This window comes from Phodopus roborovskii, unplaced genomic scaffold (genome assembly GCF_943737965.1).
Source record: "Phodopus roborovskii unplaced genomic scaffold, PHOROB, whole genome shotgun sequence".
NCBI classification, from domain to species: Eukaryota; Metazoa; Chordata; class Mammalia; order Rodentia; family Cricetidae; genus Phodopus; species Phodopus roborovskii.
Window position 1 is genome coordinate 23,624,957 of NW_026126434.1, and position 138,600 is coordinate 23,763,556.

At 50.2% G+C, this 138,600-nt stretch overlaps 5 protein-coding genes and 2 non-coding genes across 12 annotated transcripts; 2 read left to right on the top strand and 5 right to left on the bottom strand.

The window, feature by feature from the left end:
- Positions 1-4,238: 4,238 nt before the first annotated feature.
- Trpm2 (transient receptor potential cation channel subfamily M member 2) lies at positions 4,239-49,739 on the bottom strand. 4 transcript variants are annotated; one of them, XM_051187007.1, is made up of 33 exons: positions 49,482-49,735; positions 46,421-46,663; positions 45,601-45,689; positions 39,221-39,389; positions 36,286-36,466; positions 35,459-35,625; positions 33,923-34,103; positions 32,697-32,758; positions 31,765-31,965; positions 30,271-30,373; positions 28,566-28,687; positions 27,946-28,299; positions 26,958-27,095; positions 26,129-26,273; positions 25,801-25,946; positions 24,891-25,003; positions 23,606-23,819; positions 22,026-22,144; positions 21,314-21,446; positions 20,748-20,919; positions 17,213-17,396; positions 16,219-16,400; positions 15,913-16,045; positions 13,758-13,849; positions 13,047-13,130; positions 12,372-12,529; positions 11,561-11,637; positions 11,167-11,268; positions 8,820-8,906; positions 7,923-8,028; positions 7,174-7,275; positions 5,942-6,058; positions 4,239-5,122 (listed from the first exon to the last, which is right to left on the bottom strand). In XM_051187007.1, the coding sequence occupies exons 2-33, from the start codon at positions 46,577-46,579 to the stop codon at positions 4,976-4,978; spliced, it is 4,539 nt and encodes a 1,512-aa protein (XP_051042964.1). In that variant the 5' UTR covers positions 46,580-46,663; positions 49,482-49,735; the 3' UTR covers positions 4,239-4,975. The 4 variants fall into 4 exon arrangements, 3 of the variants coding, with proteins under 3 accessions (XP_051042964.1, XP_051042966.1, XP_051042965.1); XM_051187009.1 differs by having other exon boundaries at positions 26,129-26,258; positions 49,482-49,729; XM_051187008.1 differs by lacking the exon at positions 49,482-49,735 and having other exon boundaries at positions 46,421-46,744.
- LOC127224437 (Z6 small nucleolar RNA) lies at positions 7,232-7,309 on the bottom strand. The gene has a single exon (XR_007834714.1). It is a non-coding gene; the product is annotated as a Z6 small nucleolar RNA (small nucleolar RNA).
- On the bottom strand, positions 7,916-7,969 carry LOC127224438 (Z6 small nucleolar RNA). Its single transcript, XR_007834715.1, has one exon. It is a non-coding gene; the product is annotated as a Z6 small nucleolar RNA (small nucleolar RNA).
- Positions 49,740-54,833: 5,094 nt separating the features above from the next.
- On the top strand, positions 54,834-60,826 carry Cfap410 (cilia and flagella associated protein 410). Of its 2 annotated transcripts, none has more exons than XM_051187010.1 (7): positions 54,834-55,002; positions 55,994-56,012; positions 56,689-56,735; positions 57,593-57,822; positions 58,738-58,909; positions 59,579-59,657; positions 60,424-60,826. In XM_051187010.1, exons 1-7 carry the CDS (start codon positions 54,926-54,928, stop codon positions 60,547-60,549), a joined length of 750 nt encoding a protein of 249 aa, XP_051042967.1. In that variant the 5' UTR covers positions 54,834-54,925; the 3' UTR covers positions 60,550-60,826. The 2 variants fall into 2 exon arrangements, with proteins under 2 accessions (XP_051042967.1, XP_051042968.1); XM_051187011.1 differs by having other exon boundaries at positions 54,835-55,002; positions 59,582-59,657.
- Positions 60,827-64,687: 3,861 nt separating this feature from the next.
- Positions 64,688-87,381, bottom strand: Pfkl (phosphofructokinase, liver type). Of its 2 annotated transcripts, XM_051187013.1 has the most exons (22): positions 87,216-87,381; positions 82,837-82,910; positions 79,292-79,369; positions 78,681-78,870; positions 77,975-78,140; positions 77,439-77,483; positions 77,133-77,241; positions 74,917-75,012; positions 73,608-73,700; positions 72,245-72,370; positions 71,384-71,448; positions 70,636-70,699; positions 69,733-69,879; positions 69,363-69,433; positions 68,686-68,773; positions 67,981-68,133; positions 66,896-67,060; positions 66,602-66,663; positions 66,368-66,479; positions 65,650-65,749; positions 65,462-65,567; positions 64,688-65,132 (listed from the first exon to the last, which is right to left on the bottom strand). In XM_051187013.1, the coding sequence occupies exons 1-22, from the start codon at positions 87,298-87,300 to the stop codon at positions 64,985-64,987; spliced, it is 2,343 nt and encodes a 780-aa protein (XP_051042970.1). In that variant the 5' UTR covers positions 87,301-87,381; the 3' UTR covers positions 64,688-64,984. The 2 variants fall into 2 exon arrangements, with proteins under 2 accessions (XP_051042970.1, XP_051042971.1); XM_051187014.1 differs by lacking the exon at positions 82,837-82,910 and having other exon boundaries at positions 87,216-87,365.
- An 18,375-nt stretch (positions 87,382-105,756) lies between these two features.
- Aire (autoimmune regulator) lies at positions 105,757-115,769 on the bottom strand. Its single transcript, XM_051186557.1, has 14 exons — positions 115,611-115,769; positions 115,060-115,234; positions 114,699-114,854; positions 114,267-114,341; positions 113,700-113,813; positions 112,480-112,628; positions 112,216-112,296; positions 111,046-111,161; positions 110,112-110,211; positions 109,302-109,457; positions 108,423-108,544; positions 108,232-108,328; positions 107,124-107,192; positions 105,757-105,872 (listed from the first exon to the last, which is right to left on the bottom strand). The coding sequence occupies exons 1-14, from the start codon at positions 115,743-115,745 to the stop codon at positions 105,792-105,794; spliced, it is 1,626 nt and encodes a 541-aa protein (XP_051042514.1). The 5' UTR covers positions 115,746-115,769; the 3' UTR covers positions 105,757-105,791.
- A 1,745-nt stretch (positions 115,770-117,514) lies between these two features.
- Dnmt3l (DNA methyltransferase 3 like) lies at positions 117,515-133,835 on the top strand. The gene is made up of 16 exons (XM_051186585.1): positions 117,515-117,518; positions 117,726-117,836; positions 118,439-118,571; positions 121,161-121,215; positions 122,066-122,255; positions 122,622-122,711; positions 122,865-122,978; positions 124,016-124,095; positions 124,173-124,285; positions 124,894-125,065; positions 126,258-126,345; positions 127,308-127,399; positions 129,040-129,115; positions 129,400-129,539; positions 131,166-131,251; positions 133,385-133,835. The coding sequence occupies exons 1-16, from the start codon at positions 117,515-117,517 to the stop codon at positions 133,551-133,553; spliced, it is 1,713 nt and encodes a 570-aa protein (XP_051042542.1). The 3' UTR covers positions 133,554-133,835.
- The last annotated feature ends 4,765 nt before the right edge of the window (positions 133,836-138,600 follow it).

A 138,600-nucleotide genomic window follows, 5' to 3' on the forward strand; every position in this document is an offset into this window, starting at 1 on the left:
TTTGTCTTTACAGTACCTACTTATAGTAATTCTGTTATGAGATATCAATGGAAGGTTTTCCTGAAAGGGATATTGAACAACCCCACCCTGTACCAATATTTTATACCACAGCTATTAGAGATAATTTGTGTACAGTTTTCTCAATCTATAATTTACCATTATGTGGATGATATCTTATTAGCCTATTTAAATGTAGGTACTTTAGAAAGAATGTTTGAAGAAGTAAAGAAAATTTTTCTTGCTGGGGATTACAAATTGCTTCTGGAAAAAATACAAAGAGGAGATTCTATTGATTACTTAGGCTATAATATAAGTTTATAACAAATTCAACCATGAAAGGTACAAATCAAAAGAGATCAATTGAGGACTCTTAATTATTTTCAAAATTTTCTGGGAGACATTTCCCATTTATGACCCACTATTGGAGTAACAACTCAAGAACTGACTAATTTGTTTCAAACCTTGGAAGGTGGTAAGGACTTAAATAGGCCAAGAGAATTATCAGCTGAAGCTAAGGAATAATTGGCTTTGGTGGAAAAGAAATTACAGGGTGTAATGTGGATTGTTTGAATCCAGAGCTTGTTAGTTATTTTACGTTCTATGCATTCCCCTACAGGGATTTTAATACAAAGGCAGGATACTATCTTGGAGTGGATATTTTTACCACATAAGCAGAGTAAATAATTAAAGACATAAGTGGAAAAGATTTCTGAGTTGATTTTAAAAGGAAAATTAAGACTTGGTTGCTGGGCAGTGGTGCCATACAGCCTTTAATCCCAGCACTCAGGAGGCAGAGGTAGGCAGATCTCTGAGTTCGAGGCCAGCCTGATCTACAAGAGCAAGTTCTGCGACAGCTTCCAAAACCACAGAGAAACCCTGTCTCGAAAAATAAAAAAATAAAATAAAGGCTTGGTCAATTAACAAGAATGGACCCAGCAGAAATCGTAGTACCTTTTACTAATGCTGAAATTGCTTCATTATGGGCAGAAAATGAAAACTGGCAAAGAGCTTGCAGTAATTTTCTGGGAGAAATAAGTAACAAATATCCAAAAAGTAAGAGATATCAGTTTATAAAACAGTAAAAGGCACCCCAATTTCTGGAGCCTCTATAATTTATACTGATGCAAATAAATCAGGAAAGGCAGTTTATAAGTCAGGAAAAATAAGTGGTTCAAAGCCTTTATCATTCAGTTCAGAAATCAGAACTGTATGCTGTTCTCACGGTACTATTAGATTTTCCAGAAACTCTTTATATAGTTATTGACTCTCAATATGCAGAAAAAGTTGTCTTACATGTCGAAACTGCCAAACTTATTCCTGATAAGTCAGAATTAACTTCATTATTTATACAGCTACAGGAAATAATCAGGAATAGGAATCATCCCATATATATATATATATATATATATATATATATATATATATATATATATGTCAATCACATATCAGACCCAGTATAGGTCTGTCAGGCCCTCTACTACAAGATAATAATGAAATTGATCAATTATTAATAGGAAATGTGCTAGTGGCCTCAGAGTTTCATAGAAAACAGCATGTCAATAGCAAGGGTTTTCTATCACTTGGCAACAAGCCAAGGAATTTATAAGAAAACGTCCTACTTGTTTCTTGTGTAATCAAACTCCACTACCTTTAGGAAATAACCCAAAGGATACTCAAAAAATGAAATTTGGCAAATGGATGTGTTTCATTTTTCAGAATTTGGAAAATTAAATTACCTACACTATAACATAGATACAATACATATTCAGGGTTTCAATGGGCGACTGCTTTGAGTTCTGAAAAGGCTGATTCTGTAATTACACACCTATTAAAAGTCATGGCCATTATGGGGTTACCACACAAATGCGCCAGCAGATGTCTACTAAAATGAAACTATTTTTTCCATATTATAAAGCATATTATAGTTATACCACATCACCCTATAGGACAAGCAATTATAGAAAGGTCTAATTGAACTTTAAAATGAGTGCTTAATAAATAGAAAGGGAGTAATAAAGACCCCCAGAGATAGATTGCATTATGCCTTATTAACTCTGAATTTTCTAAATGCTAATGAGGAAGGAATGACAGCTGCAGAGAGACATTGAATTGTAGACCTCAGAATGGAAACCAGGTTGGGGAAGGGGTTTTACTTTTGTTTCCACAGGAAAAGGAAAATGATCAAAATTAATAAAGATTCAATTAGAACAGGAGACCTCTTGATCAGGAGAAGTGATAGTTCATCAACAGAGGTTCTTTTTGTGGGGGGGGGGGTCAAGACAGGTTTCTCTGCGTAGTTTTGTAGATCAGGCTGCCCTTGAACTCGCAGAGATCAACCTGCCTCAGGAGTGCACCACCATCATCCAGCAAAGGAGGAGATTTAATGTGTCAAAAGGAAAAACTCATCAAATTGGGATTAGGGCAGGGTTTTGTTTTTGTTGATATAAGACAATAAAAATGTCCATCATGAAGACATCAAGGACTTTTAGACAAATAGAAATCTAAAGAAGGGGGAAACGTCCAGAAAAAAATTATCAAGAAAACAAACAATTTGGCATGATGGTATAATTATTTTCTACAGGGTACAATCTCTTTACCCTTTGAAACATTTGTTGTCCCACCTCAATTTTAAACCAAAACTTTGGAGTGTGGCTTTCTCCTTCTGTAAACCCAAAGCTTGTTAAAAGAAAACTCAGAGTCTCTGCCTTCACATGAGACAGAAGAAAAACAAATTTCTTTCCCCTCATGTTTATTTTACTATCTTAAAATTTAAACTTTTCATTTTGATATGTTTAAGTTTTCCACAGTGAATAATAAATTTTCCTAACAGCAATCTCTGGTCTCTAAAAGGATGATGGGGCCCCACTGCGATTCTATCTGGATCACTGTAATGCCATTGGCCAACATTTCAGTCTCTTCAGGGTACCAGTGCCCCCAAACAACAGGAAGTAATTTTGGAGATGATGCCCACATTTCTAAGAGGTAGGGAGAATGGAATTTGGTCATTTGGTGAGTTATGGATGCATGTAATTTATGGGGGCTATTTATCGTTATCGGTAAGAGAGGAAATTATGCAAATGATAGATACTACATTCAAGGATCTCTTAAAAAAAAAAAAGGAAAAACAGGGAGAATATAGGAATGACAGGATGATAGGGTAGATTATTGAATCTATTACAAACAAAAGGCAACTACTGAACTCAAATATTTTGTATTTGTAAGGATTGATACAAATTTACAATACACTATATTATGTATATATTCTACTTTTAAGATATTTTTGGTACATTGTATATATGTTTCTTGTCTGAAGTGTTTTGTTGACACATATGTTTCTCATTTAAGGTATTGTACCTATGTAGTTCATTTAAAAATCTAAGATAAAGTTCTCATTTTTGAAAGCTATTATAAACTATATAGGACAATCAAGAAACCTAAGTTAGTAGTCATAAGTTTTGTAGATATGTTTTCTAGGCTAAATAGGTATGTAAGATTTTTGTGACAATTTACTTCAGAGAAGATGGGCATTGAAGAGACTCTTTATGGGGTTTGCTTTCATTGTGGCAAAGTTAGCTACTAGGCAAAGAAACTGCTCTTGCCTTTAACTGATGACAATGTGCTGTGGAGACATCCTACAGGTCACAGGAAAAAGACAGTTGGACTTTGCCAATCCTTCAAAAATAGTCTGTCAAACATCCTGCATGACAGAGGAAAGGGACTGACAAACTTCCAGTATAGGCAGGACAGTCATAATTCCTGCTTCATTGAAAAATTTGCCAGCTACTATGGACCTGCAGGCTTAAGTTGGATGCCCCAGCATTGTGAAGGAATTTTGGGTGACCGTCCAGGCAGTCAGATGTCTCTCATTTGTAATGCACTTTTTAATTACTTTAAATAATATATTTCTGGTATCTTTGGTGGAATTGAAGACTATAAATAATATATTTCTGGTGTCTTTGGTGGAATTGAAGACTAGATTTGATGGGATAATGGGGTATTTTAATTTGCCAGATACAAATGAACTGGAATTTATATTACATTGTGAATGTACTCTACTCAAAAATTGTTCTTACTGTGAACAGTTTTATTTATAATTGTAGAATATTTTAAAGTGTGTTTCTTTTGCTTATGCTCTGGAACAGGAAGTTGTAGGGAGGAGCCAGGTGGAAAAGGGTTTATATGGAGGGACAAGAAAAAAACTTGAGTGCTTGCTGGTCAGACTCTCTGGGAAGCAGGATTTTGTCTCAGCCTTTAAATCTTTAATAGCTTCAAAAGAGTTGGTGCCTGAGGGAACAGAATTTCCTCAGACATCAGCTCTTGTGGTGGAGTGGCAGTTGCTGGATAAGATAGTTGTGGCATAAAAGGCAGCAACAATTAAAGAAAAACAACACATACCAGTCCTTTATTGTCCCATCCCAATAAACCCTAGCAATGCCCACCCCTACACCAGGCTGCAGAGTTGATCTTGTAGCCAATACAAATCCCTGAGTCATAGGCCACCCTGTCAGAGAAAGTGTATCATTCTCAATGGTGCATTCCTCTAAAGGCCCTGACATGATGTAGTGTCATCTTCTAGGACTTTCTGCAACCAGCAGGTCAGCTGAAGCTAGGAGCACTTCTGAAGTCTAGGAATAACAGTCATCCAACTCAAAGCCCTCCCTGCCTTTCCCAGAAGTTTATGGGTAGTGGCAGCATCATGCTGGACAAGGCCCCATAAAGCTCAAGTAGAGGGAATTATGGCACATGAGGGCCACTGAATACACTTCTGTCCTCATGCTGTGTAATACTCCTGTTGTAGCAGAGATGGCTTTCAGGACAGCACCTCTGGGGCCTTGTTAAGATCCCTATGGTCATCTGACCCAGCACCACAACCGAATACCCCAACCCACCACCCAGACCAAGGTAAAGCAGTTCAAGCATTGGGGGCCGTTGATGGATGGCCACTCCTGCCTCCGTAGCTTCCACCAGATGCCAGTCAAAAGTGAGCTCCAAACAGCGAGGCCACCTTTTGGAGAATAGTCTTGTGGTTTGAATACAGGGGGATGCGTCTATCCACCACCTGCCATTCAGTAGATATCTGCAGGCCACAGGTTGATTCCTTTGGACCGTGGGTGTGCAAGTTCTGCAAGGACAAACAGTATGTTCACCCAGCAACTTGAATCCTCAGGCTCCAGGGACCGATGCAGCCTACCATGTTGCCTCCCACCCATGGCCACCTCACTGTATGACACAAGATCAACTGCTCTGGGTGCCTCAGCTGGCCCTGTTGGGACCCGTAGACCAAAGTGAATGAAGGAGATGTGACCTTACTCAGAGGTCTCTGTCCTGCCATGATAACCTGGATTTCAAGAGTGTGACTTTCCCACAGTGGTTCTAAAGCAGCAGTGAGGAGGAACTGCTCTCAGGGCCAGTGGACAAATGTCCCATAGAGAGGGCACAGGGAATGGAGAAGGCCATCTGGACATGGTCCTCAAGTCCTCTTGGGGTGGTTAATGTTGACTTCAACTTGACAGCATCTAGAATCACCTTGAAGACAAATCCCTAGGCAAGTCCACGAGAGGGTGTCTAGACTGGATTAACTAAGGAAGGAAGAGCCTCTCGGAATGTGGGTGGCACCATTCCCTGAGATGAGGCCCTGGGGTACATAAGGAGGAGTTGAGCGCTTCATGCTCTGCTGCCGTGACTTCCAGCCATGGTAACTGTGAGCCAAGAGAGACCCATCCTAATGTGGCTTTCTCTCAAGTATTTGGTCACAGCAATGTGACTAATGGATCTCCTCCCCAAACCATCTGAGTGCAGGCCCCGACTGTGGCACCCTGGTGCCACTTTGGTCCCTCCAGGATGAGCACCTGCCTCAGCCTCCCCACCCACGGGCAGACCACCACCGAGAGGGCCCTGAGGCGTGTCCAGAGTCTCCACCATGTGCATACTGTCCTCATACCTCTTCCAGCCCCTTCAGTTCCGTGTCGTTCTGGCCTTGGAAATGGATGCTGATGGCCACCGTCTCAATCCAGGCATTGTCTGTGTTCCTTGGGTCATCCACATAACCTTTGTACACCTGGAGGCAAAAACAGCAGTGAGCTATCTGGTCCAGGGATGGAGACCTGACTCCCCAAGCCCACTGTGGAAGAGCTCAGCTCCTCCTGAGGCAGGGTCTCAACATCCTGTTCAGCCCCCTGACCTGGGCCCCCCTGCTTGAGGTGGCCCAATACGTTTCCTCCCTGACCCCACCACTGGCCTCTGTCATAAGTCAAGCAAAGGACCCGGCTGCTTGCACTGGGACTCCAGAGGCCTCATCCTCAAGGATTCTGCTCAGGGAGAACCCAGACAGCAGAGGTCACTGCTCCATACCCCACTCAAAATGAGAGTGCAGAACATCAATCCTAAAGATAAAAGCAGATGGCACCCCAGGGTGTGGGCATGTCTTTTGGGGTGATGAGACAGACATGTTAGGAGTAGATAGGGATGGTGGCCACAGAGTTTTTAGGAGTTTACCAAAATGTTTACCAAAATGTAAGGAAATTGGTGGAGCTAGGGAAAGATCCCAGGAAACTTAAGCCACCTCCAGGAGAAAGGGGATAGCCTGGGCTCTCTAAAGAGGGTATGGTGCAAGCATTCCTGCCCTGTTGCTGGGTGTGTCCATGTTTAACCATGGAGTCACGCCAGATTCATGTTATATGAATTTTACTCTAGTAAGAGAAGAACTTAGGTTTAAATTGTAAGAGTGAAGGCAGTGGCAGTGGTGTCCAGGAAGGTGCTGTGCCGATGATACCATCCAAAATTGTGGACTTCTAGGAAACAGCAGGTGTCACCAGCCATCACTTATATCTAAGACAGAGAACAGCTGGACCACCCCCAGAGGACTGTTGAGATTGCTCACAGTACATGCAGGCATCTGTCAGTCTCGACAAACAGGAAGATGAATCTGTAAATCTGGACTTAAATACAGTATCTCAGCTGCTGAGAAGAGGCAGGTTATAGACTGCTCATGGCCCATATCCATCGGGAATGCACGTGTCTGTGTGCACAGAGTCTGGCTAGGGAGGATGGTGTATCTTATAGAGGAGCAAGCATCAGCCCTGCCCAAGGATCCAGGATGGCATTGCTTGGCATGCAGGGACTCTAAACAGGAATTCAAGACACAGGGCTTAATGCACAGTGAGTGGGCCCTACCTCTGTACCTTGCACCAGCAAGGTCTCAAAGGGCACCCAGAACTCTTTTCGGATGACCCGTTTCAGCTTCCGTGGTAGCATCTGCCCTGGCTCCCGAGATCCCTGAGCAGAGAGAGGAGGAAAAGGCCAGTCAGCAAGGCAAAAAAGCTGGATCCCAGGCAATCCAGGAACCCATTTTCTCTGGCCACCTGCCCAGTGTAGGCAGCCAGCCAGCCCCCCTGGAAAGCTGAAGGCGGCGGTGTCTGTCAGTCTCGAGTCAGCTCTCTGGCTGTGTGATACTGCCCAGAGCCACCATCCGCGTTAGCAATCTACAGCCTGAGCAGGAGCATGGGGCTAACAATGGACAGGGACCGCCACTGTGACTCCATGAAGGCAACTGAGCCCTCCCACATCCCACCTTCAGTCCTACAGCCAGATACTGTTCCCAAGCCAAAGGCCTGTCTAACACCCCACCATTAACCCTTAAACATCCCCCCCTTCTGCCTTTAGGGCTCAACTCAATCTGAATGGTGGAGAGGCAATCTGTGTCTAAGCCAGTACTAAGTTGTCCCAATACTGAGCTCTGCTACCCAGGGAAGACTGGCTTGGGATACACCAGACTGGGAGCCTGTGGGGAAGCCAGGGAAGAGCTCACAAGAGGCTCGTCCAGGGTGATGGGATGTGGGGATTGTCACTGTCCCTGCCAATGACTGGGGGGTAGCTGGTATTCAGGCAGTGAGTGGAATGGTCAGATAAGGTGGCTGGCTTACCCCTGGCAAGGCCCAGTACTCAGAGTGAGGCAGCTTCATGACCAGCACCTCTAGCATCTTCCTGACACTCTTCCGGCAGATGGCTCCACCCTGGTTCCTCTTCCACCTACAGGGGGTACCCACTTACACCTGCAGGGCCACGGGTGCCCTTGTGCAGAGCAGCTGACAGGGGCTGGCTGCGCCTGGAGGCAGTATCAGACCCACTGCTGCCTCCTGCACAGCCCATGCCCCACCCGACAGTCTCCTGCCCCCCCATCTTCCCTAAGCACCTAGACCCCCAGGCAGAATAGAGACAAAACCCACAGGGGTCCATCGCCAGCCTTAGACCCAGTTGTATAATAAAGCCATAGCTCTCTGGCCCTGAGAGCCCAGTGCTTTGTTGGGCTCCATGCAGCCCTGGTTAGGACCTCCCGGGGATTTGCCAAGTGCAGCTAGTCAGCACTGCCCAGAAGGTAGGCAGGACCCAGGGGCAGAAACATCTTGTGGTTATAAAAAGGCTTGAGGGGGGAACACATGGGTGTGCGGGTAAGAGTGTGGTGTGGATAGGTACATGTCCCTGGGAGGAAAACTTCTAAATCTTAACATTTCAGTGGGATTGTGGTTTTTTTTTTTTTTTTTTTTTTTTTGGTGTTTCGTTTTGTTTTTGCAATTTTTATAACTTTTCAGTAGAGGCTCTAGACAGATTATCAACCCTGTAGAAGGACTAAGAAACTTAAGCAGCCTTCAGGGATAAAGAGGTAGCCTGGGCTTTCTCAAAGAGAGTAGGGCACAGGGTATATATATGTTCTTCCACAGGCTTCCACAAAGTATCATCAAAGCCATTCTGTAGGCTCTCAGAACACATGGGGGTGGGGGTATCTTTGGAACCAAGGTACAGATGCCAGACATGGGGCTCACCGAGTAACCACTGGCTGCAGTGTGTGGTTGGGTCCAAACCAGCGGAGGCTCCCTCGTCCACGCAATCCCGTACGGCCCATGGGGTTCCTAGTTTGGAAAGGAATAACTTAGCCACTCCACCTGATAGAGATATTTGAGCAGGGGCATGGGCAGGTGGGCATGGGCAGGTGGGGCCAAGTCTCAATGGGCATAGCAGAGATAGTATACCAGCTTCTGCCGACCTATCCTGACCCCTCCGCAATCGCCACAGTGTGAATCCAGGACTTGCGGTCAGTGTGCAACCACCATGGCTAACCCTCTTCCACAGCTAGGCTTAAACACCCAGAAGCCTATGTCTGGTGGTTGTGACTATGCTTAAAGCCAGGCTGGAGGGACCAGACTGGGTACACAGGCTCCACTGTACCCCTGGAGCACAGAGTGCTAACTCTCATTGGGCCAGGACCCTCTTCCCCTACTCTCTCTCCTTCCACCAGACCCCACTCCAAATCAGGCCTAAGGATTGGTGGTTCTCAGGGATTCAGCACAAAACAGACACACCCCTGTGCTGCCACAGGACAGGCACAGCCTCCCCCATACATGAGCCAGTCCACCACCCCACATTTACTACCTGTGGACGGGCTCTGCTTCCTTCAGCAGCTCCTAATGCCCAGCCAGCTTCCCTCCCTCCCTTTCTCTCCCTTCTCTAAGTGCTCAGCTGAGGTCCCACATCACTCAATGGGGCATGTAGCTAGTGGGAGGGGGAACCATTTGGAGATGAGCCTGGTGACAAAGAAACCCAGCTTCCTTTTCCTCTCTCTTGCTTCCCAGCCATGAAGTGAGGAGCACCCTCCACACCACACACCCTGCCACAATGAGGTTACCTCCCCCCAGGGTCACCTATGTCTGCACTAGAAGCTTTCAAACCGCGGCCACAGTGACAGTTCTTTGTTTCTCAGCTGGTGGTCCCAGGTGTTCCGGAATGATAGAAAGCTGACTGGCCCAGCACCTCCTCTCCACCCTGAGCTTTCAGCTGTGTGGCTCATGACAAGAGGATAAGCTTCCTTGTGACTTGCACCTGTCCCCAGCAAAGCTCACATCAGATCCACCCTATCATTAGATATGTGGGGGTCTTGGGGTCAGGTGGGGCCTTCAGGAAGTGATTGATAGCTCTCACAGATAATCCTAGCCATGTGATATCCTTCACTTCCTCAGTCTCCATCACCAAGAAGGCATCATTGGATGCAAGCCTTTGACTTTGAGCCAGAGCCATGAGCCAAAACTCCACCTTTTCATAACCTACTTAGCTTTCAGTATTCTATTATGAGCAACATAGACATAGCCAATGATTTCACAGATGGAAACTATATCCAGGAAAATATAATGAAACAACAGTTCGAGTCCTAACTACATAAGTATGTGGTTCTATAAAAACTATTGGGGCTGGCTGGGAGATGACTCAGTAGGAAAAGTGTTGGCCATGTACGCATGAGAACCTAAGTTCAAATCCTTGGAATTTTTGTAAATAAGGGGATGCGGGAGCTACACCTGTACTCCCAGGGGTGGTGGCAGAGATGGATCACTGACCAGTCAGTCTAACCAGCTGGTGAGCTCCTCCTGCCTCAGAAATTTGGAGAGTGATGGGGTTGTTCTGCACGTGCACAAACACACAGGGCCACCCTGAGCCCCTTCAGGTCCCTCCCGCTCATCTGTCCCTACACAGCTGTGGTGACAGCAGGAAAGCACCTGTCAGCTCAGCCTTGCTCCTCCTCCCACTCATCCCGCAACTGACATTCATTCCTAAGCACTCTTCACCCAATCCATCATGGTCCCATCGTGAGGATACCCAGGCTAGAGCCCTGGGCTGTCTCATGCTGCCTCTCCCCTGCTGTTCCAACCTCTGGCTCCAAGGACAATAGCCCACCCTCTGTCCATTCTCCAAAAGCTGCCTGCCTTCCCCTTCCCTCGGGCCCCACAGCATCCTCTGCTCCACTCCTCCCTCTGCTGGCCACATCTGGAAGCACAATGGTGTTTATGGGTCTGTTGTCTTCATGTAAAGAGCCCATCATAGATTCTGGGCAGGGTCACTATCCTTAATGTGGGCCCACCGGCCTGGCAGCAGAGTGCTCTCCTTACACCTGACCATGGTCCCCACTTTACCAACCATGAGTCAAAGTCCCCAGGTACCAATAGACCCATGCACTAGGGACCCAGGTAGGGTGGATCCAGGAGCCTGCTCAGGAGAGGTACAAAGAAAGGCTTTGTACCTTGAGCAAACTCTGAGGAATGACACAGTTGGGTTTTCCCTTACTCGCTTTAACCAGGAAGAAGTGCCAGCTTACTAATGCCAGCTAAGGCCGAGCATACTCACAAGGGGAGTCCATACTGGACCACATAGGCTCCATGGAAGCTACGGCGGTCTGTTGGTCCATCCACAACGTTGTAACTGATCCTAGACAGAGGTTCTGCCATGCTGGGGGCAAGGAAGAGAAATGTCCCAATAAGAGGAAGGTGATGACAGAGCAGAGATACCTAGGGGACAGGGCCTCAGCCTCCACTGGTGGCCCAAACTCAGTGACCACAGGCCTTTTCTTTCAAAGGAGCCTCTGACCACAAGTCATGTCCATTGTCAGGATGAGCTATGCCTAGGACAGGAAAAGCTGCCCTGGGGTTCCTGGGGCTGACGAGGCAGACCCTGCCTGGCCCTGGCCCTGGGCCTGGCCCAGGTGAATTCTGGGGATCCCTCTGGAGAAAGGGCCACTCACTCTCCCACAGGGTCTGTGAGGGCCATGTCCTTCTTCTCAGCTGTGTAAAACGGCGGGTCGTAGATCAGAAACTCCGCCTACAACAGAACAAGTGGGCTTCCTCAGAATTTTACCTCCAGGCAAGCTAGGCGTGGGTGCTACAAATGGGACCCAAGAGCAGCTATAGCCAAGACCACTACCCAGCCAGGACCAAATGACCTCCCCCAAGTGTGCATGGGCATCTCCCAGCCCTAGTAGAGCTCACAGAAAATTCCAGATGAACAATGGGACCAGCCCAAGCATTGCAATGGATGGTGTGAAACCTTCCAGGGGTGGGACAGGGGCTGCATGGATCCCGAGAGGTAAGGATCCATGCAGCAAAGAGTGAGAAAGGAGCTTCAGCCTGGAATGTTCCAGAAGAACTTAGCAAGCAGGTGAACACCCCAGTGCCATTATCCCTGTCTCTGTGTATAGGTCTCTCTTATGCCTGGCACTCAAAAAAGGAATGGTAGTCGCTCACTGGGAACCAATGAGTCAAGAACAAGAAGGCATGGGTGGGATGAGAGGCCCAGGGCAGCTGGAGCATGTGAGGAGCCTCAGAGCCTTTCCGGGGCCACGATTCTGTAAGATCAGGGTGCCTCAGCGGGATTTTTGGCTATATGGTTCATCTAATTTAATCTCTCATGCCTTGCTTAGTTTCCTCATCTACCAAACGTTCAGATGGCCAGAGAGGCTGTAGTGGGTAGAGGCCACTAAGAACACGGGAGGTCCTCTTATCCTCCCCAGAGCCAAGCCCCTCCTGTGCTGGCTCACATAAGAGTGTTACACTCACCTCCCAGGGCACCTTCTCGTTGGGCACGGGGAAGCGCATGATGCGAGCATTGGGGTAGAGGAGATGCCGGGCGTTCACGTGGTAGCCATCTCCTGGCTCCTCTACTTTCCTTCTGATGCTTGGTTCAGCATCTGGCTCATCGAAGGCCCTTTGGGATGCTAGAAACAGACACATGTTTGAATGTCAGCCCTAAGACCCCACTTCTTATCCCAGGGATCTCAGCAATGGAAAGACAAAAAGTTAGTCAGCATCACCTAGCAGTGAGCTAACCTCACAGGGTTTGTCCAATTAATGAGAGCAAGTTTGTTCCCTATGGGCCAGTCACACCTAAGGAAGACCATTCATGCCCACTTCCTCACTGGCTTTGCTTTCTATATTTTGATTAACATGATGGTCTCAGTCACCTAGAACTGTTCTCTGCCACCCCCCACCAACATTGCAGCAAGATATGTAGAAGGAAGTCAAGGAGGCACAGCATGCTGCCCCCAGGAATCCAGTAACTGCTCAAGCCAGGAGAGACCTGCTCAGCTCATAGGCAGAGGTGAGAGCTGGCCCTGTAGGGTATCAAGATAGCTACAACCAAAACCCCTATAACTGCCTCTCTTGCCAACCCATCCCTCAGACTCAGAGCCACACAGTCTACTGGAGAAAGCGACAGAGAGACCATCTACTTACCCAGAGTCAGCACACCTGCCTCTGAGCCAAAGCCACTGTCCTTTAGGGTTGTCATGATCCAGTGTAAAGCTCTGGTCGTCTGAGCTACCTGAATGGCATGTACCAAGAAAGACTAAGTTGACACCTGTGGTTCACATCGCAGTGGCTCATGGCCTGGTCTCACTCCCCAAGTAACCCAGGCAACCTGTTTGGCCATACAGCCTCAGAGGAGAACTTGACATGGGTTCTCTGGCCTCAGTCAAAGTTAAGACATAGTCCCAAGACAGTGTCTCGGAGGTGGCCTTGAAGAGAGCCATGGATACTCTGGGACTGCCAGAAGTGTGTACTGATGTGGATGCCTCACTATTCAAACCTGTGGGTGGCCCGGCAGCAAAATTCTATACTTGGGTAGAATTTTCTAGGGAATAAAGAAGGTGCTCCTTTCAATGAACAATTCTCTGTGTGTGTGTGTGTCTGTCTGTCTGTCTCTCCCTCCCTTTCCCTCGGTCTCTATCTCCCCCTGCCCTATGAATGCATGCGTGTGTGTGTGTGTGTGTGTGTGTGTGTTTGTGTGTGTGTGTGTGTCTGTCTGTCTGTCTGTCTGCCTCTCCCTTTCCCTCTGTCTCTATCTCCCCCATCTCTGATGGACTTCCATTTCTGCATCTTTCCCCCAGAGTTCTTGGTCTCAGTGTGACCACACCACAAAATGCCCCACTAGGCCTGACTTCCAACCTACCTGTTCCTCCAGGGAGACCAGCCTCTGCTCCATGGAGCCCGACCTCTTCACACGGTCCATGTCCAGCAGATCCACCATGTTGTCCACTCTGACAGAGGACAAACAGACAGGCTTTAGGGACCCTGCCAATTACCGAAAACATGCTACCCCAATAGCAGACAGCCCCAGCAAACCCAATAGCCCAGGCGTGGCATCCCACTGGCTCTCACTTCAATAGTGTCTCTTGTAAATCGGAAATATCTACAACACACATCCCTATCATAAAGCTGCCCAGCAGAAGGGCAGCCCATGCTCATGTGGCCAGCTCAATAAGCCATCGGAGGTGTCGGCTGGGAGAGGTGACTGCATCCACAGTAGCCTGCTTGTCTAGATTTGCCACCTGGCTCTCTGAAAGCTGTCTCAGATGACAAAGCTTGTGGTGACAGCTGGGATGGTACAGGTGGGCACTGGGGCTGGAAGCCCTGCTCCCCACCATGGCCAGCTGTGTTTAGACTTAAACAACCATCAAGCCAAGGCCTGCCTGCCGAGCTCTGAGTGGCTTTGCCCAGGGATTCCTTTACTTCCTGTCACTTGCAGTGCCAACTGCTAGCAATATCTTTTTGTAATAAAGCGATCCATACTGCAATATCTGATTGTGTTTCTGAGGATGTGACCCAATTTAAACAGCCATCTGGAGTGTGCTGGCATCCACTTCCACACACACTGTATTGCTTCAGTCCACAAAAGTCACTCCCCTGCCTTTTTTTTCCCCCAAGACAACCTTGTGAACATGTGAGGGAGATACTTACAGCATGTTTGGAACCTCATGGTTCAGTCACAGTAATGCATAGAAACTCCCAAATGGCAGAAACTCCCAAACCTCCAACCATACTCTGTGGGTGAGGAGCTGACCTCAACTTAGTTCAACCACAGTGCTGAACCACACACCAGAGGGCCTCCCTGGGCCCCAGATCCCTCACTGTGTGTCCAGGGAGAAAGTGGCCAGGCCAGGGTTCTCACAGGGTCTGAGGGACTGCCCATCTCTCCCTGTCACTCTGTTCTTCCTCCTAAGTACATAGTTTTGTTAAACTTCTAGACAACAGACCAGAAATTCTGAAAATGTTACATCTTAGCACAACAGATACAACCCCTAGAATGTCTGTAGGAACCATCTTGGAAATTTGCTATATTAATAATCCTTTCAACCTCAGGAAATAACTAGAGAAGCTCAACTTCCTCGAGGCCCCAGACTAGAAACTGGACAACAGATTCACTTTGAGTCTTTTACATGGAGGGAAATCTGGGGTAAGAGCTGAGTGGCCTTGGCTCATGTGACTTCTTCAGGGACAGCCTAATTCCCTGAGGCAGCAGAGCACAAAATCGACAGGACAGGCCCAGAATCCAGAATCCCAGATATACTGCTCAGGACAGGACCCAGAAACCCAGCTATCCTGCTCTCCAGTCCAGTGAACACTGGACTATTCAACTTCTGTCCCTTTCCTGAGTCTTCATGTTCTCACTAGCAAAGATGGAGCAACCAACACCTCTCTATAAGAAAGGCTGCAGTAGGGAAGCAGTCACCTGTTCAGCCCACAGCAAGCCCTTGACAGACACTGTGCCATCAGAGCCCTCATGCTGACTCTGCTGACCCAGCTTCCAGATCACCCTGGTAACGGAGACTCCAGACACAAGCCCCATTTCAGATGCTCCCTGGATGCCACATGCCCCAATATCTGGGCAGTGGGCACAACTATCATTCCAATTAAACAGCACCATACAGCCTTTCTTGATGAGCAGGTGATAGCAGGTGCTGAAGGGCTGCAATGGACCCTGGAACCTGCCCTTAAATAGACGAGAGCATGATGTCAGCAAAGACCACAGCCCAGACTGGTGTAGGTGTAGGCTAGCCAGGCCAGCACTAACATCATTGTCACTATTGTTATCATGCCACATCAGCATCATCACATTTTCACCATCACCGCCATCATCACAATCGGGGCCCTGTTTTCTTGTCTGGGCACAAGGACATCCAGTTTTCTCTTCCACAAGTTGAACATGAGTCCTCCCCCAAGGGACTGCACTTAGGATGGCTTTGAGGCTGCAGGGCATGGCTTAATGCACCCACACCCAGAATGCATCCCCGGGGGGAGGGGGGATTCCCAGCCTCTTTACTTCTCACTGATGTCCTGGATCTTCTGTTCTGGCCGTTGTTTGTGCTGGTACTGCTGGTTCTGAAGGTAGTTCTCCTTCAGGTAGAGCTCCCAGGACAGGAGGGCTGCCTCCTCATTCTTCTCCAGTTTGTTCTCTGTAGGCAGGATGGGGTAGGCAAGGACCTGATGACCCTCCCAGGGCCCCATGTCCAGGCCCAGCAGCATGAGATGTCAGCATGCCTTGGCCCAGGGCTCTGCAAGGAACCCCAACCCATGCATCTGCACCCAGGATGGTGGGACTGCACTGTATTGGGGCAGGGGCACTCACTGAGCTGCTTGTGCCTCTTGGCAGGGATCTTCAGGACAATCCTCTTGATCAGGAGCTGCAGGTGGCTGAGGAGGATGAAGGGGGGAGGGGCCGGGGGCCGGCCATGGTACTCCTCAATCAGGTCATGGCGCTGGAACTTCCAGATCTGGTCTGTGTGTTCCTGCACTTCCTGGAATGTGTAGCTGGTGGGAGGCAGAGGTGTATCTATCTATATCAGAATGCTTGTGGGATACAACATTCCAGGACCAAGTGCAGCAGAAAGGAAGTAAGCCAAATAAATGCCAAGTGGCAGCTGGCTTCTGGGAACAGGCAAGGACAGGAAATCACAGGGATTTTAGATTTGTACTCATGAATAAACAACGGTGGTGTCTATGGGAGGATAGATGTGGGCACAGAACACCTTGGAGCTTATCTAGAGTGTATCTAGTGATTTGGAGAAGCAGATGGTGTCTCAGGTACTTCGGGTACCCGAGTCTGACACAGAAGCCTAGGAGCAGGGGAAAGGACATGGACCACTTTATCAGATAGCTTTTCCTACCCGAAGGTCAGAGTCCACCCCACTCCCTACCCACACCCCCTGCCCTGACCTCAGATCTAGCTAGCACATGTAGTTCTCAATGTTTGGAATACTCTAGAACAGAAGGGGCAGCTCCCGAAATCAGCTGGTGAGAAAAGAGTACATCGTGCACCTCACAACAGAGGGGCTTCCAAAGGTCACAGCCACCAGGGACCTGTCTGCAGACACAGGAAGGCCAAGGGCTCAAGGGTTTCACTCTGGGCAGGCTGAGCCTTCCATGGTGTAGCTGTTCCCTATCAGAATAGGAGCGGGTCTTATGACCTCGACGTCAGTGATCGGGGCTTTTGGGCCCCCTGGGAACAGTGACACAGACACTGGCTCCACAGGAGCTCCACACTCTCATGAGGTTGTCACTCACCTGCCTGTGCACATGCCAGCCCAGGAAAGCCCTTCCCTGGCACAGGTGCCCACACTCACTTGAACATGGCTATGAGCAGGTTCAGCAGCAGGATGTTTGCAAAGAGCAGATAGAGGCAAAGCAAGGTGACAGTCAGCCACTCAGGGAAGGCGGGTGTCTGCCCTGTCCAGTCACTCTCAGGACACTTGGGCTTGTAGGGGTCTGTGCCGTTAGGGCTGCACTGGTCCATGCTGAAATTCACACCTATGGGGAGTAGGAGTGGGCAACCAAAAAAACCACACAGTCAGTCACCGGGAACTGGCTGCCAGGGACCCTGACCGTTGGGGCACTGAGAGTCCCCAGGCTTAGACATTCCAGGAGTTAGGGACTGGGTGTCCAGCTACAGTCCAAAGTCTGACAAGAGGCATGCCTGTACTTGAGTATCCTCAAGCAGGAAGTGATCTGCTTAGAGGAAGCTGTACTCCGGGATCCAGCCACCCCCTCCCCAAGGTACTTGGCATGGCTACAAACACCAGGGGATGGGTCTTGACCTTGAGAATTCAATTAGAGGGAAAGGATCTTAAAGATATAACTGGGGGCTAGAGAGGTAACTCAGCAGATAAGAGCACAAAACTGCTCTTCCAGAGGGACCCAAGTTCAGTTCCCAGCACCCACTTCAAGTAGCTCTCAACTATTGTAACTCAGGAGATTAGATGCTTCTGGCCTCTGTGGGCACTGCTATCCTGTGTATATACCCTCTCTCTCTCTCTCTCTCTCTCTCTCTCTCTCTCTCTCTCTCACACACACACACACACACACACACACACACCTTTAAAAATAAATCAAGAAAAATCATAGAACTAAAATGAAAAATAGCAAAAACAACAAAAGGAGAATACCCCAGAATGAACGTAACAGCTCCATACATGGCCACTGGAAACTGAAGGATGGCTGAGGTAAGCCAGTGGTCCAAATGGTAGAGAGACAACCTGTTTCCAGACAAAAGTCCCACACTTCGTGTAGACCCAAGGAATTCAGAGACCAAAGCAATTTGGAAAAAGAAGAGCAAGGCCGGAGGACTCACCTTGCCCCATATCATAACATACTGCCAGCTGCACCAGCCACAGGGAGGTGCTGGGCAAGGCCAGATGCACATACCAGCAGAAGAAGATGGGAGACCCAAGAAAAATGCTTTCATTAAGGATCAAGTGACTCTCACAGGGAACCAGGTCAGCTCAGAGAGAATTACTTGTCAACTGATGCTGCTGGGACAATAGACAGCCATATGAGAAAGAATGACTCTTGCCAAACACAGGGGTACACAAGCAGAGGCAAGGGAATACAGTGAGACCCTGTCTTAAAAAAAAAAAAAAAAGGAATGAGCTGGAGAGATGGGGAGAGATGGCTCTGAGGTTAAGAGCACTGCCTGCTCTTCCAGAGGATCTGGGTTCAATTCCCAGCACCCACATGGTAGGTTGCTACCATATCTCACTCCAGTTCCAGGGAATCTGATGCCTTCTTCTGACCTTCCAGGACACTAAGCACACACATACTACACAGACATGCATGTAAACAAAACACCAATGCATGTAAAATAGTAATATATAAAAAGCAAGGGTGGCCCTTATCTCACATACAAATATATAGAGATAAAGCAGATTCGTAGCGATATAGGGAAGGAGGACAATATCACTAGATGGGGCTAGGCTGAAAGCTAGTTTTCACAAACGAGTCAGAGGCCAAAAGAAAGATCAAAAGTTATAAACCCTTACAAGGGAAACACACACAGAAACCTTTTGAGCCTTGGGTTTGGCAATGTTTTCTCTGCTGTGACACAGAGGCATAAACGATTTTAAAAATCGAGCTGCACCTCATTAAAATTCTATGCTTCAAAGAAAGTGTCTTTTCATAAATAAAATAAAAAGACATCCTCTGTAATAATAGAAAATATTGCAAACTAATCCTGTGATAAAGGTCTTAAAAGCTCAGCAATAAAAATTATAATGTAAAGGAAATGAGTGAAAGATAGAAATGGACATTTCTCCTAAGAAGTTGTGCAAATGGTCCAGTAAGCACATGAAAATACATTCAGCAGAAGCCACAACAGAAATGTCAATCAAAGCCACTAGGATACGCCATTAACCCCACCAGGCAGTAATGAGTGTGAGGTGAGTGTGGAGAAACTGGAATGCATAGCCTCTGTAGAAACAGTTTGGCATTTCTCAAAGTTAAACACACCCTCACAAAAGCATAAGTGTAGCAGCAGCAGCAGCAGCCACAGTAGCCAAAAACCAAGAGGAATACAAGTGGTCACAGCCAATGAATAACTAAAACATGCCTCATTCATGCAAAGAAATACAATTTAGCAATAAAAATTAATTGCTACACTCCACCCAATGAACTGTGAAAATGTGACACTGGATAACAAGGACAGGCCCGGCTAACTCTGTGCCACATTAGATCTAGCTTGTGTGAAATGTGTGTGGACAGCAGCAGATGGGTGGTTTTGTAGGACCGAGGGGAGAGGGCAGTGACTGTTGAAGAGGAGTGGTCTAAAGCTAGCTTCTGTAAGACACCATGCATGTGTAGACCTTCTGTGGGTAGCTTATGATGTGGGAAATCTACCTGAAGGATGCTGGTTTTCAAAATACACATGGGAGTGTGGAATAGCTCTATCAGTAAAATGCTTGCTTTGCAGCATAACTTGAGTTCAATCCAGAACCCATGTTAATCCATTTCCAATACCAGTGCCAAGGAGGAAACAGTTGATCCCTGGGACTCTGCCCAGCTAGCTTAGCCAACTAGGCAAGTTCCAGACCAATGAGAGATTCTGTCACAAGGGACTGGAGAGATAGCTCAGCAGTTAAGAGTACTGGCTGCTCTCCCAAAGGACCTGGGTTCAATTCCCATCATCCACATGAAAGTTCAGAGCTGTCTGTATAACTCCAGTCTGATGGGATCTGACACTCTCTTCTGACCTCCTTTGGCCGTGCACACACATGGTGCATAGACATACATGAACACAAAATCATATATATATATATGACAAAAAGTAAGGAAAAAGTGAAAACAAAAATAAGGTGGGTGGCTCCTAAGAAATGACACCTGAGATTGTCCTCTGGCTACCACACATGCATAAGCACTCATACGCATCACTCACACACATGCATGCATTCATACACATACTCACATACATGCACACACAAGCTCACACACAGGCACAGATGCACACACACTCACACCAAAAAGCTGTCTTTCTGTCAGAAAGTAAGCAAACATTTCTGACTATAGGGGGTGAGGGAGAGGGGAATGGGTGGCTTTTAATGCTGTGTAAAACAGGTGTGTCCCATACATCTCTGCCACAGTTCTGTCATGCTCATCATCAACTGGGAAAATACAGGTGTCCTCCACTCTCTGTTGAGGGCTAATATCATCCAGGACAAGCTGACCCAGTGGAAGGAACCCTGGGCTTTCCTGGTCCTTAGGAAGCCACACAGCCTAGCTGGAAATGAACACCATCTCTTGTAACCTTGGACTCTTAGAGATTCCTAGGAAACTCTAGTTCATCTCTCTCTATCCCCCTTGCCCCTTAGATGCCCACAGCCTGGCTCCTACCATCGATATAGGTTGGAATCTGCCCAAAGATGGTGAGGTAAGAGTGGTAGACGACCCCACGAAAGATCCAATCCACCCGGTTCTCATTGTGGATGAGAATGGCCTGCTTGGCCACTCCGAAGGACACCACCCATACCGCCAGGAGAAAGAGGAAGAAGAAGACATCCTTCATCTGCAAAGAGGGAAGCAATGGGCTGCACTTCCAGCCCTGGATTTCCTCTTCCCGCTGTCACCCTGACATGAATGCAGGATGCTGGGGAGCAACCGAGGGCCTCCCACAACCTCAAAGAGCATGCTGACATATTAATAGGAAACTCCCCAAGATGTGGAACGGGGTTGGGCAATGATGACCCAAGGAAGAAAGGGCTTGCATCTGAGCAGCAAAGGGACCCATGCTAAGGCTATGAAATAAGAAACAGGATGAGGGGCATTCGGAGATTCTGAGGACGAGGCAGATGGTAAGCTCTAGTACGATCCTACCTCTTTGAAGATGGGCATAGTCCTCTGCGTCCCTCACAGCAGCCCTGGGCTCCAGCCCCTCCCAGGTAAGCCCTCTGTGCCCTCACCATTCGCTTCACGATGATTATCTTGGGCCCCAGCGTCTTGCTGATAGTGAAGATGTGCATAAGGCGGAGGCAGAACATAATGAAGTCCAAAGACAGGATGATGCGCCCAGGATACAGTGTCACTGGAATGAGCCTGGCAGTGGGCAAGGTACCACCTCAGGCTCTGTCTGCCAGGAGGCAGATTTCTAAAACCTCTCCCTGGCCTGGGGTGGCCTTTGGAGGCACAGGGCTCTGGAAGAGGTGGGTCCAAATATGTCAAAGGCAATGATGACATCAAAGGCAAATATTAATGGAGAATTGAGTTGGCTTCAGGAGAGTCCAGAAACCCAGGTGCAAGATCATTCCAGAAGCAACAAAGCAGCCTTGGCTGTATCCATCCCACCTCAAGAAGAGGGCCACCACCTCTCAGATACCAAGCTGCATGAGCAGGATGTGACCCAGCAGGGAGGGGCAATGAGGACATGATGTCTGGAAAGCTGAGACAAACAATAATGACTGGTGGCCCCTACATGTGACAGCAACCCACAGTGGACAAAGAGCAGTCATACCCCCAAACCATTCCCCCCCATCAGTGCCAAGGGCAGGCATGGTCGTACCCATCACTGTACCCACAGACAGGCAAGAGGCAGGGTTCAGTCAGAGACTACCTTCTCTTAAGCTGGCTGGGTCCAGGTACCCCACAGGAAGAAGGCAGGGTAGCCTGGCCACTCACCGGCAGGTCAGTCCCACTATGAAGAGCAGAATGGCACCGACATCCAGCTTGTTCCAGAAGTCACTGAAGTACAGAGATGCCATCTTCTTCAGCCCACACCCATCAGGATCGTAGAAGAGCTACTGAGGAGACCACAGTTAGGGAGGCCAACGTCTCCATCAGCTTCACACTGACAAAGCCCTTTGGGGGCAGAGCTTGACTGTAGTAGGGGCCAGCAGCAGGATACACAGGGTGGACCTCTGCACTCAACAAGTCCAGGAACAGCATGAGCAGAGGTAAGTGCCTGCCACACTTCACTGCCAGTCTCTCATGAACCAGGGGTCCTATTAAACCTGTGTGTTTGTGTGTGTGTGTGTGTGTGTGTGTGTGTGTGTGTGTGTGTGTGTGAATGCATGTTTCTGCATGTGTGTGCTAGAGAAGCTCCCTTTTCCCTGACAGCACCTCCCACAAGGATCTTTGCTCTGTCCAGAATGACGCCTGCTTCTGGAGATAGGCTGGAAAGGAGGGGCCTGGAGTAGACCCAAGGATCCTTACATGGTCTGCCTGGAAGGAATCTTTACCCCCAACTGTCATGGTCAGGCAAGGGACAGATTCTAGGAGACATATGTTCTCTTTCTTGGGCTGCCATGTGAGGTGAGTTCAGAGAACACAGAAGCTCTGACCCCCCATGGAGAGGCTGACTACAGAAGCTGAGGAGGACCAAAACACCAGAACCTCAGCATTGCCCCGGCCCCTTCAAGCCCCAGCCACATGGATTTAGGTTCTCTTTCTTTGGGTCTCCCAACAGGCACGGTGTCACCCAGTGTAATCTGTACCACAAGCATGAAGTGGGAAACTAACACAGTGTAGGGTTGGTCTGCTCAATGGTCTTTGTTCTTGGAGGTGACCTCAAGTCCCTGGAACATCCAGCCTTGCAGTAGTGGCCTGTTTATCAGGAGTGTGAACTAGTCCAGGCAGTCATATAGACCACTCAGGACTAATTCAACCTCTACAGGGACTAGAGACAGATCAGCCATGAGGACAGACTTCTGTGTTACTGACCCCACTACATACCCTGAACCCTGCAGTTTTCAGAGGCTGCCTGGGTGGGAATAGCACTGGACATCATTACAAATCCTTTCAGGGAGAACCAAGTTCTGCCCCACCTCAGGGAAGGGACTTCTGGATGCTCGGGGTCAACAGCCCTTGAATAGATGGCACACCTCTCTATTTAGCAGGTTTTACTCTAAACCCTTTTCTGGAACCCTTGTTCATGGTTCTCCATTAGCCTGAGTCTTTTGCAAACAACCACACAGGGCCCCGCCCTTGACAATGTGGGGCACACATCTACTCAAAGGTGGTCACAGAATGTGATTAGGTGCGTGGGGGGGACCTTGGGTCACACAGAATTGGACACGTCAGTCATGAGTGCTTTGCCTTGGAAAGGTCCAGAAGCCCAGCCTTAGGCAGAGCAGCCAGGCCATGGAGGCAAGAATCCCAGGTGGAGGAATGGGTGCCTGCCACCTGGGGTTCTGCCCAGCTCCCAGGGGTCTGGGTGAGGGTTGGTGGTAACAGACACTTGGTGTAGGAGCAGTGAGCACCTGCCGTGTCTCCTCGCACACCAGGGAGAAGAGCCACAGGTAGATGAGGTACTCGCACCAGGACGGTGAGGGCTGGAAGTCCACCATGAGCACATAGGCAAACAAGCAGAGAAAGGCGAAATAGGACAGGATATTCAGGTGGAAGATGACCACGGGTGCATTGAAGAAGGCACGGACGCGGGCTGGGCGGCACAGAGCCTGTAGCCTCTTCTCCCTGCAATAGAGGCATCGGGTAACTATGACAGTCTTTGGTCCCCAGGATTCCCCACTTACCCTGTGAGAGATGTGACCCAAGCAGCAAATATACTGGGAAAGAAGACCTCACCTGGTACCCAAAGTCACATAGCAGCTGTAGACATGCCAGCACAACAGCCTGGCATTAAAGATTCCAAAACTTGCACAGACTCAAAAGGCCAGGAAGCAAATCCCTGCATCCTACTGAGCTGTCACCATCACAGCTCTTATCCAGAGCCGACACCCAGCTATAAGCCTAACATGGGTTAGGTTCCCTGTGCCATGCTCTTAGCATTAGTTCTTAGCCAGAGTTCCCAAGGCTCGGGTGTCCCCGTAAATGGGGGCCAGCTGCCATTACTGTCTTAAAGATCAGTTCAACAGTGGGACCAAGTCCCCACGTGGACATGCTGTGATGTGCAACCCCTTGTCATAGCTGCTACTGGAAACACAGGAAACACAGGGAAGGGCAGAAGGTACTGCAAAGGTCACATGGCAATGTCCATGACCCCTGCAAGAATGTGAGGTCGACTTCTGGTGCTCCTGGGTCTGTGCAGGGTGGGAGTCCAGAAAGCAGGGCAGACTGAAACCTGAGCTGCTCCTCTCCTTCCCGTAGGACACATCCCCAACAGTCAGGGCATGAGAAAGTGATAGAGCATGTGGCCTATGGCTATGAGAGGGCTTGCCACTGGCCACCTGGCCTGGGGCTCTGTATCTGCCCTGAACTCACAGGGAACCCAGAGATGCTATCTAGCAAAATAGAAATGGCATCTTAGCAAGAGCCCTTTGGTGCGCTGAGACGACCAAAGTGAAGCACAGCCAAACTAGGTCTTCAGTCCTCCACCCAGTCTGGCTACAGCACCAAGGGTACCCCATCCACCCCATGCTCCATGTTGCCATGGAGCTGAGGCCAAGAGACAGGCTCATCAGCTCCTCCATCCTCCAGTATCCAGCAGAAAATTCAGGCCACAGAAGAGTTTGACCCAAGGTGGCACTGAGGACTTGTGGTACCCCCTCTATTTCCTGCACATTCTAGGAGCCCAGACCCCCTCACCTGAAGGAGATGAGGCCGGTGAAGAGCAGAGGGAAGGCCAGCATGCACAGGATGATTTGCCACAGGCTGTTGTCCACACAGAGCTGGCCCCACCACACCTTGGTCAGGAAGGCCTGTGGACAGCGTTGTCTCAGGACAGTGGGCACCCAGTGGGCCTGACTCCCACCCAACCACCCAAGGGTGAGTGCTAATCACAATCCCCCTAATCACTGTGCTCTGACCCCTAACCACAGGTGGCCAGCATGATAGGCACCCCATGGTCAGCCAGCAGAGCAATCAGGGTTTTGGGTGGTTGGAGCTAGACCATGGTGTGTATAAATGATGGATAAGCAGGGCTTATCACATGGGGCTCTGACTCCACTCCTGCCTGCCATCCCTCCTCCAGCTTCAGGACCCCCAATCTCTGCAGGTCCTGAGGCCATGCAGTCCCCAGTTGTCATAAGTATACCCTTTTTGGCACAATGGGGCAGAGCTTGATTTCTCCCTGGGTGTCCCCAGGCTCTGCACAACCCAGGACATATGGAGTTCCATGGGCATGGTAACAGCATTGAGGCAATGCTCCAAGGATACCCAAGTAATAAGGGGGTATATTCCACAGTCCCTAATGTTCTTACACTGTCCCCATGTCCTTCCTGCCCCCCCCAGATGACACAAGCTCTTGAAAAGTAGACTCAGGGCCACCTAACATTTGAGCAGGTACCCACCAGCCACCTACTTGGCTGTGTGCCTGCCAGTTTCTCCATCCCCAAATCAGAAGGCAAATGCCTGTCCATCAGTCTATGGCTAGGTACCAGGCACTATCCCGGTCATCAAAGAGCCATACCGCTGGGAACAATCATGTCATCAAAGGCAGGGTTGTATCCCCTCCCCTGGGGCACCTGATTCTGGAAGTGGGTCCTTGGGGAGTCACCTGAATGCCCCCATGAGACACGAATTTCATGTCCTTGGCCTCCAAGGCCAGCTGCAGGCAGGTGGCCTTCCCCCAGGCCTCTGATACACGGACAAGAAGCTTCTGTGCTCTCTCCTCATCCTTCCGGTAGCACTCAGTGAAGACGCCTGAGCAGGGGGAGAAGTAGCATCCGGTAGCACCCGGGACGATCAGAAAGCCAGGAAAGGCAGGACGTAGGGTAAGACTAACACGCAGGTACTGTCCTGAAACATCTAGGTCATGGACATCATCAGAGCTGACATACAGAGATGGATGATGGTGATGGTGCAGGTGCCCACAGAGAGCTCACCTATAGCTCTGTGCTCAAACTCATCCGCCAGTGCCAGCATCTCCTCTGAGCTGTCTGTATCTTCTTCCTCCTTGGACAGCTCCTTCAGGATCTTACTGCAGGCCAGTGCTGCAGCAATACAATCCTGGCTCTGGGACACAGGGCACTGTGAGGACCTGGGGGGACTACTAAATTTACCCACCTGTACCTGGAAACCTATGATAATGAACAGAGATGCTTCGGACCTCCTGAAGTTTTGGGGGGCAGGCTGCCCATGCAAACAACTAGAGTCACCCCACATTAACACATAATCCCTATGGCAGGCCCCTCATACTGAGCTATGGGTACCATGTGCTTGTCTCTCTAACAGATATAATGAACAGACAGGAGCTGGAAAGATCTGGGCAGAGAACACTACCCACATCCTCAACCTTGGAAATAAACCACAACAGCTTAGAGGGACTTATCTTTTTCTTTTTTCTTTTCTTTTTCCTCTCATATTATAAATACAGTGTTCTACCTGTATGTATGTCTGCGTGCCAGAAGAGGGCACCAGATCTTATTAAAGATGGTTGTGAGCCACTGTGTGGTTGCTGGGAATTGAACTCAGGACCTCTGGAAGAGCAGCCAGTTCTCTTAACCATCTCTCCACCCCTTCTTTCTTTCTTTCAAGAATTATTTTCCCATGAAAGTTTTTGTTCCCCACCACTGGATGCTCCAAGCCTCCCTAGGTTAGAGATCTTACTGTCCCTGCACAACCATGAACTGTGATTTGCTGTAGGAAGTGAGCCCCTGACTCAGATCACCAGACTAGACATTGTCATGTCTGCAGCGAAGCCAGTCCTGGTACCTGAGCCCAGATGATGGCTGCCAGCTCCCGGCGGTTCTGGATGATGGCCCAAATGAGAAGATCTCGGACTGGGTCAATGGTGAAGGTAACATGGTCTGTTGATCGCTTATAGAGGGACCGGAGGCTCACTCCCTGTACCTGTAGGCAGAAGACAGTCCATGTCCCACAGAGGCCCCCAGCATCAGAGCCCCAAGATGGCAGGCAGTGTGTGGCCTGCCTTGTGTAGTCATAGAGAGACCACAAATTTCACTCTTGGGAACTTAAGTGATTCATTGGGGGCTGAGGAGATGTTTCAGCAGGAAAGAGCTTGCCACATAGGCCTGAAGACCTAATTCGGGTCCCCACCACCCACATTAAAGGAAAAAAGATGTACCCAGGAATTGAGTCAAAATAAAGACTCCTCCTAAAAGACGCTTTCTGGGGGTGGGGGGGGGTACTTGGTCTCAGGGAGAAAAGAGTAACTACTATAGATTTCTGGAGATAATTAAGTCAAAATGAGGTTACTGGGGGCTCCCCTTTTCCCATCCTTCTCATGTGGAGCTCAAGAGCCCCACCCCCACCCCCTGCAGGACAGGGAGAATGGCCTCAGCAGGAAGCAGCCCTGTCACTGTCCTCAGACTTCAGTCTCCAGGACTGACTGTGAGAAAATGAGTTGCTATTGTCTAAGCCCTGGATCTGCAGGGTTTTGCACAGTCCATGCCTTCCAGGACACAGTGCAGAGCCCATCGCTCTAGGGTTGTTTGGTTAATTGGTTTTGGATTTTTCTCTCTCTTTTCTCTCCCTTTCTTTCTTTGTTACTACCTTACTATGTGGCACAGGCCGCACGCGCACACACACACACACACACACACACACACACACACACACACAGAGCAATTCCTTTTCTAATGAATGTAAGCGCTCATAACACAGCTGAGAACACAGCAGCCACCCACCAAGGTGCCAGGCATTACACATCAAACACAGCAGCCACATTACCACCACTCACGTTGAGCTTGATATGTGACATGGGCAGCGAGAGCCGTGGCCGGTCACTGTACCGGGGCCGGGGGTACAGCAGCTGTGTGGAGTCCCCCAGGAGCTCACGCAGCACCTGGGCCACGTGGTGCATGTGCAGCCGGGGTGCAGCAGATGCACAGGCCAGGCGCTCATGCTCTTCAGCCAGCACCTTCTGCAGCTTGCTGTGGAAGAGGCAAGATGGCTCCAGGTTCTCGTACAGGCAGAGTAGAATATCCCAAGTGACAAACTCCTTCAGCCGCACACCATTCTCCAGAAAGAGCCTCACGAACTCAGGCTTGTTGGAGATGAGGGCAGCTGTCATCATGGGGTGCAGATCTGAAGGCTGAGAGGGGACAATGTTCAGTGACCATCATACTAGGTCAGCACCACCTAGAACTCTGAGCTCAGGACCCCACAAGGAGCACCTGTAATATGTCTCCTGAAGGATGAAATCTACCCTGGTCAGTATTCCCAAGGCAGGGCTGGAACCCTGCAGCCAGCCAGCCAGCCAGCCAGCCAACCAGCCAGACACACACACACATACACATACACACATACACACACACACAGAGAGAGAGAGAGAGAGAGAGAGAGAGAGAGATGCCTCACCTTCCACTGCCACTCATCAGTGAAGATCTCACTGCGAGCAATGTCCACACGGTTCCATGCCACCGCCAGCTTCAGTTGATGGTCCCAGTTCTCATGGCCAGAGTGATCTTGGCTTCGAGAGGCTGTGGGTGACAGTGTGTCAGGTGTCTATACGGGAGGATTGGTGTGGGGCTCAGGGGTTGGTTGGGGACTCTAGTTCCCTAAATGATTTAAAGTGTAACTCAGAGCTTAATGGTGACACCCTCCCCGAGACACCCACTTTGTAAAGCACTTTTCATTCGTTGCTAGGCTCAGAGAATCTGTTTTGGCCATCACTTTAGTTTACCCCATTTCCTCACCCTCGGTCATCTCCCAGCCATTCCCTGCCCCTCTGTGACAGGTGGGTCACATCATAAGGGGAAAAGTCACAGTAAAAGATACAGGTTTCTAAAAAACGCTCATTTACACTAACATGTAAAACAGAATTCCAAAAGCCAACACACAGACACACACATGACTGCTTACCCACATGCATGCATGCTCAGGTGTTGGAGATCAGAACTAGGGTCCCCATGAGGGCAAATGGTTTCTATTCAAAGAATAGCAAAAACAACTTTGATGCCTCCCTCACACCACACAAAGGAGTGTCCTGCTGAAGAAGCAGACTAGGTGTGTAAAGTGACATCAGTGAATATTTGCAACCCTAGGACAGGCAGATTTCTGAGCCAGGACATAGAAAACACAAACGACAAAGGGAAAGTTGACAAACCACAAGAGGTAATCCCTCTGTTCTTCAAAGCCACCTTTAGAAAATGTAGCCGAAACCCACAAACCATGGGCAGACTTCCCACTTCCCATGTTTGACAAAGGACACTTACAGCCCAGAGACAGGAAAACAGCCAGGTTAGAACGGTCAAAAGACACTTCGCCAAGGAGCAAAGAAAATGACAAGAGGCCATGAAGCATGCTTTGGTCTGTCATCGGTTCCCTATCTGATGTGAGTAGATATTTGTTCATGTCTTTGGGAATAGTGTCACATAAGGCCCTTTCCCAGAGCCTTCCCTGGTCGGTCCTCAGCCCCATCTCCAGCCCTGGCTCCACCCCTTTCTCTATACTTGTCTACTCTAAGTCCCTCTTGTAAGTAGAGTTTGCTGTTGTGATGTTTTGCAAGCTCTCTTGCAGGCTCCCCAGGTTAATCTTGTCCAGCCTAGCCTTGAACTTGGCAGTGTACCTCCTGCTTAGAATACAAGCTTTTAGACTGGTAACTGTAACTGTCTTAACCTCTTATGTAAGGAAGAGAAAACACTTCAATTATACGCCACTGTTACTATGACACAGCTTTCACAACTGCCTGTACACTTACCTGTTTGAGATCTTTATTCCTTCACATGGCATCGAGTCACTATCTAGTGGTCTTTGCATTCACCCTGCTGGCTCCCTTGAGCATTTCTTCTAACTCAGGTCTAGTGCTTACAAATTCCCTGTGCTTTTATTTATCTGAGAATATCTTAATTCCTCCCCCACCTCTCCTATTTCTATTCTCAAGATCCACTGTCTCCGAAAAACTTGACTGGAATTTGCTGTGTTTCTTGGATGGGATGACAGGGGGTTAGGTGGCATGGCCCAGTGCAGCTACTCTCTGGCCAGTGCATCTAACTGAGATGCTGTCATTCATCTTGTGCACTCTCGTCTTGGTCTCTCCTGTTTCCCATGCTCACAATCTCACCTTTCAGTAAAGCCTGCAGAATGGCCACATCCACATCCTGCTGCCCATCCTTGCCTTCCCGGAAGACAGTCAGCAGCTGCCGCCTCCGCACAATATCTTGGATCTGTAGCAAATGGTTGCCAGTGAGACCCAGGGTTAAGGTATTCTGCCTCCTTGAAGGACAAAAGGGACTGAGGCCCCAACAAGGAACCACACTCCCCAGACTGTGCAGGCTCAGCTAATAAGGCACTTGCCACCAAACCTGATGACTTGACTTCAATCTCCTAGGACCCATGCAATAGAAGAACTGACTCACACAAAATGTCATCTAGCCTCCATGATGTGTGCATTGTGACACCAGCATGTGAGCATGAGTACACACACACAACCATACACAGGCATGTGCATGTGCATGCACACAAGCCATGTTCGCAAACGCACAAGCCCACATGCATGCGCGTGCGTGCGCGCGCGCACACACACACACACACACACACACACACACACACACACACACACACTGAATGTAACGAAACTACTTTTGGACAAAGATTAAATGTGGTTCTCTGAATTGACTGAATAATTTATAATGTTGCTGAGAAAAGGCTCCAGGCCTACTCAACAGCTCACAGCACTAGACAAGCAAGCAAAGACCTTCGGGAGTGAGGAGGGGACAGGGGAGGGGATGAGGAACTCAAGAAACTTACGATGTTCCCCTGCCGGATAATCTCAGAGTATCCACACCAAACATGGCCACTCTGAGTCCTTGGCAAATTTAAAATGAGGTCTCCATGCTTCCCTGGGCCATCCCACCAGAGAACTCCTTATTCTCCATTGTCCAGCCACAGCCAAAGCCCCTCCCTGAGTCACAGTCCAGTGTGCCTAGCTCCAGTGTTCCTTTGGTTTGTGGCTGAAGTTAGCACTGCTCACACTCACCCTGGATGCTCACATGCTGTAAAATCTCTGAGGGTGAGCAGTGAGCTCTGGGACCAAAGGTACAGACAATCACTGCGAACTTTCCCACTGCACTCTCTGCAGAACTCATCAAGGCACCACCCCAAAACCCAGCTTCAGGACTGGGGAGCTGGGCACTTCTGAGGTCACTCCATTAGTGTTCTTATGAGGAGACAAGACTACCCATGTGCTGCCACTCACTGCTGGGGCTGGTAAGCATCCCAGGCAAGGCTCCTCCAGTGCTCTGCAGTGCTTCCTGCCCCTCCCCAAGCACCATGCCCCTCCAGTCCAACATGCTCTGGGTCCCAGAACAACACTCTCAAGCCCTGAGATGGCCCAACCCAACCCGCATTCTACAAATAGAGTCCAAACCTCAGTTTCCTTTTGGCATGCTGTCTGTCATATGCTTCAACCTCCCAGTGTCCAACCAGGAGGACCTGCCTGTCCTAGGGCTCAGTGAACCCCACCATCTGCAAATTCAACTGTGCACCCACTCTGACCCATTTTGTGTCCCTGGAGTCCTGGGTCAGCCTAGTAACTGTAAGCCCCTATGTGCCTCACCTTTTTGGTCCATTCCACTATCCTGTTTTCAGTGAAAGTCTCAAACATCTCCTGGAAGAAGATGCTGAGCTTCTGCTGTATCAGGGAGATGGTGATCTCAGAGACAGGCAGGGCAGCCACTTGGGCGATGACATCAGCCACTCGGCCAGAGCCCTCCACTATCACGCAGGGCGTACCATTGGTGATGGCATTGTAGATGGTCTGCAAAACCAGAACCAAGTGTGAGCTGGCCAGAGTCCTCACCCAGCTCTTGACATGTCTGAAATACAACATCATTCAGTAGCAGCTAAGGATGCATGGCACTTGCTACTAGAGTGAGCCTATGAAGCTGGAACCTTCTGGAAGCCCTCACTAGTTTAGTGTACTCCACTCTTCAAGAGACAAAAGAGCTGTTGGGGACACACAAGGAGTGTGCCACTGATACACCTGACTCAGGCTTGTCACCCAGTACCCAATACCACTGTAACAAAAGGGTTCATGGCAGAGTCATTGAACAGACCCACTCACAGGGATGCTGTGTCGACCCAGAATGACCACAGCTTGGTGGGGGGGGGGGTTTACAAAGACCATGAGGAAAACGCCAGACTTCAGCTGCAGGAGCTGGACTGGAGCCAGGGCCTGTACTCTGAGAGTAGTGCCTGGGACACTGGGGGAAGGCCTTCCAGAGAGGCTCTGGGAAGAGAGCCAGCAACCCCACTGGGACCTGGGCTAAAGCCAAGTCACCTCTCCCACATGAGGGTCTACCCATTAGGTGTGTCCTCTCCCACCTGGAAACATCCCTGTCCTGTGGTGGATACCCTCCCCTCCATATCCTGAGGACAGCATGCCATGTGTGTTCGCAATGATGGCACCAGATTTTAGCTAAGGCATCCACCAGTCCCTTCCTCCACAGCAGGGCCTGGGCCCCATGACACACAGCAGCTACTACTCACATGTAGTGTGCCAGGGCCGCCCTCCAACACCACGCAAACAATGGGGATCTTGATGGCCACACCTAGGCAGACATGGAGCCCATGTGAAGGTGTATTGGGGGAAGCACAGACCTACTATTCAAGGCTGCTTCCTCCACCCAACCAACTCCACGCTAGTCATGTGGGAAGCACCAGCTGTGCTGAGTGGTAGATAATGGACAGCTGCTAAAGGTGAACGTTGATGGCATGCAAAATGCTCACACACCATAAAATAGCAAACCCAAGACCACCTGGCCATTTGCCCCACTCCTATCCCCAACACCTGCCACTGTCCCTGACCACTCCCCCTTCCCTACCCCATCTTTCCACCTGGATTCTACCCCATCCTGATTGAATTCCTGTACAGAAGGGCCAAGAACAGAACCTTATTTTCTCTACCCAGTGGACTACTCTAGCCAGCCTGCCTTTCTCTGCTGCTCTTTTTATGGTACCTCAAAACCCAAGCTGGCCTAAGGAATCTCGAGGAGGGGACTGATCCATCTGGCATGGGCTTAGAGTGGGCCACAGGTTTTGAGTCTTCTCCCCTTCTACTCAATGCCACCCAGGAGGCAGGAGAAATAAAGGTACCAACAAGGGTCCCTGCCTTCACACACCTCACCCTGGATTCTCCTAGTCAAAACGGTGCTCTCCAAGTGTGGTGCCTAAACAGACAACAGATCCCCCTGGGAACTTAATGGGCATGCCAAGTTATGTGCCATCCAGGCCTGGGGGAGGTGATTTTAGTGTGGGGGGTGACCAGCCCCAATGGGGACCCTGATTCAGGAAACAGAGAAGTTTGGAATATGATGCCCAGCGTCATCCCAAACAACCCAGGTTCTGAGCTGGAGCCCTCCCCATGCTCACCATGCTCCCTTTACCCTCTCACCTCACACACTGAGTACTCCCGCCCCTCCTCCCACAAGCAACTGTGAGTCAAGCTACCATCTCCTCATTCCCCAGCCTGAAACTGTCTCTAGCTGAAAATGTAGACCATTTGATAGCAAACAGATAAGCCCACAATGACACTGATTAAGGCAGCAAGAGAAGACAGGTCCCCATGAAGAAGCAGACAGAGACCCAGGAAACCAACACAGGTGTGTTGTGATCTCCCCTCCACGTATAACACAGGCCGTGGCCGACTGTGGCTCCGACACAGGGACAGCCCGGTTCTTTCTGCCCCAAATGCCCTTAGAAGTGTGTGCATTTACCTCCTCTTTCCTTTGTTTGCTCTGATATGAACTTCTCCAGCTTCGTCCTCAGGGGAATCTCCACACCATACTGGCCGTGGGTCCCATCATCCACCAGGATGAAGTGGGAGTGGTTGCTGTCCAGGCACGTCAGATTTCCTTGGCCTTCCTCATCCAGCATGTACTCAGCAGGGAAGCCTCCCTGTGAATGACCAGAGAAGACTCAACAAGTCAGTAAAAAGTTATACCGGTATTCTGGAAATGGAGTCTAATGGATTGGATAATGTCCTCCCTCAAAACACCAATTCCTAAACAAGAATCTGCAGGTGTCCCTTATCTGGACAAAGGGCCTTTGCAAATGTGATGTTTAAGGATCTAAACAGGAGAAAATTAACCTGAATTATCTGGATGGGGCCTCGGGGAGCTCCCAGAAACATCAGATGTTAAAAGGGCAGTAAGATTCCTTATCAGAGCCCCAGAATAGTGTATAACTTCATCTTTGTTGGGGCCAAGAGATATGGTGTCCATGCTGTGAATGAGGAATGTCTGTAACTGTAGACAGATAAATTAGTTTCTTTCTGCTACCAGGTTTGTGGCCATGTTTTACAGCCTCCAGAGAGTCTAACCTGCTGGGCCAGACACCTTCTCTACTGTCCACAGAGAATGGGACAGTTAACAAGCAGAGGGTTCTCAACTCGGAATTCCCCCGGCCTCCCTTAGCCTCAGACTTAACACTATAAAATGGATGTGCAAAACAGAACAGTTGGTTTATCCTGCTCAGGGAGACACTCCATGATTCTGACACAAAAGAAAGACCAACACTGTTCTTTAGAGCAATTGTGCCTGACAAAGGACCACTGAGCCAGGGAGACTGCACAATGGGCCAGGCACACTCTTGTCAGCAGTGACAAGAAACTTTTTCTAGTCACAGACTATATTGTCCTCAGATTTCCCTGACTAAGAATGAAATGTCCACGTCCTCATTAGGACAGATCCAATGTGTCCTTAGAAAAGTCCACTTAGTAAACCAAGTTACCTAACTCAGGTCTCCATTCTTAAGCAGCTGCTGAGCCAAGCTCTGGGCGTAGCATTTTAGAGCAGCCCAACTTGCTGATGACTGCCAGAAACTTCGGCTCTGTGGAGTTCCCAGCTGGAGGCCTCTGAGCATAGATGCTCAAAGTTAAAAGCTCAGGCTTTGTGGTCAGAGAGCTGGCTCAATCTAGCCCCAATGCTTGCTTGGGGCTGTGTGGTCCTGGTCGGTCACTCACTTCCTTGAAGCCCATTTCTCATCAAAGCAACTCTTAGGACACACCCCCACCTGGGAATAATCAGCACATGGATCTCTCCTGTAATCTTCACTGTGTCCATGTCAGCTGCCAACCTTGCTCACTGTATCCAACGTCTTATATTACCTAAGTCAGAACTGTGTCCTGAGACCCTCAACCCATGCTGACACCCTGCATGCATGCTCCCTGCAGCCTTTGTAAAGAGGTGAATTTCTCTCCCTCTACCCCCAGCCTTCCTCTTCTAACCCCGGTTCACCCTAGAGCTACTCACTGTGGGATTTATCAGCCCTTCTCTGTTGTGGATGGTGCCCCAAGTGGCTACACCAATGGTGATCACTTCTCCTTCTTTGCAACTGCTGCTCAGGCTGAAGTCCCGTACTGCCTCACCCACCTGCTTCATCACACCTGTGTGGGAACCCCCAGTGATGATCCAGGCCCCTGGAGAAAGAAACAGATGTCTCTAGGCTCCAATGTGCATCTTGCCAAGCCAGTGCTAACACCCAGAGTCCCACTGTGCTCCTGACAAGTGATTTCATCAGACTCTCAAGTCTAATGGCAGATATGTCTCTAAGCAGGATTAAGGAGGAGACAGACACTTTGCTGTGACAGTATTTTCCTGATGCCTTTCTGGGACCTGAGCTCCCCACATTGCAAAGATGACAATGAGACAGACCCCCATCTTCTCTCTGCAAGCCTTTCCTGGCATTAAATAAAACCTAGGGTCTGGAGAGAGAGCTCAGTAGCAGTTGAGAGTACTAGCTGCTCTTCCAAAGAACCTAAGTTCTATTCTTACCACCCATGTCAGGAGGCTCAGAACCATCTATAATTCCAGATCCTGTGGCTCCAATGCTATCTGTTATCTTCCACGGGCATCTGAACACATGTGGCGCATACACACACACACACACACACACACACACACACACACACACACACACACGACATTCAGGTATGCAGGCACTAAGTAAAATTAAATCCTTTAAAAAAAAATCTAGCACGTTAGCACATGGCAGTGGCTATGTGACTATAAACATCGGTTTATATATAGTGTGAGCTGAGAGGCAGTTGGCCATCAAGGGAAGTGCTCATGGGGCTCACCTGTGGTTTGGGCCACCTTGACAAGGCCCCTCCGGAAGATACTCTTCAGCCTCAGCTTCATGTTAAAGTTCTTGGCCCCGCCAGTCACTGAGATGAGGAGGTTGGGGACATCCAGGCCCCAGTGCTGGGTCATGAGTTGGTAGATGACACCAGAGGGTGTGTCCTGGGAGACCCGGACATACTGCAGGGGAATCATGAGCTGGTGAGGGCACCTTGCAGGAGACACAGCTCCCAAGTAAATCACACATAGAATCTTATTATTACTTAGCTTGGCTTGTTGCTAGCCAGCTTTTCTTAAACGAACCCGTCCACCTTTTGCCCCTGGGCTTTCCTGTTCTCTTAATTCTGTAAATCTTACTTTTACTCTTTGGACTGCTGGGTGGCTGAGCTCTGGCATCCTCCTTGCTCCTCCTCTGTTCTCCACCTATTTATAAACGCTGCCTGCCAGCTCTGCCTATCCTTGCTCCAGCCTCACTATTGGCCATTCAGCTCATTATTAGGACCGTCGGGTATTTTAGACAGGCACAGGAACACAGCTTCACCGAGTTAAACAAATGCAGCATAAACAAAAGTCACACACCTTAAAATAATATTCTACCACAGTTCAGCCTGGGGCTAGACACCCTGAATTCACACCCAGGAAGAAAAAATAGCCGGCAGTATATAGTTAGGATATGGGCTGTAAGAAGAAAGAGGTGAGGCCCGGAAGAGAAGCCCAAAAGTACAGGGGCTCCCTAGGTAAAACCAGGCTATTCTTTACAAAGCCCCTAGACCCAGCTCCCTCTCCCAAACTTCGTCTTTCCTCTTCTTCTCTGCTTAGGGAGCATCTCAGACTGCCCCCCACAAACACCCTCCTCCTGCACTGGCTCCTCTGTGTGGTTTGACCTCTACCCCATCTGCTTCCTGTTCTCACACTTCCAGTTCTGGCCACCCTCTGCTGGCCCCTGACCTGCCACTGGGTTTCCTGGGTTTGGTCCTGATTGGTGTATACATTGTCTGCCCCTGGGTTTCGGGGAGGGGAGAGAGCTGGCAGCCCCAAGCTTCACATTCCAGAACACTCTAAGCTCCTGGTGGAGTCTGTGTGTGTGTGTGTGTGTGTGTGTGTGTGTGTGTGTGTGTGTGTGTGTGCGCGCGCGCGCGCGCATGTCCGGGCACTCGCACGTGCTCATGTGTACTGGGGATGGAACCCAGAGACCCATGTTTTCTGCAAGTAAACACTGCAGCCCACAGGATCCTGCAGGTGACTAGGATCCACCCGAGGGGCCCATAATGGGCAGGATGATGGACAATACAAGCCCAAAGGGACATTATGAGTCTCCAGAGCAAACAGGACACATCATAACAAAGAATGTAATTGGTACCACAACGGCTGTTCTCACAGGACTGAGCCAGTGTCCAGGACCACCCTCTCACAGTGTTGCTCTTGGACTGTAAATCACATGACATCCAGAAGGAAATGGAGTGTGGATCCACATTGCAAGTGCTGCGGTTGAAATATGAAATGTTTCCCCACAGGCCCGTGTGTTTGAACATCTGTTCTCCAGTTGGAGGTACTGAGATGCTATGGAACCTTCTGGAGAAAATGGATTTCTGGTTGCTGGGGAGCAGGACTTAATGGTGACAGCCCAACTTCTCTGCTCATCTCTCGTCCATCTCTAGCTCCCCATCTCTCCCTCTGACCCACCAAGATGCAACCAACCAGCAGCGTCATCCCCTCACCCCACAGGTTCGAGCACCTGGAACTCCATCAAGTTTTCTCCACCATAATGAACTATATCTCGATGGGTGTTGTTGGCACATGCTTTTAATCCCAGCACTCAGGAGGCTGAGGCAGGCGGATCTCTGTGAGTTCAAGTCCAGCCTGGTCTACAAGAGCTAGTTCCAGGACAGCCTCTACAGCCACAGAGAAACCCAGTCTCAAAAAAACAAAAAACAAAAAGCAAAACAAACAAACAAACAAACAAAAAAACACAATGAACTGTATCTCTTCCAACCATAAGGCATAATAAACTCTTCCTCTAGAAACTGCCTTTTTGTCAGGGGACAAGAAAATAACATGGTGGGGACACACACACTCAGGAATGGGTTCCCTGAGGTCAGAAAATACCTTATAAGTTTTCAATAAGTGTCCCACTCACTGGTGAAGCAGGAGTACTATCCCCCACCGCTGATTGTCCCTGGCTTGGGACTGTTCCTGTCACCACCCTTGAAAAAGCAATGGAGCCAGGAGGCTGTCAGGTTAGGAACCTGTACTGGAGATCAGCTGCTTTCAAACCCACCATGGCTCTGTCTATCATAGCTTTGAGTGAAACCTGTCCATGTCTCCCTTCCTGACCTGAGGCCAGGTGACGGGACCTCTCCTGCACCTGTATCATCTCTTGCCCAGTGTACAGCCACCTGCAGTGGCTCCTGCCTCTGCTTCTCACGTGGGGCCTCTCCCTCTCCCCTCCCATCCCTCAACACCATTCATTCGCCAACCACATCAGTGCCAGGCCCTGAGTTCTTCTCCTCATTCCCCTGGACCCAGACAGACAGTGAACCCTTCAGAATGAGCTCATAGCCGGGTGGTGGTGGCACACACGTTTAATCCCAGCACTCGGGAGGCAGAGACAGGCTGACTCAGGTGGAGCTCTGTGAGTTCGAGGCCAACCTGATCTACAGAGTAAGTTCCAGGACAGCCAGGGCTGTTACACAGAGAAGCCCTATCTTGAAAAACAAAACAAGACAAACAAACAAATGAGCTTATGCAGCCCTTAGGAAGCCCTGTACTCTTCCCTCTGCTCATGAGCCTCTTTGCCTGAAGAGTGCCCAGCTCCCCATGCCATTCCTCAGAGTATAGTGGGTTCCACACACCTAGATGCCTACTCTCATTCTCCCACCCTGCTACAGTGTCACAGGGACCAACACTGAGAAGAATGGGTGTAATGGAACCCACCTTCCCCGCTTTCGGGCTCAGGCCTGTGAAAAGGATGTCGCCAAAGGCATCTGTAGGCATCTCATGGACATGCTTCTTCGGGTCCCATTCCTTGCCTTGAAAGGCATGAGGCTTGACGGCCACCTCCAAGTGTTGTTCACGGGTGTAACCACATTCACACACCACCTTCCTGTGAACATACCAAGGTTATCACGGGAGTGAATGCCTCTTATGATCTCTACAGGAACACCAGGGGCCTGAGGAGAGCCAGGACATTCATTCCACTCAGCAGTGACAAGACACCTTGCCTGAATGTCAAGGGAACCGTGTGGCAGTGAGTATGAGGCATCCTGGCCCTCCCAGCCAGGCGGCATTAGCCAGGAACCAAACAGGGATAGCCGGTGGCCTTGGACTTTGAACTTTTCTCATGTGGCAGTGGAGGGATGCTGCCCTCAGACAGGGTCAGGACCAGCTAAAACTCAAAAGCTGGAAAAATCATGGGTCACACCAAGCAAGTCAGCCATGACAGACACCCACACCAGGATGGTACAGGTACAGGAGTTAACCTGGGGAGGATTTGACAGCAACTAGGTTAAAAATGCTTCCATGAGTGACTAAAAATACCCTGGAATGAAACTGCAGCTTCTAGAAAGACAGAGAGCACAGCAACTGGAAATCACAGCACTGCAAAAGGTAATGACTAAGAGAGGAAAATAAACCAAAATAGAAACGCATAGACATGGAACCATGGGGAGCCACAGGGTCATCAGAGTCCCGGGAAAGAAGGAAAAAAAACACACCTACAAAGCCGTGTGAAGAAATGATGCCCTATTTCCTGTTGACCACTCTACCCCCCCACTCCCCCATTCCCCACCACCAACACCCCAGCCAGCCAGGCTATCTCCCTGTGGATCAAAATGGCAAAGATCTGTGCGGTGTAACCAGGGGACCCAAAACATTTGAGCTCAAGAGTGGTACAACAAAGCACTAATGACTAATGACTAAAGTAAGTAAAACATGAGGTGATGTTTCCAATTAGCTCAAGTAATTAACAAGAGTACAGCAAGATGATGCACCTGGTGTTCTGACTTTTCCTCTTTGGTTATATGAAAAGAACCTTCCTGCCAGGCCTTTGCCTTTCCCACGAAGAAAGGCCTTTCCTTTGTGACAAAGGTGTGCCTTTCCCTGGCACACCACCAGGATTCCCTTCATGTCCTTGTTTTCAAGTGCATTCCATCAGTTACCATGGTTCATGCAATTCTTTCTAGAAGACCACCTTGTGGGAAGAACATTCTGCACACCGCCCCATTGACAGTTCAGAGGAAGTTCACAGTTTTCTTACACAGGTTCTCACAACTTCCCGTGTGTGTTTCAGAAGTAAACAAGTAAATAATCTGAGTGAGCCACCAACAGTGTAAACCCAGAGAGATACATGCTAAGAGATGACATTGTCAAACTTACAAAACCAAAGAAGAAAAAAAGAGCTGCATGACAGTGAGACCAAAATGGCACCTGCTGATTTCTCTACCCTACAGGCTTCTTGGTTTTGTTGTTCTGATCTGTATGAGTATTTTGCCTGTGTGTGTGCCTGGTACCCAAATAGGCTAGAAAAGGGCATTAGATTCCCTGAAACTGGAGATAGAAGCAGATATGAGCCACTATGTGGTTCCTGGGAATTGAATCCTGGTACTTTGAAAGAGTGGCTAGTGCTGTTCACTGCTGAGCCATCTCCAGCCTCTTAGAGATCTACCTGCCTCTAACTCCGAGTGCTGGGATTAAAGGCACGTGCCACCACACCCATCTTAAAAACAACATACTTTTATCAGAAGCCATAAAGAATAGATTCTGTGTTGAAAGATTAAAATTCCATACCCAGCAAAACTATCCTTTGAGAGTGAAGAAGTCAAGGAATGCTTTTAGCTGAAATACCATTAAGGATATTTGTCAACAGTAGAACAAGCCCAAAGAATGGCTAAAGGGGATGGCACATAGCTCAGTTGGCAGGGAGCTTCCTGGCATGCTCCAAGATCTGGGTTCAGTCCCAGCACTGCATGAACCAGGCATGGTGATGCACCCTGTGACCCAAGTATTCAGGAGGCACAAGAAGATCTTAAATCCAAGGTCACCTTCTGCTACATAGGGAGTTCAAGGCCAACCTGGGCTACATGAGACCATGTTTTTTGTTTTGTTTTTAAAAAAAACCTATAAAGGAAAATATCTAAAAGGAAGTGAAAGGACAAATTAAGACATTCTGAATATCAGAGAGGAAGATGAAACACTAGAAAGAGTAAAAACATGAGTAAATACATTTCATTTCTCTTGAGTTTTTAAAATGATGTTTTATGGTTGAACTGGGTCAAACATGGTATTCTAAACAATTGTAAGTGAGGATTGGTAAAAGGAGGTATTTCTATACTCTACTGCAACTCTCAGCATATCAACACTCCTGGATTGTGACACGCTTTGTTATGTAACTTCATAACGGCAGCAACCACAAGAAACTGAAATGAAACAAAACAGAAAACAAAAACAAAATGGCACATTTAAACCCTAATGCAGCAATAATTATATTAAATGTAAGTGATCTAAATATACAAGCATGCACGGTGGCACATGCCTTTAGCACTTGGAAGGCAGAGGCAGGTAGATCTGTGAGTCTGAAGCCAGCCTGGTTTACAGACAGACAGACCTAAAACAAACAAAAACCAGGACCTGGTTATTATCTACAAAGTCTCATATCAAATATATACAATTAGAGAATTGCTCAACAGTGAAAAAGTCGATGCAAGAACATGAATGGAGCTAAAGGGCTATGTGTCAAAAGGCACAGGCCCCCACCCTGTGGTGCCATCTGTGTGACACAGACCCAGAGGTTCATGACTCTATTCATGTGACTTTCTCTAAGTGACTATAGGAAATCTATGTGAAGATTGGAGTACTGGTTGCTACAGGGTGAGAAAGGGTGGAGTATGTGTGTAACAACAAGGGGAAGTATAGGGCCATCTCTGTGGCAACTGAGCTGTATGTATCCTGTGTGAGTGGTTACACATGCTACACGTGTGATGAAAGGGCATAGTGCACTCTGACCAACGCTGAACTCTCCGTTTTGATACAGCACCACTTTATATGGAACAGGGCTACTGGGACAAGGGGGCTGGCATATCTTTCCTTTAAATCTGCAATTCTTTCAAAATTGGAAGTTGGACACAGAACAGAAGCCTGGTGCAAAAGAGAAGAGGCAGGCATAATATACTAAGCCCTACAAAAGACCAAGTAGAGTGAGGCAAAGGGCATATCTAAACCAGACAAACTCAGACCCAGACAAGCAGGAGATGATGGCTGGGCCAGGAGAAGCAACCATATCTTCTGCCACTGCTGCTGTGGGTTTGGGAGTTTCCACCTCAATTTCTCTGTCATTATCACTAGAGGTTACAGTCCCTGGCCTCATTCTGAAAAATCATGCAGACCCCTGAAAGAGACTCCAGGCACTTTTGGCTTGCAGGGATCTTAAGGAACACTTGTGTGCTCTCACTTTGTGGCTGGGGTTAGGGTGAAGGCAGCAACATGCCCCTGGCTGTTGTATCTTGACCTGCTGATACCGAGGATGCCACCAGGCAATACCAAGCTATCTCTTTTCTCTCTTCTCTTTGATGGCATGAGGTTTTACACACACACACACACACACACACACACACACACACAGTGTTCTCCATCCTGGCCTGGAACAGAAAGCTGTACTGTGTCAGATAACTAGACAGTCTTGCCCTATTTTGGCATGAACAAGAATGGCATGCTGAGAGGAGGGGAGAGCTCTAGGGAGATACTCAATGCTTCTGAGTCCCTCTCCCAGATGTGACAGTCCCGACTTCATTCCTTTCCAACCCCATTTCAGCCTCTGCACTCTATGGATGAGGCTGCAGGATAGGAAAGAGGTGATGTGCCCTCAGTTGGAAGGAAGTGCTCAGCCACAGGGGGGAATGTCTGGTCTAGGGTAGCAATAGTCCAAAAGGACATGAGATACATCCATGCTGAGCTGAGGGTGGCTACTGGTACTGGGGGGGACTAAGAAGTGAGGGGGATGATGTAGCTAGGCAATAAAGGTTCCAGGCCTAACAGGACAAGCCTGTTGGTGACTGTGTTGCTGAATCAACACAGCTCCTAAGCTCTGTCCTGATGAGGATGCTGGCCACTTCCTCTGCTCCTTTGCTTGCCCCATGGCCAATAACAGAGCAGGAAGCATACTCTCTAGGAATAGGATCAAAGGAAAGATTCAAAACATGTGCCCCCCTCAGCACAATGGGGCTGAGTAGGCAACAGAACCTCTACCAATGAGGTCTATGCTGCTGCTACAATATGACACTTACTGAACACTGGTGTTTCTTCTGGTTTGCAACTATGTGGCCAAATGATTGTGAGTACATGCCTGCCATGCTCTCCTACATGATGATCGTGCACTTATCCTCTGAAACTGTAAACAAGCCCCCAGTTAAATGCTTTAAAAAAAATAAATAACTGCCTTGATCATAGTGTCTGTTCATGGAAATAAACAGTAGCTAAGACAGGCTCTCTTTGGCTTCTAAAGCAGAAGTCCTAGCATAGGCAACCGGAGAAGGCACTTTCATAGCCATGACCCTCCACTTTAAGGAAAACCATCAGCGAGCATCCTAACTCTCAGTGAGCTTGTGGGGTGGCCTTGGGGACCCCCTAAGCTCACACAGACCACATCAACCAAATCCGCATTTACTTTCTCTCTAGGCCCTGCCTAGCCTCAGGAAGTGAGGCTGATTACCCAGATCTGAGCAAAGCCAGCATGTGGGGAGGCACAAAGAAGCTGTCCCTTCCCCTGGTCTCCCTGGGGCATGAAGAGAGCTGTTCTTCCCACATGGAACCCCTGGCCCCTTTCTGTGTTGGTTTCTCAGTGTCCGTACAGAATGGATTCTAAGCTCCACAGATAGGGAAATTCCAGGACACTCAAATCCCTCCCATGTGTCAGTCATAGATTTGCATAGAATGAAGTCATTCTCCTGTGAACCAGGGGTTACAGTGTGGATAGCACAGGAGCCATCGCATTGCTTAGAGAATGGCATGAAAGGGCAGACAGGGTTTTGTTCTGTTATTTTTCAGGGAAGTTCACTGGAAACTGATTGTTCCCTAGGTACAGTAGGGTTCCTGGAGTAAAGCTGTGAGCATGTGGTGGTGACCTCTCCCTCCAGGACCTATTCCATTATGACCCAGAAGCAATGAGACTCTGCTGAAGAGAAACCAGGCCAGGGAAGGGGCCAAGGCCTCCAGGTCCCTGGATTTCCACTAACACGTGTGGAGAGGTCACAGGGCTCAGAGACAACATGACCACTCAGTTTGAACACAGTACAAGGCATCTCCTTCCCACATGTCATTCAGAACAGAAGGGCCAGATGCCACTTGTGAATCTGGCCCAGGAGGTCATAAAGCCACTCAGCCTTGGTCGCAGCCCCAAAGGCCCTGAGCAGTGAGCAGGAGAGACACCAGCTAAGCCCCCAGGCCCAGCACAGCCATCAGAAGGAAGAGGAAACACATAATTGTGCTGCGGGAGAGGCTATATCCTATACAGCTGTGGAATCCAAGGAGGCTACACTGCAGAGGTGGTGTCTGCCATTGGCACTGAGGAGTAAATAGGAGTGGGGGGGGGAGAAGTAGAAGAAAGTAGGTGGTTAAAGAGTGGGCTGCTAACATGAATCATCACCCAGTTCTGTCTCAGGGACCCCCACCTCAGAGAACAGTATCCAAGGGTACTGCATTCCCAGGAACAGGGATGGGCCCTCATTTGTTCCATAGTCCCTCTGGCTGTCCCACCTGGGGAACAACAATATCCAGAAGCCTAAAGTGACCAGACCGCTAACACCTCCAACCTAGTCTTAGAAGAAACCATATTCTCACTGTGGACTAAGTGAAGGGAGAAAAGGTGGCCCAAGACTTGGCAGCAGCAGGACCCTCTGGCATGGCTTTTAAGGACATTTGACCTGTGGACTTCCCCTAGGTTCGTGCAGTTCCTGAACCCCTGAGTCTTGGGAAACCAAAAAGCTCCAAAGACATGTAATGAAGCCCTGGCCCACCAGGCTTGATCTGAATGTTGCTGCTACACAGCCACAATTAAACTCCATACAGGTCACCCTCTGCCATAGGCCAACCTATTTGCAAAGCACATTCTACTCCCTAGGGGGTCTCTTAGGGACATGAAAGTGATGGACTGCCATGTTCCTCAAGATGAGATGGAGAGACTTGGGGATTCTCTGCCTGGAATGGTGGATCACTAGCTGCTCCTTTCCTGGCCCTGGCTGAGGTCACACAAGTGGGTCTGATTAGCCATTCAAGCTGCATCAGAACATATGGACCGAGACCTTAATCAAAGCAATGCCACTTACCCTGCATCAGAGAGTTTAGAACTTTCCACGAAATACACACACTCCTTCTTCTTGATGTTTTCAGGAATCCATGAGCTGAGGTTTTCTTGCTAGGTAGGAGTCAAAAGGAGTATGTTGACAATATGAAGCCACATACCCCCAGGACTCCCTTAGACACCTCTCCGCTCCCTGACCAGCTTCCACTGAGGGACCCAAAGCAACCCCAAAATGTAAAACTCCCTTGCTTGGGATCTGGGTGTGTACTCAGGAGACAGGGATGAGCCTATGCAATGGTATTCTCTTGGGGATAATTTGTGCTCAGCACTTTACAGTTTATATGCCCACATTGCTTTCCTTGGGAAGGATATGATATGAAAAGAACGTCTGGGGTGAAAACCTGGCACCTGGCTTTGGAGACACCCTCCTGCCTGCCTGTCTGACCACATACTCAAAAGTACTTTCAACATGACTACTCAAGGGTTTTCAGTGACATTTGCCTGGGACCTGAGGTTCTTCCTTTGGATTCCACAGAAAGAGGAGCTAGAGTTATTATGCAACAGGGAAAGAGAAGTGAGGGCTTCCAGCATCTAGCACAGGGCCTCAGTGTCGCCTGGCCATTTCCCACGCAGTGGAGAAGGGGAACAGCTGCAGCTGAGTAATACTCAATACGCAGAATGACTGGTGTTATACTATAACCTGGCTCTCCTCTCCCAAAGAGCATTCCTGGGTGGGGAGCCCTGAGGTGGGCAGACCTGGGAAAGAAATGAGCCTACCCTATGGTCACTGACTGCCTTGATGAGCCCAGGGTGACCTAACCAATGGACAGCCAGTGGAAGCCTACCTTCTCAATGAAGGGACTCAGAAGCCTCCTGCTCTTGGAAAGGCTGCTATTGCTTCGCCGGAGATTGGGAACCATGCCAAGATCAGTGGCCCTCCTAGCCTCCACCCCAAAGCCCTCCTCTTGCTCAGAGCCAGTTCTTCTCCGGTCTATGGACTCCATCCTCTGAGGCTCCAGACTCGCCCCAGCAGAGAGAACACTAGATGCCTCGAAGGAAGTCTTTTCTCATTTGTGAGGCTGGGAGTTCTGAAAAACAAAACAAAACAAAACAAAAACAAAAACAAAAACAAAAACAAAAAAAAACAAAAGAGAGGTATGAAAATATATATGAAAGAGGAAGACGAGACTGTGGTTCTGAGAGGCACACCCACCTGTTTCCTCTGTGGAGTCTTCGTCTATTTCCCCTTGTTGGTCTGGACATTCTCCAAGCTTCCAGAGTCCTATCACCTCAGACAGTCTACAAGCACACATATGTCTGAGGACCCTCGGAGCCCGTTCCTAATGGTTGAAATCTCAGGCGTCTGTCTCTATGGCTCTGCCATTCACCAGCTCCCTGAATGAGTGCCCAGACCAGTGAAGGGAGACAGATTCCTGTGGCCACCACATGCCCTGGTATGTGCCCTGTGGTTCTGCATCTTGTGATTACAGAAATCAGTTGGCTTCTTTCACTTTCCAAAAGGAAAACAAAAGCCTCTGCTACCCACAAAGTAGGTTTTGGGAAGTACCCTAATGCTACATCCTGAGAAGCCAGGCATTCACAACAGCCAGCCTGCTGGGCAAACCCTTCCTCCTGGCTCTGCTTTGCAGAGTTCATAAAGAGCTGCCAGTTTTCCTCAGTTAACAACTAAGAAAATATGTGGTGGCACAGACCTTTAATCCCAGCACTCGGGAGGCAGAGGCAAGTGTATCTCTGAGTTCAAGGCCAGCCTAATCTACAAAGCAAGGACAGACAAGGTTACACAAAGAAACCCTGTCTCAAAAAAAAAAAAAAAAAAAAAAAAAAAAAAAAAGACATCCCTGGACCTGAGATGTACCCCAATGCTATCTGTGATGCTAATCACCCCTCATTCCACTGCTCCTCCAACAGGCATAGAAGAGGGGTTGCCAAGGGGCAAATATCAACCACACACCTCAACCTCTCCCTTTGCTGAACATCACTTCTCCAACACCAGGTCCCCAAGCTATTTCTCTGCCCAGTTGCTGGTCAACACTCCTTCCTGAGGCTCTTAGAGCTGAACTGTGGCTACAGTTGCTGACTTTAGGCAGATGCTCTAGCCCCTTGATCTGCCATCCTCTCCCCAACCCAATTTTTTCCCCAGGACTAACTCCTTGCCAGAACCTGAGGGTTGTAAGGATGAAACCTGGCCAGCCTCTTGCACAGCTGTGAGAGTATAGGACATGGCTTGTCCCTTTGTGACTTTTCAAAGCCTTGTCTTGTATACTCAGTAGCCACCTACCTTGCCTCCTATCTACAGAGAAACAAAGGAGCCCAGGTGACAGGAGAGGAAAAGAAGCCAATACAGCTAGAGGCAGCTACCCTGAGATAGTCCAGCCCCCAAATCCAGGAGCACAGTAGGCATAAATAGGCATGGGTGTTTGATGGCTTCACCTGTCCTAAGGACTTTGAGGTATCCCACTGGGTCTCTGCAGATGTCCTGGAAACCCAGCTGCAAACAGCCCTGAGATGCCCTCTCCCCTGGACCCATAACTGCCCTCAGGTCATACTGTGACCCTGGCTTGGACCCTTTCCCTCCCCATCCTCTGCCCAAAAAGAGTTAAAGGCCATAGATGACCCAGGACTGACATTGACCTTACTCAGCCCATCTAGCCTTCAATGGGGTTCCCCAGTCAATGACACCTACGTGAAGCTTTGCCCTCACTAGCTTACAGCTAAACATTTCCATAAACAGCATAGGGGTGTGTGTTCAGAGCACTCCAAAGGTTAAAGAATGAATGAACAGACAGACAGACAGAGAGGACTTGGCAGTACCTACAACCTGGATACAGAATGTACATGACATCTATAAATCTTCCTGGATCTGGTCTACCTATAGTAGGCAGCAGACTGGGACAGAGCAGGACCCCCACATGGGATGAGCCTTCAAATCTGAGCTCTACACATAGGCACTCTTAGAGACAGAAAAGGGCTCAGACTTGGGCAGGGGTGGGCAGTGGCACACCCTTCCCTACAGCCTTACACCAACTAAGTCTAACCCCAACTGAGTCCAGCTCACATTAGGAATAGATGTATAGCCAAATGCAACTGGACTCCGGAAACATTTTCCAAACTGGCATTTGAGCTCAGGACCTCTGAACCAGGGTGTACCTGGGCACCCACCCACCCCAGTGCACAGAAGTACCAGAAAACATAAGAGGCTTCAATGTGTGGGGTAGGGAGGTGCTTGTGAGCCCCGGCTAGTGGCTGGGACATGTGGCACCTTCTCCAACTTGCTCCCTATAAACTTTATGGAACTCAGACTTCCCGCTAGTTCTCTGCTTGCTCCCCATCCTGGACATACCAGCCTGGAAAGCACTTGGGTTATGATAAACATCTAGACACAGTAAATGGCATCGGAGCTAATGCCCCAGACCCCTGTGAGGGTCCAGAGCAATCGCTGGGAGCTGTACCGCAGTGTGGGCACAGACCACACCAGCTGGCATTGATCCTGTGTCATGCACTAGCTCCAGAACCTGTACCTGAGTGAAGACCAAAACCCTGCAGCCCCTCAACACCCCAACTTAAGCCCCTATCCCAGGGCACACCCTTCCCCCACCCAAGCCAAAATCTCTGCACCAGAATGCAGACCACACTCCAGCCCATGCTGGAGTCCAACCAGGGTCCAAGATTCAATCTTTGCACTTTCTTCAGCCATACTCAAAGGACACAGCAACCCGTGACTCTGCACCTTGCACTCCCTCCCGGGTCTAAGGAGCACCCTCTCCACACCCCGCCTGAGGCCTTGCAACCAGCACTCCCCCCGCCACCCCCCCACCCGACTGAACCAGCATTTCCTCTCCAGATGCTGATGCTGGGTCAGCCCCCTTCGCCAGCACCGCCGGGTACCTGCTCAGAGGCCGCGCACCCCAGCGTCACTCTGCGCAGCTGCGCGGGACAGCAGCGGCAGCCCTGACCCGCACCTCAGGGCTAGGCGCAGCCTGAGTGGCCCGCCCTGCACTTTGCGTCACTCAGCCTGATTGCGTGGCAGCTGCAACTAAGAACGTGAAGCCAAGCATGTGCTGTCCCCCATGAGATGCTCCAGCTGCCTGTCAGTCAGCCTTCTCAGGACACCTAGTGACAGATGCTCAGAATAAGGGCATTTGCGGTCTGAGGATCAGATCTTCAGCAAAGCATAAAGCCAGCCGTGTCTCCAAGCCCTGAACCACAAAAGCAGCCTGGGATAGATAGTCAGGGCCCCTGTTGGACTTGAGCATAAAGCCAGCCGTGTCTCCAAGCCCTGAACCACAAAAGCAGCCTGGGATAGAGAGTCAGGGCCCCTGTTGGACTTGAGCGTAGTTAAGCACCCGATATACTCTTGTCTCAGAACCCTCCTGTTAGAAATCCTTGCAGTTACCCTTACACTAGCAGCACCCAAAGTAAAAAGAAAAAGAGAATGACACTGGATCTGAGGGCAATGTAAACCTTAGGGTCCCCCAGAAAGAAAGAACCCAAAGTATCAATCCCAAATTGAGCCTGAAACAGGGTTAGTACCAGGACCCAAAGATGCCAACCCCCCAGTACCCTGAGCATGACAAGGACCACACTGACTCTTAAGAAGCTGGCTGTGACTTCCTCAACCATTCTTTCATCCCCAAATCACACTCTGCTTTCTCCATTCCCAACACCAGTAGGCAATGCCCAGCAGAACTCCTGAGCCACGGGCCTCAGTGCCAGGAATGTGAAGAGGATTTACCCAGGAAGTCATGCCTGGCCAGCAGCTTCCTGCCTCATCTCCTCCCCAGGGTACAAGTCCCCTGTCCAGATCCTCATGCAGCATCCTTCTGCAACTGGTCTATGGCTTCCCCACCCCCAGATGAGCCAAGCTGTAGAGAGGAAAGAGCCCTGTGCACACAGATGAGCACAGGAGAAGCCAGGAAAGTTAAACATACAGCTCACCTCTTCAAAGGCATGAGGTACGGAGCTGCTCTTCCTGGAATGCTGGGAATTATGTTGTTTTACAACCTGGTGATCCTTTGCTGTGTGATGAGACAGCCTCTGCCTTACCTCCCAGAATTTATGTTTTTTCTTTTCCAAGACCTTCCTCCCTAAATCTTGAACATTGTTTTTAGACCATAAAACCAAGCTATGTGGGCAGGGTCATCTGTGCTTTACAACAGCCTAAGTGATTTCAATGTTATCTTAGAGCCAGACCAATCTAGATACCCACAGGCCTTATATTTACCTCAGTCAAACTTCCTAGACCCTAAACCTTGGGCACTATCTCTGAGTCAACAGTCCCCATTCTTCAAGAAAGAAGCCAGATGTACTTTGTAAGGCATCTCAGTGTAAATATGTTGTGCACTTGGAACTGAGTAAATTGTTAACTGAATACTTTTTTCAAAGATTGCCCTGTGCTTAAATATGACTAAAGGAAAATTATCTGGGCCAGACTCTAGAAGTCCCGGTCCAGCCTAGTTACAATAAAACTGGACTGAGCTGAGTTTCATTCTTGTCTCTTCGTGGATTGTTTTTTCCCTGCCTGCTGTAAAGACTGCAGGGGAGTCACCACACCAACCAGCTTGCTGATGCTCACCATTGAGGTTGCTCACCACCTCCCTGTCCAGAGAGTAACCCAGTCTGCATGGAGCCATGGCAAAGACACACTATTTTCAGGGACAACCCTTTACAGCTTTTTATGGCATGTTATTAGAAATAAATACAGTTGGAGGGGCTGTCTCTCCTCCAGAACCATGGCAAGGTGGGTCACAGGTCAGGCAAATGTACACATGGTTATCAATGCTGTAACTGCCCTGCTAGACTGCATGCTACCCAGGCACCCAGATCCCTTCCCTATCCACTGCTGTGTTCCCAGCACCTGGCAACCATAGCTCAGAGTGGTAGGTTATAGAACGAGATGCCACACCCAGACCTAGGGTAAGAGGTAAGGGAGTGGATATCCTCATGCCAGCAGCACATGGACCTATGCTCCTTCCCTAAGACATCTCATTAACTGAAATCACTATGGGCAGTTAATATTTCATAAGACAGTAATTGAAGCATGGCCAGCTGATGAACAGACTGGCCTCTGGTTCCAAGTAGCCCAGGGCCCCTGTGGGAACATCATCTAAGGTGAAATGGCCAGTGAGCCATGCATCTCCCATGAAGTGTCTGTGCTGCGTGGCCCCAAGTGGCTCTTTCTCTTTTAGAGAAGAACCACAGGTTACAGGAAGGCCATATCACATCTTCCAAGATGCCATCACAATGGCATTTATGAAATATCCATCCATAAAAACAATGGGCACCATCCATAAAACTCAGATGCAGCATGTGCTGATCTCGCCAGAAAGTCGCCTCAATTCTGACGAAAGAAATATTCAGCACAAGAAGTTTTTTATTTTTATTTTTTAAGGCATGGACATTATGCCCAAGACAAAAAAGCCCCTGCTTGGACAGCAAAAAGAAAACCACAGAAATAGAAATGTGGTGGGTGATCTGATGGTTCTCTGCATGGAGGTCACGAGTGAGAAGTAGGACTGAGAAAGGAGGTCTGAGCCCAAGTACCACTCTGTCTCTAGAGTACGGTAACTGCTCTGTCCCAGTGCTGACTCTGCCTTTGTGTTAGGAAATGCAGCCATTGGGGATGTGTAAGTGGATGAGCATGGCGGTGTGCCAATAAAACTTTATTTTCAAAAACCAAGCAGAGTGACAGATTTGGAGAGAGAATCAGGCTTGAGAGTGGGCAAAGTTTTCCTTCACTAAAATATGATACTATCTGCAGAAGTACCAGGGGCTACGTGATAAGCCTCCCCCTCCTCTCTGGTAAAGTTGTCAGAGAAATCTGAGAGAAGCAAGTGCCTCCAGGGAGACAATGCCATGTTCGAGAACTGAAGGGGCACGGGTCTAGGTCAGCTGCCCATGACTCCTCAGCAAAGAAAAAAAAAGAGGCAAAAAACCAAAAAGACAAACAAACAAAACAAAAAACAAAGGACACGACTGCTGCTCCTATCTATGGTGGAAGAGAAAAATTTATTGTAGGTAAAAGGGAGAGCATAATCAGAGGCAGGGACATCTGGGAGACTCAGAGAGGAGCCAACCAAGAGGAACCACTTGGGCCGAGAGACTGGGTAGGAGAGCAGACTAGGTAACAAACATGTCTGGATTATATAGAGAAGAGCAGCTGGGGGAAGGACAGCCCAGCCCCTGAACTGAAGTTTAGGGTAGAGGGCAGGGTATGGCAGCCATACCCTATAACAGGTAGTGACTGAGGGACATTGGGAGAACCTGGTGGCCAGATCCACTTTGACGTGTTAAGTAAGCACCTCCTTAGTCCTGGCCTTGAAACCAAGGTCCTGCGCTGCTTCCGTCAGACCTCTGAGGTACCACAGCTCTGCAGCAGGGCCTCTTTCCTCAAACCTTCCCTTATCAAGATCTCCAGGAATAGCCTATTTGCAGGGAAGTCTCAGTGGGGATACCAATGGGCAAAACCTGATACCAAGACTGGAAAAGCTGCAAAACCAGGGCCTGCCCACAGCCTGACCCATTCTCTGCCTGTACCATCCCCTACACCTTGGCCACTCCTATCTAGGTAAAAGAGGGAAGAACTAGGGTAGTCAAACCCTAGCTGAACAGGGTGGCAACTCTGTATGTTCCCATCAGCCTCAGCTCACAGGCATTTGGAACAATGTGACACAACTCCACCACAGGCATAGGTCTCTCCCAGGACAAAAGGGGAGTAGGAAATGCCTACCTCCTCCTGACAGACTCTCCTGCTCCAAGTCAGCTGTCTTCTCCAGCCACTTTTCTCTCATCCATGTCCTTCTGCCACAGCCTCCGTTGGAGAGGCCAGAGTACCTCTTTAAGATCACTAAAATGAGCCTATACAAACCTTCCTACCACATTGGCTAGGCTGAGTTGGTCTCTGTATCTTTCAGCGCAGGCCTTATTGTTTTTAGTGGGAAAGATTGATGCACCGTGTGGAAGTCGGAGAGACAAATCAATCTTGGGAATCTTCTCTTTCCACTGTAGGTTCCAGGAACAAACTTGGGTTCCCAGGCTTTGTGCAGCCACTTCCTTAAGCCAGTTATTGGTAAAAAGCAGGCCAGGATGGCCAGATGGAAAGAAAGGTCACAGGGGAGTCCTAGAAAAGTTTCAAGAACAGCCTGTCAACTCTGAAGGGTCTGAGGTCCCCAATGCCTGTCCCGATGTAATCTGTAGGCCGGGAAATTATATATAAGTTTCAATTTAATAATAAACTCAGCGCCAGGCTCTCCAGAACAAAACAAAATTCATTTGTGATTACCTAAGATGCACACTGAGTGATCACAGGCCTAGGGTTGGGAGACTTTCAAAAGCATAAAGTCTATTTTCTGTTTGGGTTTTGATTTTAAGAACTTTTTTTTTCTGCATGTGAATGTTGTGTTTGCATGTATGTGTGCATTGCAATCGAGCTGTCTCTTGTAAGCGGAGGACAGAGGAGGGTGTCGGATCTCCTGGAACTAGAGTTACAGAAGGTTGTGGAACTAGAGTTATGGGAAGAGACCTGAGTTTCCGGAAAAAGGAGGGGTTCCTCCAACCCCAGCTCCGCCCACCCACACCCGGCTTGGTTCCCAGACGAGGTTTCTCTGTTTGGCCCTGGTTTTCCTGGAACTCACAATTGTAGACCAGGCTAACCTCAAACTTAAAGAGATCCTCCTGCCTCTGCCTGGCTTTGTTTTTTAATGCAAGGTCTCACTCTGTAACCCTGGCTGACCAGGAATTGTTTAGTTCAGGCAATCCTGCCTCCGCCTCTAAGTGAAGCAACTACAAGCAGGAGCCAACACCCGGTAGTAGGTTAGCTGTAACTCAAATCCTTGGTTTGGGCGCAAGAGTGACCTCATCCCTTCAGGGATGAGGATCCGGAGCAAGCGGCCCTGGAGGGGTTTCTACGGGAATCCCCCACGAGGACTCCGTCATCCTTCCCCACTTGGCCTGGCTTTCACGGTGGCAGCTCCGTCCTTCCCGATGTCCCCGAGACCTGCCGGGCTCCCCGAGTCTCTCACACCCATGCCTTTCTCACGCCCGCCAACCCATCTCCTGTTCTAGCAGCCCCGGGGTCCAGTCAGCAAAGCCGAGTCTTGCGCATGCGCAAGACCGGCGCCCAGCAAAGGGACGGGGCGGAGCCTCTTGCTCCGGAAGCCGAGCCGTCCCATTGCGTCCGCGCAGTTCCGCCCTCTCTCCTGGCCGCCAATCGGTCCTCTTGCCCCGCCCCTGGAGACTCGGGCCCCGCCCCTGGAGACGCGCGGCGGCGAAGGCCTCTCCCACTAGCCGAGTGTACAGCAAGGGGGCGGCTGGGCCGTGGCCCTGCGGCCACCATGAAGCTAACGCGAAAAATGGTCCTGTCCCGAGCCAAAGCTTCGGAGCTGCACAGCGTGCGGAAGCTCAACTGCTGGTGAGGCCGGCCAGGATCCCCTCTACCCAGCCCCAGGGCGCCTACTCCCCCAAGTTAGCCAGGTTGCAGGCCAACCCCTGGCCAGTGCCTCGGAGGGAAGTGGCCCTCGCCTGTCGGCTAGAATTTCCCTCTAGTCTCGCCTAGAAGTTTCACTAACCCTCTGTGACTACTCTGGTATCCGAAAACAAAGGTGCTTAGTGGCGGTCTACAGGGAGAGAAAACTGAGGTTGTAAAGTCATGATTCCTTGTCAGTAGATGCTGGAAAGGGTGGCCTGGTCTGAGTGACAGTTGGGAACTTAGATGTTATGGGAAAGATGCACTTACAGGTGCATGATTGGATCACACTAAGCCTGAAAAAGCAAGGCTTATGGAGGAGTTTGCATAGTGGGTTGTGAAAGAGCTACAGATTTCCCTGGGGACTCTGGGACACTGGCCAGAGCATCTAAAAGGGGTATGGCAAGTGCAGTTCCTTGCTCCTAGTGGTGTTAGCACACTACTGGAAGGATTGAACTTTGTTAATTAAGAACCTTTTTCTGCCCTGGCACATCTAGTGTTGAACGACAGTTCCCTCTGCCCTGAGTTTTCAATAATGCCTTTCTTTGTTGAGCCCACATGCGCAGGAAGAAACAACAGCTTCATTGCAGGCCTGTGAAGTTTGCTTCATAAGTTACATGATCAGCTTTGAACTTGGCCTCTTATGAAGACCCCTTTGTTCATATCTGTGAGAGGAAACAACTGTGCTATGGGAGCCTGGGAAGAGGAAATTGTGCATCCTGCAGACAGAGTACCCCCATGCACTAAGCATGTACTGTTGTCAGAAAGCAATCTAATCAATTGTGATACCTTTCCTGTTATTTGGTTAACCAGCTTTTCTTACTGTGCCATTCAGGTCACAGAATCTTTAGATGTATAGGCAGTTGTCATTTCTCTGGGGATTTTTGATATTTCCATTCAACAAGATTAAGGTGTGTCTGTCTTTTTTTCCCCCCAGGGGCAGCCAGCTCACCGATGTAAGTTCTGCCTTGATCTGATCACCTCCCAGATGCCTCTTCCCCACAAGAGGACTGTGCTGTGGTTCAGTGCCATGTCACTTGCTGGTCCTACACAGAAGAGGGCAAAGTCAAAGCTCTCCTCTTGGAAGAGTCCCTGGTGGTGATTTTCCTCAGACATCATCAAGGCTCTGTGCATGGCCTCCTCTCAGTTGGCTCACCTATCCCCACCCCAGTGGCAGGCAGAGGCTAGACGGTGTACTGAGCTGGTCCATGGAGCCCACAACCCAGATCTGATCTGCAGATCTGACAGTGTGCTGTAGCCAAAACCTACCTGCTGTTCTGTCTGACCTGGGCCCAGTTCTACTAGCAGGGAGCCTCAGGAGCAGCAAGAGAAAAGCGTGGGAAACTAACATCCCAGGCAGATCCTTAGAGGACATTGAATGTAATGATGTTCTATCTCTAGAACTGTCTGAAACTGTCAGGTAGAAATACCCTCCCCAGTGAAGAGCACTTTGAGGGCAGGCTAGCCCACAGAGACCAGTGTGCGCTGATTTGAGTGTCCTGGTTGTGCAAGGCTATACCCCATGGCCCCGTTATTGCAGGTGATAGGACCCAGGACAGATGTCTTCCCTGGCCTGGGAAGCAACAATGGGACACTGTCACCAACTCACCAGCCCCATTCTTCCCTCCCTAGATTTCCATATGTCGGGAGATGCCCAGCCTGGAAGTGATCACACTCAGGTACTTGACTTCTGTGTCACTGTAGACCTGGGGTATGGACGCTAAGGGGAGCCACATGTCCTTCCTGTGGGGCCCAGAATAAATAAGAAACCTGAAGACTCCCAACAGCCTAAGATGGCAGCTTCCGGTGACAAAAGGATTGGGGAATGGCCCTGCTACAACTCATTTCTGCTTTCTCAGCGACTTACCTGGGTCTCTTAGTAGCTCTGCTCTGCTTACCCTCACATATTCACCCCAGGAAATAATCTGTGCTCTTGTAGCTGTGGTCAGTCAGGTCTCCTAATGATGAGCAGTAGTCCACCCAGGCCAGTCCTCCCCGTGGCCTCATCTGTCCCCAAGAACCTCCTAGTGCCCTACCTCCTCCGCCTTCCCGATTCCATCACTTCTGGGAACTCCTCTGCTCCTTAGATGTTATGGGATGGATGCACTCACAGGTGCATGGTTGGGTCACACTAAGACTGACCATTCTGGAACCCAAGATAGAGTTGACACTTATGGCCCCTGCAGCCTGCCCAGTACTGGCATGGGGGCATTCTACATGTCAGCATGTTAACATACCAGAGCAGCCTTGCAGGAGGGAGCATGGGTGGGGTTAGCTCAGCTGGCCAGACCCTGACCACAGTGACTCCATCTGAATGCAGAGCTCCAGGCCAAGGAGCTGCCCATGTGGTATCTCAAGTTAAGGGGCCCCTCCTGGCGCTGCCTCTTCCCCAACCCCAGCTTACTTGGTTTTGACCCATTTATAAAGCCAAGACCTTTTGCTGGTACTCAATGGCTGAGGCAGACACATGGGTAGAGGGCCATGGCCCATGAAGGTACAGACTGTACAGATCCCTAACAATGTGCTGGTCCCACAGTGTCAACTGTGTCTCCACCCTGGAACCTGTACGTGGCTGCCGACGCCTGAGTGAGCTGTACCTGAGGAGAAACCGTATCCCTAGCCTGGATGAGCTGTTCTACCTAAAGGACCTACCACACCTCAGGGTGCTGTGGCTGGCCGAGAACCCATGCTGCGGCACCAGCCCACACCTCTACCGCATGACTGTGCTGCGCAACCTACCCCACCTTCAGAAGCTAGACAACCAAGGTAGGGAGGTCTGGCATGTCCGCCCACTGCCAGCTGAGGTGCCCCCTGCTGAGGGACTTCCCAGGCGCCGCTGGTTCTCCCTTCTGCAGCTCCCAGCTTGAGGAATGGGCTTATGCCCATCTCATGGTGTCAGCAGGAGCAGGTCCTGTGAGCATCCCCTCCCAGATGGCCATTACAGCAGTTAGTAGCCACAGGGCTCCTATCTGTTAAACCCACCTACTGGACTTGTGTGCTTCTAGAATCTCTCCTCTTGCCTCCCTCCGTGAGGGTTTGCAGTGTGGTGACTGGGCAGCATGTGGCAGGCTTAGCTGCACTGGTAGCCAAGCTCTGGGGCCACAAGGAGGACACCCCCCACTGCCCCACAACCCGTGCCCACCTGTGCTGTGCTTACATCTGCATGCCCCTCTAGCATGGTGCACAGTCCTGCTACGAGCTTATGACGAGTCCTACTCGCTGACACTAGGCATTTATGTTCTCGGCAGCCAGTTTCTAGTCCTCATCAGTTACATGGGATTGTCTTCTCCCAGACACTTAACAAGAGTGAGTGAAGTAAATATGTAAAGCCCATTCCTCCTCAAATTGTCTTAGGGACCGGAAATATAGTCATTTCTGGAGAAATGACAGAGAGCCTGCTAGCATGTCATGTGCAAGACCTGGGCCCAACCTCAGCACCACACAGATTTATCTGGACTTGGGGTTTGGCTCTAAGAAAACACTAAGAAGGCACCCCTTGCCCTTCTGCCAAGTGTCACACATACTCTGGGACTGGGAATCAGAAGGGGCAGGACTGACTGCCCCCAGGGACAGCCCCCATACACACAGCAGCAGTCGTGAAGCCCCAAGGAGGCCAGAACTGAATGGAGTTGTGCAGCACAAGCCTCCGACACCCTTACCTTTTCTGTCCTTCTCCACAAGCTGTGACGGAGGAAGAACTGACTCGCGCCCTGATGGAGGGAGATGAGATCACCGCTGCCCCAGGCAGAGAGGACGCAGGCAGTAGCCATCCCGAGCCCTCCTACACCCTCAGCTCTGTCAGTTCTACAACTGAGACCAACCAGGGCCTGCTGAGCTACACAGAGGAAACAGAGTGAGCCTGCTGGGGAGCAAGACCCACTGTTCCAGGGGCACCCTCAGGCCATGAGAGGGAGGCTTCCTGTCTCCTTTGGGAGGGAAATGAGCTCAGGTGACATGTGCACACAGTGCCTGGTGGGCTGGGGACGAAGGTAATGCAGAGGCGGTGGCATGTGGCCTGCCGTGCTCCTCGGGTGGCCTTGGATGTGGTCATTCTGCTGCTTGTTGTGACTGCGCTCAGTCAGAAATGGCATAGGAAGGCCATGGCTTCTTTAGAGGGGTCAAGCTGAGTTCCATGTGGCGGATGCAGCCTGCTATCTCCCATCTGTGGATGGCACTGAAGATGAACACTGTAGGGGTGACCACAGGCCACTCTTCTGCTCTGACCCCTGCCAGGGTCACTCCTGTGGCGGTGGCTTCCCTGAGGCCCTGGGTAGGAGGCATTACAGGTGGGGAGCCCTGGGTGCAAAGAAGTTGCTCCCAGTCACTCTGGGCCCCTATTCTGCACACGGGCTCCTGTGCCATCATAAAGTTCCTAGATAGAGGGTGCCTGCCTTCTGTCTCCTGCTCTGGGCTGGGACCGCTTGCCAGTGTGACTTGATGTCTTCTCAGTGGGATTTGACAGGCAGATGATGGTGCCCACAGCCCTCTGACAGTCACACTCTCGATGTTGCCTTCTTGCCAGCAGAGTCCAGGGCCAGACTGCTGGAGACCAATCTTCTTCCTTCTCACAAAGAGATGCTGTGAGGAGTCACAAGAATAGGGTGAGTGACCCCTGCCCCCGTCCAGACAGCAGAAGGCAGGCTCCAATGGGTGAAGACAACACGGGGCCAGGTCTAGACTTATAGGAAGAGGGGGAGTACATGAGGCTCATCTGCTTCCTACTCCAGCATGCTGGAGCACCACCCCTGGAGGTCACTGTCCCCTCAGGATTCCTTCCCTCCCCACTTGCTGAGCCTGTGTCAAACTCAATTCCAATAGCAGGTCTGTGCCCACAGGCTTCCTTCCCTCTCCAGGTCCCCAGTTGCTCCACAGAGAGTCGCCAGAGACATTTGTCTACTGGTACCTACAGGTATCCTCTGGCCTGTAACTAGAATAGGCACCCCAGAGAAAGGCCTACCTTTCAGCTGGTTGCCCTGAGGCTGGCATCTGTAGATTAAGCCATTTGCAGGGGCCTTAGTGTACTGCAGAGGTCAGGGGTCAGAAGTTATTTACTTCTGGCTTGTTCGTCCCAATGAGCCACAGGTGCTGGCCCTCAATCTCGCACGAGGTCCTCGTCTTTGATTGGATACACTCCTTTTCACCACTTTGTATGAGGGTACCACACTGAGCTGTCCTAGGCCCTCAACCTCTCTGCTCAGCTTCTCCATCTGAAGCTAGGGCACAGACCCAAGGCTGGCTGGAACCGGATAGGAAAGCAGTGCACCAGTGTCTGTGTCGCAGCCTCCCCAAGTTGCTGCTTTGGAAGGCCCCTCTCTTCACCCTATAAAGGCCACCAGCCAGGTTCTATGTCATCCTCTCTGTCCCCAGAACATCCTGACTGCTATTTTGCTGCTGTTGCATGAACTGGACATGGAGGGGCTGGAGACTGTCCAGCAGACTGTGGGCAGCCGGCTACAGACACTGCACAGGCTGGAACCCCAGGACATGGAGTGACTTCGCATGCCTAGCACCTGGACCCTGTTATATTCTGTGGAAACAGCTCCACCTGGAAAGCCTCCCTCTGGGTTCCCAACACCAGACCAGTGCAGGAACAGTGGCTGACAGCTGAGCAGACCCCTCTCCTGTACCTGAGGTTTGGCAGAGACGCTGCCCACATGCATGGTCCTTCAGACTTACCAGCTGAGACCTTGAGTGTGTAGGCACTACCTGGCCCTTCTTCAAGGGAGGACTGTACAAGCCATACCCTCCAATAAAGCACTTTGTTTGGGCCGGAAGCCAGCATCTCAGTGACAGACAGGGCCTTGACCTCAAGGTCGATGCTGTTTCTCAGCAGCTAGGGGGAGCTCTGGTGTCCCTGTATCAAGCTTATCCTCAGGGAGTGCCTGAAATGATGTCTTACAAGGCACCATGTCCCTGGTGTCCTTAGACACCATCACCTAGGAGAATGGATTCTTCTCAGGACAAGGATGGGCAGAACAGTCCTTTTTATTTCTTCTTCAGGAGAGGGATGTCACCTAGGTAACTGTTAGGGACACCCACCCAGAGTTGTTCAGCATTCTGAGGTGTCAGATATCAATAAAGCTGTCTTTGTTAGAACCATTGGGGCAGGGCCTGTAACTTACCCACCCAGCAGGGGTGCCTTGGGGTGGGCCTACCCCTGCTATGAGAGAATAGAGTTAAGAAAGGAATCTAGATTAGCATATGTAAAAGCATGAACAAAAATCTAGAACCACCACCACCACCACCACTGGACAGGTTGACATGGCCCAAGAAGCCTGCTGCACACAGTAGCTGGCTCTGTAGGTGGCCTGTTAAGAGTCTAATGCTAAATGTTCAGGGCCACTGGGCCCTTGACCTTTCTCTGCTCTGGTCCACTTCTAATCTCAGGAGTATTTCATCTCTTAATAAACTGTTTCCATCAGTACCTGTGCCCCTGGTCCAATTCCTTGTTCTGGGATGTTAAGAATCTGGAAATGCTAGCAGGTACCCTGTAACATCCTGGCTTTCTTTCCTCCTGTGGCACACTCATGCATATGTCAGGGATGGGCAAACTGTACCAGTTGTGGTAAGACCTCAGTCCTTGATCCCTACCTCCAGCCTTCTCTGCTCAGACTAGGAACAAGCACAGCTTGTAACCCAACTTGGGAGTTGAGCAAGGGGGACCTTCAGCCCCTTACTCTGAATCTTCCAGGTGTAGCCCCATGAGCAAAACAGGAATTGGCATCATGGAGGTGGGGCACCCTCCATCCAACTCACAGCAGGGGGAGCTGAGGCTGGAGGCCTCACCTCCTAGAAAGGTGGAGGGCTCAGGAAAGAGGTGGCTGCTCTGTATCCTGGGTGTCACGTAAAGCTATTGCTGTCACCAGGACCCAAAAGTGGCCATGCTGCGAAGAGATAAACACCGACTCTAGCAGGAGTTCCATACTGAGAGCTAAGTCCCATTCTGATAGAACCAGGGCATGGGACAATGACCTGACCCCACCTGGCAGTGACCAGAATGAGTCAGGTAGGTCCTGTATTTGGAACCCCTTCCCTTGATGCCCCACTGTGTGGCATAGGCCCAGACTGAGCAGGGGTCTGATAGGTGCTGCTCTAATCTTCAGGTGTCCTACTACAGCCTGCTGTTGCCCCCAGACCCTGAGCTGTCTTGAATGGATGGAGAACACACTAAACAGTTGTGGATATTCATGGTGACTAGAGCAAGCTCATGCATCCCCTATGTATCTGTCACCCAGCAGGGACTCACTCCTCAGCCTATCAACTGGGGAGCTGAAAAACCAGCAAGAAGCCTCATGATGGTCCAGAGGCCATTTCCAGGGAGAATTAGTGGAGGAAGACCCTCTCCAAGGTGGCAGCATCTCCTAGCAGGCCGGCCAGATATAAAGAGGTTCGAGGAAAAAGGCAATGCTGCCTGCCAGTCATTCTTGCTGTCAACCATCATCTACTGACACCAGAATCCAAAATCCAACTTTTTCACGTTCCAGTGTGGACTGAAGACCAGAGGCTGTCCAGGAACTCTGCAGGCACACAGCAGCAGATTGAGATTGCTGAGACATGCAGACATGAATTTAGCAGCTACCAGCTTCTCAGCCTCTGCATGCAGATGGCCATTATTGGGCTACTTGATCTGTTTGTGTAAACCAGCCTGGTGAATCCACTTTTACAGTATGTATACATTCCATTGGTTCTGTTCCTCTGGAGCCCACTCAAGACACAAACCCTCCAGGGTCCTGTAATGTGACACGTATTACTCCAGGACCCCTTTCCCAGAAGCCTTGATTGAGGACACTGGTTTCTTGGGACTCCTGCCAAGTGGAAGCAGCTGTAATGTTGCCTGGGAGAGAGATGGAGGCCCCACAGCAGCCTTGCAGTGACCCATGGGGCTGGCCATTGGCATCTCAGCTAAGTGCTTGCCAGCAACCCCTGTATTCACATAGAACTCCTGAACAAAGCAACATGACATCACAGACATGCTGCAGTTTTCCATAGTTGTTGACGTCTGTGAAGAGCACCCCTGAGTTCTGTGGCCAGGCCTGGTCTCAGATATTCCCTGGGAGGTCCACTGTTACTCTGTACTTAGGCCATCCCATAATACTGCTGCAAAATGAGAACAGTCATTAGGAAGAATGGTCAATCCTCTGAAATGCAAAGCTGCACATAGTAGGAGCTATGCAGAATGGGCAGCCATTGAGCTTAGCCTTGGGGAAGATGAACCCCTTTCCAATGCTGCCCTTTCCTAGGCAGGGCAAGCCAACATGGTTGGAAAGGACCTGCCTGTGTCAGCCAAGCCATTGATGTAGCATGCTCCATTGACCCTGACCCTGTTTAGTCTTCAAAGAGGTCAGGGATGGTTTGCTCTGTTCTGTCCCCAAGTGCCCCATCAGACATCACCAGTTCATGTCATCAGACAAGGCCATGGAATGGTGGGGACTCTGATGGCTGCTGGGGCAATGGCTTAATGTTTCCCTATCTCCCACTTATGATCCTGGGAGAAGAGCAACAAGGTGCTTTGCCATTCCTCCTCATGTCAGGTTGTGAGCCCACCTATGTGGACCAGTGTGACACAATGGTGACTCGGGAACACTGTGGCCTGCCACCAAGCACTGCTGTGGAGGGCTTGTGCAGTGGATAAGCCTGCCAGCAGCCATGCTTTGGGAGATGCCACCCAAGATGCCCTATCACCCTAAGATTTAGTCAGGGGTCTCAAGACCCAAGAAATCCCTAAAACAGTGGGACCATGCTTGGAAACACCCTTTCTTCTGAGTAGAACACAGGGACAAGACAGATCAGCTCTGGGTGTCAAGCCACTGTTGCTGTCCCCAGTACACTAGGCACCAGAGTGAAGATGGCCATGCTGCATTGCAGACTGCCCTCTATAGGATGATGGCTTCCCAGTTCTGTCTCCTGGGGCCCAAGATACACATGGGAAAGAGCAGCATGGGGACCAGAGGCTGAGGAGCAGCAGCCATTTATGCATCAGTACTCGTCCTTGGCTTGACCTCATTAATCCAGCCAGAACCACTGCCCTTTAGATTGGGTCTAAGGCAGCCAAAGGGAAGCCCTGGCAATATCCCGGGTTCTTAATGCTACCCGAAAAGACCCATGCTGGAAGGGAGACCCTTACCCAGGGCAACCACCAACCCCATGTGGCCAACAGGTCCACAAAGCCAAAACCACAGCCCTTGACCTCCATACCCTCAGACAGGAAATGCCTCATCTATTGTAAATATCTAGTCATTGCAGGGAACGGACCCAGGAGTGGCTCACACAGAACCCCTGACCAGTGGATTGGAACAGGATCAAGGTGGGGATAGACAGGGCTCTAACCTTCACAGGCTTCTCTGCTGAGCCAGCCTTTAAGTCCCGAGAATTGCCTGGGGGTCAGCAACCAGCCAGGACCACTATACTGACAGTGACAAAGTCTCCCTTCCAGACCCAGGGTCCAATGCCCACAGGTTGAGATTGCAGCCATTCGAGGGGCAGGTGTGGGGCCCACACCAGGCTCAGTAGTGCCCCCCAGGTGGGTTTCCTACCATCTGATCTTACAGAACAGCTGTGGGTAAGGCTTGCACATGAGTTCTGCCCACCCTGTCCCAGGACTCCTCAGGTCATGCTGCCCAGGTAACCAGGCTCTAGTCCTAAGGTGACTTTATTTCTAAAAAAAATGGTGAGGCAGCCTGCTGGCCAGTGAGGGAGAGGCAATGTGGGCCTGCCCCCCAGTCAGGGCTGGAGGTAAGGGCTCCCCAGGTGCTCTGTCCTGGAGGTAGCTGGGGAGTAAAGCCCCAGAGCAGCACACTAGACCCTCCTCCCCGCATTCCCCAGCCATAGGCTCCGAGTTCCATGTGAGTTCCCCTCAGTGCTGGGATCTGTGGCTGGTACTGGACGGGAGAGTCTGGGAAAGCAGGAAGAATGGTGATGGTGGGTGGCCTCAGAAACCTTTGTCTATGCTCAAGGTGCGACGTGTGACATGCTCCAGCTCCCCAGACACGTAGTCCGCCATGCTGATGCGGTAGTGCGCCAGCATCTTCAACATCAGCCGCAGATTCAGCCACCACTGTTCCCGTGGCATGCGGTGCCTGTGTAGATCAAAGCTGGGTGGTTACAGAAGGCAAATCCCACAGTTCCTTAAACCCCTAGTTGTTATTGTGACCTGGCTGGTATATGGAGCACATCTGGGAGCCCCATCCTCTGGCTGGGGTGTGGGGGAATGCTGCTGATGTGGTCAGGCACAAGAGCCACAGGCTAATCAGCCTGCTCATCACAAACCCTCACACTCTGCCCTGTGTTGGCCTTAGGACACCTAGACAAGAACCCTGTTCTTTAAAGTTAAATGAGGGGCCCTGTGTAGGGACAGTTTGGGCCTCCCAGAGTCCTCCCTTCTCCATGCAGCCCCAAGAGAACTTACTCAAAATCAGTATCTTTCTTGAGTTCTGTGACTGGACTGAAGGCCACCACCTTCTTCCGCAGGCCGATCACACAGGCTGAGTCCGGAGCATTGGCAAACACCCGCCCTATGGAGACAGACATAGGTGGTCAAGGCCAGGCCCCCAGAGACCCTCAGAGGGCCAGGTCGGGCCAGTTCACCCCATTTACCTTTGCGATAGACATCACGCAGCTTCTCCGACATCCACAGCATGGCCTTCACCCCCAGTTTGGTCCCATAGTTCCGGTCAAAGGGGGTTGGAGCACCGCCCTGGAAATACAGGCAAAACCTCATTCCTGGAGCTCTCTAAAGGAGACTGGACACAAAGGGGGCCCTAAGCCAGCACATGAACCATGACTGTATCCTTGCGTCCTGGCAGTGAGCATGACCACTTTTTGCCATTTCTGACCTTGTCATCCCAGCCTCTTCCTATAACCTGGAGGGCCTCAAAGTGCAGCCTAGAAGCCATTCCAGAAGCCAGAAGCAGCCCTGGGCCTCAGGAGCCATTGACAATGGCCCCACCCAAGGCACCATGAGGCAACAGGGTTTATTTAGTAGGTGAGGGGACAGTCAAGGAGGACACAGTCATAGGATGACTGGGGCGTGGGCTGCCTCCCAGAAAATGAGGACTCAGTCCGGGGCCCAAGTGCCAGATTTGGGTCTCAGCCCCACAGCCTTCTCTCCATGAAGGAGAGATGGGAACATTCACCACCCCAGAGTACTGGAGAATTAAAAAAAGAGCTCGGCAAGCACCTTCTCAGGTCATGCACGAAGGACAGCCTCTCCCTCAAGGGGCCTCCCAGGAACCCTGAGAAGAAAATGGGGTAGAGATGGGGGCCCTGGCAGGTGAGTACTTCTGGGGCTGGGGAACCTCCTTCGGAGTTGTACCTGCTGTAGGTGGCCCAGCACATTGGTCCTGCAGTCAAACACACCCCGGCCTTCCGAGGAGTACAGGTTGTACAGGAACTCTGTGGTGTAGTGTTCGTGGCATTTCTCATTCCTATGGAGGCACACAAGGTAATCAAGGCTGCCCCATGTCCAGGCCCCCCAAGCCAGGCATAGGTCGGGTGGGATAGGAGAGGAGGACGGTGTCCTCCCTGCCCAGCACCCACAGCAACTCACCGGAGCACCAGGCCCCTCTGGATATCTGTCTTCATCTTCTCAGTCATATGCTCTACATTGGCCTGGAAGAAGAGGTGAGCTAAGAGGTGGAAAGGAAGGCAGGGCAGGTGGCACCCAGCAGCCTCAGTGGGAGGGTGAGGCAAGGATACTAAGACACCACACGACTTGAAGAAGGAGACTTGCTGCCACTCATGCACAGACTCCCACCCTGAGCCTTCGGCTTCCATGTGTACCAGAAGGGGCCTGGTCAGATATGCAGGTGGCTGCAGAGCACAAGGGTGGGGCCAGGCTCACCTTTAAGTCATGGATGTTGAAAGGGTCCTCAAAGACGTAGGCAGCATCAGCACCCACGGCAATGCCTGTCACAGTGGCTAGGTAGCCGCAGTAACCCCCCATGGTCTCTACAATGAACACACGACGCTTCGTCCCCGAGGCTGACTGCTTGATGCGGTCACAACTCTGGAGGGGTCAAGGGGGCAGTCAGAGCTCAGCATCGCAGCTCACTACTATAATCCCAATAGTCAGGAGGTTTAGATAGAGCTGCTGCAAGTTCAAGGCCAACCTGAGCTATATAGTGAGTCTTAATCTAGCCTAGGTTACAGAATGATGTAAAACAAATAATATAACCCAGAGACAGATATTGGGGTTCAAGCTGAAGATCAGAGAAGCAAAGCAGCCAGCCACTAGAGTTCTTACCTCTACCAAAGCTCAGACCAAAGAGGCGATCCACTGAACCTCAGCTTGCATCTCCAGACTGCATTGCTCTCCCCCAAGTCTCAGAATTCTAGACTGCACTCTGAGACTGCACTGAGCTCCTTATATTCTGTCTAGTGGTGGGATTAAAGGTGTGAGCTCTGTCTCTCTTTTAGACTGGTTTACTCTCATGTAGCTCTCTCTGGGTGGCCTTGAACACATCTCCTGAGTCGGGGATTAAAGGTGTGTGCCACCACTGCCCAGCTTCTATGGCTGTGACTTTGCATTCTGATCTTCAGTGGCTTTATTAGATCATAAACAATGTATCACCACAGAGCCCCTTTTTCGAAAACAAGAGGGTAAGGAGGACAGTTACAATCCTCTGTGTCCATCCTTCTTGCCCCCCATGAACCACAGGAAACTGCTACACAGGCCCCATGACAGGATCACAAGGCAGCAACAATTGTACCCAGTACCAAGGGCTCCCATGACAGCTGGAGTGGACAGAGCCTGGGCCACCTCCACTGGGTGTGCAGACCCAGGAGCTCACACTTGGGGGAGCCTGGCCCCTGGGAGTATAGACAGTAGCCAAGAAATACTTATCATTGTCTTCCCATGGGCAGGGCTAGGAAACCCACTAAGCCACCCACACATGAGCTGACTGCACACTCTCCAGGACAGCTCACCTCCATTGCAGCATTGACGGCTGTGTCTGAGCCCAGGCTGAAGTCAGTGCCAGGCACGTTGTTGCTGATGGTGGCAGGAATGACACACATGACAATGCAGAGTTCCTCATAGCGCCCCCGTGCCTCCACCAGCTGCAGCACACCCTCATAGGCCTGCAGGGCAGAAAGGGAAGGGAGGGAGGTGAGGGGAGGCGAGGCAAGGTTCCAGGGCTAGGGAGCCACCTTGCCCTGGCCCTGTGGATGGCTATGTCTGATACTGGGTTGGCACAATCTACTCCCACCCTAGAGCTGGATGGAGGCCTGAAGCTGTCTAGAGAGACTAGTCCTTCCAGAAAATCTGGATCCTAATGAGGACCAGGGGTTCTAGCTGAACTAAGTTCAAAATCACCCAATGTAATGTTTATCATTCAGCAAGGACTTACCAAGCACCAGGGCATGGCATCAGTGCATTTCCCAGGGTTCATTCCTCCTCTTCTCCCCTCTACCTCCTTTTTTTAATCCTTCTATTCCCCTTCTCGTCCCTGACTTCCTACCACGAGGCTAGCTGTACTCTTAGATATTCAGAAGGTAAAAACCTGGGCCCCAACCCTACACTTGACAGCTTTGACCCCTCTGGCTGCCCCAGCCCAAGGCCCATGTTTGAGACTATACTTCTGGCCCTAGGTTACAGTAGCACCCACAGTGACCCAAGATGAGAAGCCTCACCTCAAAGCCACCAATAACCAGCAGAGCATGAATGTTATAGGTGCGCAGGTTATCCACAATGGCCTCCAGGTGGAGCTTGGGCAGTGTCCTGCGGTTGGAGATAGATCACAAGAGTGCATCCACCTCAGAAAATGTGGGTTGACCTTTCCCAGAGAGCCTCAGTGAGGCTCCATGTGGGATAAAGATATGGGGGTCAGCATGTGACCTCAAGGCCTAGGTGCTTACTCGACAACCTCATTGGGCATTGGCTAGCAATGGCCAAGCCTCTGCCTGGCAGCCTCCTCTGGGTGTCCCTTCTGACTAAAGTAGTGACAGGAAGGGACACTTTCTCCAGCCTTTGCAGCTCCAGACTTGGAAAGGACAACTTCCCACCATCACACAAAGTGATCATGCCACCCCATGCCAACTCTGTGGAGGATCTTGATCCCAAGACCACCAGGCCTTGAGATTAAAAACCACAGCCACAGCCAGAAGAAATAGCCCAATTCTCATATAAGGGACACCTCCGCTCCAGCTGCCTTCCCACTGGGCAGACATGAGACACTGGGCAGTATCCTCTGCCTAGCTCACTAGAAGGTCCAGGGCTGTAGCCCCAAGGGGCCAGCCCTGGGCTTCAAGACTAGTCTCCATCTGTCCCATCAGCTGGGCTGTGCACCATTCAGCGACTAGCTACTCACCTCTTGGTCCCCAGCATTGAGCCACCACGCCCCAGCCAGCCTGCCACATCGTGCCAGCCCACTTCTTGCACCTGCCAGGAGGAACATGGTTTCAGGAAGGTGGCCCTAGGTCTCACCAACGTGACTCCTCAGGCAGGGGACAGAGACTCTCAGTGCTGGCCATCACTTCAAAGATCAGCTGGATCTCAGCTGATTAAGAGGACAGAGTCCCCAAGTTTCCACTACCAGCCAGCCTCTCCCCATGACTCTCACATTTCTTCATGTCCCCAAATGGGATTGTTGTGTTTACCCATCCAACGCCCTTCAGGGCTTTGGATGTAAGTGTTGAGCCCACAGCCCCAGCCACCACCTGCATCACCATGACACCTACCTGACCCTTGGCCAGGCCTTCGAAGCCATCATGCACAACGTACACTGTATGTCCCTCGGAGATGCCGGTGCGCACTGCTGAGCGCACGGCTGCATTCATGCCAGCAGCAGGGGCTCCCACATTCAGGATAGCCAGGGAGAAATTGGACTTCAGAAAAAAAGAAAAATGACAGAAATATAAGCCGCGGGGCCAGATGTATCCCTCGCCAGCCTGAGTACTGTCCACCATGTTATATCTCCCTTGGAAGTAATAGATCTGTCCTATTCATTCCAGAAAGTTCTGGGAAATACTAGACAAGAAAGAGTACAAGTCCTGCAAAAGTCTCGAGGTCGCCTGGCATGATCAGTGGCCACCATGTGATAGCCAGGATCATAGGCTGGGTAAACCACTGCCTCATAGCCTCCAGGCATCAGTCATAGATAGGTGGTACGGCCATGGTGGGGGAGGGGCCACCCAGTCTTACAGCAGCTACACTGTATCAACAGCAGGAGCACAGGCTTTGGTGCTATGTTGATACTAAGTGATATATCCATGAGCTACACTATCCAGAGTGCCAGCTCAGGATATCTGAGTGGGCCCTGTCCTGGTCCCTGGAGTAGCAGGAACCAGCCCTTTCATTCACTGCTCTTGCTCCAGAAATACACTTCCCCAGGGGTAACAGATCAATGCACCGGCTCCTTCTCCCAAGTCCCATGGAGCCACATCATTCAACAGTCCTTGAGAAGCACTAGCCTGTGATAGACTAGGCCCTGTGGCCACAAGCAAAGCTGAGTCTAGCACTCAGTACATGGCCAAGACCTAAGGAAGAGTTGCTGACAGCCACACCCCAGCCCCAGAGACTTGGAACTCAGCTCCCCACGAGGCAGGCAGCAGGACATCAGTGGGCTCTGCCCACTTCCTTACCTTCTCCTTAGAGACCTTCTGGTGGGCAAGGAGTTTGTAAATTTTCCAGTTGTTCTCAAAGCTCCTAGAAAGGAAGGAGATGGTTAAGCTCATAACCCCATGTCAACCCTACAGCCACACACAGCCATAAACTCAGTGAGGCATGGGGCCAGCAGCTCAACCGTCAGAGCAGGGCACGAGCATGCATGTGACTCTGAAACTCAGTGCATTCTCAGGATGGGGCCAGAACTTAGATCCTAAGGAGCCAGATCCCATGCAATCAGCTTGCCTTTCTTGTTGCTACATCCCACATCTTCAACAGCCACCTGAGATCCAAAAGGACCCAAGGGTGTGTCCCTCATGTGACAAAGCCCATGGCCTGGGCATCCAGCCAGAATATATTAGTCATGCCTACAGGGCCAGGTAGGTGCCTATTGGAGGTGACACTCAATGCCACCAAGGACTAAATAAAATCCACATACCTGCTGGCTCTCCCTGTCATCCAGTAGGACACAACCAAAGCTGGCAATGACCTCTATTCACCCTGCAGTACCACTACCCCACACACATCCCCTGCAGGTCCCTCCCTGGCACAGCAGCCACACCTCACAGTTGGCACTGTCATCTCAGGGACCACCTTCCCTCAGCTCCTGTGACAGTGGGTACTAGTTCAGCATGCCGAGGGGAGTGGGGTCCAGAGCACTGTCAGCAAATGCAGGTCCATGCTCACCCCTGCCTCCCCACTGCCCTAAAGGATAGCTACCCTTACCTGCCACGGAGCTGGATGGCCTCATCGAACCTCTTCTCATCCATGGCCTTCTGCACTTCTTTTGTCTTAAAGAGAAAAGGGAGCCAGGTTGCCAAGGAGGCTGGACTGCACACACAGATGCAGCCTGCTGGGCTCATGAAGGGACTCAGCCCACTCCTCCGTGTCCTAAGCCTAGTTTTCAGGAGGCCCAAGACATGAGTCCTCCCCTACTAGGGACAAACCAGTCCTTTGCTTCACCTGCTTCACTGTGCCTCACTCAAACCCCTCAGAGCCTGGCCAGAGCCTTGGGAATGTGAGGATCCCCACACCCCCACCTCCCAAACACACAACCAATACCCAGCATGGCTTGAAGTAGGGCTGGGCAGCATAGATTTCCTAAGAGGGTCAGGACCAATCTTCCCTCCTGCATCCAGCATTCCTAGTGTACCCTATCTACCCCAGACAGAGCCACCCCACCACCACCACTACACCTGAGCCAAAGCCAGCATCTCCTTGCTTGGCCTCACAGCCCTTTTGCACTCACCTGTACTCCATCTTAGCATCCTTGCTCTGGCTACTCTAATGACCCCCCTCCCCACACCTGCCAGAGCTGTACCCAGTGCTCCCTCCTTTTCCCTCCCATCCTAATCCCAAATTAACTAGCCACCTACCTAATGTCACTTTCCCCGGGAAGCTGAGATCTCGCTCTCCCTGCTCCCTGACTACACTTGTCTACCTCCAAACCTCACTCTGGCCACCTTCTCTGGGCTTTCTGAAGTCCAGAAACCCCTTCCTCCCCTACTATAAACCTTGTCCCCATCCTATAATATACACAGAAGCGGAGGACTTAGAGGGAGGCCCTGAAAGGACAGTGACACTCACCACTTGCACACACTCCATGAGAGGCAGCCGCACAGACTGGTTCCCGGAGAGGCTGACCACACAGGCTGGTGTGTCGGGTGTGGCCTCCAGCAATGCCATCACAGCCTCCATGCCCATCTTGCTGCTCTGCACACAAGAGGGGACAGCATGGCTCAGGCTGGTACAGCCCAGCCCACTGGACACACATGCATTCCGCCATCCACCCGCTCTGCAAACCAACACAGCCCCTCTGCAGATGCACACATCCCAGCTTTCTAAGGCTCCCCCACACTGATACAGGCTCTCAGATCATGGTGCCTAGGCGTGATCAATAGTCACAAGGGCCAGTCAGGTCCCATTTCCCATCAGAGTCCCCACAGCCAGGCTAGTGGGCCTGGTGAGAGGGCATGCTCAAGGTCTCTTGGACTGAAAGTGGCAGGGAAGGGCTACAGCCAAGGTTCCAGGGCTCTTCCACAGTATTCTTTACGTGGAGCCTCACATGTCACACCCTCCTCATACACAGAAGTAATAAACATGGCTGACAGGCTGGAACACCTAAAATGCCAAGAACTGTGCTACAGGGGACAAACCAGAGCTGCAGATTCTGGTTCAGCAGAGAAGACAGACAGACAGACAAAAATGAAGGACTCATAGAAGATCTGCTCCTCAGGCAGGTAGCCTCTGGCATCAATCACCCAGTAGACATTTGGGCTCAGAACTGACATGAAAAGGCTGGCACTCTGGTACCAGTCAAACTGTAGTGAGCTGTCCCTTTGTCCTTTGCCTCTGCCTGGGCAGCTTGCACACCCACAAGCATCCAGGGCATTGGCTGGGCATGGGGATCTCAGGACACTGTTGATCTTGGCAGGGTGGTATCGGCTGTGTACCCAAGTCTCGGACTCCTCTGGCCTCTTTATAGGCTCAAGGTGTAGGAGAGGCCTGGATGAGCCAGGAAAGCTCGGATGAGCCAGTGAGGCCCCTCTCCGTGGGTCTGTGGCCAGTTCTTCGATTAGATCAAGGAAGATAATACACTGGAGCTTAGCAAAGTAGATGTGGTGTACACAGGGGCCAAGCCAGCACCATCTGGTCTCATAACTACATAGTCCTGTCAGTCAGGAGACCTCTGCCACAGCTTTTCATAGAGTACCAGCCCTCACATGTACAATCTTTGACATACATGGGCCTTCATGGCCAAGAACCTGTTTGACTCTGACATGATGTCTATTCTGTAGCATGGTCTCAGAAGGAATCTGAAGCTGAAAGACAGCCAGCCCAGTACCTTGGCGCGCGCGCGCCCACACACACACACACACACACACACACACACACACACACACACACACACACACACACACAATGTCCCTGAAGAAGCTTGTAAACATACCAGGACTCGGTCAAAGGCTGATGGCGTTCCTCCTCGCTGCACATGGCCCAGCACAGTCACTCTCGTGTCAAAGCCCAGCCTCTGGACCACCAGCTATGTGTCAAAAGAGCAGAGGATTAGACAGAAGGTGGTGGTGCACACCTTAATTCTCACATTCAGGAATTAGAGGCAGGCAGATCTCTTGAGTTCGAGGCTAGCCTGGTCTACCCGGTGAGCAGTGAATTCCAGGATAGCCAGAGCTACACAAAGAAACCCTGCCTCAAAAAGCCCCCCACCAAAAGAACAGAGGGTCTGTTGGCTCATGCAGTATTTTGCCCAGCTATCTATGGGCCCAGTCTCCATGGTCTACCCATGTAGCCTTAGGTTTATAAACAGTCCTGAGGGTCCCTAGCTAGAAACATGCTACAGTACCTGAGTGTAATGTCCACGTGAGTGTAAATACTATGTGAAGATCATGTGGTCATGTGAATGTGTGTGGAGGGTCCATATGTGCACACATAGGGAGGCATGTCCGTGCATACAGGACTGGTTATGTTTCATGTTCTGCAGCCCCGGCTATTCAACACTAAATGTACTCTCTGCTCAACATCCATTGGACCCCTGTGGTTCTGGGGGCTTAGGTACAGAGAGAACAGCAAATAAGTTAGAGTCCTAGCACAAATAGGTCTGTGCTAGGGGACACAATCACCGGCAGAGGTGGGGACAAAGGTAGGAGCACCAAGTAGGGGCTGTGTTTCTCCAAGGGATGCCTGCCGCCACAAGAGCCTAGAGGAAGGCTCTTCAATCCCAGAAGTTAGTTTTATTTAGTTTTGTTTTGAGATAAAATTTATTATGAAGCCACGGCTGGCCTAGAATTTGTACGGCTGCCAGGCTGGCACAGAACTCACATTCCTTCTGGCTCATGGGAATCCAGGTGTGCAACACATCTGGCAAATCCATACTGTTGGGTGCTGAGTCTAGAGTGGAGGGTGGGTAACTCCATCACTAGGAGAGCTCACAGAACTAAGACCTAACACTGGAGTGCTGAGGGACCCAGCCAGAGACAGACAGAATGAAGTCAGGACCCAAAGGGTTGGGGATCACAATATGGAGGGACAGTGCCTTGGACCAGACCTGAGTCCTCAGCTTCTGGAGCCCCCAGCCGGCTACCCCACAACCAACAACGTTAGAATGAGGAAGCATCTCTCAGTGCCAGCTTCAGCACACGGAGGGGCAAACCCAGGACCAGCAGGAGCTACCTGCAAGAGACATGGCTAGAGCCAGGGGCCTGGAGAGGGCCTATCCTGCCCTGGGGGGCTGTTGTACTCACATCCTTCACGTAGTTGGATGAAATGGGCTTCCCATGCCGATCAATGGCACCCTCTGCGATGATAATGATGTTTAGTCGCGATCCACGGCTCCGCGTCTATCAGAGACACTGGGCTCACTCTCCAGCCATGGACCACTCATTGCATGTGGCCATTAGGGACAGCAAGCCTCACTGGGGACTAGGACACTGTGTCTACCACCCACTTGAGCAAAGACAGTACCTTTCCCCACCTCTGAAAGAGGAAAACAGATCCGGAGTGCATGGTAGAGCCAAGGCCAGCCAACCAGGACCACACTGTGCTCATGGGGGACAGCAAGCAATAGGCTAGGTAGTGGAGACAGGGGATGCGTGAATACTGGGTAGGGTGTCTGTCTGCAGGGGGCAGATCAGAAATAGCCATTCCTGCAAGCAGCGAATCAGGGAGCCTTAGATCCTATCTCAGGCTGTTTCTGCATCCTTCAATGGGGGAAAACTTCCAACACTAACCAACAGCCAGGGGTTCTAATACACTCTCTACACAGGAACTAATGGGGAGGACAGGCTAGCACAGGGGACCCAAAGGCTCAACAACAGCTCTCTCTAGGTGTGTCACTGTCACACCTAGCCTAATTATCACAGCGAGCACTCTCACTCCAGCTCCTCCCTTCAGTGATCCAACAGACAGACCTTCATGGGATTCATGCACAAGCCTACAAGGCTGCATTGACACCCAGAGTCTCAGTAAGAACAGGGTGAAAGCAGCTTATGAGACAGTGTCATGACATGCCCAAGGATGGCTGAAAATTTGTTTGGAACCCAGGCTAGCATTGAATTCATGCTCCTCCTGCCTCAGGAAGCTGGAAGGAGCTGAGAGAGGCCTGGGTAGAGTAGAGGGCATTAGAATTGCATGGAGGGGGCGATGTTGACAGGGAACCAGACCTCCAGGCCAAGGTTGCGGGTAGAGTGTAATAGTCAGGCTCCACCGGCTTCCTTGAGCTGAAGCAATGGACTAGGGAAGAAACACTTGCATCTTCGGGAAACAACTGAGGCTCACAGAAGGCCATCACCTTACACAGGCAGATGAGAGCCAGGCATGCAGACCCCAGGTGCTTGGGCCCCACCTGGCACTACAGCCTCTACCCAGGGCCATCTAGACCTTGCCCACTTTGTTCCACCTCCAACCTGCCTCTCACTTCACTGAGAAGGTTCTACAGACAGATCATGGCCCCCAGGAAGCTCTGCTACCTGGATAGGATGCACAGACACAAGGAGGCCCTACCTTCCCTGAGGATAGGAACCTCTGACTCTGCCTTGGACTGGTCACACAGATCTGCCTCTCCTTCAAAACACAGGCTTCTCAGGATATAGAAACTATATATATATATATATATATATATATATATATATATATATAATATATATATGACTGTACACCCACACATATGTTACTGGGCAGACAGGTAAGTGGGCCCCACCCTGTCTGAATGGGGTCTCTGCAAGGCAGAGTATACCTGCTTATGCCACAGTCATCTTAGCTTCATCAAGAGCCATGTACCAAATAGCCTGCTCCAAACCAAGGGATCAGCCATCTTCCCCAACTCTCTTAGAGGGGTCTCTCCTACCAGACACCCCCTTTCTCTTGCTTCCAGGGCCCCCAGTTAGGGCCTAGCAGATACCACTCACAGACACTTCTAGACACTTAATTCCTGGATTAGACCCCACCACCCTCAAGGAAGCACAGACTTGGTAGACAAACACCCAGGCCCTTCACCTACTCTTTGGGCTTTTACAGGGTTACCTTTCTTACAGAGTCATTGCTCTGGGCCCTGGCTTATGAGGCCACCTCTCAGAGAATGATATCTAGTGCCAGCACTCCAAGAAAAAAAATTGCCATGTCCCCTGGAGATGAATCCAGACAGTGGCTGAATACCTTTGTCTACTGGCTCTGCCCACAGTGGGTAGGACCACAAGTGTGTCCAGCAATGGACCTCACATTGGCACATGCAAAAATCAGCAATGTAGCCCTCCCACAGGCACATCTAGCCATCAGTGCTATGACAAGTACATCCATGACCCTCACACAGGCATGAGCATCCAATTATCAGCACTGTGACCCTCCCAGATCAGAGGGTGCCAGCAGGTGCTGCTGAACCAGTTAGTGAATGGACAGGGTCCTGGGGACACCTGCCTCTTAGATCCTCAAGTGGCTTAAGTACAAATCCCTGTTGGCCACTCACCTCGCCCAGCCTCTCACACATGAAGTTCTCCCAGCCATCCTCAGGGGGTGCTTCTGGGATAAACAGCCAATCAGCCCCTGAGGCCAGTGCAGACACCAGTGCCAGGTACCTGGAGGGGCAGAGGGGCCAAACCTGTCAGGACCTCCTCCCTGTCTCTCTTCCTGCTGCCCAGCAGGGCTCCCTTATACTCATATAACATTAAATGATCAACTGGCGCATGCCAGACACTACGTGTCCCTACCCCGCTGTCCCCAGCAGCCCTGAGGTGCCCCAGCTCTCCCTGATGCCTAAGACAGCCCTCCTCACCCGCAGTGACGTCCCATCACCTCCAGCACAAAGGTCCTCTGGTGGCTGTGGAGATGAAATGTGGAGATATCAACGCCAGGGCTTGTAGGTCATACATCTTAACCCACCAGAATATTCCAAGAGGATAGGGGTGCTGACTAAAGACAGTGCCCATCTCCCTGTGCCCATGGGCTAGAAAACACCCATCAGTATTCAAGACAGTTCCTAACCATCTTGAGAGCCTGGTACTGATCCAAACCTGGTGATCCCTGGTTGGAGCCCAAGAACCCCCTTCAGATGCACCACCACCCTGGAGTGTAGTAGCCTCTGAAAGCTAGGGTGCACTGCCAAGGTCCCCCAACACCTGGAAGGGTGGGAGCTATCCCCAAGCATCTCTTTCAGTGGAAGGCACTGGCCTAGAAGCCAACAGTTGTAGAATCAGCTATAGAGCCCACTGGCTACCAGCACCACTGCCCCTGTTGTGGCAGTCCCCACGAGGCCAACTTCACTACCACGAGGGGGCAGAGACCCCCCCCCCCAAGACAGCCACCATTTACCTCTGGGCAGTGGTGGTGATGGCGTCGATGACCTCCATAATGCGATGCAGAGCGGAGTCTGTGCCGATGGTCATGTCGGTGCCGCAGAAATCATTATCGATGGAGCCCACCAGCCCAGCAATGCTAAGGTGTGCATGGTTCTGGGCCGTGCTCTCTGAGATCTTACCTGTGCCAGAGACCCAAGGCTTGGTGAAGGCCACCACCTGGCCAGCGGCTTCAGACACCACACCTGTTTTTTCCTCATCCACCATCTATAAGAAGGGATAGCCCAACAGGGGCCCAGGCCTAGCTCAGCCCCTCTCAAATGCCTGATCACCTAACTGGGAGCAGCCAGGGGACCTTAGGGTACCGTGCTCCAGGTTTCCCACAGGAGGCACAGAGTGGCTGAAATGTCACCTTCCAAGCAGCAACCTTGGGCCTTCGAGTCAAACATCACCCAAACCACAGCTATGCCTCTGCAAACTGAGTCTGTGTCCCGCATCAGACTCTCTCAGAAATCAGTTACAAGCAAGGCCATGAAAGGCTGGGGCATGCTATGCTGGAACTCAGGCACCACCCATGACCTGGAAAACTCCTCAAGGCCAGGAGCCTTGGGCTCATGCTGACCTTCACCACCAGCAGACCATCCCACATCAGAAGCTATCCAGGAGGAGCCAACTTCCAGCCACCTCCAGAGCCAGGTGAGGCCAGCTCTGCACAGACCCACCTTCCTTCACCAGTTCCTCCAGAAGGCTGCCCCACTCGTTACGGAAGATGTTGGCACCCGTGAGGCTGCCGTCCCCACCAATGACACACAGGTTGGTGATGCCATGTTGGAGTAGATTGTAGGCTGCTGCCAGGCGTCCTTCTCTCGTAGTGAAGGCCTTGCAGCGGGCACTGCCAATAATGGTGCCGCCCTGTGTACAAGAGGAAGGGGCCTTTAGGTGGGATGGCAGAAGGTCCCTGGAGGCATCAGAGGCATCCACAGAATTAGAGAGGGAAGTCTCTAGAACCTTGTGTGGCTCCGACTCTCTGCCCTTTCTGTTGAGTGCAAAGCCTTGGGCTTGGGGAGTTTCCACAAGCCTTATAACTAGAAAGCACACACACACACACACACACCACCCACTAGGCAGAACACTCGCCATCCCTGTCTCCACCACAGCCTCCCTGGTCTAGACTACTGCCTCTTGGTGTGTGTATGCCTTTCTGTCTGTCATTTAGACATGTCTATGTGTCTATGCACTCATGAGATCTCTGTGTCTCTGAGTATGTGTAAAACACCCACACATGCTCACACACTGCATGGGTGGGAAGGAACCACCTGACTTCAAGCCTCACCAGTTGGATGATGTTGGAAACACTGAGCCAGTTGGCTGGCTTGATGTTCTCACCTCCTTCCACAAGGCCCTCGTAGCCCTGAAAGCAAAGAAGGGCAGATGAGTTACCAGCCCCACCACAGCCAGCAGCACTGTACTCACCAGCAGTGAGCTGGCTCAAGGGGCCCAACAGCAAGCCCGCCAATCGCAGGTCCAGCACAGCCTATGCAGGACTCCAAGCATGTTCTACATGCCCAGGAGTCCCTTTATTACAGAGGAAAACACGCAATGCGTGTTTGTGGTGCAAGCAGACAGCTGAGGACTGTCTCCAAGCTGCCATTGCACCCAAATCAGAGAGACAAGGCCAAGATACAGAAGCTCCTAGGGAAGTCTGATGTCCTTCACAAGAGATCTGCCCAGTGTGAGTGGTGGAAATAGCCTGGCTGTGGTCTGGGGGAACTACAAGTGCTTCCTGCTTTTTGACAACATAGTGTGACACCCTTACCTACCTGTGGACATGTGTAACGCCTAGTTTCAAAGGCAGAAGTCAAGCTGCCAGGGACATACACTACTTACATCTCCCCATGGGAACAGGCATGTATTTTGGGTGGGAAGGACCATACCCAAAGGAGAATTCACAAGTCCCATGAATATGTGGGCAACAGCAGAAGCCAATGTCCCATGTGTCTCCAGGTGTTTGTAGCCAATTCTTCACCCCAGAGCATAGCAGTGGAAGTACAGGGCAGTGCACCACATAGTACTAGACAGCAACTATCATCCTGGAGGTTATGTACCGGACCCTCATGGGGATGCAACTCGGCTTCTTCACTGACCTCTGCTGTTGCTCATCACACAGCAAAGTGCCAAGTGCCTCTACCACACAGTGCTATCTGTCTGTGGGTTTTATACCCAATGGACATGGGTAAGTGTGATGGTTTGAAAGAAAACGGCCTCCAAAGGGAGTGGTATTATAAAGAGGTATGGTTTGGTTAGAGGAAGTGTGTCACTGTGGGGGCAGGCTTTGAGGTCTCTTTTGCTCAAGCTTCCCTCAGTGTGGACTGTCAGTCAACTTCCTGTTTCCTGCAAGATGAAGGATTCTCAGATAATCCTCCAGCATGTCTGCCTGCACGCTGCCATGTTGCCCATCATGATGATAATGGACTGAACCTCTGAAACCATAAGCTGCTGCCCCAATTAAATGTTTTCCTTTATAAGAGTTGCCATGGTCATGGTATCACCTCAACTTAGCTTAACTAAGAAAGTAAGACAAGATAGACAGCTTCTACCGTGCAACTCCAAACTCCTCAGGGGACACCCTGGCCTTCCAGCACCAGTGGGCATGTCACATGCTTGGCTCTGTGTTGCTCTCCTCAGATAAGTGGTAAGGCCCCAAAAGGTGGCCCCACAGTGGAGGGTCAGCTCAGGCCACAGCAGCCACAAGAGTAGCCCTGCCTTCACCCTGGAATCTAACAAGAATGTTCTCAGGAGCCATAGGTGGATGAAGCACCCCAGTCTCAGGAGTAAGTAGCTTTTTCATAGTCCAAGCCAGGCCAACTGTATCTCCTCTGGGCACTAAAGACCTCTAACCATAAAAGGAAAACTAGGACAATTAATATGCAAGTCAGAAGACTTCAGACATCATCCATAAAACAAAATCACCTTCTAAGTGTCAACAAGAATCCCTGAGAAGCAGCTGTAGCTGCAGAAACTAGTTAGAGCTTCAGGGATTTGGGGAGGTTAGGCTGCTGCCGGTCCAGAGGCTAATCGCCCTATGTGGCCTTACTCGTCCAGTATCAGAACTAACATCCTGTGTCTAGCAGATAAAAACCTTAGGAATCTATTAGCTTAGCAGACCACTCGCTTCCACTGACCCAAAGCTAGCACTGTATCAGATAGCACTTGAGCCCCATAAAAAAGCTTCCCCAACACACTATAACTGCTTTTCTGAGGTACCCACCAACGTATTTTAAGCTTGCCTTGATTTATGACTTTCTTTGTTCTATAAAACTGTAAAACCGCAGTCAGGTGATGGTGGTGCACACCTTGAATCCCAGAGCCTGGGAGGTTGAGGCAGGCAGATATGAGTTCAAGGCCAGCCTGGTCTACAGGACAAGTTACAGGATAGGTTCTGAAGGTACACAGAGAAACCCTACCTCAAAAAAAACAAAAAGATCTCTAAGGACACAAGGGAGAATTCATATTCCCTTTTATATCTATGCACTTACTAATTTGGCTACGTAGATCAAGTTGGTCTCTTAACTCAGATATCCTCCCGTCTCTGCAGCTGGATTGCTGGGACTTTTTTTTTGTTTGTTTGTTTGTTTGTTTGTTTTTCAAAACAGGGTTTCTCTTTGTAACAGTTCTGGCTGTTCTGGAACTCACTTTGTAGACCAGGTTGGCCTTGAACTCACTGAGATCCACCTGCCTCTACCTCCCAATTAAAGGCATTCACCACCACCTGGCCAAGTGCTGGTATTAAAGGCACACACCACCTGCACCTAGCCCTCTGTACTCCCATTTCACAGAAGATGCTAGGATCTGAGGAAAGGGCCTTACATATGGCCTGGACCCAGCTCTTCCCATTTGGAGCCCCCATATCCTCAAGTCAGCAGCCACATCTGCCAGGCTCCTGTGCCTCAGATCTCTGGCAGGGTCCCCCCTTCATCCAAGCCGGAAGCCTACACTCAGAGGGAGCAGTATCTTCTATAGTAGGGGGCCCCCACTATCTCTCTCTCCCCCACATCTGCAGAGTAGAAGTCTGAGTATGGCCCTGCCATAACTTGGGGCCAGGACAAAGGGACAAGGACACACCCAGCAGTAAGAGGGAAGGGCAGAGGTCCTATGAAGAGGCAGAGCTGGGGTTGGATACAGTGCATACCAAAAGTAAAAACAATATAGCCACAAGATAACACAAGGGAATTTGGAAGCCTGTGGGAGAAAGAAGGCAAGACACCCAGGGAGTGAGTGGAGAGAGGAAAAGAGAAAATGCCTGACAGACTACCGTGTCCACCTAAAGCAACACCAGGGGGCCCCTCACCCCCACCTTGCCTCCTATAGGCCACAATGACAGAACAAACCAGGACAGTGTGGCCCAGGGGGTGCAGGTCCTATGTCCCTAAGCCTCTAGCTGATAGAGACCAGGGAGGTGGATTGTGCAAGAGACAAAGCAGGGCAGGAGTTGGTAGGGCCTGGTCACTCCTCCCCCATTGGTCTTGTCCTGGCTGCTCTCCTAGAGATCTTCCTTCCATAACCTAGGCTGCCAGGACTGAACAATGGCCAGTGGTGGCTGTGGTACAAGTGTCAGTGGGCACCAACCCCATTCTACAGACACAAACCCCATCTCTCAGACCACATACATCCCGTTAGTTCAGGCCCAGACACTTGAAAACTTCCAAGGTGACCAGAACGGAACACCCTGTCCTGTGCCACAGAAAAATGTGTCCCCTATAGGAGCACACAGGTTACCTCTGCATAGGTTACCCCCACCACACCCCCACCACACCCCCACCACACCCCCACCACACCCCCACCACACCCCCACCACACCCCCACCACATGTGGCCTTACCTCGTAGATGAGGAAGACTTTGGCCCCCACATATATGCCCATACGAGTCACAGCCCTGACAGCAGCATTCATACCTGTAAGGGAATCAGGAATCGCCATCAGTCCAGGCAGGGACAACTGGACACTCCCATAGCACCCCCATCCCAGTGGGCCCAGAGCCAGGAAATTAGAGTCTGGCAATAAACTACTCCCTGGAACACTTAGAAAGAGGTGGAGGATATTGGCATCTGCTCTTGAGTAGGCCTGGCTTCCTTCCGTTCCTAGTCTCTGGCCTCTGCTGGCCTGACCAATAGGAAGGCCCTGAACTTGATCAGCAGAGCCCCCTTCTTGCAGGCCCACAGAATCAGGTGCTAACCATGGGGCCCAGGCATGAAATATGGGGAAAGTGGAACACAGAGAATGGGGCCCAGACCTCTGTCACAGACTACCATAGTCTATGGGAAGGAAGGTGAAATGGGCACTGAAGACCATACTGCTGCCCCTGTGGCCATAAACATCCCGGGCCTCACAAAAGTTCACTGGATGTATCTAGCTGAAGTTGCCTCCCCATCCCCCATCCTCCAACCCCACACTGGAAATGCTGCCTCTGCGCTGCCTCACACTTTCCCAGGACCCACAGCGGGAAAGCACATTGGTCCAGGAGCAAATGCCTCCCATCCCCGAAGCAGATGGAAGTATTCTTGCTGAGACTGAAGTGGGAGGGAGCTGGGAACATCCCACACACCAGCACAGCTGAGCACCAAGGCCTAGAAAGTCTGAGGTGCCCACATCAGAGGCTGGGCATGAGCTGCTGGCTCCCCCTGCTCTCACCTGAGTGGGAACAAGAGGGAGGTTAGTCAAGTCTGCAGCAGCCACCACCATGCCTCCTACTTCTCCTTAGCCCATGCTGACAGGCCACAAGAGGGGTCCCGGGCCCTGGTAGGTGGGTTAGGAGTCCCAACAGTTTGGATAGAGTTTGAAGAGGTCAAAGACCAGGGACCCAGAGTCTAACCCCTGGTCACCCCTAGCTCCAGGGAGAGGCCACAGGCTCCTGTGAAAGCCAGGCTCAGCTGACAAGCTATCTCATCAGGCAGCCAGGTTGGGGAGGGGGCGTGTCAGCACAGGGCTATGCTATCGTAACAGATGCAGTGTACCCCTTCCTTGTCCATTACTTTAAGACACTGCAAAATACAACCTACACTGAGCACTAGAAACAATACAGGTGCCAGACCAAGCATCCACAGAGACTGCTTCTTGATGGAACAGGGCCCTTGCAATAGGACCTGGGGAAGCAGACACCCCTGAGCACAAGGAAGCTGCTTTGACAAAAGGCTCCTAGTTTTTTGTTGTTTTGTTTGTTCTGTTTTTGAGATAAGATTTCTCTGTGTAGCCCTGGCTGTCCTGGAACTCAGAGATCCACTGCCTCTGCCTTCCAAGTGCTGGGATTAAAGTCGTGGACCACCACAGCCCAGCCAGTTCCTATTATTGTCGAACCACTCTGTAGAGTGCCAATCACTGTGCTGAGGGCCTGGGAATGGGGTTGGAGGACAGAGAGACCCCTTAAGTTTGGTGCACTCAATGACTCTGTTATGCACTGAGACCCAGGCATCAGGGTATGGCCAGAGGTGGCATCTTGGGTGCCCATATCACCTTCCTGCTCTATATGCTAGACTGTGACAGAGGTCTGGGCCCCCCCTCTGTGTTCCACTGTCCCCCACAATTCATTGTCTAGTACAGGCTAGTACAGAACTCACAGCAATCCTCCTGCCACAACCTTCCAATTACTGGGATTACAGACCTGAGGCACCACACCCAGCCAAAAAGCCCTTTCTATTGCCCTTTAATTTGCTTTTCCTTTTCAAAATAAACTGGGCAAAGACCAGGCCCCACCAAAGAGCCATCAGCAGAGGGCAGGCAATTATCTGTCAGCTGGTGTTCATAGTGCCCTATGCAGAGCCATAGCCTGGTTATGCATTTACTGCAAAAATGAACCTCACAGACAACCTCTGGGGAAACAAGGTATTGTACAGGCACCAAGAGACGATCCAGGGCCTACCAGAGTATAACTCATCAGCTGACAGGCCAGTGTACAATCCCAGACAGCTCAAAACACAAACAGGAAACCAGTGTCTACACTTAGCACAGGGAAAGGCAGAATGTCTGAGTTGTTTAGGTACAGAGAAGGAGCTGGAAGAGATGGCCAGAGAACTAAAGTGCCTAGGCTAGGATGTGACTGATGCTGGCGTCCCAGCCAGGCTAGTTTGTTGATGCTATTGTTTGGATGATAGGTTTTGTTTTGTTCTGCCTATGGTAACTTTTAAATAAATTACTCTGGTCAAACAGACGTAGGTGAACCAAACAGCCCTCCTCTGCACCCTACCATGACTCTTGGCTAACAGGAAGGGAGAGACTTAGGCCTGAAAAGGATAGGTCTTCCTGCCTGGATAAGAGGAAAAAAAGAAACCTTTTCAAAGGCCAGAGGCAGTGCCTAGGTCAGGCCAAAGGAGCTGGTCATCTCTCACTAAGCCAGGACTCCGGGTCTGGGCCTAGGTTGCCTCCACCAGTGAGGAGAGCTAGCGTTCAAATGTTCAATGCATGCAGACGGAGTTCTGTGTGAACATACCTCTAGGTGTCCATTCTCCAGCTGTTGTCAGCCAATGCCACTGAGGGCTCAGGAGGGCACTGAGGGCACATGGCAGGCACAAGGAACCCAGCAGCTGACAAGCCTGGGGAACACACCCACAGGCAGCTTCCAGAATTTAGGCAACAGATGGCGCCAATCTGCTGTGATGCCAGCTGCCACCCCTTGCCCACTGACACTAGTCCTATCCAGAGAGGAATGTAGGAAAGCCAGCGGAGAACTTGTCCTGGGGCCCAAGTGAAAATGTGTACAGGTTCTGCCTACCTTCACCTGACCAGGAAGGGCCTCCTGCCCCTAGTCCCTCCACGAGCCTCCAAAACTACATGTCTGTCACCCTGGTGGTCCTGGCCTGGCATCTGCCACAGAACAAAGAAGGCAGCAGGAACTCCAAACCCCCAGAGACCATTCAATATTAGCAAACCTCAGACACTGGAGCCTCCCTTGGTCAGACAGGAGCCTGAGGTGGATAGCCTATGCCTGCCAGAGCCAGGAGCCCTGCTTATCTGATTCAGGACTGCCAGACTTGCTAAAGTGCCTATCTAATGGGCGAGGGGGGCCCAGTCAGGACCTCTCTTGTGGCCCCTACCATGGAGGATTCTTCTTCAGGTCCCTGGCCCAATCTCAGTGCCAGCCATGAGCTATACTCTAGGATACAAAAATCAATCGCACAGCCTTGAAAGAGGGTACACTGACTGGCAGCCTTGGCCACGCCCCTGGAGACTCAACAGGGATCTGAGATTTCCAACGCGCCGAAGAGTCAGTATGACTTTTTCTGCCTTCCTGGGCTTGCAACCATGCTTGTAAGATGTGTCCATCCTCTTCCATATCCCCACCCCTCTTTTAGGTAAGGGCTGGACAGCTAGGAGCCTGTACTGAGATCCATATTTCCTGAACTCTTTGGAAGGAAATGACTAAGCCCAGTTTCAGGACTCAAAGCTAAGGCCCGCGAAGCCCCACATGTTTTCCTCAGCGCCCCCCTTCGGCCAGGGTCCACTAGATGGTATTGCTCTTCAACCGTGCCCAACTAGAGCCAGAGACTATGGATTTCGGCAATCAACACGGAACCAGGCCACCAAGAAAGGGGCTGAGAGGAAGCAGTTCCTCCCAAGCCAGGCTTTTCTCTAGCCTTACCAAATCAGGCAGAGACTGTGCAGACCCTGAGCAAATAACCATGTGGTACTTGCCCCGTTACAGGGTGAGAACAGGATTTCGCTAAGAAATAACTCCCAAAATCCCCCACCCCCAACTCCCTCTGTCAAGGCCTCCAGTCAAGGGACAGGAAGCAGCGCAGGCGAAGGTATGAGGACAAGCCTGCCCTACCCTCATCCAACCCCAGTGCAGACAGACAAGAATGGGAGTCAGAGACCGCATGGGGAGGGTACAGGGTCCCTGGTCCCTTCAAATTCCTGAGCTGTGGGATCCGGCCAGGGCCATCTCCGAGAGGTCCTGACACGTGTAGCTCAGAAAGGAGCAGGCGGGGGACCCTAGGTCTGCGTGCTGCGCGGACACACCTCCAAGCCGGGCGGATTTAGGCAGCGTGAGGGCGGGGCGTGCCAAGGCCCGTGGCCTGCAGCACGTACGCTGGTGACCTGGGGGCGGAGTCTGGAGACAGGGACCTGGATCCGCTGTGCCCTAGAAGGAGGCTGGCTGGCCTCGTATCCCCGAGTCTCGGGGCGAGGGACGGTGAATGAGCCAAAGGGGCCCGAGGACAGGCAGAAACCCGAAATCCATCCATAAACATGCCTTCGCATCCCATTACCTTGGGCATCGCCACCGCTGGTCAGCACTCCAATGGCCTTGCCAGCCCCCGACATCCGCAATTTCTCCAGGTCCACGGTGGCCATGGTGGCAGCGGAGAACCGGAGCCAGAGCTCCTCTCCCGCCGCTAAGAGTTCCGAGCTGCTGTCGCCTGTCCCCGCCCTGTGCCGCCGCCAGTGAGCCCAGTTCGTCCCGCCCCGCCCCGCCCTGGCTCCTCCCCCAGTGCAAGGCTTGACTGACAGGCTCAGGGACCTGGTCACCTCTCTGGTGGCTGCCGGAGAGTGAAGCGCCGAGAAGGGCGGAGCACACTCCAGTCCACAAATACCTGTGTAGCAGTTTCCGAACCAGGGATCCCCAGGTGCACATTCGGACTCCCCGGGCACCCAGAGACGAGGATCCACGTCCCCACCAAGGGAATCCACTGCCTGTGCCTGACAGAAGTTTCTGAGCATGTGGAGTTCACGGTACAGAAAGCTGGTTTTACAACTATTCAGATGCTGTTTAAAAAAACAAACAAACAAAAAAAAACTGGTGGCCAAGTCTCACAGGCATTTTAAATCCCACTTGGCCAGGATCCTGGGCCTGCCCTGGGTGCAAGGTGTGGCTCAGGTGAACATTCCTTCACAGCACCTTGCCACAGTCATCTTCGAATTGGAAAGAAAAGAAAAGAAAAAAGAAAAAGGCAAAAGTTGCAGTTATGGCTGGGAGTCACCCTCCATCCCACAACTGCTAAATGTAGCAGCCGGATTTGGAGGGGAAACCATGTAACATCAGCTCATCCTGTAAGACCTGCAGAGTGTGAACCTTCAGGCTCCACTCAGGAAAGGCGACACCCCAAATCATTCACCAGAAGCGGTCTTGATGTAAATAGCATGAGGAGTTTTTATTCCAAGTGCACTGGGGTCCACAGTCATACGCCACGCAGGGGTAGAGAACTGAGGACCTCTAGTGCAGAATTGAGATAGCTTTTATAGAATTTACATCAAAGCTAACAAGGCCAGTTTCAAAGCTAGCCTGTTATTTTCACTAGGCCTAAAAGCAAGGTCATGGGATAGTTCAAAAGTTGGAATGGTTAGTAAGGTTTTCTAGGTTACAGAGATTTAGCACACCTGCAAGGTTAGGGGGTTTTCTTTCTCAAGAACCAGTGGGCTCAGTGGCCTTGCCCTTGAGCAGCTGGGAGAATGTACTTTCCAGTCAGGGAGTTATCTATATCATTGGCAGAAGCTCTTGTTTTCTCTGTCTTTCCCTTTTTGCTATGAGTCTCATTTTTTTGTGGACAGGATGACCCATAACAGTTCTCAGACTGTTGTTGTGAATAACAACATTTTTCAGGAACTAGGTGATTATGAATAATAATAATAATAATATCTAGAAACCAGTCATCGTGATCAAGCTATTTCATGTGTTTTTCTTTTTTCCTGAGCTTTGCATGCAGCTAGGGTGATTTTTAAATACATGTTGATGGACTTTTTTTTTAAATTTTTCACTTTTAGTGGTCATTAGAGAATTAAGTTGTATTTTCATCCTTTCAATCCAACTTCAAAGGGATTTGCTAAATTTGTTAGCCACCCTGGTTTGGGGGAGTGGCCTTTGTCTGGAGCACAGAGCAGAGAGCCAGTCCCCCAAAACTGGTTAAAGGGATTCAAAGGTGGGGAGGTTGGGGGGGGCGGGAGAAAGCTGATCCAGACCCAGGACCCTAAGGAAAGGTACCCGCAGTCAAGAGCCCTGCTCTGGGGTGGCGTGGATAGGAGTGGCCTACGGGGATGAGGGCACTGGGTGCATGAGAAGTTTCTTTATGAAAGTGTCACCATCTGATCTTGATAGTTTGTACTTTTTGCCTGCTTTTGCTATGGTGTGATGGGAGATGTCATTCTGTATATGTTTCTCATACTGGTTAATAATAAAGCACTGTTGGCCAATAGGAAAGGAAGATAGGAGGGACTAGGAGACAAGGAGGAAATAGGAAGTAGTAAGGAGGAGTCAAGATGGAGAGTCTGGAGAGAGCTGGACGCCAGCCGCCTCCCCGGTAAGAGAAGGCCATGTGAAGATACATAGAAATGGGTTAATACTCGTTACAGATGGCGCCCAACGTGGCTAGTAAGAACTTCCACTTAAAATTTAACAAAAGGTTAAAAAAGGGTTTTAGAAACAAAAGAACAGAGATAAGCAAGGTTTCTTGGTAACAGCAGTTTTCTCGGTTGGACTCTGTTTTGCGAGAGACAAGCAGATATTTGCGCGGCTCCTTAAAGGGAAGGTTCCTGACTCAGCTTAAGCGGCAAAAAACCGCACAGCTTTTAAATAACTCTGCTAACAATTTATTGGTGTGTATGAGAGATGGAAATGGCAGTGACCACATCTCCAAGCAGGCAGCATGCTTTCTGGGTGGCAGCGCAGACCAAGGCGGTGAGCACAGCTTTCTGTGCTGGCTGGTAAAAGTACCTGCCACCATCTTTGGTAAACCGCGGCTGACACAGCTATGACTTTCATTTTAGCAATGTTGTTGTTTACCAGATAAAAGACTTGTAGCCAGACGAAGATAAAGATTTACAGTGAAGACAGATTCATATTAAGAAAAACCTCTAAAGGTTTACAGTGTGTTTTAAAATATACGTAGACATGAAAAAAAAAAAATGGTTTTAAAGAGACAAAGAGGAACTGGGTGTTGTAGCACACGCCTTTAATCCCAGCACTCAGGAGACAGAGGCAAGCAGATCTCTGTGGCAAAGTAAACCTGGTATGCAGAGTAAATTCCAGGACAGATAAGAGTTACACAGTGAAACCCTATGTCAAAAAATAAAAAAATAAAAGTAAAATAGAGTAATAATAAAGGCACGTAAAGATGAAAAGCTCAGAGAGAATCTGGTTACTGTATGCTATTGTGTTGTCTCTACATTGTTTGACTCCTGAGAAAATAACAACTGATAAAGGAAATGCTGCTGGATTAATTAAATTTATATATTTTAAAAATGCTTTGACTCCAACATTTAAGTTCAAGGACAAGTTACTGGGGAAAAGGATTTCTATTTTTGTTTCCACAGAAAATGAAAAGCTGTGGATTCCTTGCAGACTAATGTGGTTTGAGCAAGCCAGGCCCCCTGAAACAGTCGCTGGTGATCCTACATTCAAAACAGCTGGACAAAGCAGCCTCGCAGACTTACAGCCAGGATTTCTGCTTCTTCTTAGGATCCCCATGACAGCGCCCCCTATCAGCAGGAAGTAGTTTGGAAAGAACGACGCCCAAATTCCCAAATATCGTTTATAAATGTTTGTTTTCATTTAAATGGATTTGCTTATAAATGGTTAATGATCACAGCCAATTCTTTTTAAAGGTAAAAAGGGAATTATGGTATAGATATGAATACTTTGTTTTGGAATGGATTTTCATTTATTGATACAATTTAAGGTCAATAAGGTGATATGTATATTTCTCCTCTTGTTTAGGTATTGTGTTTATTGAGCTCAGTTAGAAATGTAATGTATAATGTAGTACAGATTATAGATAGTTACCTATGATAGTTAGAACTTATAGTTAAGTTAGTTAGTATTTCTAGATATACAGACATATATTTGAGATGGATAGGCATTCTTCAAACCTTTCAAAGACCTACAGAATATGGCATTTAAAATGATTTAGGGTTTTACTTGACAATGAGACATAATTGCTCCTGGTAATACCACCCGCACCAGAAAGGAAGATGGACATCGAAGAAATGCATTATGAAGTTTGCTTCCAATATGGCAAGACTAGCCATTTGGACAAGATACTGCTCTTGTCTGGACTGTTTGACTTTATGCTGTATATACTGGACATGCAGGACCCACAGAAAAGTGACTGCTGATTCAAGATGGACATTGCTACAGAGTTCCTGCTTCATGGAAGAGTCTGCGAGACAGTATGCAGGACACAGAGAAAAGTGACTGACAAACTGCGAATACAAGAAGACAGTTTAAAGTTTCCTGCATTGCTGAAGAGTCTGCCAGACACACTATGGCCTATGGGCTGAAGATGGAAGATTACAAAAGAACTTCGGGTGACCACGCAGTGAGTTGTCTCTGTCATTTCTAGAGTTTATATATTATCCTTCTGTGGTCTTTGAAGGAGTTGAAGACAGATAGTAATGGTTATAGTTTTCATTAGTTAGGATTAAAGATAAGTTACTTAGACTTTAGACACACAAAGATAGAATAGATGATGAAATATTTTCTTCAAATCTTGCTAAATGTTAATAGACTAAATATTGTTAACTGTGATTCTTACTTGATAACTGTTGTATAATATATTTTGCTATGTTAAGGTTAAAACCCTTCTTTTTATTTAGACAGAAAAGAGGAGATGATGGGAGATGTCATTCTGTATATGTTTCTCATACTGGTTAATAATAAAGCACTGTTGGCCAATAGGAAAGGAAGATAGGAGGGACTAGGAGACAAGGAGGAAATAGGAAGTAGTAAGGAGGAGTCAAGATGGAGAGTCTGGAGAGAGCTGGACGCCAGCCGCCTCCCCGGTAAGAGAAGGCCATGTGAAGATACATAGAAATGGGTTAATAATTAAAGGCAGAGCTAGCCGATAAGTAACAAGTAACCGGGCCAACAGTATTGTATCAAATACAGAGTCTCTGTGTGTTATTTGGGGCTGGTGGCGTGGCGGCAGGACAAGACCGGGAGGCGGCAGGCAGAAAAACCCATACACGTTACAATGGTGTTTCTGTTTTTGTTTTTTAAAATTTATTTTCTGCCTGGCATTGGTGGCACACGCCTTTAATCCCAACACTCGGGAAGCAGAGGCAGGAGAATCTCTGTGAGTTCTAGGCTAGCCTACAGAGCGAGTCTACAGAGCGAGTTCCAGGACAGGCTCCAAAGCAATACAGAGAAAGCCTGTCTCAAAAAAAAAAAAAAAAAAAAAAAAAAAAAAAAAAGAAAGAAAGAAAGAAAGAAAGAAAAAGGTTTTTTTTTTTTTTCATTGCAGAGCCTCTGTGGCACAAACCTTTATACCCTGCACTGGGAAGGCAGAGGCAGGTGAATCTCTTGAGTTTGAGGCCAGCCTGGTCTACAAAGCCAGTTCCAGGACAGGCTCCAAAGCCACACAGAGAAACTCTATCTCAAAAAACAAAAACAAAACAAACAAACAAACAAAAGAATATAGCAGGGCCTCTGTGGGGAAGAAATGTTTTACTGGAGGGGAGGTTTAAAACTTTTGCATAATAGCCATATAAGGTAGAGGGAGAGAAAAGGGTTTTAATTTCTTCTTTTTGTAAATCCAAGTTTTACAGTATTTGAAGAAAAAAATACTAATATTCAATGTTTCTTACAAGGGCCTGGGAACATAGGGAAAGGAGCATAAAAGATATATATGTTAAATTTCAAAACCCCCAGACAAATGGCTGAGGTACCTATTTAACATATCAGAGCAGACCTGGCCACCAGGTTCTCCCAGCATCCCTCAGTCTCCACCGGTTACAGAATATGGCTGGCATACCCTGGCCCTCTACCCTGAACTCTCCAGCCGGAGGCTCTTCCCTATGCATCTCAGACGTTTTTGTCATCTGTCCCTGTTTGGACCTTTGGCCTCCTGGCTTCTACAGCTGTTTCCCTCCTCCTTTCCCTCCCCTTCTTTCCACGTGGCCCAGCTCAGTCCGGTCATGTTGTAGCCACTCTGGGCTCTCCCTGTGCCTGCCTCTATCTGTGCTCCCCCACATATCTATAATCAACCTTCTCCTCCACCTTACCTAGGAGCAGGCATATCCTTTCCTTTTTATTTCTTCTTTCAATATGCAGGTTAAAGAGCTCTCACAAGTAGCCCCTGTACCAACATTTTTGGTCATTACTTTCTTGTAATCTGAGCACCTATATGTATATACATGTGAGTCCTTCTGTTTTTTTGTTTTGTTTTGTTTGGTTGGTTTGGTTTTGTTTTTTGCTTGCTTGCTTGCTTTTGAGACAAGGTCTCTCTATGGGGCCTTCCTTGGCTGGCCTGGAATTCACTCTGTATACTAGGCTGTCTTTGAACTCACAGAGATCCACCTGCCTCTACAAAGGCACATGTCACCACTCCTGGCTCCCAATTGCATTCTTAAAAATACAATGAGATTCCACCTTGCACTCTCTAGGAGAGTTGCTAGGTCGTTATCAATCTACAAATGACAAAGGCTGACCAGGGATGGTGCAATTGGAGCCCTTGGGTATCAATAACAGAAAGCGAATGGTCTTGTGGCGTGTCTATGTGTTCTATGTCATGGACTTGCGAATCAGTAAAACCTGCAGCCCAAAGTTCAGAGGATTAGAGACTGGGCCTTTTAGGTTGCAGCTGGCACCGAGACACCTATGCTATCCAGAAGGCAGTGAGCAGCCTCATGGGAATCAGCAGCAATCAGCCATTTTTCCAGCAGTCAGCAGCGAGTTACTAAACTCACAAGGGAAAAGGGTAAACTCCACCTCCGAGAGGGCCCAGAGTGTGTGACCCTGTTTCAAAACCACCAGCAGACCCTGCTGGGGCAGGTATGTGCCAGGGCTGCTTAGATTCAATGACACAGACCAATGTCAAAGGACCAGGACCTTTCCAAAACCCTTGACCAGGCTTGGGGGGGGGGGTGCTAAGGGTGGAGGGAGGACTTGGTCAAGGTGAGGGTGGGGCTGAGGTGTGGGACTGAGTTTCTGGTATTTGGAATCCCTAGAGTCAGCCAGCTTGTGGTCAGGGACTGAATGAGTAGTCATCCTCCTCCTCAACACTGGAAGGACCATCCAACTGCCAGAAAGACAAAGCCTTGCTCTGAGCAACAACCACGTCCTTACTTCTTGGCAGAACAAGGGCAAAGGAAGAGGAATTTCCTCAGACAATTTTCTTTCAGGCAAGCCTGGGGCAGATTATTTTCTCAAGTTGACCTGGCCTCAAGGTGAAAAGAGGGCTGAGAGAGGTCTCAACAGTTACCCCTTAACCAGCTATTCTTTCAGAGGACCGGGGCTTGGTTCTCCGCATTCACATGGAAGTTCATAACCATCCAAAACTCCAGTGTCTCTGAAGGCTCCTCTGAGCACTGAGGGCACAGACACACATGTGGTACACAGACATACACGCAGACAAATATCCATGCATATAACATAAACTTCTAAAGGAGATGGAACAATGTCAGGTTTCAAGCTACACTCAGTGAGAGTACCTTGCCATCAGTGATGGGCTGTGATGTGGAATCGTAAGCCAAATGAACCCTAACTGCTTTCTATGGGGATCTTTTTTACCATGACTTAATTTTTTTCCATAAGCCAGGCATGGTGGCACAAGCCTTTAATCCCAGAACTTAGGAGGTAGAGGCAAGTGAATCTCTGAGTTTGAAGCCAGCCTGGTCTACAGAGAGAATTCCAGGGCAGCCAGGCTACACAGAGAAACTGTGTTTTGAAAAATAAAACATAATTTTTTTTCATACAATACATTTTGGTCATGGTTCCCCTTCCACCAACTCCTCCTAGATGTTCTTGCTTCCCTATACATCTGACTTTATATTCTTTCTTTTAAAAAGGAAGAAACAACAACAAAAAAAAAATCAAAACAGGCAAAACACAAATAAGACCAAAAAAAAAAAAAAAAGCCAAAATAAACTTTCCTGATATGGGTTGAGTGAGGCCTGATCTATGGGTAAAGCACTATGTCATGAGCAGAGCAGACACTCTATGACTCTTTCTTCAGCAGAATAATAGTACAGGGTTTTCCCTAGGCCATGGCCTATCTCGTCTCAGGTTCTTGGCTACTTTAGCAATGGGTTCCATCTCATGGAATGAACCTTAAATATAATCAAAAAGTGGCTGAAAAAAGGAGGCTATATGGATTTGGAGGGGAGTGGGAAGGGGTGTATAGAAGGTCTTAGAAGGCAGGTAAGGGGGAAGAAATGTTTTAATGATCTCAAAAAATTTTCATTTAAGTGTTTGGTTGTTCCCATAACATCTGTGTTGCTACTGAATTAGTGTATTTTGCAGGCAGGTTGATTTTGTAGGTGGTGGGGTTTCTAGCTGGGTTAATTAACTTTCTCAGAGTACCTCCTTATACCATGTATGCTAGGCAGTAGGGGTGAAATTTTTTGTTAGGCATGATCAAAATCTTACCCATTTTTTTCCATAGACCCCTCTCTCCTTGTCCTAGTTTGGATTTGGTGCACCCTCAGCAGTGTTCTGAGGTAAGGTGTTCTCCTGAGACCCTCAACTGTCTACCTGGATGCTTCACAGAAATATCCCATGCAGACTTATGGGCTAAAGTCGTTTGCCAGAAAGGTTGGGAATGTTTATTCAAAAACTTCTTGCTCTCAGCCTTGCTGGGAAGGAACCTATCAGTCAATCATTTTAATCCTGTACCTCTGGCAAATGACATAAGACTTTCTTTCTAAACGTTGCAGAGCATCTTCTCCCAGACCTTGTAAATCACACTGAGAGAGGCTGACAGAGTGGCTTTTCTTCCCATACCCTCACTGAGCACACAGGCCTGCCAGGTTTTCTTGACTTCCTGACTGGTAACTTCTCACTTCTGTACCTTCCCCCCAACCCTTTCTGGAGTATTTCTGTCAAGGTCTGACATTTCTTAACAGTCTCCCATTTCCTAATCCCTTGCTACACTGCTTTCAGAGAATGCTCCTCACAAGATGTTCCAGCCTTGCATAATGGTCTCCCTGTCTGTCACCATGGTTTTGCTGGCTGGAACTCTTCTGTTATTCTATGAATGATCCTTTTTATTTGGTGGGGAGGAGCTATGTAGCCCAGACTGTCCTTGAACTCACTGTGACTTCCAAGCTGACCTTGACTATGTCCCTCTTGCTTCAACCTCCTCCCATGCTAGGAACAGGCTTTAGATGGCACCTGGATCTGCTTTAATTCCTCCCTCTCCAATTCCCTAGAGACTGGCTGGGTCAGGGAGGACCAGGCCCATTCACAGAGGACTCAGGGCTACACTTTGCTAGGTGGGAGTCTGGAGAGTGCAGGTTAGCTTAGGAATGTGTGGGGAGACCTTGTGGTCTACTCTTGCCCAATTTGCCCATCTGCTTGACTGCAGAAACATCCCAGATCCCCATCAGTCACCCACACATTGTCCACAATGACCCTTGCTTGCACTGTCCCACCTGAAGCCTGTCTCCAAGCTGCTGGTTCAAGATATGGTTAAGAATCAGCCTGAAACCCAAGCTCTCCAATATCAGTGCAGAGCCCAGTGGGGGCAAGGCTCTGCCCAGAGCCACACAGGCATGTGTGGTGATATATTATTTATGATTTACTAAATATTGCCTGAAGGATCAGAATGGAAAGTCAGCCACACTAGTTAACCAAAGAAGCTAGGCGTGGTGGCACACACCTTTAATCCCAGGACTTGGGAGACAAAAGGCAGATGGATCTCTCTGAGTCAAGGCCACCCAGGGCTACATAAGAATAAATCAGTCTAAAAGAGAAACAGAGCTCACACCTTTAATTCCAGCTAGGGAGATGAGACAGGAATGAAATGGCTGGGCAGAGAGAGGAATATAATAAGGTGGTGGGGAGAACTCAGGCAGTCTAGGATTCTGAGGCTTGGTGGAGAGCAGTGTAGTCTGGAGATTTAGTCGGAGGTTTAGTGGACCACCCCTGCAGTCTGAACATTGATAGAGGTGAGAACACCCTAGTGGCTGGCTGCTTTGTTTTTCTGATCTCCGATGGCTTTATCAGATCATAAACAATCTATCACCACAGGCTGCATCTGCATAGGGCAGAAGCTCTGCCTGTCACCAGCTACATCAGGGAGACTTTAACCTTGCTCTGCAATGTGGGCAGCCTTTGAGATCAGCTAGGTGTGGTTTGGTTCTCACCTGTCTTCCATGTTGTTCTGGGAAATTCCAAGCATGGTTATCAGAGCCAGTGGTAAGATGCCCTGTGCCCTTGGAGAAGGAACTGGAGCCCGTGAGCACACTGAGACCTCTCTCAGCCCTCTTTTCACCTTGAGGCCAGGTCAACTTGAGAAAATAATCTGCCCCAGGCTTGCCTGAAAGAAAATTGTCTGAGGAAATTCCTCTTCCTTTGCCCTTGTTCTGCCAAGAAGTAAGGACGTGGTTGTTGCTCAGAGCAAGGCTTTGTCTTTCTGGCAGTTGGATGGTCCTTCCAGTGTTGAGGAGGAGGATGACTACTCATTCAGTCCCTGACCACAAGCTGGCTGACTCTAGGGATTCCAAATACCAGAAACCCAGTCCCACACCTCAACCCCGCCCTCATCTTGACCAAGTCCTCCCTCCACCCGTGGCCCCTCCCCCCCAAGCCTGGTCCAGGATTTCGAAAGAACCTGGTCCTTTGACATTGGTAGTTGGCCTGTTAGCCGTTTCTCTAACTGCATTTTTAGACTTGGAAAGATAGCTCCACAGTTAAGAGCACTGCTTACTGTAGCAGAAAACTCAGGGTCAGTTCCCAGCACCCACACAGCGGCTCCCAACCACCTGTAACTCCAGTTCCAGGAGATCAGACATTCTTCTGAATTCCAAGAGCACCTGGCACCAATGTGGTACACAGGCAGACAGACAGACATACAGGCAAAATACTCATACACACCAAATAGTGATTTTTTTAAAATTTTAAAACCATTTTTGTTTGTTTGTCTTGAGACATGGTTTCTCTGTGTATCCCTAGCTGTCCTGGAACTCGATCTGTAGACCAGGCTGGCCTCAACTTCAGAGATCAGCTTATCACTGCCTCCTGAGTGCTAGGATTAAGGGCGCAGCGCCACCATGTCCCAGTTTATACCAACATTTTTATGAGCAGTGTTCACGCCTTACTTAGGATTTCTATTGCTGTGATAAAACATAACTAAAAGCAAATTGAGGAGGAAAGGTTTTGTTTCATCTTACAGGTCACACTCCATCATTGAAGAAATCAGGGCAGGAACACAAGCAGAAACCTGGAGGCAGGAACTTAAGCAGAGGCCATAGAGGAGTGCTGCTCACCCACAGTGTGCTGGGCGCTCCTACATAAATTATTAGTCAAGAAAATGTCCCATAGACTCATAGACTAGCCCACAAGCCCACAGGCTGATCTGGTAGGCGCATTTTCTCACTTCCCCAAATGACTGGAGCTTATGTTAAGTGAACATAAAACCACCCAGTACACAGGGAAAACATCCAAAACATAACATAAAAAATAAGTAAAATATTAAAAATCATCAAGGAGGGGATTGGAGAAATAGCTCAGTGGTTAAGAGCACTGACTGGTCTTCCAGCAGACCCAGGTTCAATTCCCCGGACCCACATGACAGCTCACAACTGTCTGTGACTCCAGTTCCAGGTGATCTGGTACCCTCACACAGACATACGTGCACATAAAATAAATAAATCTTTTTAAAACTCATCAACGAAACTCAGTTCCTGTCTAGTTTCCCTACCAAGCGCATGCTTACTTTGTTTTTAATAGCTAATAAATCCACAGCCTGCAGCTACAACTCGAGTCCTTCCAGTCGCCCCCTGGTGGCGCTGTGTCCGCACTGTTAGTGCCTGCAGCCCCACAGCGCGAGCCGACCTTGAACGCTGTCTCCCCACGCCACTACCCCCTGCACTGACAAGGAGCTTACCCTGTGGCTTTCCCCTGTAGTTACTTCTTCGATAGTGAGGCCAAGGGCGGCTCTCAGCTGGGCCGAATTACCCACACTCGACAAGCGCCGACTCTGCCATCCTGAGCTCAGAGCTTAGGAAGCTGGAAGTGTAGAAAAACAGGTGGGAATCAAGTGTCTGATGAGTACCTGAGGCCTGGCCCCAGCTCTCCTGAAGTGTCCATTATTCCAGGGGATCCTTAACGTCCTCACATCAATTTACAGTTGCTGAGACCTCTTCCAAACAACCTAAAACAGGATCTGAGCATTGAAGTCACAAGACAGGGAAGCTGGCCAGCTTTGCTTTTCACCCAGGGCCAGGCCTACAAGCCACACTGTGCAGCTTGTGGGGGCGTGGCTTCCAGAAGCGCTGTCTTCATCAAGACCAGGTTGGCTCAACATCCTCTAAATTTCTTCCATCTGCTTCCCTGTGGTCCTCACCAGGCCTTGGGGTCTCAGTATCTCAGGGAAAACAAGAGTTTCCCAGCGTTATTAATTCCCAGTCCCGGAGAGCCCAGCAAAAGCCTAGTGCAGGGCTTGTCCAGCCCAGGGCAGCTTCCTGTAGAGAGAACTAGTGTTGGTGCTAGCATATAAGAGTATTCACTACATTTGATAAAGATGGCCAGGTAGAGACAGATGCTGCAGTAGAGGAGAGATGACCTGCTCAGCTACACAGAGAGAAAGAGACAGAGAGGGAGAGACTTCAGACTCCAGGATTAGAACAGTTTAAACTGACTCAGCAGGATTCTTTCTTATTGTTGTTTTGGGGTTTTTGTTTGTTTTGTTTTGTTTTTTTTTCTCCGAGACAGTGTCTCTCTATAGCTTTGGAGCCTGTGCTGAAACTCGCGCTACATTGAACTCCTAGATATCTGCTTGCTTCTGCCTCCCAAGTGCTGCGATTAAAGGAATGCACCACCATTGCCCAGCATCTCAGCAGGATTCTTGCTAAAACCAGCTGGGCAGTGATGGTGCTTGCCTTTAGTTACAGGACAGCCAGGGCTATGCAGAGAAACTGTGTCTCAAAAAAACTGACTAGACTAAGTGGGATAAGGACAGAGGCCAGGACTGAGGCAAAATCCAGAACCTGAGCCTGACTCCAGTTTGGGAAAATCTGTGCCCTAAACAAATGTGTAGAAATCCTAATCTCAACATTGTTGCATACACAGGCAATCAAAAACCAAGTCTTTGTTATTTTGTTGTATCTGAGACATGGTCTCCTGTAGCCAAAGCTGCCCTTGAACACTGGATCCTCCTGAAGTGGTAGATTTTAATGTCCCTCTGCCACCTCATCTCTCAGGGAGTGACAGTCTAAGACCCTCCCTCGCACTGACTACATAAAACACATTGAATAACAGCTTGGTTAACTCCTAGTTCAATGTTTTGTAGGGGAAAAAGAATCCTACCTTAACATAGTGACAAAAGGACAGAAAATGAATCTACAGACTGCAGGAGATATGTGACTAAGAATACTTTGTCACCCACTAGTAAAGAAGAGGAGAGGGCTCAGCTGGAAAGAGGGCTCAGCAGCCAAAAGCACCTGTTGCTCTTGCCACAGAACTCAGGCAGCTTACAAGCATCTGTAACTTCAGTTCTGGGGAATCTGATGCCCTCTTCTGACCTCTGCGGGTACCAAGCATGCATGTGCTACACAGATACATATGCATGCAGGCAAAACACTCATGCACATAAAATAAAATCAGTATGTCTAAAAACATGTTTTAAAGAAATCTGGCTCTAGATTGGACCCAGGAGCATATGGTTAAACTCGTGTCAATCCAGTAACAAGTAGTAGCTGGAAGCCTGATTCTTCAGAGGGCAGTAAGCAATTCAGCAGTGAAGTTCAGATGATGAAGAAGTTCCATCTCTTCTGGGCTGAGCTCCATACGCAACACACGCAACATACGCAAAACACACTATGCATAAAATTAAGGCAAGAATAGTCATTCATCAAGAAACCTACCTGTGCAAGAGCAAGGCTCCGGACTCCCTGGCCAGCCTCCCTAGGCCAGCAGAGGCAGCTGTTCCTCTGGGTGACCACCAGGTGGCATTAAGACCATGGACAAGAAGGCTCGTCAATGCTTCAAGTCTATAGTCACTTGACACTGTGTGTGATGGGCATGTGGTGGCAGGCCACCATTCATATCAGAGCCATCCTAGGAGCTAGCCTGGGACTCGGGGCTGCTTTTTGTAAATTCTGTCTGTTTGAGGCCTGTATATTATTCTTCTCAAAGATTGCCTCCTTCTGAAACTGGAGGGTCTCAGGGATGTAGAGAAGTCTTTTGGAACCTGATTTGCTGCTCCCAAGGCCAACCAGCTGCACTACTTCAGTGCATTGGAAGCCTCAGGATGGCTGCCTGGCACCCTCGAACACAGTGCTCCTCCCATCTCATTGGCTCCGCCCTCCCATTAGAAAGCTTGCCTGTCTACAATAGCTGTTCTATGGACATCCTTAGAATGCCATATTTTTGTTTTAGTTTTCCTCTATATCTTGCAATCTTTTTGTTAACTTTGACCCTCATTTTATATTTTACACCTCTGCTTGTCCAGGCTGAACATCTAGAATAGACTTAGAGCATCCTGGAGCAATAAAGCTCTTAGGTTTGGGGGTCAGCGGCCAGGTACTTATGCACTTGCCTGTGTCCCCAGGCCTTTTTCCTGTCAGCTCTGTGTGTCTGTCTAAGGATCCATCTTGAAGGAGTTGGTGGCAGGCCATGGTGGCAAAAGCCATGACAATGATGGCAGGGGCTCGGTCATTAGTAAAACAGGAGATTGGGCCCAGTGGCACTGCCTGTAATCTCAGCATTCACAAGGTAAGAGGATGGAGAGCTAGAGGCTAGCTTGGGCTATGTAGTAAGACCTTGCTTCAACAAAAGGAGATGAGGACACATACACACATGGGAGGCACAGGGAGGAGATGCCACCAGTAAGCCACGGGGAGTAGCCACCTGCCCATATCTTGATCTCCTTCCAGCCACCAGGGTCAGCACAGCCCATATCTGCTGTGTAAGCCTTGGTTTGCAGTGATCATCATAGCAGTCCAATTACACTCAGGGGAAGGCAGGCTTAACCGCTCTGTAGCCTGGAGCAGCTCTCACACACCCACCTGCTACTCACTCAGTTAAGTTCGGGACTATCGTGGGCAATCCTCCTTTGGGTTCTGGATAAACGAGACAAACCACCCACAGACAGACAAGAACAAGAGATGTCTTGACAAACCCATGGGCTGCCGTGAGAGGAGTCAAGAAAGTGGGGTGAGGGCTACAGGGACAGGGATCTGCCCCACCTAAATGCAGGAAGCCATGTTTCATTACTTTCAAAATACCAGCTAAAAGTCTGGCATAGTGGTGTATGCCTTTGATCCCAGTACTCAGGAGGCAGAGGCAGGTGGATCTCTGTGAGTTCGAGACCAGCCTGGTCTACAGAATGATTGCCAGGACAGCCAGGGCTCCACAGAGAAATCCTGTCTCAAAACAAAACAGAAAAAACAAAAAGCTAGACTCGGCAACAAAGTGAAGGAGGCATATTGCGGGTAGTGGAGGGCTGATGACACACAGGAAGTCCAAGAGGACGGAAGGAAGCGGTGGCTGGACACTGTCCTGCTGCACTTTCCTCCTCCAAGTAAGTCAAAACAGAAGTTTTTGTTTCCTCAAAGAGCCTGTCTTATGGGTGGCTTCATGGGGCCAGGAACTGGGCTCAGGTCCCATGGTCCCTGTAAAAGGGCGTGGACCTGGATTGCGGGTCCTTTTGGACTTGTCCAAACAAGCATCCTGGCAATGCTTGACCCCAGGATTCCCAGTGCTGCCCAGTGAGGAGGGGGCAGTCCATGTCTGGGAAGGGCTGTAGTTGGTTCCCTCCTCCACTTTGTGGGTGGGGTCATCTGAAGAGAACTCTATGGAACCTTTGTCAGCATGACCATGGTGGTATCTGGGATTCCCTGGGCAACTTGACAAAATCCAGTCGCCTCCCCAGCCCTCCAACCCCCCACCCACCCTCATCTGCCCCCTGCTACCACCAAGGGTGGTAGACTCTAGGGGCTTCAGCTCTCCACTTTGTGTGTGACCGCTGTGTGCTGCAGTCCTACCTTCTGGGAAACCCCTCTCCCCAGCCAGCGTAAACAGGGACTGAGTGTTCACATGCAGGCACACACATGCCCACACCCACACCCTCTCAGGCAGAGCCCTGCTCCATGTGTCTAAGTTTTATAATGTGCAGTTCTGAACCGATGTGTCTGAGACCTTCCTTACTACACCCACCTCCCACACTGAGAGGAAGTGTGTCCGTGGCACCCACCTCCCACACTGAGAGGAAGTGTGTCCGTGGCACCCACCTCCCACACTGAGAGGAAGTGTGTCCGTGGCACCCACCTCCCACACTGAGAGGAAGTGTGTCCGTGGCACCCACCTCCCACACTGAGAGGAAGTGTGTCCGTGGCACCCACCTCCCACACTGAGAGGAAGTGTGTCCGTGGCACCCACCTTCCACACTGAGAGACAAGTGTGTCCGTGGTACCCACCTTCCACACTGAGAGGAAGTGTGTCCGTGGCACCCACCTTCCACACTGAGAGGAAGTGTGTCCGTGGCACCCACCTCCCACACTGAGAGGAAGTGTGTCCGTGGCACCCACCTCCCACACTGAGAGACAAGTGTGTCCGTGGCACTCAACATCATTGAGAAGTCAAGTGCATCTATGACATCCATCTCCAAGAAGTTCAAGTGCATCTGTGACACTCAGTTTCTATACTGAGAAGTTCAAGTGCAGCTGGGCAGTGTGTCACACATCTTTAATCCCAGCACTTGGGAGGCAGAGGCAGGTGGGTCTCTGTGAGTCTGAGAACAGCCTGCCTACATAGTGAGAAGTTCCAAGTGCATCCATGGAACTGAGACCTTCTCCTCACCCTTACCCCCACCCCCCACCCGCCCCCCCCACACACACACAAACACACTGTCTGCTGTCCCCTGCCTCTGGCCCTATGTGGCACAAGCAGCTGCTTACTCATATGTGTAACAACAGTGTGGGCAATGGAAGATGTCAGCTATCTGAGGGGTCGCCTTCAGGAGTCCCAGGATTAGGGATCTTGGTTATCACTTCTAGCTATAGTCCCTACTGGACTATTTCAGGACATACATAGGGACACATAAGCCATGCACCTTGGCTAAGGACATTGGCCTAGCTCTGAACCCCATGACTGGTAAGGTCTGAAGTCACCAGCTGGCATTCCAATAGGTTATAGAGTTCCAGAGCAGGGGGAGGAGGGCATCTGAGCACTCTATCTGGAGACAAGGATGGGGGGGCATCTGAGCACTCTATCTGGAGATGAGGAGGGGTGTGTGTGTGTGTGTGTGTGTGTGTGTGTGTGTGTGAGCACTCTATCTGGAGACAAGGATGATGGGAGATGTCATTCTGTATATATGTTTCTCATACTGGTTAACGAATAAAGCACTGTTGGCCAATAGGAAAGGAAGATAGGAGGGACTAGGAGACAAGGAGGAAATAGGAAGTAGTAAGGAGGGCAAGATGGAGAGTCAGGAGAAGGCAGAACCGCCAGCTGCCTTTCCCCGGTAAGAAGACCACGTGGAAATACTAGATTAACAAAAATGGGTTAATAATTAAGACAGAGCTAGCCGATAAGAAACTCGTACCTGGCCAACAGTATAATATCAAATACAGAGTCTCAGTGTGTTAATTGGGGCTGGCGCGGCAGAGGGTCAAGACCAGCAGTGGTGGGCGGAAAAACCATACTCCTTACACAAGGATGGGGGGGCATCTGAGCACTCTATCTGGAGACGAGAACAGGAGAGACTAGAGGACTGATTTAGCCACACCCTTGGTGAGGGGCTGAGTGATATGAGATTATCTTCTATATGATGTGAATATGTGTTGCTTTTGGCCAATGGCCAAGCAGAATATAGACAGGTGGGAAATCAAAACAGAGGTAAGAGAAGAAAGAAGATGGAGTCAGAGAGACGCCATGTAGTCACCGTAGAAGTAAGATTCCAGAACATTACTGGTGAGCCACAGCCTTGTGGTGATACACAGATTATTAGGAATGAGTCAATTTAAGAAGAGCTAGCCAATAACAAGCCTGAGCCATTGACCAAACAATTATAATTAATATTAAGCCTTAGAGTGGTTATCTGGGAACTGGCGGGAGGGATAGAAACCTCCAACTACAGCTGACAGTCTAGGGAAAGGGGTCGAAGAGCCCATATTTCTACACCAACCCAAAACCCTTGCCCTCACTGTGGTTGGCTGGGTACCAACTCCATGCCCAGTGCCTGTGCTACAGGAAAGTCAGGCCTTCTGCTCCTCCAGGCTCCCAAGCCATTGCCCAGCACATCCCTGTCTCCTCTGACACCTGCAGTTTCCGGCTTCACAGTCACGACTTTGTCTAAGGTAGCACCATTTGCAGGACCTGTGCCTCTCGCTGGCAGAGCCCTCTGGGCCCTGCCTGCGAAAACACTCAGCAATAGAAGACATTGAATTTTTTTAAAATGAGTAAATGAGGTGACAAGGATGAGAAGCCAGACGTGTGACATAGCAAGGACAGGACTGAATGATGGGAGAAGGGGCTGGCACGGGGGGACTGACACAGCTATGGAGATGGGACAAAGCCACACAGGGCCTTAGGGACCATTTCAGGCTTTGCTCCAAGGGCACAGAGTGCTGTTGACTCCTCCTTGTGTTTTTTCCTCAAGGCATAACCCTCCTCCACGACAGGGGACCCCTTCCACCCTGGCGTAGTATCAAGCACCAGGAGTACGGACACCCCAAAACAACAGTCCACTACAGAGCACCTCAAAGCCCATAGAAGTGACTTTAATTTTGGAATACAGGATGGCCTGTGTCCCCACAAACACCAGGACCACTGACAGCTGGAACCAGCCCAGCTCCTGGGGTGACAGAGCATGTCATCTCAGAACAGAGCGGCTGTGAGGCAACTCTGCCTCATCTGATGATGTGGGGTGGGGGCTGGTGCTATGATGCCAACCCTCGTGGGCCACCTGAGGTCAGGAGGAGAAGGGTGGTGTCTCAGCCAGTGGGCGTGACATGCTCTGGATGGCCCACTGCAGGATGCCGTCGAAGGAGTGCTAGAAGAGAGTGGCATAGAAGTCCAGACCAGCTGGACCTCCTCAGAGCTAGTGCCCACCCACTCCACCATGTCTATGGAATTATAACCATCCTAACGTGAAGGTATCATCCACCCTGACCCTCTAATTCAAGGTGGGGGACTGAGACCTGAGACCCCACAGGACATGCTGGTAAAGCACTTCATTGAGTGTTTTTCTACAACAACGTGTAATTTCTGAGCTTGGCCACCAGGCTGTCCCTTCCTCTTCTCGGTGGCTTGCTGAGCTAGAGCCTTCCTCTCTGCTCAGAAGTCAGGCATCCTATCAGAACTAGGAAGTCATGGGGGTGGTACTCATTTTTTTCAAATGCCCATTCATGCTGGGTCACCCATTTCTCTCCTAACTTTCACAAATCTGCCTGTACATAGCCTACTGCATAGGGCAGGCCCCTGGCCCATGGCCAGCTGAGCCTCCCAAAGCGCCAGTGGACATTGAGGCGAGCAAGTGGGCCACCGGGGATGTGGGAATGATCAAGAGTTTGTGCCCTTACAGTGGATGGAACCCTAATAAGTTCCGGCTTCTCAGTAATGCTACTCCTCTCCTTTCTTCTCAGTTCTTAGAAGTAATTTATCCCTACTGTTTCTAAATGTGTGACATGTGGCTGTACAGGTGCTTATGGAGGCTAGAGGCGTCAGATCCCCTGGGGTAGATTTATAAAGTTATAAGCCACCTGGCATGGCTGCTGGGAACAAAACTTGGTCTTCTGCAAGAGCAAAACACACCCAGCCACTGAGCTGCTTCTCTAGCCCCTCAGGTTTTTGAGATAGGGTTTTTTCATCCTGTAGCCCAGATTAGCATCTACATTACAACCCTCCAGCTGCCTCCCAAGTGCTGGGAACCAAAGACCTGGGCCACCACACCTGGCCCAACAGGGCCATCAATGGTGCAGAAACCCAAGTTGGGAGGGGTAAGAGAGAGGTCCCTGAAAGAACACCCTACCAGCTCTCCCTCAAGAGTCAAGGGCTTAAGCACCCCTGGTTCTAAAGTCCTGGGGACAACAGGCCTCCTAGGTGCCAGGCTCTTGGGAGGAGGAGGAGGACTACAGGAGGGAGGAAGCTTGCTCATCTCCTTTAGGACTTGTGCATGGAAATGGTGATTCACTGTTCTGGGAAGAGCAGCTGTAGGGGCAGGGCAGCCCTGAACTGCTGGGTGCTGCCTGACTTGAGGCAGCAAAGGAGCTGGCTGCACAGCCGAGGCCCGGTGACACATTACCTCATTTAGAAGGGACTCCAGATCATCCCTTTGCAGAGCAGGCTCATGACCAGCAGAGTCGTCCCCCACCTAGAACCAAAGAGTTAACAGCCAACCCAACCTAGCGGCAGGCTGGGGTCCAGAAGCAGGGCTCCATCGTATATAATGGGAATTGAACCCAGGTCCTTCTCTAAACTGCTGAGCCATCTCTCCTGCCTGCACCAAGCCTTTTCAACCTCACATCCACCACAGCAGCACAGTCATGACTCCCGGATGATGCTGAGCAGTGCTCTGTGGTCCCTGAGCACTGACCCTTGAATTCCAGATCCTCCTGGGGCTGAGGTCAACTTCAGAGGGGACCAGGGGCCTGTCCAGGGAGCTCCCAGCCAGCTCAGAAGGTGCCATCACATATGTGAACCTGCTGGCCCCACCTTCTGCAGCCCCCCTGCCTCTGCTGAGTGCTGGGACTGAAGGGCGGCAGATGAGTGGGAGCAGGGTGTGGTGATGGACACCTTTGATCCCAGCACTAGTCTTTTTTTTTTTTTTTTTTTTTTCAAGACAAGGTTTCTATGTATTATTAGCTTTGGAGCCTTTCCTGGAACTAGCTCTGTAGACCAGACTGGCTTCCAACTCACAGACATCCACCTGCCTCTGCCTCCCGAGTGCTGGGATTAAAGGCATGTGCCACCAGACTCCCAGCACTAGTCTTTAAAAAAAAAAAAGTGACACACGCCTTTAATCCCAGCATTTGAGAGGCAGAGGCAGGCAGACTATTGTCAATTTGAGGCCAACCTGGTCTATATAGCGAGTTCCAAGACAGCCAGAGATCTGAAGTGATACTTTGCCTCTAAAAGACAAAACAAAGTTCTGTGATGGTTGATGGTGGTGAACGCCTTTAATCCCAGCACTTGGGATGCAGAGGCAGGAGGATCTCTGTGAGTTCAAGGCCAGCTTGGTTTATAGAGTGAGTTCCAGGACAGCCAGAGCAGTTACACACACACACACACACCTGTCTTTAAAAACAAACACCACAAAACAACAACAAACAACAATAAAAACGCAATGGGATACAAGGGCAGTGGACATGGCTTTAAATTCTCCTCCACGCCCATACTGGCCACACACTGACCTTGGCGAGCACAGGGGCTGGGCGCACAGAAGTGGACACTGCCTCACCAGGCGTGGGAGTCCGGTCTGCAGAGCAGGACTTGCAGCGGGGGTTGGTCCTAGAGGAGTGGTGAAAGCTTGCTCAGGTCAGAGAACCTTCTGGTGGGTGGGCATGTTGGCTACTCTCCTGCCCGAGCCACCTCACTCACTCACCCTGGTCGGGCTGCGGCCATTGGGAAGTGACAGCGCCAGTGGAAGGCAGCAGCACAGTGTGCGCACCGCAGCGTGTCTGCACCGTCCCCACACACACCGCACCGTGCGCCTGGTGCCGGACCCTGCGGGAGCGTGATCCAGCAATGTGGGCAGCAACTCGAGACCTGTGCAATGCTCACCAGATGCCCCACCAAGCTGGGTTAACCCAGAAACTTTGTGGTTGCAAGTCCCATGAGCAGGACTGTAAGTTCTGAGGCTTTGGTGTCCACAGAAGGCCGGGGGAGATCCTAGGGGACTTGGGGGATTCTGAGACTCCCAAGCAGATTCTGCCTTTGTTGTCCTGCCTCATGGTGTATGTGTGTGGGGGGGTATATTGCCCAGATAACCAAACTAAGCCTTTCTTTTCCTTCCTTCCTTCTTCTCTCCCTCCCTCCTTCCCTCCCCCTCCCTCTCTTCCTTCCTTACTCCTTCATTCCTTTCCAGTTAATTCACTATTTGTGAGTGTGCACATGGAGATCAGAGGACAACTTGCAGAGTGAGTCTCTCCTACCATGTGAGTCTTGGCAGCAAGTCCTTTTACCTGCTGAGCCATCTGGAAGGCCCAGCTGGATTTTGGAACATCAGAGTTGAGCGGTAGATTTGAGAGCTATGCAAGAATCCCTCTGGGTGCTCTCCCACAGCCCCTGTGCCTCCCGGTGTACCCCCTTCCCTTAGTCAAACACAGTCCTTCTGGCAGAGCCCTCCCCTGACCCCTGGGATACCCTTCTAATTCCTAACCTCTAGGGGTCCACCAGCTGTTGTTTGGGGTTTACCACTACCCTGTAGGCCCAGAGCTCCCAGTAGACAGCACTCAGGCCCCAGGGGCCTCCTCCCACTTACCTGCTGCCCTTCAGTCCCAGCACTCAGCAGAGGCAGGGGGGCTGCAGAAGGTGGGGCCAGCAGGTTCACATATGTGATGGCACCTTCTGAGCTGGCTGGGAGCTCCTTGGACAGGCCCCTGGTCCCCTCTGAAGTTGACCTCAGCCCCAGGAGGATCTGAAATTCAAGGGTCAGTGCTCAGGGACCACAGAGCACTGCTCAGCATCACCCGGGAGTCATGACTGTGCTGCTGTGGTGGATTTGAGGTTGAAAAGGCTTGGTGCAGGCGGGAGAGATGGCTCAGCAGTTTAGAGAAGGACCTGGTTCAATTCCCAGTATCCACATGGCGGCTCACAATTATCTGCAGCTCCAATTCCAGGGGATCTGACACCCTCACATAGACACAGGTAAAACACAAATGCACATAAAATAAAATTTTAAAAAGGAAAAGAAGGGTTGAGCGCGTGGCTCCAAGGCTCTCAGCAAATGTACATCCTTGCCATGTTAGAGCTGGTGACAGTGGCCTCAGGGCCTGTCAGAGCAAATTGGGTTTCTAACAGGATGTGTGGTGCAACACAACAGAAAGCTACCAAGGCTTTGGGGGAATTTTAGAAGTGGTGAGAGTGTACCCTGTGTCAGGCCCATAGAGTAGGAGGAGCTGGGCCATTGTGAGGACAAGCTCCTGAGGCCCCTCAACCCAGCAGGGAATTCACCAGGAAGGTTGCTCAGGCTACAACAGAGCATGGCGCCACAGCCAAGGCAAGCAGAACTCACAGGAAAAGCCAGGATGTAGGACTGTAGAAGGAAGGGGGTGACCCAGTATGGGCATACCGGGGTCTCTGCAGGTGGCTCCGGGGGCTTGGACTCCTCAGACTGGGACAGGTTCTGCTGGACTCTGCCCTGGAGGCAGCAGGAGCACCTCCAGAGGCCACTATTCACAAGGTCAGCAGTCACAGGCATGCAGGACAAAGCAGAGACCATAGACAACCTCCCCCCAACCGCATGGTGGGGGTAGCTTGAGGACCCGCCATGTCAACATGGGAAACCAAACCCAAGAATGGTAAGTCTATTACCACAAGGGAAGTTCAGTAGGATGCCGGTTATTTAGCCCCGGAGGGTGGCCTGGTCAGAAAGCCAGTGTCCCTAGACCGTTTCTCAGCTAATTTTTATGAATTCCCTATGCTCAGTAACCCCCAGTACATGAGCGTAAGCCTGGCCCAGTTGTAGGCCTCCCTCAGCTACGCTGTTTCCACCCTCAGAACACACGGTTCTGTAGGGATGGGGGTAGGGCAGCAAGGACAGGAGGGGAAGGACTCAGGTGGAAAAGGACCAGAGAGGCCTGGCGAAACAAGGGGCACGGCCAAGGCTAGACTCCCACAGACTGCTGCACCCCCATAACAAAGGCCTGTGCAGTCAGTGATGGCGGTGGAGAGTGTGGCTTTGTGGCCTCTGTGTCCCCCAACCTTACCTGGGAGATTTAGGGGGACATTGGGAAAAAAGACCTGTGCCCAAGGAAGTTTGGGTGAAAAGCATAGTATGCCCACCCTTTGCCTTGGGGCATTGTGTTATGGCTACCTTTAGGCTTGTTGCCTTGAGTGAGCCAGGAGGCAGGGAGGTGGCATGGTAGGAAAATCCTACGGGACCCTTACTGTCTATCTGTGGGGCTAGGAGCTGCTAGGCTTTTTCAAAGTCAGCAAATAAGGACAGTGATCGATTGCAGTGGCCAGAACACAAGTAGAAAAGCACGATGGAGAACTCTGCTCACCTGGGGATCTCCCGCAGAGGTGGGGACAGGCAAGCCAGGTGGAAGGCCCGGGGACAACCATCACAGCAGATGAGCTCACCTCCATCGTGGCACACAGCACATTCGTCCTCGTTCTTCTGACCAGGCAAGAGGGGCCCATGCAGACCCAGAAGGGAGCATAGTGCTTGCCTGAGAGCCTACCCTGGAGAGGTTCCTCCTGCAAAGCTCGACACCGGGGACCCACCCCCGCATTCCTTTCCTGCTTGCTGGTTGGCCCCTGCCTGGCCTCTGTGCTGCCCAATGTCTTTAGAGTACTAGTCCTTGAACAGACCTAGGGGGCGCTCTGCTCTAGAAGTGCTGGGTACAGGCAATCCCCCTAGGTGGACCCCACCTACCTGTGGGGTTTTCTATCAGCCCTGGGTACCTCCTTTCGCACCCCCAATTTCCCACCCCATGCTTTTCTCAGGATAGAGGTAATTGTGAGTCTAGATATCACCTCCTCAAAAGCCTTCCAGATGCCAGGTCATGCTGGCCCTGCACAGAGACCACCACGTTCACGTGAATACTTCCACAGATAGAGCAGGGCAGAACTGGACCCTTCAACCTTTTTGTCCAGAGCTAGCAGAGGGCCTGGCTCTGAGGTGCTGGGGACTGTAATCAATGATGGCTGGTTCAGGAACAATCAGCCAGAGGTGCTGGGGAGGAGAGGGTGAGGTTGATGTCCCCAGGGAACCCTCATACTCCAAATTTAGCAGCATCTCTACTCCAACTCCAGCTAAGATGCTTTTTGTAGGCTGGAGTGGATCAAGACAGGGTTTCTCTGTGTAGCCAAGCTGTTCTGAACTAACTCCGTAGACTAGGCTGGCCTGGAACTCAGAGATCTCCCTGCCTCACTGGGATTAAAGGTGAGTACCTCCACCACCCAGCTGAATGTGTGTTTTTAAAGACTCTGGAGAAACCTCACCTGCTTTGACTAATTTGAAATCATGGGGGGGAGGGAAACACTTCCAAGAAAGAGCAGAGAGGGAGGGAGTGGGGGGAGAGAGAAGGGAAGGAGGAGGAAGGGAAGAGCCCCTCATGGGTAGGAACCCAGGCTTCTGTGTTTCAGGTACCTAAATGCCCAGGACAAGGGACAGAAGAGCTGGGTGAAAGCTGGTGGAGAAGCCAGGCTCCCCTGTTCTTGGGGCTTACCTGGTGAACCTGGGGCTCACTGGGAAGGGCTGGAAGGGCAGGGACCCCACACTGCTGGCCCATTCTCTGCTCATCTCTACCCTATGAGACACACAGGGTCATAATGAGGTAGCCAGGGCCAGGGAAGATCCAAGTGGCCACCAGGACTAGGTACGTCTGGTAAGTAAGTCCCAACCCCCAGGAGGAACTCCTGGCTATTTTGTGGGGGAGGGGAGCTATTCAAGGCCCAGCTCCCCAAAGATGGACATACTAGATAATGCTTACAGGGAGAGTGACCTGGGCTCCCTTGGCTCGGACTACCGGCTTTAGGCTGCCACCACCACGGGTCTTGTTCTTTGCATTGCCACTGGGGTCTTCAAACTTGTTAGGAGTATAAAACTCACCCCCAACTTGGATGCACTTCTTGGAGCCTCCTAGGAGGAGATGGAAACTGGGCCTGAGCTCACACCAGGGATTTGGGAGAACCTGCCATTCCTCCCCACCCCCTAACCACAGCCAAGTCTGAGGCCTGGGTTCTGGGTACAGCAAGGAATTCTTTGCTGGAATTTACTAAGATTAAATAGTGTCCATATATCAGTTCAGAGTAGGGCCTTATTGAAAACAGGGGCTTTGGAGATATAATTGTATAAGATGATGTTGTACTAGACTCTAAATCCAGTGCTCTAACAAGGAAAGATGAAAACAGAGAGACACACAGTCAGACTGGAAAGGCATAGCCACAGCCCAGAAGTGAGCATCACAACAGCACTAGGTGCTAGAGGCAGGGAAGCAACCCTCCATAACCTCCAGAGGGATGGGTCACTGGCCATCCACATCTTGACTTTGGAATCTGTTGTTAGAAGCCTGGGGACTTTTTTTGCTATGGTAGCCCCAGCATAGTCAGACAAGAGAATTCAGGATGCTCTGATGGGGACAAACCAGGGCTGGCTTCAGCTCCCAGGCCATTGGGCTTTTGGTAGCATCCAAGTCTAGCGTCCAAGACAGAGGAGATGTTGGGGAGAAGATACTGCAATGGCAAATGGTTCTGTCTGGTCCAGATGACATGGGTAGCTGTATAAGGTGACCTGCTAGCTTACCCAGTAGGTAAGCAGTTGTGAAAGGAGCCTGGATAAATAATGAGGGGACTGGACAGGACATCCATGCCTGAGGCAAGGGCAGTAGGATGCTGTGGGCTGTCTTTGGTGGGCAGTGTGGACACTTGAGAAGACTGGAGCACATGGAGAAAGTGTCTAAGGATGTCAGCTGTGACTGAGCAGCACCGACTGAGGGGGGTGGGTGGGCACTCTATCCCTGAATAGACAATGGACCAGTGGCCTGGTAGAAGGTCTCCCCATGTAGGAGCCTTCAGCATCACTGTGCCCCAAAGCCCCAAAACTTCATGGGGGGCACACTGGCTCCCTTGTACTCAGCTTTGGCCACAGTTGCTCTAGAGCCACCTCCTGAGGGGCTGGGTCTCCCTGGCAGCCTGCTCTCCATGCATTTACCTGCCTCAAACACCTGCTGGATAAGGATCCCTTCCAAGGCCCCTCGGGTTCCTGGGACCTCCCCAGAGGACACAGTCACAGCTCTCTGGACGGAAGCTGACATAGCCTGAATTCCTGGAGAAAGTGTGACACAAGTGTGTGCACATATGCAAACACAGAACAACTCTGTAGGAGTGCAAGCGTTTGCAGAGTTGAGCACAACAATAGGTTAATAAGTATCTCCAGATGATGTATGATCTACACTGTGCCAGGGCACAGAGTTCCTAGGCCATCTTGGGGGTGGGAGGGTTAGGACCATAAAGTACAGGTCTATGGGATGCTGGGATGGGTGTGGGGTTGGTGGTAACAAGTTTGGGCCCAGCTGAGGAGCAGGAATAGTTTTGTCATGGCTGTTTCTGGGCTAGCTTAAAGGTTGGATACACTAAATAGGCAGAGATCTCAGAGGCCACATTCAGGGCAGTGTGGGTGGGGTGACTGACAACACTTTGGCCATCCAGCGAGGCCAGTGGGGTCAGATTCCCACCAACCTCCACACACTCAGCCCCTTGCTCTCTTGGCCTTACTCACCATTCCCCAGCGGGAGGCGCTGTGACTCCAAGTTGCTCTCTGGCTTCTTAGGGAGCTTGGTCTTTGGATGAGAGCCTGCAAAGGGGGGTGTGAGGGCAGCCTGAAGGCAATAGCCTTTTTGGGCTGGGGTGGTGTTGGTAGGTCCAAGGTATAAAGTGAGGTTGGGGTAGAGCACCTGGTAGGGGCAGATCAAGGGTTTCCTGACGCCCTGAGTGTTCGTAAGCCAAGCAAGGCCATTTCCTTCTTCAATGGAAATGAAATCAAAACCACTTGCCTGCCTCACCAGCCAAGAGCTCAGCCTTCAGAGCAGGAAGAAGCTGAGAGGCTGTGAGCCTCACCAGTGCTCAGAGGTGACCAGTTCTAAGCAGGAGGCCCAGAAGCTCCTGAGAGGCAGTTGGAGAGCAACCCTGGCTAGCTCCTCTCCCTGAGTACCTGGGCTGGAGGAGCTCTTTGGGGCCAGGGTTGCTGGTGGGGTAGCTCGAGGTTCCTCTAGGGCTTTTCTCTTGGTGGGGGGTCTGGGTGGCAGTACAGAGACCTTGGGACCAGCAAGGGGCTTCCTCCCCTTCCGGGGCTGGCTGAGGTCCACATCTGCAGCAGGAACAAAGGCCCTATCTTAGAGCCTTTTCCTTGGGGTAGGTTCTAGAACAGGACACTCTTGAGTCAGGTCTTTGCCCTTTGCCTTTTAGGATTAAGCCCAGTTCTAGTGGCTCCCTGAAAACACTTAAATTAGACCCATAGCCTCAATGCTATCCACAGGCTGGGATGGCAGGCAACATCTTCAACACAAGCCCACCTTTTGGGAAGCTGTCCAGGATGGTATGCAGGCGGCTGTACCGTTCCAGATTGTAGTCCTTGAAGAGAACCCTCCAGAAGTCCAGGATGACTCCACTGTCCTGGGTCAAGAGCCAGGACAGCAGGGCATGGAAGGCTTGGGAGCAGCCCTCCTTCTCCTTCAGTCGGAGTGTCTCCTGAAGGGACAGTATCAGGCTACCTGTGCACACCCTACCCCTAATCCCTGCTGCCCCTTTTAGAAGGGAGACCTACCTATTCCTGCTGATCCCCGGATTCTGGGAAGTGGGGGTGCACAGGATGTGTGGTTAGCAGACTCACCTGAAACTTGTCCTGGAGAGGTCTCTTGAGGAGGGCTGAGGCCACCCCTTGACTGGTGTGTGTGTGTGTGTGTGTGTGTGTGTGTGTGTGTGTGTGTGTGTGTGTGTGTGTGTGTGTGTTGTGGGGGTGATGGGGTATAGCATGGGTGATGGGTGTTGGCAGGGCTTGGGAGGGATCTAGGTTGTGGAGAGAGGAGTGAGGAGACTGAGAGGCGCTGGAGGGCTAGGAGCCCACCTGGAACTTGTCTTCTGGAACCACGTCGTGGTCAGCCAGAGCGTGCAGCAGCGGAAAGACGCTGTCTACCGCCACAGCAATCTCCGTGCGGTGCAGTCTCAGCAGGCGGCGCAGCGTCCCATCCCCGCCAGCCATCGCCTCGACACGGCCTGCGCGTCAGCGCCCCCTGCTGGCCCGTGTGAGCTTGTGTTCCCTTCTCTCTACCTTGGGTCTCGGCGTTAGCCCTGGAGGCGCCTGTGAGAGTATATACCTACTCCCCAGCTGGGGAAAGGTGATGCTTGCTTTGCTCTGTTATACTTTCAACCAGAAAAGAGCAGAGGCTGCTGTTCACCCTGGAGCCAATCAGGGCCCAGCTTCTGCGGGTTGGGGACAGAGACTGTTCTAGCACTGGGTTCAGGAGGCCCTACACAGCTGGCATTCACTTCCTGTGGAATCCAGAGTAGCTGCCTGGGCTGGGGGTAGAATCCTGGGCTGAGATAGAGGAAACAGGAAAGTTGCCCCTCCAGTCTCCCTACAGAGGGTCCTGTTTATGGGTAAAACCAGGACAGGCTGGGAAGATGGCTCAGTGGACAATTTGTCTGCCCTGCCAAGCCTGAGGGCCTGAGTTATTCCAGTGCTGGGGAGGCAGAGACAGGAACCTTGGGGCAACCTAGCTGAACGGATAAACTCCAGGTTCCACAAGAGAACATGCCTCAAAAACTTGGGTAGAGAGCAACACCCCATGTTCACCTCTAGTTCCATACACAAGAACACACACACACACACACACACTCACTCATACACACACACACAATGAATTAGAAAAGATAGAGGACTGGAGGAGGCTCAGCATATAAGAGCACTTATTGCTCTTGCAGAGGGCCCGGGGGTTTGGTTCCCAATAGCCATATGATGGCTCACAACCTATTCATAACTCCAGTTCCAGAGGATTTGACATCTTTTTTTGGCTTCTACTGGTATTACATGCATGCATGTGGTGACCAAAAACATGCAAGCAAGACACTCATGCACATAGAGTAAAATAACTGGAAGGAGCGGGGAGGCCAAATAGTGCTTCTAGCCACACCCTGGATGCCCAGGTGTGCCTGCATCTCTGAGAGCAATGCAAAGGGCTGGACAATGGACCTGGCTGGGAACCCCTAGCTGGAGGAATGGAATGAAAGATTCTAGCAGGACGGAGGAGATGGTCCATGCTGTGTGCTGGTGCTTAGAAACAACACATGGAGTATCTCTGAGCTCTGAAGTGGCCAGTACATTGAACTGTGGGTCTGACAGGTAGAGTTCAACAGCAAGGGCAAGGCAGCAGAGATCCCTAAGCAAATGCCCCTGGATCATGCAAGTTCCTGTCCTCTCAGGACTAATGACAGAGACTAGTAACCTGAAAGACAGGAGTGCCAAGAAAACTGGGGAGGTGCTCTGGAGGCAGATGGAAATGGGTGTAGAGGTTGACACAAGAGGAAACGGTGACCCCAGCAAGGTGAAAGGCTACAGCTGGTAGTGGCCTGGGCCGTGGCAAGTTGTTGGAGCAAAGCACTATGGTCTGGATTGTGCTGGGACTCCAGCCACTATGAGTGTTGATAGTTGAACAGAAGTAAATGCTAAGACTGGCTAGCACAGCCCTGGGATATGGTAAAGCTGGGGCTAGGGCTATGTGGCTGATTCAGTGAGTAGAGTCATCTTCATAAGAGTGGCCACCAGGGAGATGGGCAGGAAACCATGTATAGCTAGTCCCTGCCTTGGTCTCTCTTGGGTTCTCCTACCTCCTAATTCAGGGTCCCCCTGAGAGTTCTGCATGTGCTGAGATTGCTCTCCAGCGTGTGTGTGTGTGTGTGTGTGTGTGTGTGTGTGTGTGTGTGTGTGCAGAACCAGATAAGAAGGGAGAAGGTGAGGTGTCAATGCTGAACATGGGTGAGGCAGCCAGCATAAGACCCAGATTGGGGGGGGCTTCATTGTGAAGGTCCAGTCACCTCAGAGCTAGAGGGTTGTATAGCAAGATAGGCTGCGTGCAAGGAATTGGGCCCTCTCTCACTGCCCATCACAAGGCTCCAAGCTATAACCATAGTGTTTTTGCAAGTGGCTATGGAGCTGGTGATACCTGCCTTGTGCCTCCTACAGGTACTGAGAAGGAAACCTTGGGTAATGCCAAGATGGACTGGTGCCCTGAGAGTCACCACCCATCCCTCAGCCCTGAAGGAGGTTGCTCATTGGCTTCTTCTGCTGTCTCCTGTAGGTATGTATTTACCACAGAAACATCAACCCCCAGTCCCCTGCCAACCCAGCACCAAGCCCTCACAGAGCTCCTCACTGACATGGTAGAGTGGACACAGGCTCTAGTCCCTTGTACCCTGCTCACACCTTGCCAGGATCTCAAGAGTACCAAAGGTACTGATGGAGCTTCTGAGCCACAAGCTGCAGAATACACACATTAAGCACCCAGGATGCCAGAGGCAGTATGTATACTGATCCTGTAGCAACTCAATAGCCCCTTGCTTTGCAGGGTTACCATCCTCCTAATGTCATGCTTGCAGCCTAGGGGTTTCTCCCCAGCTAGAGGTTTCTCCCTATGTGGGGGCTTCTCCTCAGATGGGGATTCCTCTGCCAAAGGCAATGGACAAAGGAGAACTAAAAACCGCATCATAGACCAAAGTCTGCACTTTTTTTTATAAAAAGCCTGAAGCTGTCCCAGAACACCCACCATTGTCTGAGCACTAGCTGTTGCAGGCAGGCGTCCCCCAGCCTCTTGTGGGAGATCAACAGAAAGACTCCTGTAGAATTTTGGACTTTCCGTTGTCACATGTGGGGGTTTCCATGACAGTCCACACCTGCAGGTGGTCTGGAGCAGCTAAACTTAGAAGAGGTGGTCTGGGCGACCCGTATCCACACAGGGGCTAAGCCTCAGGTCTCCAGAGGCCCCAGCGAGTGGGCTGCATCCATGACCCTCAATGCCCTTAACCCAGAGAGGTTAACTAGAGCATGGGGGCTAGCCCAGGGCAGCTACTCCATCCCACAGAGGTGCAGAGAACCAAGGAGAAGGTGGCCTGGGTCAGGGATAGAAGGGGCTCTGACAGTTACAAGCAAAGGGACGGGAAAGTACCAAAAGGTCCTTAGCAGAGGTGGGCTGGAGCCAGGTGCAGCTTGGGGGGCTGCTATGGGCCTGCCCAATCTGCACACCCAGTGTGCTTTGGATCCCAACTACTACGCCCGTGTGATAATCTTAGGTTAAAATTGGTAATGTAATAGAAAATATTCTCAATACTAACAAAAATATCAAATAGCTAGAAAAAGATAAAAGAACTCTGTACTTTTCACAACTGGGGAATTTCTTATTCTGATTCTGTAGTTTTTGTTTGTTTATTTTTTTGTTTTGTTTTGTTTTTTGGTTGTTTTCAAGACAGGGTTTGTCTGTATAGCTTTGAAGGCTGTCCTGGAACTCACTCTGTAGACCAGGCTGGTCTCGAACTCACAGAGATCTGCCTGCCTCTGCCTTCAGAGTCCTGGGATTAAAAGTGTGTGCCACTACCACCTGACTTTCTTGTTCATTTTTGTTGCTATTATTTGATTATTCTTTTTTTTTGGGGGGGTAGTTCTTGTATACCTTAGGTTGGCCTAGAAATCACTATGTAGCCAAGGATGACCTTGAACTTCCTGCCTCCACCAAGTGCTAGGATGACAGGCATAAGCATGGTTTATGCAGTGCTGCCTGCCTGCTAGACCAGGACATCTCCAGCTGAGCTGTATCGGAAGTCCTGTTGTTTCAGATCAAATCCCATTGTGTGGTCCAGGCCGGCCTTGACTCCTGGGCCCCAGCTCACATTTTCACAAAAGAGGAAAGAAATGGAGAGGTATGCCACTGTCTGGATTTAGCATCTAAATTTAGCTCTTTTGTTTTTTCGAGACAGGGTTTCTCTTTGTAATAGCTCTGGCTGTCCTGGAACTTGCTTTGTAGACCAAGTGGGCCTCAAACTCAGAGATCTGACTGCCTCTACCTCCTGAGTGCTAAGATTAAAGGCATACATATCTACCACCTAGCTAAACTCAGCTATTTCTTAACCTAGATGTGTAAAAGAGTTGCAATCAATTAACACTGAACTCTTACTCTCTGAAAGAACAGTAAGTTCTTTTACTGCCAAGTCATTTCTCTAGCCTTCATACAGAATTAAAACAATTGTGTGTGCTGTGGTGTGTGTGTGTGTGTGTGTGTGTGTGTGTGTGTGTGTGTGTGAGAGAGAGAGAGAGAGAGAGAGAGAGAGAGAGAGACATGTGGGGGGGAGGGGATAACAACATGTGTGAGTTGGCTCCCAAGACTGAACTCCCAGCTCAGGTGGTTAGGCTCAGTGGCAAGCACCTTCCCCCATGGAGCCATCTTGCTGGACTTCTTGTTTGTTGGTTTATTTTTCTATTTCAGAGCTTGACTTCTATGTACACCATGCCAGGCAAGCGCACATGTGCATTATATACACACAAATAAATACAATAGCTTAAAAAAGAGCAATAGGCCTGTCTTAATACACAATATTTCTACATAAAACACTACAAAACACTAAAATCTATTAGTGATACTGGGTATGATGGCTTAATCCTGAAAGCCCTACCACCCAGGAGATAGAGGCAGAAAGCTTGCTCTGGGTTTGAGGTCAGCCTAGGCTACACAATAAGCTACAGGACAGCAGGGGCTACAGAGTGAGACCCAGTCTTTAAAAACAAAGCCTGGGTGTGGTGGTGCATACCTTGAATTCCAGTACTTGGAACACAGAAGCAGGCAGATCTCTGTGAATTCCAGGCCTGCTTGGTCTATACAATGAGACCAATATATATATATATATATATATATATATATATATATATATATATGACATTATTAAGATGAATAAAATATTTCTAACATTTACATGAGAATGTCTTAGTATCTTTAGCAAAAACAAATTCCAAATCAGTAAGAAAAAGACAATGGTGAGGGCTTGCCAACCTCTTTGCAAAGTCTTTTAAAAGATACCCAAATCCCAGCAGAGTCAGAGGTATCTCTGAGTATGAGGCCAGCCTGTTGTCTCAAAAACAAAAAACAACCAATCAAACAAAAAATCCAAATGTTAAAAATAAGGAAACTGAAGTCGGGCAATGTAGCTCAGTCTGGCCACGTAGATCAATCGATGGAGGCTTGCTGACTATATACAGCACAAAACCCTGGTTCAATCCACAGAGCCACACCCCTTCCAAATAGATAAAAAGAGAAATCCTAGAAGATCAGGTAGGACAAGGGCAGAGAGACTCAACCAGTTTATTCTACCGCCTGAAGCTGCAGGCTTGTGGCCAAGCTGGCTCGTGGCCACGCTGGCTCCTCTACTGGGGAGCCATCTGTGGAAATGTATAGCTTATGCCAAATATCAAAACAGATGTTTTCCCAGTCTGTGCAGTGCTTAGGCAGGTGTGGGGGACTTGAGAAGTCATTTAGCAAGTCAGGCAAATGTGATGTCTCAGGACCCCCACTACTTAGCACTGAAATGCAGACAAGGGACCTGGCTGTCTCCTATAACCTGCCCACTGTCTTATCAGTTCTTCACAACACAGGTCGGGTCACAGTGGTGCTGGCCTGAATCACTGGACTGAGGTGAGCCGCGACCTCCATACTGAACCTTGTATAAGTCACTGGCCTTGTCCATCCAAGTCTAGAGTCAGGAACCATGTTCCCAGGGTCTCCTCACAACTTTTGCCCTCCACTATAACCAGTGGATTAGAAGAGCCACTGTAGCACCCTGGAAGGGACTGGTGGCGGTGAATGAAGAATAATTCATTAAGCACTCTACGAGAGGTTGGCAGATCTTCCCTCCACATTACCCACAGGGGCAGTCACATTTCAACCTCGTGGTCCTATAAAGTCCTACTCTGCCCTTGACCTTGTCTCAACCCAAGGCGCTCTTCATCCCCCTCCCCCACTCACCAAGCCTTTGTTATCCTTACTCCCACCATATCTCCTAGGCCCCACCCATCTCCCCTCCACTCAATCAGGAACCCTATCTCCCGGCTCCCTAACCTCAATGATCACTGTGTGAGGCTTAGTGCCTCCCTTCCCCCATCCCCACCTGATTTCAGCTGCACTCCTATAGTACTCAATAACCCCTCCTCTAAACATTCTCCCTCCCCCCCACCTCTCCCCTACCCCTCCTCTGAACCCCTCTCCCACTCACAAGGATCCCTAAGCCCCTTCAGCCCCGCCCCATCCACCCCACCCCCACTCCTTCCCTGAATCCCCCCACGTGATGGGCTCCTTAAGCCCCGCCCCAAGTGCCTGCCCCCACACCCTCAACCCCACCACCCCAGGCCCTTAATAGGCTCTATACAGCACATCGCTCTCATCCCTGCTTGCCTTAAGGTCCCTTTAAACCTTCCCTTTCTCTTCCTCCCCACAACTCCCCACTAGGCCCCAAGAGAACCCACCCTCATCTCTCATCACATTGCAGGTTTCTGACGACCCTGGTGATACACCTCCTGAAGTCTCCAGACTCCGGCCATTCCTTGGACACGGATCCTTCTCTCAGACAACCTCCATGGGTTCCCGGGACAAGGCCCTTCGAACTTGGGACCTGGAGACGCTGGACAGCTCTAGCCCGGACTCTGCCAGCCACCTGGAAGAGCAATGTCGGAACATCTGTGAGAGCCTCAGGCCTCTGTCTTCTTTTCCCTCTCCCATCCTCTTCCCTTCCTTCCTCCACAGGGTTCTTAGCAGAGGGTCTGGACTGTCACCAGAAGGTGGGAACATGGGTCCTCTAGGGGTTTACCAGGTAGAGAGGGAGGCAGGGCCACGTGGACACTGGGAAGTGACCCACCTGAAAACACATGGTGGCTGGACTGGATGGATGAAGGGGATCCCATAGGGCCCACCCAGATGGGTGGGTGGATGTCGCCATGGCTTGACTGGGCAGTCTAATGAGTCCCTTGGCCTTTGTTGACTGTTCTCCTGCATCTATCTTGTGTCCCTGTGAGGGCACCCTGTGATGGTGCCTTCTCTATCTGCAGCCCCTGTCCTCAATGAAGAGCACAGCATGGATAGTGTACTGGAAGACTCCCGGGACCTGCTGTCCTTAACCTCACCCCCTCCAGGCAGAGGTAAGGCCCCACCCAAGAAATGAACTTATCTCTAGGATGAGGACATCAGAGTCAGGCAATGCTTGGAATGTTTCTATCGTTCAGGATGCCCCCACCCCAGACAAGGGCAGGCATTCAGTGTGTGTGTGGGGGGGGGGATTCCTTGTGTCCCAGAAAACAAGTTAACTATGCATGCTCCAATGAGGAACCAGGAGAGGACAGAGGCTACTTTTTCTCTTCCAGAGATCATCAGATACGAAGTCACTGTGAACCGACGGAACATTGAAGGTGAGTTTGCACATTTGCCTGTTACCCAGCAAAACAGTGTCAGCCCCATCAGAACGCTTGCTTCAGCCTCACTCAGCCATCCCAGAAAGTGGGAACAATCCTGGTGCCCATGATGTGCTCTCCCCATCCCCCTTACCCCAGCAACCAGATTTATTTAAGGCATGTGGTTGAAATTTTTTGTGTATCTGGGCTGGACATGGTGGTGCATCCCATTAATCCCAGCACTCTGGAGGCAGAGGCAGGAAGATCTCTGAGGTTGAGGCCAGCCTGGTCTATAGAGCGAGTTCTAGGACAGCCAGGGCTATGGAGCGAAACCCTGTCTTGAACCCCACCCCACCCACAAATCAAATGTGTGTTTACATCTACGACTTAACTGAGATTGTGCTGAGTTCTCAGGAGAGTGTCTACTCATTTTGCAGGAAGCTCTAGGTTCTAACACCAGTACCCTATAAACTGGGTGTGGTGACACACCCTGTAACCCAACATTCAGGAAACAAGAGGTGGGAAAACCAAAGTTCCAGATATACTTGACCCTGTCAGAAACAAAAAGGGGGGGGGGAGAAAATAAAAAACGTATTTAGGAGGTGGAGAGATGGCTCAGCTGTTAAGAGCACTGACTGCTCTTCCAGAGGGCTTGAGTTCAGTTCCCAGCACATACTTGGTGACTCACAACCATCTATAGCGGGATCTGATGCCCTCTCCTGATATAAAGGACTATGTGCAGAAAGAGCATTCATATACAAATATTTCTTTTTAAAATGTATCCATTCATATGGACTCCAAGCTCTTCAGTCAGTGATCTGTTTCTCTGGATTGGCCAATATAGGAGTCCTTGGGCATTTTATGATCAACAAACATGTCAGGTCTGCAAAAAGTCATCTGGGGTTGGAGACGTCTGCTCTTCATTTGGGGCATCTTGTTTTCTCATCAAGTCTTCCCATCTGTGACCCTGACACGTGCTTCTTGCATCTTCCCTGGTCTCTCTCAGGGTTCTTGGACTGTTTTTATTAAGTCTTTTCCCTCTTCGCTTTCTCCAGACATTTGCCTAGGTTGTGGAAGTCTCCAGGTGTACACGCAGCACCCTTTATTTGAGGGGGGGATATGTGCCTCATGTAAGGTAAGCAGGGAGGCAGTGAGACTTACTTGGCATTGGATGGGGTGATTGCACACTCAAAGCCTTTGCTCCCTGTTCAGGACACGTTCCTGGAGACCCTCTTTCTTTACGATGAGGATGGACACCAGAGCTACTGTACCATCTGCTGCTCTGGGGACACCCTGTTTATCTGTGAGAGCCCTGACTGTACCAGGTGAGGCAAGGCCCAACTTCCCATTGCTCCTCTCGAAAGAGCCACCCCCAGCATGAGAAACGGGTGCCTAGGGTGTGCATCTGTGATGCCGCCACATGGCCATTCCCTCTGTCCTTGTGAAACATAAAAATGGGTGCTTGAACTCTGCCCAGGGGCTGCTGGTCATGAGTCGGCGGAACCAGGATTGTTCAGGGCATGGGTGGTACATTCACCTTCAGCTGTTAAACCAGCATCCAGAGCTCCACCCATGCCAATCCCTGTCCAGCCCTGGACATCTTCCTCTTTACATCCCTGACATCAAGGGTCCCATTCCCAGCCTGCTACTCCCGTACATGGTTTTTCTCAGAATCCTCAAAAAGTGTTTATAGGCTTCAGAGTTGTGGGAAGGCTTAGGGCAGTGAGGTCCGCCATTTTGGGTACACCCACCTCACATCTACCATCCCCTTTCCAGCTTACAGCCAGGCCCACCCACCCAGAACTGAGAGCAAAGCCTCTTGGTGAGCCCAGAGAGAAACAGATGGTTCTCTCCAGAACAAGGTGTTGGCTTGCCTTGCGGTCACCCAATGGCAGTATGATTTGGGTCACTGTGGTTTTCGGTTTGACTCTAGATGCTACTGTTTCGAGTGTGTGGATATCCTGGTGGGCCCCGGGACCTCGGAGCGAATCAATGCCATGGCCTGCTGGGTTTGCTTCCTGTGCCTGCCTTTTAGTCGCAGTGGACTACTGCAGAGGCGAAGGAAGTGGCGGCACCAACTGAAGGCCTTCTATGACCTAAATGGGGTAAGAACCACCAGGACTGGATCTGCCAAGGCTTTCAAGTGTGCACATACTCTATCACAGGATAGGATAAGGCTCTCGCCATAATGCCCCTTTCGCTAGAGAGCAAGTGTCACTGGTGTTTTGTTGTGAGGGTCTTAGGCTTTCCTCAAACTCACTATGTAGCTGAGGACAGCCTTGAACTCAGTGACCCTCTGCCCCTGAGTACTGGGATTTCAGGCACCACATTTATAAGGACTGAACCCAGGGCCATAGGCTCCACAAGTGCTTTGCCACTGAGTTGCGTCCTTGATTGTCATTTTGTTTCTTGAAAACCTAGGGATGATTGCTGATTACAAGTAGGACAGGAGCCCTCTCCACAGACATAGAAGTCTATCACATTGGCTTGAATGCTTAGCCAACATGGTACACCATATGCCACCATGGCTACCATCTCAAGGGTGAAGCCCAGAGGGGTCAAACCAGTCACAGGTGCAGAAGACTGGACTGTGAGTCTCTTCACCCCCAAGTATCTGTCAAGGTCAAAAGCTGGAGACCTGAAAACACAACGGAAGCGGGGCCTTTGTGGTGGTGTCACTTAGCTGAGGTGGAGATAAGAGCGGTTTAGAATGAGGTGGCCTCAACATGAAGTGGGGGTGTCCTTATAAGAGAAGGAGCTTAGGGGAGTTGAAACACAGAAAAAAAGACTAGTGATGAAAGCAGAGGCAGCCCAGAGCCAGTAGGAGGCACAGTGTGCTGAGCCCAGCAGCTGGGAGAGGCCTAGGATGGTGTCCTGAAGCCTTAGAGGCCACCTGGTTTTCACCTGGTATCACCTGGGTTTCAGGCTCTGCTGGACTATGGGAATGGCTTTGCTCTCCTAGAGTCTCGGAGCCCGACACCTACAGAGCTGTTCTCCACTAGAATCCAGAGTCCTCTAACTTCAAAGAAACCATTCCCCTGTTTCCCCTTATATATGTGGGGTCCAGACAAGAGACCTAGACCTGGGGAGTGAGTGGAGTTGGCCTCCATCCAGGGAGGGATGGACAATGTTGGTCACTAGCCAGGCCTTGGTGTCCCAGGTGGCTCTCAGTTGAGTCCTGTCCATCAGGAGAATGACATAGGAGCCACTTATCTGTAACTACCAGCTCTCACCGAGCAGCCAGCATACATCCTGTTGCCTCTTTTGCTTTCCTTTTTTCTTTTATTTCCTTTCCAGGCAAGCCCTCTGGAGATGTACAAGACAGTATCTGCGTGGAAGAGACAGTCCATGCGGGTGCTCAGCCTTTTTGGGAATATTGATAAAGGTGAGTATAGGCCACATCAAATTATTCTCCAGAAGAGGGGACAGGAGGAGCTCAGAGTGGTCTGGTGTCCTCCCCCTGGCTGTTAGGCTACCACAGGCACCTGAGGCTGGGAGCAGGGATTGAGAATAGAATACCAGTCTAGCTTCTTCTTCCTCAGGTTCCTTGAGCTGAGACAATTAAGTAACCCAGGAAAGGGTGTGACAACCAGAGAAACCCTCAGCCCTGTGCCCAAGCAGGAGGGAAGATGAAAAGGTCCAGAGAGCTGGAACCCAGTCAAAGGCCCAGATGAAAAGGCCAGAAAGCCAAAGGCCCAAGGGGAGGAGGCAGGAATGGGGGCAGGGCAAGCCTGCAAAGGTAGATGGGAACTACTGGTGAGGAGGCTGGGTTCTAGCAGCTCTGCTCCACTCAAGCATAGGCTCCCCAGCCTCCCCACCTTCCCGAACCCTCTTTCTATACTTGAATCTCCCAACCTGCCTATGTTTTCTCCTGGATTCTTGTCCCTTGGACTTCTCTGATCCTGTGTGTTCAGCACTCACAGAGCCCTGAAGGTGCTATGTTCTCTGGCTAAGTCATATCCCACTCAGGAGAGTGTCCAGTGACCCCCACAGTGTGACACAAGGACCCATGTGATAATTATAATTGTATCACTATACCCAAGCTCTCATTGTTGGTGGAAGTCCACCTGCTCTGTATGTTCAAAAATGACACATTTTTGGATGCCACAGCCCCCTGATTGCCTAGGCCAGCAAGTGAGAGCAAGCATGGTTCAGAAATGGAGTGTTTTGCAACAGATTTCATGACTTTCATAAATTAGCACTCAGGAAGTTTGTCTTTGGGCTCTGACACTAGAAAAGATCAAGCTGCTGTGTCATGACAGGAAAATTCTCACTGTCATAACCCCAAACACACACACACTCTGCGGGGACAGAGACCACTGTCCATCTTGTCTGTCCTCCCTCCAGAGCTAAAGAGTTTGGGCTTTTTGGAAAGTGGCTATTCTGAGGAAGGAAGACTGAAGTACTTGGAAGATGTCACGAATGTTGTGAGGAGAGATGTAAGTTGAGGGGTGTGGGCTGCCAAGGCCAGGTGTGCCAGTGGAGAGACTACAGGGCCTGGGGTAAGAGGGGGATGGGAGGGAGGGAGCCCTGGAGGGGCAGGAAGAAGCATGCTGAGCACTAGGCACAGCTACAAGTCTTCAGACCAGCATGGGGTCCTGGGTCTGGCTGAGCCCAGTTGAGCCTCACAGAGGGAGGCAGGAGTGGAATGCTTCTCTGACTTCTGCTTGGCCCTCAGACGAGACTGGGCAAGCAGCCAGACATCTTGAAATCCACATGGCTGGTTTCTGCTATCTATGATGGGGGATATGCATGGGTGGAGGGGCTCAATCCCACCCTCTCATTATTGCAAGTCTTGAGCTGAGCATCCAATGATCGTATGAAAACTTCTTCCAAACGCAAATGTGGTGCTGTCTTGTCCTGTAGTGGGAATCCTCTTCCACTTGTGCCTCCTGAGGGCTTGGCTTGGGGGGGGGGGCGGTGCAGGGGGCAAGCTGCATTAGGGCCACTCCTTATATGACAGTTGGGGCGATGCTTTTTAACCCAGAGCCCTGACCACTTCCTTTGCCCAGATCCTAACCAGTCATTGCCCCTGTAGGATCCCAGGTAGAGCACAAGAAGTTAGAGCCTAACTTAGGAGTCATGCTACTACTAAGAGAAATGGAAGGTTCAAGAAAGTGGGGGGCCTGTTCTAGATTGGGGAAGTCATGCTTGGACATCTTAGAACTAACTTCCTTCCTTCCTTGATTTATTATGTATACAGGGTTCTGCCTGCATGTGTCCCTGCACACCAGAAGAGGGCATCAGATCTCATAGATAGTTGTGAGCCTCCTTGTGGTTGCTGGGAATTGAACTCAGGACCTGTGGACGTGTAGCTAGTGTTCTTAACCTCTGAGCTATCTTTCCAGCTGCTAAATTTTTGTTGTTTTGTTTTTTTCAAGACAGGGTTTCTCTGTGTAGCCCTGGCTGTCCTGGAGCTTGCCCTGCAGACCAGGCTGGCCTACAATTCAGAGAGACCCACCTACCTCTGCCTCCTGAGGGCTGGGATTAAAGGGGTGGACCACCATTGCCAGGTGGAACTGTTTCTTAAAAGAATGTTCAGGGCTGAGCCAGGTAGTGGTGGTGCCCGCCTTTAGTCTCAGCACTCGGGAGGTACAGGCAAAACAGATCTTGGAGTTCAAGGCCAGCCTGGTCAATAGAGTGAGTTCCAAGAAACTAGCCAGCAAGTGAAACACCCCACCCCACCCCCATACTAAGTGGGAATTGTTTATGGTCGTCAGACAATGTCCACCCTTCTGACTGCTCCCAGCTGCTGACTCAGGCATAATCTCAAATTTCCCAGAAGGATATGGAAACCCTCATACTGAATGAGCATGTGTTCTCCCTCCAGGGCTAGTCCCCCTTCTAAAAGAAACAGTTTATTTAAAGAATCTCACATGGAATGTTCTCAAACTACCACTGTTTGAGCTTCTCCTGAGAGTCATTGGTATCTGGGTATTTCTGCCAAACAAGTCCCAAGGCTTGTTTGGGTCACTCACAAGATGAGAGGGATACAGAGGCCATAATGCTGGCCACCAGTGAGGGGCACTTAGCTTTTAGTCATCGTCAGCCCATAAATAACGATGTGTGTTTTCCCTAGGTGGAGAGTTGGGGTCCCTTTGACCTTGTGTATGGCTCCACACAGCCTCTAGGCTACTCTAGTGATCACTGCCCTGGTAAGTTTCAAGAAATGGGTTGTTTTCAGCTCCAGTCACCTGAGGATCCTGTCTTCAACCCTGTCAGCTCTACCCTGTCCTCTCTTCTGTCACCACATCCCTTTAAGCCTCCTCAGCCTTCAGACAGGGCAGAAATCACACAGTGCATTTTAAAACCAGCTTCCCTGCACGTGCTCAGTGTGCTGTCGGGTGAGCTCTAGACACAATGGGAGAGTAGAGGTGTTGTCCTGGCCCTCCACCTGGCCCTTGCCATCTGAACCGGCCTTCCCCCTGGTTCACGACAGGCTGGTACATGTTCCAATTCCACCGGATGCTGCAGTACGCTCGACCACGCCCAGGGAGTCAGCAGCCTTTCTTCTGGATATTTGTGGACAATCTGCTGCTGTCTGAGGATGACCAAGTCACAGCAGCTCGTTTCTTCCAGGTGGGTGTATCTAGGGGTAGGAGCTTAACCTGTACCCAACTCTGGCACTCTCATTCTTAAGGCCTCTGCTGCCCTGGTGTATGCGGAGCCACAAGGACATTAGCACCTGAGACACAGGCTGCAGATTTTCAGGACACTGGCCCCTATGGGGTTAGCCTGGAAGGGCAACGCTCCCCCCCTCCTACACCGCTCCCCCCCCCTACACTACTCCTGTTTATGTAGTCACAGCTGCTCTCACCTTTCAGCCTGCACACATGACCACATCCACTCAAACCAAACACACTTCCCACATGACATGCATGCCCTCTCCATGCACTTCCACATCCGTGTGCACTCATTCTGAACCGCCTGTTCTCACCTGTACAATCAGTGCAGACCCCACATGGGGGCCAGTGTGTCAGGGATAGAAAGCTGTGGAGGGTGAGCAATGACTGACAGCCTTAGACACAGGCAGGAGATGAAAGAAGAAGCCTGTTGCGCCCTTACCTCCTGGAAGGAGATACAGTGGTTTGGGGAGCTTGGCTTATTGTGGGAGTAAAAAGGATTGGGATTCATAGGCACCAAACAATTGCCCTGAGTACTTCAACAGAAAAATCAAATCAGGAATGAAAGGCCCTGCTGGTCAAGTGCCGGGATTAAAGGTGTGCATCACCAAGCCCAGCCTCTTGAGTTCTTTTTTTTAACATTTGTGAGATGGCAAGATTACTGCTGCCCCCTCTCCCATCCATTAATGGGCTGTAGTATGTGGTTAGAGCTGCTGGGAATGAACTGTCCTTGCATTCCTGGGAAAATTCACTTGGCCGTGGTGTGTTATTTTAACACAGGGCTAAGACCTGTGGAAAGTGTTATAGTAGGACTTTTGGGGTTGACAAGTGTAAAAGGAGGTTGGTCTGTGGTTTTCTCTTTTGTGGGATCCTTGTTAGGTTTTTGTTTCTGTGTTGAATCTGGTTCATAGAAATATTTTATATGGTGAAAGAAGTCTATGAAATTGTATCGCTTGGTACTTAAAAAACAAACAAAATTGTAGTAGCACATGCTTTTGTTTTTAGTTCTAGCAAAGGAGGAAGTTATCTGTGAATTGGAGGCCTGTCTGGTCTACATAGTAAATTCCTGGCGGGCTAGGGCTACATGGTGAGACTCTGTCCACTGAGACCCCACCACCACCAAAAAAAGAAAGAAAGAAAGTAGGAAAGGAAGAAAGAAAGAAAGAAGGAAGAAAGAAAGAAAAGAAGATACTGACTTTTTCTTTTAGAAATAGGGTTTTTCTATGCATCCCTGGCTGTCCTGGAACTCACTCTGTAGACCAGGCTGGCCTTGAACTCAGAGATCCACCTGCCTCTGCCTCCACCACCACCCAGAGACCCAGAGATTTTTGTCTTTTCAGAAGTCAGCCTTCTGGAAAGTTACCTTATCCTAGAATATAACCCATTTCAGTGAAGTTTTTAAAAGTATATAAAAAGAGTTCATCAAAGTGGTCTTCAGGGTATGTAAGGGAAAATAAGTACCCTGTGAGTAGTGCCACAGAGGAGGCATGGCCAGCTTACATGGTCTGTTGACTATGTGGATCCCAGGGGGAGGAGATTACATTTGTGTCCTGCTGACCCACAGCCCTCTCTTCTCCCACAGACGGAGGCTGTGACCCTCCAGGATGTCCGCAGCAGAGTCCTCCAGAACGCTGTGCGAGTGTGGAGCAACATCCCAGGGTTGAAGAGGTATCTCTTCAGGGCAGGGGAATTACACTCAGAGGCAGAGGAAATGGTGCATGCTGGTAGTCAGGCCTACACAGTACCCTGCTCCACCTGGCCTTGTCTCAGTAACCACTTGTCCACCATAACCCTGAACACAATGGGGCTCAGAGTGTCTCTGTACCCTGAGGGACTCTCCCTGTGTTTACCCAATACCTTCTGATCTTGCCTCAGGACTGGAGAAGTATTTCCTCCTCAGGAGAAAGTCCAGACTCATAGCCATGGGCCTCAGGGACACACATCCTCAAAACTGTGCAGGCCAGTTACCCCCCAGCCTTCCGAAGTTCCTGCCCTATACACCACTCATGCTTACCCACACACTCATTCATACATACTGACACAGCTCCCTAACACATTCACACACCCACACACAGACACCCACTTTCTCACTGACTGGTGTGGTAGATTGAGCCAGCTGGATCTGTGTCTTCTGAGACTGCAAACTCATGTCCTTTCATGCCCTATACTGAGTTTCTGGGAACTTCCCACCCAACTCCGAGCCAGTATGCCAGTCAGGTACACCACCAGGTTCCCTCACCTTTGGCTTTCAGGACTTGAGTTAAGGTGGAGCTGAGGAGACATACTTTCCCAAACATTCTTTTTGTACACTTCTAAGTAAGGTATGGTCTCCTGCCTTCTGTCCTTTCCTGGCAGACACTGTGGGAGAGGGACCGCAAATGAGCTGAACCATCGGCAAAAGGAGCCAGGCTCTACTCCTGTCAGCTGTGGGCCTATCAGGCATGTCACACACAGGTGTAGAAGACTTTTTCCCCATCTAGTCTGGACCAGTTTCTCTCTGCCCCTCAGGTCCCCAAAGCTACTATGAAATAACCATTCTGAGGCTTAATTCCAGTTACAATTGTTTGGCCAATTACTTAGACTTCTTATTAGCTAGTTCTCTCTTATAAATTAACCCATTTTTGTTAATCTGTGTATCACCACATGGCTGTGGCTTACCTATGTGATGCTCTGATATCCTGCCTCCCTGTTGGCTACATGGCGTCTTCTTGACCCTGCCTTCCTTCCTCTGCATCTTTGTTTAAATTGCCTGCTTAGTTAAATTCTGCCTGTCCAATGGTCAAAACATCATCAACCAGTAAGAGAAACACATAGTCACAGCATCCAGGAGGACATCTCTCATCACACAGGCCTTCTATTCCCTAACAACAAACGTGCTTTAGAAGCAATCACGTTGGCCTTGCCAATTCTAATACATGTGGTTGCGTAAGAGATACTGCCCCACTATAGGGTGCTCCCACATTTGGAGCATGGACAGACAGCTTACCTCCTCCTGGGCTCTAGCCTCAGGTACCTCCTTTCTGATTTAGGGTTCCTGGAGGAAACTGGAGGCTATTTGCTTTCAGGGTGGCTTCACAGTGAGGGGAAAGACTCTTGCCCATTGAAGTATGAATTATCTTGCAAAGTTCAAGGCCAGCTCCTATAATATCTGCCTCCACTGTCATCCCTGGAGATAGGGGGGCATGAAGACAGGGTAGAATACAGGGAAACTGGAGGACAGGCACTGTGACATGCCATTCATTGCTTTTGTGTGCCCCCAAAGATATGGAGATGGGACTGGGCACACAGAAAGGGGATACTAGGCGCCATATCTGGGCAGACTCCCGGATAACATACTCTAGGAGCCCCTGGCATAGGCTTACCACTTGTGTCAACTGGGTTTGACATGTCAGGCCTCCTGGGAACAGTGCATGTGCACCCTTGAAGGGTCTCACTAATCTTTACCCTTGCTCTGTGTGAGTCACTGCCTGGGATGACTCACATCCACTCATGGCAGCTTCCCAGCTCCCTCTTCACACCAAAAAGGGGCTATGCTGGGCTGGATCAAAGATCAGCGGTCTCAGCTGGGGGGTAGTGGACAGTGGGACACATGTTTTGTTTTGTTTTGTTTTTTTTGGTTGTTTTTTTTTTTTTTTTTTTTTTTTTTTAATTCTTTTGGTTTTTCGAGATACGTTTCTCTGTGTAACAGCCTGGCTGTGTTGGAACTCATTCTGTAGATCAGGCTGGCCTTGAACTCATAGAACCCCCCCCCCAACCCCAGCCCAGTGCAGCATTTCTAACAGGTGACTCTTTCCTTGGTAGCAAACACTTGGCCCTGACACCAAAGGAGGAACAGTCCCTGGAATGCCAAGTTAGAACCAGAGCCAAGATGGCCACTGAGAAAGTTGACGCCCTGGTGAAGAGCTGCCTTCTCCCCCTGAGAGAATATTTCAAGTATTTTTCTCAGAACCCACTTCCTCTTTACAAATGAATCATGATACAATGAAAGAGGAGGCTTTCCTAGAACCACAGCAGCCTTCCTCCTATGCATGCCCCTTTCCCTCAGCACAGTTTTCTTCCATTTGCTTGCTGGCCTGTGGGTTTCTCTGTTTGTGTCTCCAAGATGTGATGCCTCGATGCAGCTCACTGTGAGGGTGGGAGGTGCCCACTTCTGTGAACATGATTCTGATGGGTTAGCCCATCATGCATCTCCAAAAGTATGTGTGTACCTGTTGTAAAGTTTTTCAAATATATTATAGGCATGTTACTGGTAGAGTTTTGGTGTGGAGTGTGAGCCTGTGTCCTTTATTCTATACCTCACAGTGGTGACATTTCCATAGACAATGCATGCCTGATGTCCTTCCTCCGGCCTATAGTGCCTTCATTCACCTGCTATTTGCTTTGATGGCTGAAGTCATTTACCTTCCTGTTGCTACAGGAAGCAAGACAAACCATTGCCAAAGCTCACACCTAGTGAGAAGACGGTGTGATTTCTGGGTCCTAACAGTGGGAATTTGCAGAAGTGGGTTTCCAACAGCTCTTGGCAGTTGGTGTCCCAATGAAGCTGAACCCTCTAGGAAGTGTAGACTGGTCAGTTTTGAAACGCATAGTGTATCCTGATTAGCCGTAAGCATTCCCACACACCCCCTGGATGTAGACTCTAACCACTGAAGAGACTCAAGACTGCCTGAGCACCACAACTGTGGTTCAGGACCCTCTGGGATCCATGCTGGCACTGTCAGTGCTCTGTGAAAGGAAACTGGGCCACAGTTGGACCCTCAAGTAGTAAAGGAGCTAGCTGTCTTGGGTCAGTAGATAGGACACCTCAGTGTCTTGAGCAAATCTGGGACCAGTAAGGTGGCTTTGTTCAGTGGGTACAGATGCTTGCTGCCAAGCCTAATGACATGTTTGATTCTTAGAATTCACTCCTGTGAGTCATTTTCTGTGACATGTGTGTATGTGAGCACAAGCTATAGGAATTCCTGCTTAGACCAGGAGTCCACCCACCCAGTTGACCTGATGAGGTAGCAGAAGCAAAAAAGCCTAAACCCATGACCACTACTGACCAGATAATGTGGCAAGAGCTCTGGATAGAGGGGCAACTGCTCCCACCCAAGGTTACAATACCATGGGTCTCCATAACTTAATGCTCCTTTCTCTTTTTGTCCTTTCTTTTAAAAAATAAAGCAGCCAGGCAGTGGTGGCGCACACCTTTGGTCCCAGCACTCAGGAGGTAGAGGCAGGCGGATCTCCAAGTTTGAGACTAGCCTGGTCTACACAGCGAGTTTCAGGATGATCAGGGCTACTAGGAGAAAATCCTGTCTCAAAAAAACAACAAAAGGAAACTTGTTTATTTTATGTGCAGGAGTAACGTGTTCAAGCGCTACAGTGCCGATAAGAAAACAGCCTGTGGGAGTCGGTTTCTTCCTTATACCACACAGGTCCTAAGGACCAAATTCAGCTTGTCAGGCTTAGATAACAAGCACTTTTACCTGCTGAACCCTATCGCTGGTTGTTTCTCATTTGTTTTTCCGAGAAAGGGTTTTATATAACCCAGGCTAGCCTCAAAGACTTATGTAGCCAAAGATGAACTGGTCTCTCACCCCCACCTTCCAAATGTTAGGATTACAGGCATGTATCACTATGCCTAGACAGTGTCTGCTTCCTATCAGTCAGCCTCCAAGCAGGGACCAGAGCCACCAGTGTGGATCATTCTGCTATCCACCTTCCATACACACACACTACTGTCCACATTGAGAGATTTCCCCCACTACGTGTGTTAATCCTGCTCCAGATCCCTGGTGTCAGGTGAACAGCGATCCCCTACCCCTCTGAGGCCTATGGATGTCACCTAATGTGCCTCAAAGGGCTTTGCTGATGCAGTGAGATGGTCAAGCTTTTCTGGACCACCCAGTGTTCTTGCATGAATCACATCTTGAAGTAGGGGCACATGACTGTACCAAGTGGACAGCTGTGCAGCCACAGAAGTTAGAACTGAAGAGAACTTCTACCAAGAGGACCCCTGAAGCCACCAGGAGCTACAGCCAAGGGAGGCCTCTCTTTACAAGGCAGGGGTATTTTCAGCCCTTTTTCGAGACAGGGTTTCTCTTAACTTTGGAGCCTAAACTAGAACTCGCTTTGTAGACCAGGCTGGCTGTGAACTCAGAGATCCATTGGCCTTTGCCTCCTGAGTGCTGGGATTGAAGGCATGTGCTGCTATGTGGGTGCTGAGAATTGAACCTGGGTCCTCCGGAACAGCAACAAATATTCTTAACTGATTAATAATCTCTCCAGCTCCCAGAGCTGTTTTGTTTTGTTTTGTTAGAGCTGGTGTGTATGTGTGTGTCAGAGAGAGAGAGAGAGAGATGATTAACTGTAGCTGGTCCAGAGAATGGACAGACCCTAAAAGAAAAGAGTGACTTCCTCCAGCCAGGAATCACTCAGTATCCACAAATGTCTGATGTTAAAGGCAGACATTGTCCTGGCCTCCAGGGATGTGGCCTCTCATGGATAAAGGCCAAGCTGCCCTGCTAGAAAGTTCACTGGGCTCTGAGTACCCATCAGACACTTCACTCTACAAACTTGTTACATTTTGTCCCATCACACTTGGAAACCTTGGAGCCCCAGGTCTGCAGGGATATGATAGCTACTGCTTCTTATATTGACCACCAGCCTTCACACACTCTGCTTGCCAGGAACAGACACCACTAAGGACAAAGCCAAAACTGCCCCAGCCACAGCCTTCCAGCTCTTGGGTTTGTCTTAAAATATTTTGTGAGCCTGATGATATATGCCTGTAATCCCCAGCATAGGGGAGCAGAGGCAGGAAGATTGAGAACTGGGGGCCAGCCCCAAATGAGCTTTTCTCAAACCCAAACCAAAGCAGAAGTCTCTGCAACCCATGAGCATCAGGGTGTGCATTAATTCAGGATAACTACTCAATATCTTCCAGCAGTGGTTCTCAAGCTTCGTAACACTATAACCCTTTAAAACAGTTCCTCTGTTGTGGTGACCCCCAACCATAAAATTATTTGTGTTGCTACTTCATAACTGTGATTTTGCTACTACTATGAACTGTAAAGCCAGTGTTTTGGGATGGTCTCAGGTGACCCCTGTGAAAAGGTCATTCAATCCCACGTGGGTGGCAACCCACAGATTGAGAAGCTCTGTCTTAAAGGCTTGTGTCATCGTTTCACCCATGCTAAGTAACTTACTTGATAGTGCACAGCTCCCAGGAAGCAAAAGTGGGATTTAAGCCCAGCTGTGCCCTTACCACCATCTCCTGCCTTGGTGTCCCCTTCTCCCCGGGGCCCCTCCCCTGTAGCTGCCCAGCTCTGCCTAATGTGCACTTCTAGGCACACTTCTAGCCAAGGTTCAGTTCTTTCCTTTCCTTGCTGTGCTAAAATCCCTCAGCCTAGAGAGTGGCATTTGGCTTTCTAAGATTCCAGATGAGTGGGGGGGGGCATACTCGTTTTTGAAGAGCTACCACCTTGCTAGCCACAGTGTGGTCCAGCTTTGCCATAAAAGCCCCTTCAATCATTGTTCTCTACTGTCTGCCAGAAATAACTGTTGGGTATGGAAGGGTTGGTCATCCAGATGGACACAGGGCAAGGAGTGGCCTAAGTGTCAGCCAATGGGAGTGCTGTTTGGGCCCCTGGGCATCAATGATGGGGCCAGAGGTTGATACCAAGTCAGGTCTATCCAATCAGAGAGAGTCTTGAGATTAGTGGTGGGTTGTATTTCTGGAGTGGAGTGCAACTGAGGAGGCCCTTTGGCCAGGCCAAGGGAGTTGGAACATAGGTCATGGTGTTATCCCCCTCAGCAATACCCATCTTTACCTGTAACATAGGACATGGTGCTACCCCCGCCCAGCAATACCCATCTTCTTCACCTGTAACATAGGACATGGTGCTACCACCTCAGCAATAACCATCTCCTTCATCTGTCCAGTGATACAAGGGTGACTTCTCAACAGAGGTTTTCCTGCTGAGTCCTTCCTCAGTGGCTACCAACCTAGTGAGTTGGGCCACCAACCCAATGTGGTACCAAGCAAGACTCCTGGCTCACCCCTGGATTATCTCTGCTAGAACCCAGTGGTCAAGTTCTGATACTTCTGTTTCTCCTAGTACAAGCAGAAGGCAGCCCCTCCCTGCAGGAGGGCCTCCCAACCCCCTCCCAGGCTGCTTCCCTCAGCTCTGGTTACTGCCTCCTTCGCCTCTTCTGCTGTCTTGTGCTTGCCCTGGCCTGCCTGCTCCCTGATGTTGACTGCCAAGAGCCAAAGATGTCGGCATCTTTTTTTCCTCTGGTTTTTCCAGACTAGGTTTCTCTGTGTAGCCCAGGCTGTCCTGGAAGTCACTCTGTAGACCAGGCTGACTCCCCAGTGTGGGCTGCTGCCGCCACCCCCACCCCACCCCAGCCCCCGCTGTGATCTGGGGTATCACCCAGAACTGTGATAGCGTTCCCTGAAACTGTTGACCATGTGACATACTTGCAAGAGGCACAGGGTCAGGGAAGTATGCCCTCTGCACCTTAGGACTTGGGTCAGATCATTTGTTGCTCCTCCCAGATCAGCACCTGGTGAGGTACCACTGTGACAGCACACACCCCTCCCACCTGGTGAGAAACATATCTGTCAACCCCAAGAGGTCAGCATTATGTGTATGGTCCTCTGTATCAGTCTTGCCCAGGCCCTTCCATGGATTGGGTGTGTTGGGAGGGAACTTGCCCCTCCTGGCCTCCACATTCTCAACTCATTGGCAGGTGGGACGGGAGAAAGCATGGGATGGAGTCAGTAGGAATCCTTAGACTCCGGCCTAGGGCCTAGCACCTGTGAACCTTTAGGCCACTTCCGGATTGAGTGCCAGGGAACACAAGGTTGGAAACAGGATTGCCAAGTCTGGCTGGTTTTGGAGGATAAAAAATCGAAATCCCTATTTAGGCTCCTCAGCTTCTTCCTGTGCAAATGTGCGGCCTCACCAAACCTTCCAAGATTGGGAAATGATTGGGTGACTGGATCCCCTGCTTCCCCTCCCTTCCTC

Bases quoted from the DNA above. Each gene is read 5' to 3' on its own strand.
- Trpm2 (XM_051187007.1), bottom strand. From the start codon at position 46,579: ATGGAGTCCATAGACCGGAGAAGAACTGGCTCTGAGCAAGAGGAGGGC. The intron at 27,096-27,945 runs GTGAGTGGTGGT...TTCTGCCTACAG, and splicing joins TGTCACATATCAAGCTCAAC to GTACAGGGAGTGAGCCTCCG. The intron at 8,029-8,819 runs GTGAGCCCCATG...TACCCCCTGTAG, and splicing joins CTGCAGCCAGTGGTTACTCG to GTGGAAGAGGAACCAGGGTG.
- Cfap410 (XM_051187010.1), top strand. From the start codon at position 54,926: ATGAAGCTAACGCGAAAAATGGTCCTGTCCCGAGCCAAAGCTTCGGAG. The intron at 58,910-59,578 runs GTGAGCCTGCTG...CCTTCTTGCCAG, and splicing joins AGCTACACAGAGGAAACAGA to CAGAGTCCAGGGCCAGACTG. The intron at 59,658-60,423 runs GTGAGTGACCCC...CTCTGTCCCCAG, and splicing joins TGAGGAGTCACAAGAATAGG to AACATCCTGACTGCTATTTT.
- Pfkl (XM_051187013.1), bottom strand. From the start codon at position 87,300: ATGGCCACCGTGGACCTGGAGAAATTGCGGATGTCGGGGGCTGGCAAG. The intron at 70,700-71,383 runs GTAAGGGTAGCT...CTTCCTTTCTAG, and splicing joins GCCATCCAGCTCCGTGGCAG to GAGCTTTGAGAACAACTGGA. The intron at 69,434-69,732 runs GTAGGTGTCATG...TCCTCCTGGCAG, and splicing joins AAGGCCTGGCCAAGGGTCAG to GTGCAAGAAGTGGGCTGGCA.
- Aire (XM_051186557.1), bottom strand. From the start codon at position 115,745: ATGGCTGGCGGGGATGGGACGCTGCGCCGCCTGCTGAGACTGCACCGC. The intron at 112,629-113,699 runs GTAAATGCATGG...ATCTCCTCCTAG, and splicing joins CCAGCAGGTGTTTGAGGCAG to GAGGCTCCAAGAAGTGCATC. The intron at 105,873-107,123 runs GTAATGTGTCAC...ACTCTCTTCTAG, and splicing joins TGGAGTCCCTTCTAAATGAG to CACTCCTTCGACGGCATCCT.
- Dnmt3l (XM_051186585.1), top strand. The intron at 122,712-122,864 runs GTAAGGCCCCAC...CTTGTGTCCCAG, and splicing joins CTCACCCCCTCCAGGCAGAG to AAAACAAGTTAACTATGCAT. The intron at 129,116-129,399 runs GTAAGTTTCAAG...GGTTCACGACAG, and splicing joins CTCTAGTGATCACTGCCCTG to GCTGGTACATGTTCCAATTC.